The following is a 132,448-nucleotide window of genomic DNA, read 5'->3' on the forward strand; positions in this document are numbered from 1 at the left end:
GCTTAAAGCCAATTGAAGGGACAAAGAAACGGCCTAGTCAGGTCTGTACATATCAATACATGGAGTTAGGGCCACGTTTCTCCACCATGGAGATAACTGCTCTTCTTTCAAGGAGACTTCTCCAGGTGATTCCCCACACTTTTTCTTTCCCTTTTTAATCCATTCAAGTTGCAAATCTGTTGATTGTTGCCATCCACATCCAGGGTAGTTCTTTTCCCCGGTTTGCTGGCCTGCACATCCATCATCCAAAGACACACTCAGAACTTTACTAATCTTGCAGGCCATCCTTACTCAAGTCAAGTTGATATATCACAGTTAACAATCACATTAGGATGTGGGGGCGATCTGGCTGCAATATACGTCACCTCATTGATCACCACGGTTGATTTGGCAGATCTGGCTGGCTAGGTGGGTGTCCCTCTTCTCCCTCACCACTCCATGTTCCTCCTCTCCCATGGAGGAGGACTGTTTCCTTGGCCAAGGGTATATAAATCACTGTACTGCCGTGCTAGAACCTCCTAACAATCCCATCAATAAATATGACCACATTTCCATGAAGGAGTTGTTGGCATTTCTACTCATGTTCCTGAGTCCAAAAGTTTCTTGTTTACTGGTGTATGGCTACCTTGGGGCCTTTTTTCCCCCCTCAATCTAGTGAAGGGTAAAGTTGGAGACTTCCTGTAGGCGCTGAGACATGCAGAAGGATCTGAAGATAAAGACCAGAGTAGAAAAGCTGCCTGGGAGTGGAGCCAGGGCAGATAATGACTTTGACTATGGCAATGGGCCCTTATTGTGAAGTTAATCACAAGGAAAATGAGTTCAGGAAGACAGGAGCTTTGCAAATGGATGCATAAAATAGAACTGGAGATAATTGGGCAGTCCAAAATGGAAATGAAGATCAATATTTTGTTGCTTTGAATTATATAGACTAGGAGGCCCAGAAGATGAGATATAGAATAGAGAGCAAATATAAGTCATACGGAAAGTAAGGGGGAAAGAATATTTTATAGAGCAAGAAAAGATAAGGAACAGCTCAGTACGAGCAAGATTAATAATTGAGCTGTATTTAAAAGCATGCTAGCCCTGGAAGGAGTTGGAACAAAATCGAATGAAAGCTGAACAATAGATGGCTATGAGTTAGAGATCGTAAGTTAAGGAGGGGCAGGACTGCCAGGGCGAACTCCTTAGATTTGTGCTGCCAGGAGGCATCCCCAGAAGACAGTTGCTGTGAGCACCCTCGATGAATTGGTAGATTGAATGTGAGAGTGACACAGGCAGGGAAGGCCGTGATGACAAGTAACCGAGACACGTTTGAACCTCAGGTTCCTGCAGACAGGGTTCCTGCAGCCTGGAGAGCTCGCCGGAGGAAGTAGTAGATGTGATCATGGGAGAAGATGAATGAATTTCCGCAAAAATGCTGAAATGGTTGGAGGGAAGAACTTTTAAATCTTTCATGAAAGAACTCTGAGATTATGTTCTAAACAAATCATTCTGTGGCAAAGAGAGCCACGAAGGGGAGTACATCTCCCAGAGAATTATGCAAAAATTCTGCTGGATATGGAGATTTTCATAAGAGATGGTGAATTAAGTTCCAAGTGTGCAGTGGCTAATGTATCACTCATCGATCAGCTAACATTAACCAGATGTCCTTTGTGTGCCTGACACAACGGTCACCTTAATGGCCTAGCAACAACCAAGCTCTGATCTAAGCTCTGTGCACTTTCGAGTTTATTTTCTCTTTTCAACAACACTGTGAAGGAGTTAAATAGTTGCATATGAGCTACGTGAGGCACTCATCTCAGATGCTAAATTTAAATGGAGTGAGAAAAAGACCTCAGTAATCAAGAAAGATAATATGTTAATGCCATGTGCTTTAAAAATCAAAATTAATGTAAAAAACCTATGATGAGCAAGTTATCAACATTTTGAATAGAGGCAACAAGGTCACGGCTTGCAGTGGCAGAGCTAGGATCCATATCCAGGCAGCCTGGCTGCAGAAACGATGCTATTAATCACTAACTCCATACTGCATTCAAAACAGAGCATGGGCCAATTGCTTTTTCCTCCACTCTATGTGTAAGGTCCGGCTCAGGGTCCAGCACATAGGAGGTCTGCACTTAGTATTTGCTGAATGAGGACATGGGCCTTGCCTTCAACAGTGTTCATACTCACCCAGGAACCTACTTTAGGATTGGGCAAAGTGTTCGACATGGCTCGCAGGCATCATATGTCCTGTATTACTCTGTTACTTTGTGAATATATTAATGAACATATTAATATATGCCTATGATTTGAATATGGCTGGTCCTGCCGCAAACTCATGTTAAAATTTGTTTGCCGCTAGGGCTATATTAGAAGCTCGGGCCTCTAAGCCATGATTAAGAGCAATTAATGATTTTCTTAAGGGGGTTTGGGGGAGTGTGTGGGTTATTATGAGATTAGGTAGCTATCAAGCAAGCCCAGCCCCTTCCTTGTGCTTGTTTCTTCCACATGCATCTGTTCACCATTCAGCTTTTCTACCACGTTATGATGAAACACCAGATGAGCCCCTGACCAGATGTGACCACCTGGTCTTGGACTTCCCAGCCTTCCAAACTGTGAGCTCAATAAACCTCTTCCCTTCACAAATTATCCAGTATCAGGTATGATGTTATAGTAACAGAAAAAAAAAGTTCTGGGCATCAGAATCCCAGAGGTAGGAAATAAGACTTTAGTCTTGGAGCACTGTGACAAGCTTTAAGAGAGGGTGACATTTGACTGGAACATTAAAATATAAGAAGGTTTTCTACAAATAGGATGGGGGAAATGTTACCTGGCAACCTGGCCAGATCATCACACATCGTTGAGTAGAGAAAGCCTAACTGTAGACTGATATCGTGTGATACCACTAGTGAACCATACTCTAAATGTGCACAGAGGAACATGTGTGTGAAAAGGTCTGGAGCATAAACTTAGGCAGACTTTCATTACTGTAACAGTGATAAATAATTTAAAAATAGGAAAGATTTGTTCTGACTCATAATTTTGGAGGTTTTAGTCCACAGTCTGTTGACCCTGTTTCTTTGGGCCTGTGGCAAGGCAGCACATCACAGGGGGAGCATATGCTGGAGCAAAAGTGCTCACTTCATGGCTGGGAAGAGAAAGAGAGAGGAAAGAGCCAGGCCCCACAAGCTCCTCTGAGGGCACATCCTCCAGAGACCTAAGACCTCTCCCTACAACCCACCTCTTAAAGTTTCCACCACTTTTCAATAGCTTCAAGCTGAGGACCAAGTCTTTAACACCCAGGCCTTTAGAGAAGCTTTTAGATCCAAGCTTTAGCAAGAAGCAGTCTCTGGAAGGGCTGCAGGAACAAGTCGGAAGCTGGAGAGGCTTAGCAAAGGGCTTCATCTGTACTCACAATGTTCAGCTTTCAAAAATCAAAGAAGAGAATGGTGCTTACTTCTGCAATTAAATGTTACTTTTATGTAACAGATCAAGGAGGATTTCTATGAGCCAGTATAGATTAATTTTCAAAATATATTAAGTATAAGCACCTACCTTTTATGTTCTTTTTGCTAAAAATGGGACATGAAGAAGAACAAATGAAAAATAAAAAATATGCATATGGGAACAGTGGATGAGGAGAAAATATGGGGATGAAAAGCCATTTTAAAAATAGATTTGACTTTTAATCCATGTAAATGACTTATTGAGCTAGAACATTTTAAAAAAATTAGGACTGGGAGTATAGCTCAATGGTAGAACATTTTGTTACCATATACAGACTCTGAATTCAACCTCCAGCACCACCAAAAAATAATTAAAAATTTAAATAAATAAAAATGATGGGAAAAGCAATCTTAAATTTGAATAGAAATAGAAACAAAGGACAGTGGATCATACTCATCAATCTTTATCCTGGGGACACGCAGAATTCTTCTCTCCAGGTCATTTTCTCTCTCCCTTTTTCAACCCATTTCTAGCTCCTCTCCACGCTGAGAGATTATTATACAAATGGTCAATGGCCCGTTCGATTATGAGAACAGAACTCAGACACAGTCTGCAACAACCAGCCGAGCAGATCAGCCCCAGTAATCAATGCACAGGCCTGAGAGGGAGGTAGCAGAACACCAGCCCGCTCTCTCTGGTAACAACATGGGAAGCTAACTAATATCCCCTGGCATAATTAGCCCCAAACCGCCAGCACTTGGTTAACGACTGATATTACCCTCTTGTCGCTGTTTTCAACAAAGGACAACGGTAGAAATCCAAAGACCTCCCCTAACTACCTACACAGGATGCTTGCCTGTGATAGTGGCCCCCGGCTTCCCCTTGTGAACAGCCTCCAGCCAGGGCGGTCATCCCTCTTTCCACACTGGTTTTCCCTCTCCTCTGTCTGCCTCAGAGGCTCTGCCAAAGGCTGGCGGTACAGGCCGCCTCCCTCACCATGGGCAGCTCTGGTGGAGTCTCCGCTTCTGCCATTTGGTGGGTCCTGCTTTGTTCCCACAGCAGGAAACCGGTCTCCTGGGTGGGACCCAGCTACTTCTGCTTGGGAACCTCCCGTAAGACGTGCAGTGCTATTTTGCGTGGACACTGGGCTGTCCCCCTCGGCCTGTTCCTATGCTCTCACCCTGTGTTCTGCTTTTCAGATCCATCAAGGCTGCTTTGGGGACATCTCCATGGCACTCTGTACCCACCACTCCAGCTGAGACAGTCACGGGCAGGGAGCGGCCACGCTGCCCTCCGCCCTTAGGGTCCCCAGTCACTGTCTGGCTGGTGTTCTCAGGCCCACAGGAATGTCTGCAGGGTAAAAACTCACCGCAGTCCTAAAGTGTTGCTTAATACCTCCCCTCTCACATCACCAGCCAGAATCAACCACAAAGCCTCAGGTGTTTGCTAGAGGCTGAGCACTATCAGGGAACAAACGGAATATTTGATGAGCTGCATTATCTTTGCTATAGCAGTAATGGTGGATCAGTATTTAATGAAAAGTATTAACTGGCACCCATTAGCATTGTACTAAATGTTTAATATGTTCAGTGATCCAGGCATCATAAGCCAGGTATTATACTATATAAGCTAGGCACTACCCAAAATGCTTCACATTATTATCTTCACAGGTGCTCTTTTTATCCCTAATTTAGAGATGAGGGAGGGAGGGGACCCACAGAGTTTCATTGACTGGATTAATGTCGCACTATTGGTAAGTGACTCCCAGGTATTCTCAGAACCTGAACCCCCTACTGCACCCCACTGTACTGGAAATTGAACCCAGAATATTTGTACTATTACATCACCAAAATTTTAAAAATTTGAGGCAAGATCTCACTCAGTTGTCCAGGCTGGATTTAAATTTGTGATCATCCTGCTTCAACTTCCCAGAATGCAGGGATTACAGACATGTGTCATCACACCCACCTAGACCCTGAATGCTTTTTTCTTGTCTTTAATTATATGTTTGCAATGGATAATGAATGGCACATCACCTGCCTGGAAAGCTCAAGGTCCTGAGTTTGATTCCTCGTACAAACAACCCTCCAAAACTAACAACAACATAATGAATATCTGTATGGTGAGAGTTGGTGCATATGCATGTTGCATCTTAGTCTTTTTTACTTCCCTTCTCTTTCCCTCCATTACTTGATCCTCTCTCCATCTCCAAAAGGTCTACCTGCCTGTTTCCTCTCCTCTCTCTTTTAAAATCTGCATTCTTAACCACAGGGCACCCTGCTAGAATGACAGGCTGGTTACTAACCGTGGGCGACTGTTCAGTATGATTTTGAGAACCTGAGGCTCAGAGGCCGCAGAGCAACATTGTGCTAGGACCTGCAGGGTCCTGGGCCTCCGTCCTGAAGGCTGTAGGGTCCACCGAGGCTGTGTGCAGACAGCATCCTTCGGCAGAAGCTTCTCTGGTCGTCATTCGGAGAGTGGAGAGTATCTAGGTGGGGCCGGAAGGGCCAGGGCGATGGGCGAGGGAGGAGTGTGCAGTTATTCAAACCAAGGGCCACAGCTGGTTTAGCTGGATGGAGGAGAAGAGGAAAATGAAGCTGCAGAACTCGTCCCATGTCTTGTCTGCAGCCCCTGACATGTAGTGGTGAATGGGCTTCTAAAAACGTATTGAGCTCAAGGAGAGTTAGCAGGGCTGGCGAGTGCTTGGGCAGGAGGCTGTGAAAGCAGGAGTGATGGAGTTGGACCTGGAATGCGGAGAGCTGGGGGAGTGCTTGTCCAAGAGGCTGAGCAGGAGGGCTCCTGGAGGCCGCCTGCCTTCCCTGTGCCTTGCGTCTCAATTGAGAATACACATGGTACTTACTTCACGTGTTATTGAGGAGGTGAATGAAGAGAAATGGCTCAGCCAGCATCCGTAGGGCACTGCATGCAAGGCACGTGGTCGGCCTTGGGTAGAGGGTGGCTGCTCTCCTGGGGGGCTGTGATAGCTGCTGCGGCAGCCAGCCCTGTCAAAGCAGCATGCCACTGACTGGGTGTTTTAAACAGAGGTTTATTCCTCACGGTCTGGAGGTTTGAAGTTCAGGATCGAGGGGCTGGCTGATGCCATTGCCCTTTTCTTGGTTTGCAGACAGACAGCTCACATGGTGGTGCCTCTTCTTATAAGGGCACTCATTCTCTAAGAGAGGGCCCCACTCTTATGAACTTGTCCAACACTAGTTACACCAAAGGTCTCACCTGCATATGCCATCTCAGTGGGCATTAGGGCTTGTGCACTTTTTGAGTGACACTAGAGGTTGGACCAAGGGCCTTCACACTGAGCTACATCCCCAGTCCTTCATAGGATCTTGCTAAGTTGTCCAGGCTGGGCCCCAACTTGAGATCTACCTGCGTCAGCCTCCCAGAGTACTGGGATTACAGGTGTGTGCCACAGTATCTGTGTGGGGCTTCCCTGTTTTGAGGGACCACCATCTACCCCATAGGTGTGGGACAGAGACTATTTCACCCTTTTCCTTGCCTCCCATCTGGCATAAGGGTCTGGGTTTTAGGACTTTGGCACTGGCACTGAATAACTGAGTGACCTTGACCGGAGCTGCCAACTTCTTGGAGCTCAGTTTTCTCCTCTGTAGAATGGGACTTGCAGGGTGACTGTAAGGCTTCAGTGAGACGGCATAAGAGAGGAGTTTAGCATGTTATAGGTGCTCATCAAAACTGCAGTTGTGCTGGCTGCCACCTCATCTCAGGGCTCTTCAATCAGGAGTCTGCTGTTCCTGGTTTCCACCAGCTGGGGGCGGTCACTGCCTTCTCTTTCCTCCTGTGCTCAATGGTGAATTCCCTGAAAACCAGTCAGGCTTTACCGGCAGAGGGCTGGTCACCTCTCGTGAAGGCATCCTCAGGCTGACAGCCAGACAGAGGCCAAGCAGCCTGGGGGTGTGGCCAACCCAGCAGACTTTAATGCATTTTTCAGTCTGTTGCTGCCTTACTCAGAACAAAGGGTCAGACAGGTGACCTCTCTAAGGCCTCCTGCCAGGGACTGGGTCTTCCGGAAAGTGTGCCTGGGGACGCAGGTGAGTCCAGCTCTCCTCCGTGGGAAAGGGGAGCCGTCTGGTGGCAGTCTGCCCTTGAGACACAGGGGCTGCTACTGTGTGGACACGCACCCCACCAGTCACCCACTTCTCCTCTGTGGGCCCTGCGATGCGGTGGGTGTGGGGATGACTCAGCTCCAGCCTTAGTAAATCGAGTTCCACTCCCTCAGAGTCCAAGGCTTTTCAGGAGCTGGGCTGACACCCGAATATAGCTCTGTCCGTTACAGGCAGCGGGGGAAACACTTTCTCTCTCTGCAATGTTGGTGCCCACGGGGTGAGAGCAAAAGGGGATCTGCTCAAGGTTCACAGCTAGCAAGGAGCAGGCTGGGTTTGAACCAGAGGGAGGGCTCCAAGGAAGCCCACACTGCCTGCATGGAGTGCCCTGCAGGGCCCGGGCCTGGGCGGGGGCTCTGGAGGACAGGGGGAAATGCTGGCTTGGCTGGCAAGATGGGACAAACCTGCGCTGTGTGCTCATCGCAGGCCTCGGAAACCCTGTTCTCACGAGCATGAGCAGCAAGAGAGGGAAATTTGGAAAAATAACAAAGTTTCTCCTCACACTAAACTGATGATTTAAAGAAAATAAAAAATACATATATTTGTGTGTGTGTATTTCTTTTTTGGGAGCAGGGTCTTGCTTTGTAATTCAGGCTGGCCTTGAACTCACAGTGATCTTCCTGCCTCAGCCTCCTGAGTGCCAGGATTACAGGCCCATGCCACTATACTCAGCTAGTTTATATTTTTTTCTTTCTTTTTTTAATTTAGATTTTAAATTTTATTTAAAGAAAGACTAAACAAAACAGAAAACAGGTAGAAATAGTACATACTTTCAAAGAAAAAATAAACAGTAAGAAATCACTAGTTGATGATTACATATTGTCCTCTTACAAATAGTTGTTCAATATACAAAAGTGAAGCATACAAAGTGGGGATTCAAACAGTGAGATTGCAAATGGTTCTGTTCAACTATCAAACAAAAAACTTAATAATATGATTATCAACCCTATATACTTAAACATACATGCAGTTATCAATACCTTCATTTATGTTGAGATTAAACAAACCATAGCAGGCTAAAATCACTCTGAACAAAGAATAATAGTATTGCTGGATTTCACATCATGACACTACGGGATCAGCACTAGGTACTGAAGTGTCTCTTTTTCTTCAAAGTAGTTGTTTATTTCATCATGCGTTATAACATCAGTTCTCGTAAACCATTTATAGGTTCTACGCATGCATGAATCTTAACATATATTTCTATCCTTTCTATATTAGAGGGAGAAACAAAACAAAGCAAGACAAAACATATTCCTATAAACACATGAAATGAAAAACACATATAAAACCACTGTACAAAGAGTTCTACAATGGTTACTGTGTTGTCTCTTGTTATCTTAGAATTGTCTATATCATCAGACATAGTATAATTGAATATAGCAATACATAACAATATTAATAAAAACAAAACTTTGTAAATAGTGTGAAACTTCAAAAACAGGTAATAATCAAACCAGAATTGGTATCACAGTGAATCTTGTCATCTTCAGTGTAGTTGCCTATACTCTCAGACTTGATACTATCAATCATAATAGTTTTGAATAAAATCTGTCGATACCAAACAGCAATCAAACAAACCAGATTTAACTAAGATCAGTCATGATAAAGCAGTAAAAGTTATACAAGGCTTCAGATTAAGTTAATAGGAAATTTTAAAGATGATTACTGTGCTATATCCTGTTATTTTTGGGATAGCTGTCTGTGCCCTCAGATCTAGTGCAAGTAGACTAACTGGGATAGAATAAAATCTATCTAGGCAGAGTGGTGTGAGTAATGTGGGTTTTAAATCCTGATACACTATTAACAGTATCTTCTGCCATCTTTTTAAAGACTATTCCTCCCCTTTCACTCCCCTAGGGTGCACTGTACATTTTTGGGTCTCACCAAGACCCTCAGCTTTTACATTGGGGAGGGCAACCTGCTATTTACCTAAGTGGTTCCGAACCTTCTCCCTCCTGGATTTGATCTCTAGTTTTATTCCTTTACCTATTAAAGCCCGTCTTTCCAACCTATCTACAAAACTGGCTGAGTTGCCCCATTACTCTCTGGTTCCCTGTCACATAGAGCATTGTTTTCTCATATTTGATTTTTGGTCCATAAACCCTTTTTCAGGTTAATTATATTTCCTATAAAGAGCATCTCGGTGGACCCCACCTCCTGATCTACTCTGCCCATGATTTTCTTTTTTTTCTTTTTGTTTTTTAGTGTATCAAGGCCATCTGTATTAGAGAGTATAGCCAACCTTCTCTGCCTCATTTCTGTTGTGCTCTTTTTCTGCCATTAGTTGTATGCTTATCTTCTTCATTCTGTTTTCTGCTCCATTCGTTGAGGCCTCTCTGCTACTGTTCCTGGAATCCTAGTAGTTTTCTCTCTCTCTAGAATGCCCTGCAGTATTCTCTGTAGAGTTGGACTGGTGGTTGCGAATTTCCCAAGTTCCTCTTTGTCTTGGAAGCATCTTGTTTCTCCATTAATTTCTAGAGATAGTTTTGAGGGTACATCAATCTAGGTTGGAGGTTATTTTCTTTCAGGGCTTGGAATACTTTGCTCCAAGCTCTTCTTGATTTGATGGTCTGTGTTGAGAAGTCTGCCGTGATTTTGATGGGTTTTCCTTTTTAAATGATCTGTTTCTTTTCTCTGATGGCTTTTAATATTTTGTTCTTATATTGAATTTCTGGGATCTTGATTATTATATGCCTGGGTGTAGCTCTGTTTGGGTTGTAGGTGGCTGGAGTTCTATATGCCTCATACATCTGAATATGATTTCCTTTTTCTATGCTTGGGAAGTTTTCCTTAATTATTTCTGTAAATAGCCTTTGTAGTTCCTTTGTTTGTACCCCTGCTTCTTCATTCACATTCTTTATTCTCAAGTTATGGATCCTCTTGTCATCTTCTAGCTTTTTTATTGTTACTGCCTGTTTTCTTGTTATTTTTAAGAAATTTTTCCTTTCATGATCCCACATTGCAAACCTGTCTTCCAGTTTGGATAATCTATCTTTAGTTTCTTTCAAGCAGTTTTACCAGCTTTCAATGGAGTTTTTTATTTCCTGGTAATCCCTTTGAACCTGTTTCATGTATTCTATGTTTTCTTTATATTCTTCATCAAATGTTTCTCTCCCTTTTTTGTGCTCCTCCATTCTTCCATCTGTGTCTTCTTGAGAGGTGCTTAGCATTTCTTTTATTAATCTTCTTATATCTTGCTTTACTTGGTTAAATATTTCACTTTTGAACTCATCTATGAGATCCTGAAGATATCTCTTTATATCCACTGATGCCATGTCTGATATTACATGTTTGCTTTCCTCAACCTCTTTTGTATTTACCTCTTCTGGATCAATGTCTCAGGGTTGGGGGCTGGAGACTTTTTCTTGTTGCTTCCTCTTCTCACGTTTTTGGTTTCTTCCATACAGGGTATAGAGGAGGTCCCAGTCCCTTTCCTTGTTGGTTATGGTTCTTCTGAAGCATGCTGGCTAGGTGATCCTGCCCACTCTAGTGTGTTACTGAGGTGCAAACAGGGGCACATATGCTGGCTCCTCCCCTCAGGGTCAGTCACCCTGCTGCGGCCTTCACTGCAATAGTGTGTGCCATGTGTAGGGAATTGGTTTGGGGCAACTTACTGGGTCTCAGTCAGGGGCATGACCCAGGCCAAGCATTCCCACCAATCTCATCTGGGAAGGGAACAACTGACTGAAGTCACTGCTGTTCCTTGTTCTTGCCAGTCCTGCCCGATTTCAAAATGCTGTCCTGTTGGTACTCCTTTCCCGTGGAAGGGTTTTATTCTTGGCACTCACTTGCAGGTCAGTGCAGGTCCCTTACCGGCTCTGTTCTCTGTTGGGCTCGCCGACCTCTGATTTCAATGCGACTGTGGTTCAAGGGAGTCGAAGCCGCGGGAATTTGGGTGTGCAAGAGCACAGAATCTTAGCTGCCTCAATAGTAGCCCTGGGACTGCATGTTTGGCTGGTTCTTTTCACTTTAGTTTCTTCCTGGGTCGAGAGGATCCATCTCCTTCTGTCTGGGACTCCCCACGCTGTGTTATTGGCATCTGAGTTGTCTCTCAGGGAGCCCCTGTATTCTGCTCTTATCTATCTGCCATCTTTACTGGAACTCCTCACAGTTCTCCGGTGAAAGAAGATCATTGGGTGTGGCCCAGGTGGCCTGAAACCTGCAGAGCCCAGTCTAGTGTGGCTGGGAGCTGGACGCATTCTTGACTACTGGGAGTGATGGTCTTAAACTCTCCTGGGGCTCAGGATGGTGAGCGGGCTAGTTTAGATTTCTTAACATCGCTCTTGTTAGCTATTTAAATGTATCTTTCCATGGAGACATTCATAAATTTTTCTAATTGTGGTTTTATTTTTTTTCCTGCAATTTTTTTTATTTTTGGTGATTGGTGCTGGGTCTGAACTCTTGACTGCTGCCAAACAAGCTTTGTGAGCTGAGATTAGCAACCCGATCACTCTGTGCCTGCTTGGTCTTGTGTTCAGGACCAAGGATCTCTCTGAGTCTCATCTTCTTCATCTATGAAATTGGGAAGTTAGAGTATTTTTCTAAGGAGCTTTTTAAGAGAAATTTTAAAATATACTTTTCATTGTGAGAAGTCCCAAACATAAATGAAAACACAAAGATCCACAGGGTTTCGAATCACAGGTGCCGGCTGGACATCTGCCCCTTCCGGCCACACTTGTTGCATGGCCTTTCCATGCTGGGTGTTTTACAGAGAACCCTTGACACCGTTCCGCTTTACTTACACGTATTATATGTATAGCTCTGAAAGATGATGCTCTCTTTTGAAACGTAACTATGGAGACGTGGATAGGGCCTGTGCTTTTTAATAAAATTTGTGGTTGTGATGAGAGCTCCCACGCTTGCCAGGAGAGTGTTTGAGAATAGTGATGGGAATCACCACCATTATTGATCGCTGCTGGATGATTAGGCAGGACAGGCGGTCACCAGGGTACTGCACTGAGGGCCACTTACATGAGAACTCAGGGTGCTTGCTGTAGAGGACCCCAGCGCCCTGAGCTGCTCTTACCACCTCAGGAGGTGAGAATGACCACTGTCACCTGAACACAAGGACCAAGCGGGCACAGCAACCAGTGACAGAGCTGCAGTTTGGATTTGAACACGGCTGACTCGAGAGCCCTGCCCTTCCATCTGTCTGTCCTGGGTGTAACCTTCCGTTCTGCTTGGCTTCTCTGTTCTGAAGGCAAGTTCTTCAAGGTAAGGGTTTTGTCCTACAGACCTGCATTTCTGGGGCTCCCTGCTACCAGGTGACTGGCTGACTGGTGGGGACCCCAGGGTAATCGCTGGAATTTGTAATTGAACAAAGCTTATCAAGACCCCCACCATCTCCCTCCTTCTCTTCCTCCTCCTTGGTCTACACAACCAAGCTCTTATTAAATATCTATGCCTAGGTCAGGACTCAGAAACCCAGGAATGTAGAAGATACAGTCTCTGTCCTCACAGTTGCTGGTGCGGTGTGCCAGGGACCCGCTGAGGCACCTTAGCACCTGGATGGGACACAAGATGGGCACTTGACCTTTAAGGAGGGTGATTTCTTATCTACTGGGGTGGTCTCGTCTTCCACACAGAAATGAAGATGTGGGTATGAGCTGAATAAATATTTCTTTGTGTTTTCTACATTGTCAAGAACAGCACCAAACACTGGAGATTTAATAAGAAACATGACAGAGGGGGCAGATAGACAATATACAGCAAATGAAAATTATCTAAGATATATTTCCAGGAAGTGATATATACCAGGTGGAAGTACACAAGGGCACATAATAGAGTAGCAGGGAACACGGAGACTACTTTGGGTGGGGTGGTCAGAGGAGCCATCTCCAAGAAAAGGACACCTGCTCTATGATCTGAAGGCCTAGCAACAGGCAGCCCAGTAAAAAGCCACAGAAAGAGCCACAGGCAGAGGGAACTGCACATGCAAAAGCCCTGTGGTCAGTGCAAAGGAGAGGAAAGATCCTGTGTGGCTGCAGCATACTGGGCAAGAAGGGGCAGGGTCTGGATCACACGGAGGCTTATCAGCCAGGATAGGGTTTGGATTTCACTCCCAGTATGATGGGAAACTAGTGGTTAATTTTAAAGCATGATATGGTCCAACTTTAATACTTTTACAGCAAGTAAAATTCCCACTGCGAGACTCTGGGGCAGTGAGGGCTGGTGGCTCTAGCCGGGCCCCGATGCCACCCTGGCATTTCTTCATGATGACCCATACTTCTGATCTGGGATCGGCTCCCTGTCTTCCTGCCACCTCCCTGCCTCTGAGTCTGCCACGACACTCCCGAGGGTGCTTCCAAAGGCTCAGGGGTGGCCCTCCTGTGACACCCACTACTTCTGGCTGAAGTTCAGCCCCTGGAACCTGACCGACTGGCCTAGGACACTGCTTATTCTGCAGTGTGGCCTCTTCGCTCTGTCACTTCCTTGTAGATGTCTTGTGCTCCAGGCACCAAGGGACCATGTTCTCTCAGGGCTTGGATGCTTTGTCACACTCTTCCTGCGGTCTGGAATGCTTTCTCCTGCTGGCTGAGCTGAATTCCTAAACATTTATTAGGGCTCCACTTAAAGACAATTAATTTCTCTTGCAGTCTCCCCTGACTTACCAGCATTTGGCAAGGTGTCTACTTCTACTGGCGTGCTTTCTGTGGTATGGAACAGAACCGAAAGAATCTTAAGCAATAAGAAATTTATCATTTCATGTGATGAGCAGTCTGGAGGTTGGACAGCTCTGGGATTGATTGATTTTAGACACATCTAGGTCTTTGCTCTTTGCTCTCTCATTTGTTGGCAATGATTCCTTCTCATGGTTGAAAATCAGCTGCCATAGCTCCAGACAAATCTATGACATCCAGAGAGGAAATAGTAATTTCTTTCCTGTAGTAGGATGGAAAAGCTTTTCTCAGGTACACTCTGCAGACTTGTCCTCGGGCTGCAAGGCAGAATTGATCAGATTATCTCACCTTCTAAACTAATTCTAGACAATAAACATGGGATTATCTGATTAACATAAGACAATCATAGTCCCCAGATTTATCTCTTGGGTCGTCTCATTGATTTTTTTTTTTTTAAGTGCTGGAGACAGAGCCTTGAACCTGCTAGGGAAGTGTTCAACCACAGTGCTACGCCCTCAGCCCCAAAGTGGGGTTTTGCTAGCAAAGAGGAAGATCAACAGCTGATATAGTGCATAGCCTCTAATATGCAGCCAGTGACCCACAGAGATGCCTTTATCCCCTCACACTGTACCGGTTGTTCCCACAACAGGACAGAACCCCAGATTTAGCTCCTATCTCGGCTGATTTCTACCCACTCCTGATCTCCCTCTTGGGCTTGCATCACTCTCTCTGGGGGAAGCTGTGTCCTGAGCAGCCCTGTTGTGTGCACTGGTATCCAGGGACAGAAGCCTCCAGCCATTGGCCACGAGTGTTCCCTGGAAGCAGATTCCCCTGTCCCTTTGGTGACGATGGCCCTGCTGATGGCCTGACTGTGGCCATCAGAGACCGAGCCAGCACAGCTGCTCCTAGTTTCTGACCCCTGGAAACCATGTGAGACAATGGATGGCTGCTAAGTTGGGGGGTTATTTGTTATGTGGTAGACAACAACTGATCCAGACTGTGTGCCCCTTGTGTCTCCAAATTGCCATCAGGGAGCTGTTTCATAAGCTGTGCCTGTTCCCCCACAAGTCTGTGGGAGCCTTCATTTTCCACTTGCCTGTGGACTGTGCATGTGTGTGCATGACTGTGTGCCTGTGTGTGTGATCAAGTATGTACACAGCTCTTCTTCAAGAATCCTTCTTATGGGGTCTCCCTGGACTGAGGGTCTCCTTTCCTCTCTGTCTCAGGGGGCTTGGCACAGAGAGGCCTCAGACAATTCAGAGGGAGCCAATGGAAGGAGCAGGATGCTGGGGTGGGTGAGATCCCACTCGGCTGCCATGGCAACTGCAGCCTGGAGCATTCAGAGCAGCCTGGGCCTCGTAGGGGAGCTGAGAGGTTTCACGGTAATCTTGTGAAATGGCTTGGGGAGGTGGAAGGCAACTTCTGACCATCTTGGGAAGTCACACTGAGGAGCATGGTGCCCAGTAAGGGGTGCCAGATTGGAGCATCTTGCTGCGCAGAGCCCTCCAGTACAAAGGCCTCCACTTTCACATCCGTAATTCTTTCAATCTGTCTTTCATCTGCTGAAGACCCACTAAGGGGTAAGCTCTTGGCTGAGCACTGTCTGCTCAGCTCTGCTTCATAAGGCAGGTGCTGTGCTATCCTGTCAGTAACATGAATGCCTCATGTCACATGACAGGTGCATAAAACATGCATGAAGTGGGTTTTGGGAGACCTTTGCTGATTCATCACATATAAGACAAAAAGAAGCTGGGGTAGTGATGCAGGCCTGGAATCCCAGCTTGGCTCTGCCAGAAAACAACTGTGTTTATCTGGAGTGCTTTGGTTTCTGCTTCTGCAAGAGGGGATAATAGCAGAACATACCTCCAGGGATGCTAGGGGTCGAATGTGTCCCTCAAAAGTTCATGTTTTAGGAACTTAATCAAAATTCATATGCTGATAATATATGGAAGTCTATCGTGTTTGGGGGAGGGCTCTTGGGAAATAAGGTCATGAGGGTGGAGCCCCGTGATGGCCTCAGGGCTTTTATAAGAAACAGAGGAGTGACCTGAACTCGCACACTTGCTCTGTCTTGCCATGTGACGCCTTCTGGTCTATTTCGATGCAGCACGAAGGCCCTGTCAGACGCTGGTGTCATTCCATGAGACTGTCTGTCATCCAGAACTGTGACTCAAATAAACTTGTTTTTCCTTATCAGCTATCTGATTGCAAGTATTTCATTATAGCAACAAAAAGGTTTTGCATTTCTTGCATGTAAAGTGTTAGAAATTGTGTCCATCTCGTGGGGAGCAGAGCCGTACAGAGGTAAACTCCCTGGGGATTCCTTGGAGAGTCAGCCCCCACTAGGCTGAGAGAACAGGGCGGGGGGAAGAGGAGGGGAAAGGGCCATCCCCTGCTGGAGGTAGGAGCGTGTGGTTAGGTCCGTGGAGTCCTCTTCTTCCCAAGTCCCCACCCTGAAGCATTCATCTGAAGGGACACTTGGTACAAAGGCTTTGGCCTCTGTGCCAGGCCCTTGGGTTCTGAGAGTTGGCGAGGATGTGCTGGGCTCATTGTCTCCATTTCCTGACAGCTCCAGACAAAACCAAGCGTGGGTGCTTTAGCGGAGCGCAGCAGCGAGGCAGAACCATAGTCTGAAGGCAGCTGCGAGCTCCAAGGGTGCTGCATGTTCTTTTGTCAAAAGCCTCAGAGGCTGGGCATCCAGGGCCACACGAGTGTGTGTGTGCAGGGGGCTGGATGAGAGGAGGCAGGGTACTTGGCTGAGTCAGGTGAAGAAGACAGAGATGTCACAGGAAAGGCAGAGGTCTAAAGCTTCAGGCTCTAAACAGACACCACTTAGGTGAGTGCCACCCTGTTACCAGTGAGGAAACTGAGGCAGAGAGATGTCTGTGCACAGGGGTGCGAGTGGCAACAAAGGTTGCTTTCCTGTGTCAGATGACAGAAGTTTCCACTTTTCCTAAGCACCATGTTAAATAGTTAAGTAATGTCCAGTGCCTAGATATTATAGTCCTCTGTAATGTTTACAAGGAACAAAAAAGATTCACACCAATGGACTCAGATTTTTAAGATTTGTGAAGAGGAAAAAGTTGCAGAAGAATGCATGCAGCAGGTACTTATATAAGACAAAAGGCAAATCAAGCTTTCTTATTTCAGTAGTTCTGTGTGTGTCTATCACGGCCTTGAGAAAGTTCTGGAAGGATGTTCATCACATGCAGCAGGACGGCCATCTTTCAAAGAGAGATGGAGAGGGAGGTCCGGGCAGGGATCCTTCAACCTTATTGGGATTGTCTGAATTGTTCAGAGAAATTTTTTCTGTGTTACTTGTATCATTAAATGCAGGATACATATAAGTTAAAAAATTGTTACCAAAGGGTTTTTTTTTTTTTTTGTCCTTTAGGTTGGATTTATCCAGAAAACATTTTCTTCCTCAGTATGAGACCCTCTCCTTTTAGAAATCTCTCTCTCTTCCTGACATGTTAGATTCTGTAAAATATGGAACTATGATAAAAATGCTTGTCTTGGTTATTTTTCTCTCATTGCTAAGACAAAATACCTGATGCCCAACATGAAGGAAGGAAAGGTTTATTTAGCTCACTGTTGTGGAGCTTTCAGTCCATAATCGGCTGGCCCCAAGGCAGGGTGGCGTGGCACAGGGGCAACACTTCAAGGCAGCAGCCAGAGCAGAAGGAGAAAGCACCAGCCTCTTCTCCTCCCTTTACTGTGCCCAGGCCACCCCCACCCCTAAACTCAGGGCGGGTGTAGCACTCACAAACTCTTCTTGCCCTCCTTCGCACAGGATGAGGATGTTTACAAAGAAAGAATCCTGGCTCCCTGATGAGTCTCTGTTAAACTTCTAAACTTCTCAAGTGGCACAATGTATCCCATCCACACCTACCATGAGAAGATGCTTTCATTCTGGATGTGTCGGGTTTCCAGAACCTTCCCCAGTCCTAGCTGCCATGACAGTCCACACCTCTGGAGAGGTGAGTGGAGGTGGAAGCCCCTCTAATTCCCTGTACAGACTTAGGGTTTGGCCACCTCCTCCTTCCTCTTCTCTACTCTGCCATGAGACAAACGGTCAACACCTGGGGGATCTTCTTCCCACAACAGCATATCAGAATCGTTATTTAATTATGTTCACCTATCTGCTAGTTTTTAAAATTAATTTTTAGGTGTGAGGGTGGTGAAGAAAATGAAATGCTATAAATGACACTGATATCACTTTGAACATCTCACCCCTGGTCCTGGAGATAGACTGTTGGCAATTGGCTGTGCAACCTTACACAGTTTCCTGTGCATTTTCAGTGGGCCTTGGCCTCTTCAGCAGTGGGTTCCAGGACTGAACCCTTCCCAAATCCATGGTGCTCAAGTCTGCTATAAAATGGTGGAGTATTTGCATAGAACTTTGAATCATCTCTTATGACTTGTAACACCTAATACAGAATAAATGATATGTTTGTTAGTGAGCTTTATAATTGCTCTAGCAAGTTCCTGAGATAATCAGTTTACAAGGGGAGAAAGTTTATATTGGCTCATAGTTTTGGAGGTTTCAGTCAATGGTCTGTTGGCTTTGGGCCTGTGGTGAGCACATCATGGTAGGAACCTGTGGTGGGTGGAACAAAGCTGTTCATTTCATGGCTGTGATGCAAAAAGAAGAAGGAGGAGGAGAAGGAAGAGGAGGAGAAGGAAAAGGAAGAGAAGGAGGAGGAGGAGGAGGAAAAGGAGGAGGAAGAGGAGGAGGAGGAGGAGGAGGAGGAGGAAGAGTGGGCTCAGGTCCAAATATCACCTTTAAGAGCATGCCCTCAGTGACCTAAAAACCTCCAACCAGGTCCCTTCTCTTAAAGTTTCTACTACTTCCGAATTGCACCAGTCTGAGGATTGTGCCTCAAGAACATGGGCCTTTGGGGGACATTCCAGATCCAGCTATAGCACTATGTCAGAAGCTGTTACAGCACAGGGTTTAAGAAACAGTGACAAGAAAATAAAGTCTGTGCAGTGCAGATGTATTTTTTTTAATAGTTTTGATCCAAGGTTGGTTGAATTGGCAGTGTAACACCTGCGGGTGGTGGGACTAGGACTCCCACAGCTCTGTGTCATCCTGCTGTTGCTATGCGTGGAGGACTGTCACATATGATGGAGTAGCTGTACATGCTGGTAATTTTACTTTGGTGTTTCTCTTAGTTACTTTTCTTGTTGCAGAGACAAAATTCCCCACACCCATAAAAAAGGAAAGGTTTATTTTAGCTCACAGTTTGTAGAGGTTTCACAGCCATACCAGCTGGTTCCAAGGCAGGGCGGAATGGCAGAGGGGCACACAGAGGAGTGGCAGGCAGAAGACAAAGCATCGGCAACAGCCTGCCTTCTTCCTGTCCCTTGTATTACGTGCAGGCTATAAGCCTGCTGATTGGTGCCAACCACACCAGGATGGGCTGCCGTCATCTACAGCCTTAATCTCAGCATCACCCTCCTAATGCACATTCATGCCCGCTAGATCCAGCCACCTGCAACCCTGCCTCCATGAGTGCATGAGGCCTTGGGAGGACATGGAGATCCAAGCCATAAGCGGCAGGAGATGATGCTACCTCATGCTGCTCCTCCAGGCATCCCAGGAACCAGTACAGAGCAGGTGCTTCCTGGGCCCCTCTCTGATGCCTGGCTTCCATCTCCTGGGATCTTAGCACTTGGTTGCCACTTTGGATGTCCACATTCTGCCTCTGTTCCTACCAGGTATCTAGAGAAAGCAGTGGTCCATCAGAACCACCAGAGGGAGAGACAGCCCAGGAGACCCTTTTTGGAGGTCTCAGGAGACCGTAAGAGGGGAGAAGGAAGCCTGTGGAAGAGGAGAGCTGGGCTCCAGAGTGTGCGTCCCACAACCCAAAGAAGCGGGGAGTTTCAGTGCAGGGTGCCCATAATGAGGGAGGGTCCTGAGCCCTTAGTCAGGGAGCCTGGGTCAAAGTCACCAAGAGGCTGTCAGTGCCTCCCCACACAGGGGGCTGTGAGATGTCCCAGTTATGCCAAAAAACAAGATCTGGTGGGCAATCTGGGGGCAGCTTCTGGGAAGGAGAAGAGCCTGTCCTGAGCAGCGGGGTTGGGAAACCCACTCACCTTTCCTCCACATGTTAAGTACACATTATAGGAAGCTGTGCTTTTGTATTGATTTCCAAAGGGCCGGACTGAAAATCACAATGAAGTCACTTATGTCAAACATCCCCATCACCAAACCAAAACCAAATCACTCTCTGATTTTCCTAGAAATCAACACCCAAGTTTCCCAAACAGTTTCAGCTGTCGTGACAGTGAAGTTCCCTCTGCTTCGATCCTTCCTTACACAAAAACTGTCACCTGTAAGGACCAGCTGGCAACAAGTTATTTTTCTGTTCTTCTGTTTCCTTTTCCCAGCCTCTCTGGCAAGTAACTTTGAAGTGGCCAGTTTGTTTTTTGTGCTTTCTTTTTGCTCCCTTCAGCCCTCTACTCAGCTCACTGGCATTTACTCTACTTCATGGGGTTGAAGCGTTGCCCAATCCTAGAATAAAAATAAAGCCAATGAAGGTCTTCAGAGGAAACTATTGTCATTTTTGTCCTTTGACAAGTAGGATTAAATATCAGATCGACCCAGATCTGAGTCCTGGCTCCACCCCTTCTGGATTTCCGCCTTGCTGGGTTTGAACCTACTGGAGCTTCTGTTTTCTTCCCGTGTGCCAGGCTACACACTGGGCACATGGTGGGTTTAACCTGTCTCGGGTCATCTGCTCTGCTGCCAAGGGCCTGCAGAGTGAGCTGGGAGGGCCGGGCTCTGGGATGGAGCTTCAATCAGATCCATGGCTTATTGATCATACGTTGAGCAAAGAACCGCTTAGGATTCTCTGGTGACAGGTGACCGAAGAAAAAAGCTTATGTAACTGAGAAGCCCAGAGGTAGCTTCATGCAGGGTTCCTAGATTTCTCTCATCTATTTTGAGGGCTGGCTTCTGCCATGAGTCCCTGTTACGGGGCAGACTAAGGCTCTGTGGTCTCCAGGCAGCTTCAGTGCCCAGAGTGACATCTGTCTTCACTTCAGAGCTGTGCCAGCAGCTCTCGGCAGTGCCAGCATACTCTGAGTTTATCCTGACTGGGCATCACGGGCAGAGGACCTGCCCAGATGGGCCAGGCTAGGGCAGCTGGTCCACAGCATCTTCCAGTGACCAGGCTGTCACAGATCAATCTTGGAATGGGGTCAGTTGACTTCTCTGATTGCCACATGGCCTGAGGGCTGGAAAGGATGATGAACAGCTGAGCCCCAAATCCAGCACTGTCAGGGCCACAGGAATATGGAGCCTCCACCTGTGCCGCAAGGTCAGAAAAGTTTCCGTAGAATGTGGGTGAGGATGGAGGGCCCAGTGCACGCATCAGGCCAGGCAGCCTGTACTGGTGAGGGAAAGTGTACGGTGATGGTAGCACTTCAAAAACACCCAGATTTTCCAGCAGAGAACGTCATTTCAGAATGGAGGAAACAGGAAGCTGACGAGGGACCCAAGTTGCACAGCTGACAGCTGACTCCTGGGGAGGGTCAGCCTGGGGAGGGTCAGCCTGGGAGTTATGGTCGCATCACGGGGAATGGTGGTAAGCAGATGCTCCTCCGAGAAGGTGAGCAGTGTGTGTGGCAGGGCCACCCCGAGACGCCTCTGAGTGGATGAGGCTGGGCCTTTGTATTTGGATGTAGTTCCAGGCCTGGTCCCTTTTGGTGTTGTTTTCCTGGTGTCATCAGAAGAACGTCGACACAGAGCTGGACAGACCTGTCACCTTCAGGCCACTTCCTCCTCAGCTGCAGGACGAGGCTGACCAAGCTGCCTGCTCTAGGGACTGTGAGGAAGCGTGAGATGAGACCTTGTGAGGTGTCCTGTGGGTGTCTGTCCACAGTAAGTGGCGACAGTGTGTGTGGCTCCCTGTAGGAGGCAGATGGTCAACTGCTGGGCGCCTGTTTGTTTCCAAGTAGCCCCAGCTCCATCTCAGGGCTGCATGTGAGGATTCCGGGAGGAATGAGGGCTCGGTCTGGTGTCTGCAGGAGTGGTAGAATTGCTTCTAGAATGATCCAAGCCAGCCTGGGCCTGCTGTTTCTGGGGCCTGGTCTGCCCACTGAATGCCAACACCCATGGGAGGCTTGGACCCTAGCCAGGCCTCAAGGACTTTGAGGGGAGCCTCAGATCAGCTGCGGGATTAGGCCAGTGACTCATCTGCAGAGTGAGAGGCCAACTCAGGGGATCAAAACAGACAAAGGAAAGCTCCTTCCCCCCAGGGATTATGAGGCACCCTGAAAAGGACCCATGCACCATCAATTATTCATAGGCCTACAGGAGCCCTGGTCGCAGGTGGGTGATGGGTAACAGAGGGAGCTGGCTCGCCTCACAGCAACCCCTTGGCTGGCTTCCTCCCCGAGCCTCAGAGAAACTAAGCGAAAGCCCTCCGTGGTGGTGATAAGTATCTGATGTCCTAGGGGGTCTGCAAGTGGTGGCAGTTCTGCCTGGCACTAGGCCTTTCCACAGCTGTCATGTGGCAATGCTGGGACCGTGCTGCGTGTAAGAATGGTTAGCGCCACTGTACGAGGAGAGAACTGAGGCGGAGAAGAGAAGGGACTAGGTGCAGGTGACACAGTGGCCACAGTGGGACTGAATGAAGGGAGCCCACACACACGTGGAGGCAGACAGGTGCTCGCTGAGCATCCGCTATTTGCCAGTGCTGTGCTGGGTGCTGCAGGTACAGCAATGCACAAGCCAGGTCTCCGTCCCTTTGGGACCTGTATTTTATCTGTGAGGTGACAGTAAACAAACCCATAAATAGTGCCTTAAAGGATTTTGAGTAAGGGGAACTGCTATGAAAAAAACCCAAACAAATGGGGTGAGGGAACCCAGAGTGAGAGTTGGGGTGCCGTGCAGGGATAAGCTGCTGTTTTACATGGGGTGGCCCAGAAAGCCTCCCTGAGGAGGCAATGCTAGAGCTGAGACTGAGTGAAAGGAGGTACTGAATCCTGCAAAGCTCCAGGGAGAGCATTCTAGAGGAGCAGGGGGAGGGCAGCAGTAAGTGCAAAGGCCCTGAGGTTGGAGTGCTTGGTATTTTCAAAATGCTGCTAGGTTGGTGTGGTACAAGGGTGCAAGTGATAGGAGATGATGTTGGGGCTGGGTGATCTCGGAGGCCAAGTGATCTTTGGGAGGAACATCTTTGGGCCCTGGGCAGGTAGATCTGCGCTGTGCACACCATGGTCTCCTCCTCTGCTGGCCCAGGAAGTCCAGAATTCCTAGCCTCCTTCCTCCTGCAAAGCTACTGGAGGAACCTGGAGCTCCTGATCCATGGAAGAAAGAGTGAAGAGCTCATGCCCAGAGAACTGCCCTGGCCCTTACCTTTCCTGCAGCACGGATGTGCCCAGCCAGGCCTGCGGAGTGAACAAGGTCCCGCCCCTAAATACCCCCCTGGCATCCCTGCATCACACAAATCCCAGGCCCAGTGAGGGAGCACAGCTGGCAGCAGAGCCCATGGCAGCCCAGGTGCTGGGAACACACTCTTGCCCTGAGCTGGGCGGCTGGGACTTGTGGGAGTTGACAGGAAGTCTGCTGCGGGGTTCCCTCAGAGTACCCATGTCACAGCCCTGCCCACAGGTCAGAGGAGCTCTTCATGCCCAATGCTCACCCCGCCCCCTGCCCCATCTCCAGCTTAGGTTCCTTTGGGCGACCCCAGTCCTCCACGAACCATTAGCGTTATCAGTCTGGTGGGAAGCCCGAGCCCTACTGACCGGGGACTTTCTGGTGAGAAATTCCATTCCAGGCCTTCATGACCCGGACTAGAGCAGAGCTGTGAGAATGGAAGTGGGGATTCTTCCGAAGGAAGATGAGACCAGGCCAATCAGAAGTAGGGGTCCAAAGTCTTAAAATGTTTCCTTATCTTATCCTTTAGGCCACATAAACATTCTATATCTTGGGATTTATCCAGGGGAAGTCACAAGCTGTGCACAAAGATAAATGCAGGCAGTGGGAACCCACTCCAGCTACCCACTCATCTGTCCGCGATGATCTATCTACTTACCAATCTCTGAATCTAAATGCAGATATAGAATATGGATCAGTAAGAAAGTGTACTACTTTTGTACATTAAAAAAATATCTTTTTAAAACCCCAGGCTGCAAGTCAGCTTTCATTTCCAGGGGGTGTGCTATCTTGGGGTTGAGGAGAAAGGGGTATTCCTCTGGGCCTCTCAGCAGAGCCCTGAGACATGTTAGTGCTCTCTGGAGGGCGGGCAGTTAGTGACCCATCATGGGTGAACTTCCTGGAAAAACACACCCCTCCTAAAAGTGCCATTCTAAACAGAGGGTGTGGAGCTCGCTGTGGTGGTGCATGTTCTCTGGGATAGCACTCTGGGAAGCTGAGGCCGGAGGGCCACAGGTTTGATCTCAGCCTGGACAACTTAGCAGCTTAGTGAGACCCTGTCTCAAAATTACAACGTGAGTAGACTGGGGATGAGCTCAGCATGGAGGTCGTGGATTCCATCCTCAGTACTGAAAAAACAAAACAAAACAAGACAAAACACAACCAAACAACAACGGCAGCACTGACAATGACAGTTGTGTCTACAAACAAACAAATCCAGAGGGTTTGGAAATCAGTGGCCATTCATGATCCATTCTGAGAACTTTTTAGTTTATTTAGAAAAGAATCAGGCACTCCAATTATTGTTTAAAAAAACTAACAAAAATTGTAAAGTCATTTAGAACAGCTCCATCCAGAACCTCCCATGTAGCTCAGTCTCTAAATGTCCCAATGCCGTCCTCTGAGGAGAGTTTTAAAGGAGCGTGAAACAAAGTCTGAGTGTCTAAGACCTTGCCATCAGGGTGCAGGCAGTTAGTTCTGGTTACAAGCATCAGAGACAGACTTCTTACCCGCAGCATGAAGGAATGTTCTGGAAGGTTATGCCAGCTGCCCAGACTCCACGGAGCAGCTGAAGGCCTCCGAGGGGGTGGGTGCTCTGGAGATGCTCGTAGCAGGACTGGATGGCACTGGCCAATCCTGCACAGAGCTCACAGAGAAGATTAAGGAAGCACCCAAACCTGTGCTGAGTGCAGCTGGGACCGCAGGTCCTCGTGGCCCACCCACTCCTGGGCTTCCGGAGCTGGGGTAAGTTATGTTTCTTCTTTGAGCCTCAGATTCCGCATTGACTGGGTGAAGAAAAGGTGCCCTGCCTGTTCCCACGTGGCTGAGAGCACCCAGAGAGAACATGGGCAGGCATGTAGGGCCCTGGGTGGGTGGGGGTCGCTCCAGTGTCTCCCCCAGCTGGTGAACTCAGTGCTAGTGAGAGCATCCATCCCTGAGTGCCGAGCCCGTGTGGGCTCTGGAGGAGGTGCTGTGGCCACAGAAGCAGCAGAGGGACACAGGACCAGGCCACATGGAGCCTCAGGATGGGGACAAAGTGCTTTGAAGGGAAGGTGGAAACTGAGCCCTTCTGAAATGGGAAGGCTTCTGGAGGAGGGGGCTCCGAGCTTCGAGCTGAGCCAGAGGCAGGCACAGGCAGTGTGCAGTGGAAGAGCGCTCAGAGAAGCTGGACAGCGCTGCAGAAGCCCTGTGGCAGGAAAGAGAGGGGGGTGCTGGGGAGACTCAGACCACAGGGAAACGTGCACGCTGAGATCACAGAGAAAGCACGGAACTGAGGGGGCCACAGAAGCAGGTCAGGGCTGCAGGGTGAGACAAGGAAGTGGAGGTTCTTGCCCTCCTAGTTCTGGGACTCAGAGAGCTTGAGTACCTGGCCTATAGAATAGTCAAGGGAGAGCTACATTTAAGGCAAGGTAGCCTAGAATAAACTTGAAAACTGAGACTGAGGTTGGAGAGCTCCAGGCAACAGGGAGCCATAGAGGTCTTGGAGCACAGAAAGTGTCTGATACTCAGCATCAATGTAGCTCCAGTGTCAGAGGGCTCAGGACAGTTGCCAGGGACAACAAGCCTTGGCCCGCCATGCCACATGCCACATTTAGTTATGGTCAGCAGTAAACCTCAGGCCTCTTTCAAGGCAGCATTGATACGGAGCTGGCATCAGATTTAATTGGAAGTCACTGATGTGGCTGCATTGCCCTTCGCAGGAGGAAGGGCAGTGTCTTCCACAGGGAGCAGGGTGTGAGATGGGACTGACAGTTCGGTGTCCAGCACCAGCCAGGAGGTGGCAAGGGTGGCGGATGTACCTACAGAGGCAGAGCGGTGAACAAAGGCCTTCCTCACCTCCAGGGCACTCACGGGAGCTGCGGAGCCCTGCTGCTGGCCTCGAGGCATCTGTTTTCACATTTGCCTTCTGTTTATGATGAATGTGTCCAGTTCGCTTTTTGTGGTAGCCATGGGAAATGCACTGCAATCAACTTTCAATAAATGAAATTGAATAGTAAGTCACAGTCCATTTGAAAAAGAGAAATCACCAGTCAGCAGTGTAAGGGGGCGGTGTGGGTACTGAAAATGGTGGCTTGGTGCACAAGCCAGCATGAGTCCGGGGAGAGTTATCTTCCTTCAGGATGGCTCTCGGGCAAGGGTTCCCCGATTCTTCAGCTGGGAAAGCTCAGTCTTCAGTCAATTAACTTAGTCATGGCCTTCTAATGGCCCCCTGTCTCCCTAAAGGCCTCCTGTCCTCCCACCCCACATCTGGGTCAAGAGTGTCTGGGCTTCTAGATTGGCACTTAGTGCCCTCGGGCCCTGGTACCACCACTTGTAAGCTGTGGCCTTGGACAAACATCTAATGTTCTGGTTGCCTGGCCATTCATCTTCAGATGGGAACAATACTGGACCCTCGGAGGAGTGTTCAAAGGATTTAATGAGATGGTATCTGTTACTATTCTCGGTTTAAAAGTGAGATAATGGAATCTCAGAGCCACACAGCCACTTGCCCAAGGTTGCACAGAAGGAAAGAGGCAGAGCTAGACGGAAAAGGTAGGTAGGTGGCTCAGTGCTGTTTCTAGTGATCCCCCGGCTTCCTCGCTTCCAAAGAGCACAGCTTTGTGCCCGGGTGGGAAGGAACCGAGAGGGCCTGGAAAGCTACCCGAATGACTTGTTCGTGGGGAGGGAGCTCAGTTTTCTTTAGGCAGGAGCCTGGGGATTCTGCCAAGAGCCCCAGAAGCAGCAGGGTCGGACAGGCGGGAGGGCACTTTCCTGTGGGAAAATGTAGGGCGTTTCCACTTATAGCCTAGTAATTGGGCCCAGTGAGGTCCAGAGCTCAGATGATGTCATTTTGTCTCTGTGGCCTTGGAGTCTTCGGGAGCCTCTGGGGAAACAGGGGTGGAGGAGGAAGGTTAGGGGGCAGAATCTGGAAAGGATAACAGATAGCGTTGGGGTGGCTGTGGACTGTGGCCAAGGAGTGAGCTGCTGAGGCAGGACAGCCCACGGCAGGGAATGCACATCAGACTCCACACAGCGCAGCTGCAGGGAGGTAGCTGCTGGGTGGGGAAGGGGTGGGTGAACTAGAGATGTGAGAGCGGATGGGGTTTAGTGCCATACCAAGCCGTGGAGATGGATTCCTAGAAGGCAGCTGAGTCTGGGGGAGGGGTGTGAACTATGACATTGGCTGGAGCTCAGATCTCAGCTGTCACTTACCAGCTACCTCGCTCTGGGCTGCTATCTTGATTTCACCGAGCCACTATTCAGCAATGCCAATTTCCAACCCTATGTCCGTCTCCCAAGTCATCTTTGCCAGTGAAACCCACGTTCTTCTCAGAATGACAAAGCAGTCAGCTCGGTGCCTCATAATTCCCAGCCTCCTTCACAGTGAGGGGTGGCCTCACTGAAAGCCTCTGTCTTCTCATTTCCTTCAAATGAAAATGATCATAGCCTCTCTGTAGGGCTCGGGAAAGGTACAGCCTGGCGTAGGCTTGATAAGCGTTGTGAGGATTCGGCAGACTTCTGTCCTGGGGGAGCTGAACTTTCTGTCTTTAGCATTCCAGCTCCAGTCGCTCTGACCCTCACTTGGTTGTCCCCGTTGCCTCAAATCTCACAAGCTCTACCCACCCCCGGCCCCACATCCCAATGACTCTTCTCAGCCTCTCTGCGATTATTCATGGCTCCCTGCCACCCTCATGGCTCTGGAGCCAACTATTTGGATCCAAATCTCAGCCCATCACTTCCAGCTTCGTGTGACTTTGCAATTGCTGCGGTCTCTGTATCTGCAGGGGTCTGGTTGCAGAACTCCCTGTGAATATTAAAACCTATGCACGCTCAAGCCCCTTAATAAAATGCTGCACTATTTGCATATAGCCTAGCCACATCCTCCCGTACCCTTTAAATCATCTCTAGATGACTTCTATCACCTCATGCAATGGAAATGCTATGTAAATAGCTGCTAGACTGCATTGCTTAGGGAATAATGGCAGTTTTAAAATATCTGCACATGCTCAATATAGATCCAAGGTTTTGAAACATATTTTGACCTGTAATTAATTGAATCTGCAGATGTGAAGCTGGCGAACATGGAGGGCTGACTTACTTAAGCAGGATGGCGGCACTACCTAAATCCTACGCTGCAAGAGGAAAATCAGTAGCTCTCACAGCACCCTTGACACAGCGCCTGGCGCCTATCCAGGGCCCCAGGAGCTGTGCCTGGGGAGGGGAAGACCCTCCTTAGCCTGGGACCAGAGCCGCCTCCCTGTTTGGCCCCAGCCCTTGGTGGCCGTGGTTTTCTGTCTCCCTCACACCTTGGGACTTGCAGTCTGCTGGTGCCCTGCCTGAAGCGTTCCTCTGCTCTTGTACCCTTCTTTCTTCACCCAGCCAATTCCACTTTAACTACGGAAACAAATTATTTTGTCATCTTCTCCAAGAAACTGTCCCTCCTTCCTCCCTCAAACCCTGGGCTTCTACAGCTGCCAGCGCCCATCCCGTGGAAGGATTAACACGGTGTTGTTGGGTCTTCCTGTCTCTCACGGTCCCTGGGCTGACCCCTCCGGGGCCCGTACGGTGATCTCATCACCTCTCCTGCTAGAGCCCACTCAGGTGACCTGCAGTCACTGTCGTCACGCTCCTTTCAACACCAGGATGCCCAGGGCGTCCAGGTGGACACGGCCAGTGGCTGACACTGCTTGGCTCAGCACCCACTGCCCTGTGCCCATGAAGTGCCCAGTCTGCTCTCATAGCTGTCTCTCAAGTAGGCTGCTGGGACCAGGGCTTACCACCTCCTTCAGATATTTATGGGTGCTTGGAACCAGCTTCCTTAGCCAAGGGAACCCCTTCACAAAAAATCAGGACAACGTACCCTGCACTCTGTCTTTCAGAGACCCAGGGAAGGTTCTCTAGGCATAAGAAGGGAAGAGAAGGAGAGGACCTGGAAGCAAGCCCTTTCTCCTGTTGTGTGACCTTGAGTTAATACCTTCCCCTGTCTGGGCTTTGGATTCTGTAACCTTGTATCTCAACCACAGTAGACACTATTAGATACACTATGCTAACTCCAGACAGTGGGAGGGTCTCTGTGTACTGATACAGAAAAGCCTGCAAAATAATATGTAGGGTGAAAAGGGTAAAATGTAGGACAGTGTGACATATGTCACTTTTGTATAAGAAAAGAAAGATTTAAGAATATGTTCTGGTATTTACATAAACTCTGGAAGGAGAACAGACGCTAGTAAAAATGATTCCTTTAGGGAAGGCAACAGAAATTGGGATGGAATGAGATTTGCCACTCTGCATTGTTCATTTTCATTTTTATTTTATTTTTATGTCACTGAGAATGGAACCCAGGACCTTGTGCGTGCCAGGCAAGTGCTCTCCCACCGAGCCACATTCCCAGGGCCCAGATATTTTATTCTTGAAACATGTGAATACGTGGTTTAGTAAAGAATAAATACTAATAGTTTGGAAATGGGAAAATGAGAGTCTCTCCTTTGAAAAATGTATCAGGATTAAATTAGACGATGGATGGGAAATGCCAGGCACTCAGTGGGTATACAAGAATGGCACTGGTTGTTAACACTGTGAACCTCTAAGGTGCTGCCCAGCAGAGGCAGAGGCTGTCCTGGCACATCTTGTATCTGTAAACACCCAGTAGGAGCTTCCTGCTGCTCTGTATTCTGTGTGACAAAGTGACAAGGAAAGCTACTTTCCTAAGTTACTTTTCTAAGCTACTTTCCTTATCACTGGGACAAAATACCTGACACCTGCAGTTTAAAATAAGAGGTGCATATTTGGCTCATGCTTTAGAAGTTTTAGTCCTCGTGTGATCAGTGGCATGGTGGAAGGGCCTGGCGGGGAATGCTGCTTACCTCATGTGGTCAGGAAGCCAAGAGTCAGGAAGCACCCAGGGAGGGAGACATACACTTTCAAATTACACTTACAGTGACCCATCTCTTTTGACCAGATCTCATCTCTTCATAGTAACTCAGCTATAATTCCCAGGAATCCAATCACCTTCCAAATACATGAGGCTCCAGGGATCATTTTAGATCTAAACCATAACAACTCTCCATAGCTCCTTGCTTTCAAGGTCCTAATCATTCACAGAAAGAGCCTGGACTGGCAGCCACCAACAGCAGGGTCCCTATGGTGCATTCACAAAAGTTTCACAAGGGAAGAGTTGCTCCGACCCAGTGTCTCTCTCATTGCAAAGTTTTTTGCCTTCTCCCTTTACTAGGACACTTGTCTAGGATCTAGAATGATCTGTTGGGTTAAGTGAACTTGGTGGTTTGAAAGTGGGTCAGGCTATGGCATGAGAGTGACTCCTAACCACCTTTCAAAGACCATTTAAACTTGCCAATGACTCTGCTCAACATAGATGGCAATGTTGTTTCCCCATCCCCTTACTCTTTCATTCATTGATTTCTCCATCTAGCTTCTGACCATGAATCATGATATGTCACCATGAATGGATTCAGAAACTCCTAGTAGATTGGTAAAGCACAGTTCTGGATTGGCTGGGGATGAAGATCATGCGGCCCAGCAAACTGAAAGGGAAGAGCAGTCCCAAGTGTGGGTGGCACCAACCAATGGGCTTGAAGCTTGGACAGAATAAAGAAGGAGAAGAAGAACACGTTCCTGTTTTTGAAGAGCTCCATTTTTCTCCATCACCTTTGAACATGATTTTTAATTTCTTCCATTTCCAACACAGACTCTCACTGGTGACTCTTCAGTGAGCTTCTGGGCCTTTGACCTTGGCCTGGCAAAGCAACCTTGATCTCTCATGTGCTGGTCTTTCATCTGCTTGGGATGAGCAGCTGCTAGATCCTCTGCCTCTCCAATGTCCAGATGGCCATTGAGGACTCTCCCGCCTCTGATCCCATAAGCCTACATAGTAAATCCTCTTGCGTAATTATATATAATTCTCTATTGATTCTCTTCCTCTAGAGAACCCTAACTACTGCCTAGCCAATCATTAGCACTTTAGTGAGAATGAAGTCTTCCCAGGCCTTATGCTGGGAAGCAGAAACATAAAAATGAATGGGGCATAGTGTCTGCACCTAATGAGTTGGGCAAGAGAGAAAGACCCACAAGCTGAGGCAGACAACAAATACTGAGATGGCGTGAGGATAGAGCAGGAGGATCTCAGAACCAAGAGAAGGAAACATTGCGGGGAGGGGGTTCTCAAACACAGATAGGAATGTTCCTTGTGTGCTGCAGAGAAGACAGCACAGCGAAGGGCTCGGAGTGACTGAGGTACATGTGGGAGGCAGGCAGGGAGGGATGAGAGATTGTGTCCTACAATGATGCATTGCGATAGGGACTGGGCGCCATGTTGTAGACCACAGCTAAGTGGGGCAGCGAGTGCCAGGCTGATAGGGCTTTGGAACAACCTCGCCGGAGGGTGTGGGAAACAGAACAAGGTCTGGAACCACAGGCCTTGGGCTCCTCTGGGGGCATCTTTCATGTCCTTGGCTCTTTTCTTTACCACTTTCCCCCTTTTATTAAGACTTTTTGTTGGGCTAATTGTTTATTCATACGCAATGATAGGAAATAACTGAGAGAGATCCCTGTGCATTGTGTCCATTCTCCTCAATGGTGAGATTTTGCAAAGTGATTTCTTTCCTGTTTTTGGTGTGAAGGATAAATATTGTGATGGGACACCAGTGTGTTGAAAGCCAGATGCCGAGGGAGCTCTGGTGACTGTGTGTCTCCTCTCCAGCACCTTTCTTCTCTCTATGAGCCAAGACTGTTTCTTAGGTATCATGAAACAAATTTGGAAGCCTTGTAGCAACAACTCCCAAGTTCATCCTTATCAACTTTTTAAAAAAAAATTTTTATTTTGAAAGTAGTTAAAATGCAACAGCATAAGACAGAACAAAGCCAATCGAGACAATGCAGTGAAATTGGTACAGGATTTCACAGTAGAATACTGGGGTAGTTGTAATAGATAGTAGATATGGTACATCTCTTTACCTTCACAATAGTTGTCCAGTCAATTAGGTATAGCAAAATCAAACCAAAAATAAAACATTATAAAACCAATTGAGAATACTGAATAGAGCAAAAGAAACATAACAAAACAGTGAAAACAACCTATGCCTTCAAACAGAAGACAGAAGAAAATCCCCCATTATCTTCTATACTACATATAGTCATCCTCCCAAGAGATGCTGAGACATCTATCCCCACTAGCTATGGGGGTGGTGGGGAACAGTGCTTGATTTTCAGCCCGCGTGGCAGTAGGCTCACAAGTAATGGTTCTCCTCCAGGCGAATGCTGCAGGTGCTTACTAAGAAGGCGGGTGAATAAGCTGCCTGAGTCCCAGCATGGACTGATTTCGGGAGTTCTGGGTCTCCTGTAACTTTTTTCTTACCTTCTCATAGCAGACCAGGTTGCCCTTTGGGCATCCTGCTTGATATGGCCAACCCCAACACACACTGGGTATAGGCCAGATGATCAACTGACCAACAAAGCCTCAAATTTTCCTTATATGATATAGAGCTGGTGTTGGCAAGGAAATGTTCCTGGCAAGGAAATACATTTCCCAGCAACCCTTGCTAGTCATGTGACCAGTTCTCGCCAATGCAATGTGAACAGAAGGATGCCAGGCTCTGTCAGGATGGTTTGTTAGGTAGCAGACAAGATACCTTCTCTTTTTCTCCGTCTGTTCTTTGGATGACACCATGATGACCTCCAGGTTACAAGACGGTAGAGGAGCCCTAAGACAGAAGAGACTGGTGTCTCAGGACAATCACTGGAGGAAAGCTACCCAGGAGAGCCAGGGACCAGGAACATGTGCCTTAAACTGTGTGTGTGAGAGAAGTGCACATACATCAATGTTTCAAATGCACAAAAGAAGTAGAGAGTACAGTGTAATAACAGCTTAGCCAGCCATCACTCACCTTCAAAAATGCTTTTCCACCCCTGCCCCACTTTTTAAATTGTTTGCTGAAGATTTTAAAAGTAATTCCTAGACATCATGCAACAAAGACAGACAAGACAAGAACCTAAATAAGCTTTACTGTGTTAAGGCAACAAGATGAGGGCCTGTTAGTCACAGCAGTTAGCAGGCCACGGCCCTGGTACCTTGCTGCAGAGCAGAGCATAAGTAGCCTGTTCCTCTAGGCTGTACAGTGTGCATAGGAATGCGTTTGGGCTGGAAGCAGCCAGCATGCCAAGCTTTCCAGCCCTCTGAGAAGCCATTCTCTTTGCTCTGGCCCAGTTGCATGCAGTCACACCTACCCACCCACTCTCCTGGCCGCTACCTCCCATGTCCTCCTCTCAGCTCAAGGCTTCCCAGAGGAGAAGCAGACTGAAGGTGGGATGCAGAGCAGGACAGGTTGCATACTGTGCCTTTGGCCTGGGCTGGGCTGGGCTGGGCTGGGCTGGGTGTGGCAGGGCGAGGCTATGCTGGAGCATGAGTGGGTGCCAGGGGAGCCAAACCTACTGTGCCTTTCAGCTCTGCCGGTGCTCAGGACCCTGGGGCTCAGAGGCAGGATGAAGCTCTGTGGTTAGGCTCTCCAATGATTTTAGCTCAGTGATAGACTCTGTGTGTGTGTGTGTGTGTGTGTGTGTGTGTGTGTGTGTGTGTGTGTGTGTTTAGTGTGCATGAGGTGCTGGGCTCGATCCCTAGAACTAACAACAACAACAAAAATAAAATGTTTTGGTGCACCAATGTGTCAGCTCCATACCTGGTCCTGAGCTGAACCATGCTTAACCACTTCCCTTTCTCAGCCTCCAGATTGGTTCCCTTAGCCCTCTGCGTTCCAACTTCCTTAGACTGCAAACAAGCAGAGAATGTCAACTTTTTTGGGTTCAGTGGAAACCAAAATCAGCGTATGGAGAAAACCTGGTCCCCAGTGGGCTCCTGATGACGCAGAGCCATCGCTGTTTACCAATCCCTGCTGACAACAATGGCAAGTGGGGGCGGCTCAGCGTGGCCCATCCCAGGAGCAGATAAGGCCTCAGGATGCGGAGCCCCACCCTCCTGGAAGCTGTTTCAGGGACGGGGAAAGGAGAATGAAGGGAACCGCCAGGTCTGATTTTGCGTGTCAGAGGAGTAGGGGTGGGCGGAATCCTGTAATTCAGGGGCTCTTTCCTGGAAGGGGCTGAATTGGCAGCCCTTGGACTCCCTCCCTTGGAGCGTCACCTCACAGCTGTCAGGAAAAAACAGCTGCATGGTTTCCCTTCAACTTGAGGCCTCAGTCCTGTGGAAAGCAGGACAAAAAGCAGGCAGGTTCTCTAGCCAGGGACAGACCGGCCTCACAAGCTAGCATGAGACCTTGGGCAAGTCGCTTCACCTCTCCGAGCTTTAGTTTCAGCATGTTTTAACGGGGGATAATGCCGTGTGTCTCACAAGGCTTTTGTGAGAAGGAAAGATGGCTGTCTAAAGTGCCTTGCATAGTGCCTGGTACCCAGGGAGCGCTTGATGGAAGGTCCTTGTGAATCACTCACCCTTAGGGCTGCCAATGGAACTGCTTTCTCCTAGACTATGGAGGTTGAGGCTGGAGGATTGCAAGTTTGAACTCAGCCGGGGCAGTTAGCTGCTTAGTGAGACACTATCTCAAGAAAAGGGGAGTGGCTGGGGATGTGTGAGATCTTGAGTTAACAATCTCCATTACCATAAAAACATTTCTAATAAAGAAACTTCTGAATATTCTTTGTCGTCTCTTCCCCACATTAATCCTCCAAATGGGCATCCAGGTCCACAGCTTCAGATGCCATGTCCGTGTCACTGGCTCTTCCCTTTAAGCTACACTTTCCCTTCCTCCAGTCCCTCCCCTCTTGGGAAAGGGCATCTCTCCTCTAGCCCCGTGACCAGCCCTCAAAGAGGTCCTGATGGCTTGCCTTTCAGAACATATAGTCGTCCTTCAGTATCCCATGGGGATGGATCCAGGACTCCTGGCAGATCCCCAAACCCATGGATGCTCAAGTCTCTTTTGTAAACTAGTGCAGTACTTTCATATAACCAGCCCACATCCACCATGTGCTTTAATTGTCGGTGATTTAAAATACCTAATACAATTAATGCTAGATATAATTATGCCCCGTGCTACACTGTTTTTAAAAGATTTTTACTACTTTTTGTTTTTGTGGCTTTTTCATCTGCTGTTGGTTGAATTTGTGGACACAGAACCATTAGCTACAGAGGAAGACTCTGTCTGGACCGTGTCCCTATCATCCCCTCTCCCTCCTGCTTTGCTGATAGTCCCTGCCCATGCTCTCCACCACCCACCCTCTCCCTTTCTAAACCAGCTCTCCACACTCAGTCTCCCCTTTTTATTTTGACATAGGTTCCAGACCTACAGAAAAACTGTGAGAACAGCACCATAGGCCCTGCATGCAGCTCCTTATGTTACCTTGTTCTTCTTTGTCTCTGTGTACATACTCATCTCCCACGCTTGGAGGTTTCACATTCATGAATTTAACCAGCTGTAGACTGGAAATAGTTAAAAATTATCTCTGTATTGAATATGTACAAAATGTGTCTTATAATTATTCCCTGAACTGTACAGCACAGTCTAATGGCTATTTACATAGTGTTATATCATGCCAGGTACTTAAGTTATCAAGAGATGATTTAATGTATGTGGGAAAATGGATGTGTATTATATACACAGATACATTTTGCACAGGGGACAGAAGCATTGTCAGATCTTGGTATCCATGGGGATGTCTTCATGGAAATTGAGGGATAACTGTATACATATTTCCTCTAAAATATTGGAGTAATTGCAGCGTGATGCCTCTTTACTCCCAAATGCTCCAGTGAGACTTTGCTATAGACAAGGATGCTCTCGCAGGTATATGATGGCCCAAAACAGGATTGATGCAGAACTATCAGATAATCTATACCTCCTATTCATGTCTGTCTATTGTCCTCCCCAAAAGAGCCTGGGTCATGCACTGCATTTTGTGGTCACATCCTCTTAGTCCCCTTTGCCTAGGGATAATTCTGTGGTCTGCCTTCATTTGTCATGACCTTGGTATTTCTGAGACATACGGTCCCACTATTTTCTGCAGCATGTCCCTCAGTTTAGGCTTGTCTGAAAATGTCTCACACAGTGAGCTTGTGTTTAAATTTTATTTTAGATTGTTGTGCTGTGGATGGAACCCAGGGCATTGCACGTGCGGGGTAAATGCTCTACCGTGGAGCCACACATCAGCCTCACAGCAGCACACTTCTAAAGGGTGAAAGGGCTCTCACTCTCCAACTCCTAACCCAGCACTGGTCCTCATGACTCCCAGGGAAAATGCAGCTTCCCAGAAGGCCCTCTGCATGCAGTCTTGGCCTGATTCTCCCTCTGCTCTTTCTACTCCAGAACTCTGACCTGTCCCCAGTGCTTGGGCCCTGGCACTCCTCTCTAGGGGTCTTGGGAACTTTGCAGTCTCCCTGGCCTTGACACTGTAGGATAACCCTGGTGTATTCCAGCCCGGATAGGTCTTTCCATTCCCGGGTTCGCCCCTGTTCTGCCACAAGTAGAGAGTAAAGGGAAGTGCAGTTCTCTCCGTGGCACAGATGAGACCCTGGGGACCAAGAGTGGGAAGTGGCTCAAAGAGATGTCTCCCTATATCCCTTCCCTTAATAGAGTGGGAGGGACACCTCAGAAGGCAAACATGACAGAATGGCCCCACCAGTGGAGTCCCAGGTGGCTTAGATACAGGCAGAGTGGAGCTGAGGTTGTCTGTTGGGGACTGACCTTTGGGGCCAGTGGAACTATAGCCTCCTACCATGGCCATGGAGAGGGAGGGTCTCTGGCTGTGGGAGTGGGCTCCTTTACCCCATAGCTCATTGCTAGACAATACAGAATAAGATCCTGGGTCCCTTTTCAGATCATTCTTCCCCGTGTGCTTCCCCACAGGACTTGGCACACTTATCCTGGGTCCAGCTTTGGTGACACATCTTCTGTCTTGGCCCAGTGATTTCCTTGACAGCTCCAGGATGCAGGTGCACAGGGGAACAGTGCCCATGGCTACAGCTGCTCAGTGTGACCTGATGCCCTGGCATAGGTTTGCTCTTATCCAAAGACATCCTCAGAGTCTCTGCAGCACCCCAATGAGAGCCCCACAGCTCCTGTGAATAGATCAGAGCCAAGATGCAGCATGAGACACTTCCCGCCTGAGCATTCTTTCCCTGGAAGAGCCACAGCCTAGCTGGCATACATCAGCTTGGCTGCAGGGCAGGCGGGGCACATCAGCTTCAGACTCTTCTTATGGCATCCCTACTCCAGTCCTATCAGGGCTAATCAATTGTCCTACATGGCTTACCCAGGCATGGAAGAAGAAAGCTGCTCTGGGAATGACAGTCTCCAGGGATCCAGGACCCCGCAGGAGGCAGCAGAGGCAGTTCTTTCACACCCTGTCACAGTGGAGGCAGTGGTTTCCTTTGGGAACTGAGAATGTGACCTACTTCCTTATAACAAGGATGCTGCTTCAGCACTTGAATGGAAAAGGCAGGTGAAGAATGTGTTCCTTTCCATTTGAGCAAGAAACAGATCCGTGCCGTGCTTTGCTGCACATATTGTTCCCCTGCCTGAAACACTCCTGCTCAGCTTTTCCATCTGGAAAAATCCCCTTCGTGCTTGCAGACCAGCTGGAAGGACTCTCCCAAGCAGCCTTCTGTGACCTCTCCATGAAGAGCCGCTCACACAGGGATCAAAGTCAGAACCTTCTGAGCTGGAGCCTAGTTTATTAGACCGAGAAAGGATTAGTCTGCTCTGAACACGGCGCATCTTCAGCCCCTAACGCAGTGGGAGGCATGCACTGGGTGCAGCACTGTGCTCATTAGCTGTGTAAGGTGGGCAGCTGTGTAAGGTGGTTTCGACTTTCTGAGCCTCTGTGTCTTTATCTGGCAGCCAGGCTTCCTCATTATACAAAGATGTAAAATAATTTGCAGCTGGAAAATGACCAGTACATTTCCCTCTACTACTTTTCAGGATCAAATTTAAATGAGTGCATATGTGTGTGTATTTATCTCAGAGCAGTCAATGTCTAGCAATGGTAATTGCCCAATAAGTAGGAGCTATTTAATTTATTATCATTGCTATTCCAATATTTTTTCCACCACTTCCAGGCTGATCATACCACAGCATACAGTTCTTTTTTTTTTTTTTTTGTCTTTTTCCTTTTTATTGGTACCAGGGATCAAACTCACGACTGCCTGCTTTGCAAGGCAGGCGCTTATGCCGCTGAGCTAAACCTCCAGTCCCAGCATACAGTTCTTGTCCCAATCTCTGAGCACAGGCTTCCTAGAATAGGTACTAATTAAATGTTAACAGAAGGGGCACAAAAATGAATGAGGAGGTGATTTTATACCAAATTTTGGTGCCTAGAACCAAATCTTGAAGCCATGCCTACGAAAAACCATTGCTACTAGTGAGTAACATGTTATTGCAATCTTCTGTGTAGCGGGCCAAGAATGTTCCACAGTAATAATGCTTTCATAACCACAATCTCTGTTGTTTCACTGGGGGGATAATGCAGACGTGTACTGCATCAATTTTTTAGTTTTGAATTTATTTTTTAAGAGTAAGCGTACTGCTTGACAATCTAGAAGTAGTCCTTGCTCACTTCTTGAACTCACACACATAAGACGGTTAAAACTGATTCTTCAGTTTTCAGGGACAGAATAAAAAACAAACTAAAACAAAAACTCACAAGCTGCGGTTGAATTCTTCTGTTACTTTCTTCAAAAATATTCTTAATTTTCTATCAAGGCAATGAGCAAATTCTATAGAAAGACAATTTTCTGACAACCCAACAAAACCCAGAAATTAGAACCTAGGTATCAGAGCATAATTATTAATCAAAACACTGCTGTTGAAGAAAAAAGTAAGCCAAAATTCCCATAGCTCATTAGAGAAGATCTTTAAACAAAGTCAGAAATTTAGGATCAGAACTACAGTGCTGTGTATAGGTTAAAAGAAACAGATTAATTAAAAATATTCAACTTGTTCACCTTGGGAATATATTAGGTTTTCTCCTATTCCAGCCGAGGAAATAAACGCATTAAATTAAAAATTAAAAATTTCCTTATCAACAGAAGGCAGGGGAAGAGTAAAGCAAGAAAATTGGAGCAAAAGTTTTGAATCTAAGGTCTGCTACCCAGGAAAGTGGGATAGGGCTGAAATTCTTCTGAACTAGGGTCATTACTTTGTAGATTTGGATCAAAGCCAGGAAACTATATACACCACTCATAAACATCAAGTGACCTACAGTAGTCGTGGTATTAAAACTTTTCTTTAATGATTATAAATTCCTATTCTGAGAATTAGATCAAATGACACTAGGCAGTGTGGTTAGTTATGGATCAGAAGGCTTCTTCTGAAAAGAACTTAGCAGACATTTAGGTTGGGAGGAATGTAACTTGTAGTGAATGAGATAAAGTTCTTGGAACAGTTTTAATAAGGTTCCTTACACCCCAGTTGTAAGGAGGAATACTGAGGGGCTCCAACAGACTAGCTCAGGGGGGTTTTTCTTGGAGACAGGTCTGGGTGTTTAAGTTCACCTCTACCTCTTTTATAGATATTGTTAGAGCGTGTTACATGAAGGAGATTGCACAAAGGAGCTTTGGCCTCTTGATACCCAATCCATCCCTTGCCACATCCTTTATGTGATCTGGGACAAGTCACTTCTTCGTTTCGAGCCTCAAATTCTACATCAACGAAATGTAAACAATCCTATATCCTCAATTACTGAGACACTAAATAGATCCAAGACAGCTGACTTGGATCAAGTCATTCAACTCCAAGGACAATGGAAAAATCTATACAGGAAGATAAACATCTTAAGAGCCTCAAAGAGCTCATACAACAATAAATTAGCTGACTAAAGTCTAGTAAAAAATGAGAATCCAGAGAAGTAAGTCCGATACTCAAAGATTCATTTTATCCAAGGCATTTCATAATCCAGGAAAACACAACTATGGGTTTAGTGGTCTAGGGGGAAAATTTAAGGACCAGAGTCTAACAGAAGTAGGGATTGTGGTGAATACTCCCTTCTGTTCACTTTAACCTGGAATCCCAAAGGATGGGTGGTAAGGGAATATTCTGTATCATAGATTTTCAGATAAAGTAAAAGTCTTGAAAGAAGCCAGAGGGAAATAAAAGTTTTACCTGTAGGCATGAAGTTAAGAATTGTGTCTGACTTCTCAGAAACCCTGCAAGCAAGAAGAGAGTGGAGTGAAACACTGGAAATGTTAAAAGAAAAAAAATCCCCACTCACCTAGAATTCTGTAGCTGATGAAATTATTCTTCAAAAGTGAAGAAGAAAATAGTGACTTTCTTAGACAAACTGAAGATTGAGAGAATTTATTGCTATTAAGCTTGCATTGTGAGAAATGGTAAAAGTTCTTTAGAGAGAAAGAAAATGATATAGGTCAGGAACTCAGATCTACACAAAGAAAAGAACATTAGAGAATAAATGAGTGAAGGCAAAATATAAACTTTGATTTTTCCTATTCATAACTCATCTGATAGATAAAATTTTATTATCTAAAATAATAATAACATATATATGTATTTATATATGTATATGTATGTGGAAAAGAAAGGAAGGAGCATTTAGGAATATTTTGTTATATTATGATATGCCATTCTTGAAACAATATGTTGTTATTTGGAAATGGACTTGAACGAGGTATAAATGTATTTTGCAAACTCTAGGGAAATTGATCAAAGAAGTAAGCAAAAAAGTATAATTAATAAGTTAAAAAGGGCTGGGGATTTAGCTCAGTGGTGTAAGTGCTTGCCTGGCAAGCACAAGGTTGTGAGTTCAATCTCCGATACCAAAAAAAAAAAAAGTTAAAAAAGGAGAAAAGTACAATCATAAAATGCTCAGTTAAAAATCATAAAAGGTAAAAAAGAGTGGTAGATTAAATTAGGAACAAAGAACAAGGCTAATAAACAGAAAATAATAACAAACGTAAATATAATTCAGTTGTATCAGTAATCACTTTAAACACTAACAATTAAAACCCCAGTTGACGTGTTTGGTATTTTTTTATTTTTAATTTTTTAATTTTAAAGAGGGTAAAATTAAATAAAACAAAACAGAACAAAACAGATCATAAGGAAATAATTTTAAGAAACATGGATTTCAAAGCAAGACCACTGGAGATCTTCACTATCATATTGTCTCTTTATTTCTTCCAAATAGTTGTCCACATCTTCACACACAATGGATACATACTGAACATTATAGTACTAATCTAACCAGAACAGGATGATGAAGACTTTTTAGGTCTTCAAGACCTGACATTAGGGAATTCAATAATGGCTGCCATAATGTCTCTCATTCTCTTGGAAGTAGCTATCCATATCTTTACATGTGCTGAAATTAAGCATAAGAGATTAGACTAATATCACCTGAACAGTGAGTAATAGTATTGCTAGATTTTATGTCATAATGCTACAGAATTAGCACTGGGTATTTTAGTGTCTCTTCTTCTAAAGAGTATCTGTCTCATTACATTGTGCATTATATAATCTGTTCCTGTAAACTGTTTAGAAATTCTCCACATGTGTGAATCTCTACATGTATACCTATCCTTTCTGTATTATAGGGAAAAACAGATCAAAACAAGACAACAGAACAAATTCCTAGAAAAACATGAAATGAAAAAGACATATAAAACCACAATATTAGCTGATCTACAGTAGTTACTGTGCTATCTCTCGTTATTTTCAATAGACATCATCAGACATAATATAATTGAATGAAGCATTACATAGCAATTTTAATAAAAACACAACATTGGAGACATTGTAGGACTTCAAAAGCAGTTAATAATCAGACTGGAATGGGTATCTTATTATGTCTTGTCATCTTGAGAGTAGTTGCCTCTACTCTTAGACTTGATACTATCAAGCATACCAAATTCGAATAAAATCAGTCAAGACAAAACAGCAGTCTAATAAACCAGATAAGATCAGTCATAGTAAGACAATGTAAGTACTACAGGGCTTCAGTTTAAGTTAATAGGGAATTAAGGATATTTATCGTAGTATATCCTGCTATTTTTGGAATAACTGTCTGTACCCTCAAATCTAGTATGAGTAGACAGACTGGAACAAAATAAAATCAAACTAAACAGAGTGGTAAGACTAATGTGGCTTTTAAATCCTGATGCACTATTAACAATGTCCTCTGCCTTCCTTTTTTAGGCAATTTCTCCCCTTTCCCTTTTTCAGGGTACTTTGTACATTTTGAATCCCACTGATTCCTTCAGTTTTTAGATTAGGGGGGCAACCCATTATCTGTCTAAGTGGTGTTGAACCTTTTTACCCCTGATCTTGATCTTGAGCTGTATTCCTTTACTTACAAAAGCCTCAAGATTTTCCTTCCTTATAGCTGAGTAGTTCTCTACTGCACAAAAGTGTCATGACTTTCCAACCTATCTGCAGCTGCTGGATGAGCTGTCCCTATTTTCTCTGTGTTTCCCTATCTCATAGAGCATTGTTTTCTCATCTTTGACTTTCAGTTTATTAATTCTCTTTCAGGTTGAGTATATTTTCTACTCAGAGCATCTCGATGGATCCTATCTCCTGATCTATTCTGCCTGTGTTTCCTTTTGTTAGTGTATCAAGGTCATCTGTGTTAGAGATTATAGCCCACCTTCTCTTCCTTATCTTTGCTATTCTATTTTTCTGCTATTATTTGAGTTGACATGTTTTGAAATTGTGTTTTCTTTAGTTCTTTTTGAAATAAAATGATTTAAAAAATAAGTTTTATATAAAAAAATGTAAAACTAAGTAAAAGACAGAGATTGTCAGAGTGTATCAAAAATAAGACATAGGTCAGTCTTGTTTACCAGAAAACCATTTTAAATACAAAGATACATATAGATAAAAAAATAAAAGGATAGAGAACTCTACACCATATCAACTCCAAGAGAAGGAAAGTAAGAGTAGCTTTATTCATTCCAGGCAGAGTAGGCTTCACAGCAAGGAGGGACAAAGAGGTGGACTCCATAATGATTAAGGGGTCAGTACTCTAAGACATAAGAATCTTAAATATGTGTGCACCTAAAAATGCTAACATGTAAAATACAGGAGGAGAAAACAGATAGAACTATAAAGAGAAATAGATGAACTAGCATACTTTAACACTTTAACACTTCTGATTCATCAGGCATAAAATCAGTAAGGACATGCTTGAACCCAATAGTCCCATTAATCAACTGTGTATAATTTAACATCTATAGACTACTTAGTACAACACCAGCAGAATGCAGATTTTTCTTAAACTCACATGAAACATTCACCAAGATAGACAATAGACACATTCTGGGCCTTAAACTCACTTTAAAAAATTAAAAGAATGTAAATCATGCAATGTCTAGTCTCTGGCCAAAAATAGAATCAAATTATAAATCAATATGAAATATGACTAGAAAGTCCTACCAAATATGACTAGAAAGTCCTACCAAACTTGGAGATTAAACAACACACTTCTAAGTAACATATGGGTCAAAGAAGAAACCTCAGGAGAAATAAGCAAAACAGAAAAAAATGGGTAGAAATGATACAAAATTTTTAAAAAATAGTAGGAAATTGACATTAATTAGTATATTGCATATTGTTATCTTAGAAATAGTTGTTCAGGTTGTAAGATTTAGGCATGAGAAAAATCAAGCAATGAAGGCACATATTGTTGTATAACTTGTACCCTTTCTAGGTTTTTTTTTTCTTTTTCTCCTTAAATAAAATTTTAAAAAAATGAAAAAAAAAGAAAGCACATATTGTTGTTTTGGATTAACTAGTAGAGATCAGTAGTATAGCTATCTATCTTGTATATGTATAAACACGCATATATATATACCTATACACATATAGTCTTTTCCCTTCTTCCTTCTCTCCTTTCCCCATCCCAGTTTTTTGCCTTTTGAGCACTTTTTTTCCCTTTTATTACCACAATATCTATTGCATATTTTGGATCTTATTACTCTTTGAGTTTTTTTTACACCAGGAAGACAATACGATATTTGCATGGTCTCAAGTTGCCTCCATTTACCTATAAAAGATTATCTTTTATAGCTGAGTAATATTCCATTTCATAAAATACCACATCTTTTTCATCCATTCTATGATTGATGGGCATTTGGGCTGTTTCCAAGATTTAGCTATTACAAATTATGCTGCTATAGCATGGGTGCAGGGTGGGGTGGGGAGGTTGCTCTTCTGGTTTCCCAGGTCAGACACTTGCTGGTTCATGGAAGGGCATGCTTTGTCCTCTTGCTGAGCAGGCTCCTCCCAATCCATGGCAGCACTCAGTTCACAGGAGGCTCAAGAGAAAGTTTAAAAATATTTTAAACTAAAAGTAAATAAACAAACAACGAGAATATATAACTTATCAAAATTCATACGATGTAGTGAAGGCAGGGATGAGAGGACACTAAGTATATATGTTAGAAAAGAAAAAAGATCTGAAAATTGATAATCTAAGTTTCCATTTAGAAAACTTGAGCAATAAGAGCAAATGAAATCTAAAGTAAGATGATGTAATAAAAATTAGAGTATAAGTCAATGAAATTGTAAGTAGAAAGTCAATAGAGAAAATTAAACTCAAAAGTTAGTCCTTTGAAAGTTCAATAGGTTAATAGACCTCTATCTAAGCTAGAAATGAGGGAGGAAGAAGAAGAAAAGAGGATCAAGAGGGAGAGAAAGACAGAAGGGAGACAGATGCACACGGAGGAACAAACAAGTTACTAGCATCAGAAAGGAAAGAGGAGACATCTGTGAATTCTATCGACATTGAAAAGAACTAAAGAAATATTATAAAAATGATGCCAACTTGATAACATAGAGTAAATGGACTAATTCCTTGAAAGACACAATCCACCAAAACTCTGATCTAAATAGGTCTGTATCTATGAAAGAAATTGGATCACTAATTAATAAACTTGTGAAAACACAAAACCCCAGCTCCAGATGGGTCCACTGGTCAATTCCAACAAACATTTAAGGAAGAAATTATACTAATCATCTATACTCTCTGTTTGAAGAGAGAAGTAGAGGAAATATTTCCTAATTTCATTACTTCTTCTGAGGCCAGTATTATCTTAACATCAAAATTAGACAAAGACTTTGAAAAAAAAGAAAACCACACACAAATAAGTATTTTCCATGAACATAAATGCAAAAATTACTAACAAGATATTAGATTGAATCCAACAATGTATAAAAAGAACTCTAGGCCACAACCAAATGGAATTTATCCTAGACATGCGAGGCAGTTTCAACATTCACAAAGGAGTTCATGTAATTTATTATATCAACAGGCTAAAGGGGCAAAAATCCCACAAACATCTCAATAGATGCAAAAAATATGAAAAACACAAAAAACCCTATTGTCTTCGTTGCTTTCTTGTCATGGGAGCACAATACCTGACTCCCACAACTTCAGGGAGTAAAGATTTATTTTGGCTCAGGTTTCAAAAGTTCCACTCAGTGTCTGACAGGCTCAAACAAGGCACCCGGCATGGCGAAAGGGCCTGGGCAGAGAAAAGCCACTCCTGTCCTGGCATGCAGGAAGAAGAGAGAGAAGGGAGAACTGGGAAGGAAGATAGAACCTTCCATGTCACAGCCCCGCACCCCGCTTCTTCCAAACAGGAGCCACCTCCCAACAGCAAGAACTGAGGGTGCCTGTGGTTCAACCCTAAGAAAACGAGGCATTGGGGGGACATTTTTTTTTTTTCCTTTTTGAGACAAGGTCTCTCTGTGTAGTTCAGGTTGGCCTTGAACTTACTATGTAGTCCAGACTGGCCTCAAACTCATGGCAATTCAACTGCTTCAGCTTTCTAAGTACTGGGACTACAGGTATGAGCCAATATGCTTGGTCTTGGGGACATTCTTGTTATAAACCATAACACGAAATCTGAAAAGCAAACTACAAGACAGATATCTCACCAGAAAAGCTATAGTGGACCCTTGACTTACAAATATGATTCGTTCCCCAGGGCTGGTTGTAACTCAGGTCATCAACTGAAGGCTTAGACTCCTCCACACCCTTCCAAGTCTCTCTCTTGAGATCTCAGAGAGACACTGGCCCAGGATTCTCAATTAACCCCATATAGGAAAGGTTGTTACAATGTTCCTTCGAGAACTTTGAAAGGGTTAAATCTGCATCAGACCATCTGGAAGCACAAGTGGCCTGCAATTGGCTCATAACTCAAGACTTTGGTCATAAGTTAAAATTCTGGTCATGACCCATGCTGTTCGTATGACAGGCTGGCCATAACTTGAGGGTCTACTGAATCGTAAATAAGCATAGAGAAGTACAAGTGAAAAGAGCAATGAGATATGACTTGATGGCTATTAAAATGGCCAAAACTCAGAAACTGACAATACCAAATACCTGCAAACAGAAAGTCTTCTTCATTACTGGTGGGGATGCTAAATGGTACAGCCACATTTGGAAGACAGTTTGGCAGCTTCTTACGGGACTAAATACACTCTTACCATACAAGTCAGCAATCGTACTCCTTGGTATTTATCCAAATGAGTTGAAAACTTTAGCCTGCTCTCAGACCTGCACAAAAAAACTTATAGCAGCTTTATTTATAATTGCCCAGACTAAGAAGCAACCAAGATGCCCTTCCACAGGTGAAGGGATACATTGCTGTACATTAAGACAATAGAATTGAGCTATCAAGAGATGGGAATCCAAGGAGGACCCCTAAATGCATATCACTAAATGAAAAAGCTTATCTGAAAAAGCTACACGATACCTAGTCCCAACTATTAGAAATCATAAGGCAATGCTAGAGATTCAGTAAAAAAGATCAGTCATTGCTAGGGTGTAGTGGGGAAGGATGGGTAAATACTACACAGAGGATGCTTTAGGGCAGTTGAAACGTCTGTTTGATACTAAAATGGTAGATACATGTCACTACGAATTCATCAAGACTTACAGAGTATGTAACACTGAGAGAGACTCTTAGTAAGCTATGGGCTTTGGTAAATAATGCGGTATTAATGTAGTTCATCAGTTGTGACAAATTAAACAAGAAATGCAGGATGGCTGGGCTTTCCTGGGAAGAGGAATTATGAGGGAATCTATGTGTCTGCCGCTCTGCCTGGCTAGGAACCCCAAACTGCTCTAAAATAGAAAAACTATTATTGCTTTTATAAAGAAAAAAATGTTTGAATACATACTATAACATGGTTGTGTAAATTAAAGCTGAACTGAGTTTTTTTCTTAAATATAACCTTTGCATGAGAGAAATGACAGAGAAGTAAAACAAAGAATTAATAACAAAGAAAGTGGTAAACCTAAGTGAACAAACAGTTCAAAATGTTATTAATAATGCATTATGGAGCCTTAAACAGACTCCTAATATATGACATCTGTATCATAAACATCAAAAGAGGGACAAATGCTGTCAGAGTACTCTGCTAGCTGTGATGGTCAAAGCACCAATCAAGCAGACTTTGATAAGTCAGGACACACGGATACGCAAAAAATAATGGGCTAGTGCACACCTGTTGTCCCAGATGCTTTTGGAACTTTAGACAGAGGCTTGGTTAAGCCCAAGAGTTTGAGGCCAGCCTGAGTAACATGGTGACAGCCTGAGTAACACGGTGGCTTCTGATTTTCAGTTCTTGATATTTTAGTTGGACCATCAAAGTCTACTGGAAATATGGCCCATTGTTCCTCTTCTCCGTATGTATTCCATCCACTAGGTAAAACTTTCCTTAATAGTGAATTAGGATGCTCCCCAAATAAACTGATATTTGTCTATCCAGAAAACTATAATGGAGCCATATTTTGTGCTCTGAAGCATCTTCAAGATAAAATTTGATGCTTGGAACTTGAGAGGATTCAGGCAGAAGAAAATGTAAAAACTTTGTGTAGAGAAATAATTGAATGTAAAAAAGTACTAGATGAACTGATACGAGAAAGAGAATTCAAAGAATGAGGAATCCAAGTGCAACCAAGAACTGACATCTCAGTTGCTAGGTGCAGAAAATAAATGTAATCTTCTGGAAAAACAATTAGAATACATCCAGAATACGATAAAGCATGCAGAAATGGAGAGAACATCTGTCTTAGAAATATAGGGGACTCTAGAAAGAGAACCACAACGTGATCAGACACATGTTCAGAGCCAATATGTAAAACTGGATCTTCTTGAACAAGAATGTAACAAACTTACCATTGATGCAGGCTCTTGGAGGAAAAAAAAAAAGCAAACTCCATGAAGAAGGTTGGGGAAGAAAAATATGCAAACTAAGAAGCTGAGTTGCAAACTGATCTGAAAACAAAGAGACTTACCTCTGAAGATAAAACAACTTCATGTTCCCTTTGCAAGACAAATAAAAAAAAAAGTCAAAACCACCTGAAAAGAAAGGTACTATTTGGTGCACAATCTCAATATAGATTGTGCTTGTAAAGGTTTGTGCTAATATTGTTTGGACAATTAAATGCCCATATCTTGTACTCTGAGTAACTAATTTAAAGATAACAATATGCAGTGCATTAGCCATTGTTACTCTTTTATTTTGAAATTTTATCTTTTTTTCCTTTTTAGAATAAAATTAGATTATGCTTATTTGTGACAGGAAAATCCACTAGTCCTAGCCATTCTGTAGTAGCCAAATTTCAACATGTTTTGTACTTAATGAGACAACACAGTAAGGTTTTGTGCAGTGATCGACTGGTGAGCAACATTCCTTTGGCAAAAGAAGCTGTTCAGCACTCTGGTCAGGAACCCTGTTACCCCAGTCTTGGGATTCCATTTTCCCCTCCACACCTCTTCAGAGGCAGAACAGTGGGGTGGTTAAAGCCACAGGCTCTAGGGTAAGGTTGCCCAAGCCTGAACCCAGGGTCGATGTGCTAGTTAGGGGCACCTGGGCAATTGATTTTAAGTGCTCGGTGCCTCAGTTTTCCCATCTGTAGCATGGTGTGATCATGACTACTTCCAGGCTAGCTATGAGGTTTGAACAAGTAACACATGGAAAAGGTCTCTGACGGTTGCCTGGGGTGCAACTAGCATCTGAATACATATTAATTCTTATTTTTCAGAGGCCAATTGTGAGTGCAAAGCCTTGACAAACTCCAGACAACTCTGTTTTGTTTTGTTTTGTTTTTTTGGTCTTTTTCGTTTTTATTGGTACCAGGGATCGAACTCACGACTGCCTGCTTGCAAGGCAGGCGCTTATGCCGCTGAGCTAAATCCCCAGCCCGACAACTCTGTTTTGAATGGAGACACCAACTGACAGTCACGTACAGAGCAGCAGCTGGGGTATTAAAGGCCTCAGTGAGCTGGTAAGAATCTGTATCAGCAGCCCAAAACTTGCCTGGTTCATGACCCAAGTTCACCACATGTGTGAGTCTGGGGCCTCCCTGGATGTTGCCAGCTCCCTGCTGAGTTTCTACTGAGTCTTCCTGAGCCCACCATATTGGTTTGGCCTCTTTACAGTTCACCACAGTACATTCCAATCTTGCTTGGGATCCAGAAAAGACTGGATCTGGTTAATAGATTGCAATGTTACTTGGCCACTTGCCTTCTTGCCCTGTGTTATCTGCCTACTCACTGGAAATCCTTGGGCATTTCCCTCTGTTTTACTTTCTAAGGCTTTCAAGAAGCAGGTTTAGCATCTAGTTTTCTTTTCTCCCCCTCTAGATCGGAGGTTCTCAACTAGGACTCAGCTTGCTCCCGGGAATATTTGGCAGTGTCTGGAGACATTATCACAGTGGGGGTCGTGGAGGGACAGTTTTGGGTCAAAATCAGGGATGTTGCTAGACATCCTACCATGCACAAGACTGCCTCTCACAGCAAAGCATTTTCTAGCCCAACAAAGAATTTTTCCATGTCCGAAAAACCCTGCTCTAGGGATTCTGTTGAATAAAATACTCTATATCTTGCCACAGCATAAGAGTACAAAAAGGAAAACAAAAATTCCCCCAAATCTCATTACCTAGAGATAACAACAGTCCATACTTTGGTATCATTTCTCCAAACCTGTCTCTGCACATTTACACTTCGATTTGTAGATGTGTATAATCTGACAGACCTGCATTCCTACTCTATATACTGTTTTGTGACATTTTTTTTCCATTCCATAGTACATCATAGGCATCTTTCCACTGTCAACAAATGTAGATTTGCACTATCCTTTTGAGAAGTCTTTATGGCGTTCCATAGTAGGGATGTGACACTTTATTTAGATGATCCCTTATGATGAATATTTAGGTCATTTCCAGAATTTTGCTGCTATAAACAAAGCTATGATAAATACCCTTGTATATACATCTCAGTGCACTTTGCCGAGTTAATCTTTAAGATAAACTCTTTTAAGAGTGGAATTCTGGCCAAAGAACAGCATGCCCTTTTAGGACTTTTGCTATTCAATGCTGAGTTGCCACTTAAACAGGCTTATTAATTTATGCAGCCTCCACAGGCATGGGGGTGCCTGTCTGTTTTAATCTGCAAACGCAATTTTTTCAGCACTAGCAGAGAATAACCAGGAGTGCCCAAAGCTAAATGTTAAAGTTTCTCTTACGTAGTTGCCTCCCGGAGTTTGATGGAAACTTCTAGAGTTTGACTTTCTTGTCTTCTCTTCCTTACGCCTCCTCTTTCTTCTTGGCTAAGCCAGGGAAAAGCAGAAGAACTTGGTGGGCAGATGGGAGGTACCCAGTTTGGGGCTGCTGCCCATCCTAGGGTTTTCTCTGTTGGCTGGGAGCTTTTATTGATGTCTCTTTCTCTATGGCTGTTTCCCCTGTTTGAGTTTTTTGTTTTTTTCTGGCGTTTTGTTCCTTTGTTCGCTGTACTAGAGACTGAACTGAGGGGCACGCTACCTGAACTGAACTGCATCGGCGGCCCCTTTCCATTCTGAGGCAGCACCTAGCTAAGTTGCTCGGGCTGGCCTCAAACTTTTTATCTTCTTGCCTCAGCCTCCAGAGTAGCTGGAATTACAGGCACGTGCCATCACCTCAGGCCTGCTTTCTGGCTTTTATCGGCTCAGGAGTGAGTTCTCATCAGGACAATCTCTACCTATAACCTTAATATGAAGTTACCTGTTCTTTATGTTCTAGCTGGATCAGCTCTGGATTCCTAATGTAGACTCTCACAACAGCCCGCTACCTACGTGAGACTAGTCCCAGGACTCAGAGTGAATGTCTGAAAGCACAGATAGTATCAAGCTGTATATATCTAGGTATACAGACTATGCTTTTTTCTAAACATAACTATTTACAATATAGTTTAAGAAACAATGTAGGCATAATAAGAGAGTCATGATAATAGCTAATAACAAGATAGAACCATCATAATAATACACTGCAATAAAAGTTATGGAAAAAGCTCTCACTGTCTCTGTCTGTACATACACACAATCTTACCTTTCTGAACTCGCCTTTCTCGTGGTATTAATGTGGTGATACAATACCTGCATGATGAGAGGAAGTTAAGTGAATGATATGGCATTGTGACACAGTATTACACTACATAAGATTATTTGAAGCACAATACTATGATTCCATGTCAGTGGCTTGGACAGCTGAGTCTGTTCTACACCCAAACCCATCTGCTTGACGGGTCAGTTAAGTCATGAGACGAGAGAAATGGTTTTGTGTTAATAATTGGCTGATTGAGAAGACACAGAGCCATCATTCAGATTTGCTCCTTGGGGTCAGCAATGAATTATTAAAGTGAAGTTTTAAGGAAGTGGGGGAGGGGAATGCAAATGAGTTCAAGAATTTTGAATTACAGGTCATGAGCATCAAGAGGACTGGCTGTTTCTGACTGACATTATTCAGCCTTCCAAGATTTCTGTAACTCAGCGATTTCTTGTTCGGAGAGATGATCATTTTAAACCATACATTAACAGCCCATGTGCTCCCTGTCAGCTACTTGCAAGACTACAGTTTGCTTAAAGTTTACGTTTGTGTCCATCGGTGTTCTGTGTCATTACTGGTGAGTGTGGCAAGCCTCTGTCTTCCAGGGCTAACAAACCATTCTCAACATGGAGTTAATCCTCCTACAATATGACTCCTCCGTGACTAACAAGTGGTTGGCATACACAGTTTTGATACACAGGACAAAGGCATGATTCACGTCTCAGGTTGGACCAGTGCAAGATTTCATTTCATTACTCAACATAGCTTGTAATTTAAAACTCACAAAGTTTAAAAAAAAACAACTTGTGACATTTATATCTGTAATTTTCTGTTTAATATGTTTTGGACCACAATTGTTTTGGGTAACTATACAAGGGTGGGTAAGGGAGAAATACCGTAATAGCCCATATGAACAGAATTAAGTGTATGATACATACGTTTTCTTTCATTTGGGGTTTCCATGATTCTTCCCATACAAATTAGTTATTTGTCCTCACCTCCATTTTTTTTTTTTTTTTAGCAACTGAGACTCAGAGACAGGAAACAATGAGCCTGGGTCTTCCTGTAGCTGGGATTTATTCTAGGGTCTTCTGTCTTAAAATGCACCTAGGACTTATTTTAATTAGCTATGGTAAGGCATACAGACACAGAAATGATTATCACTAACACAGAAGGCCCAGTACTCAAGGATACCTAGGAGTAAGAGGCCAGCGTGTGACCAGGGACATACAGGGAAGCACTGGTCAGGCAGGAAGCAGGGAACCACCAGGAAGCTTGGGCAAAGCCTTCCCTGTGGTTTCCAAGGGAAGGAATGTGGGCAGGCTTAAGATTGGCTACTTTGAACAACTTCTATAAGTGCCAGGGTTTCTGGACTGCCTGCAGTAATCTGATGCCTGGGCATGGTCACTTGTTACGTGAGAGTTTAGGACAGGGAACTGGATAACGTGGTTTGCGCATAAAAGGCAAATTGAAGACAGTCATCTGCTATCTCTGCAAACTGGCCAATCCCAGGGGATACAATCTCTCCCTTCTCAGTGACACCTCAGAAGCCCGAGCATCAAGAGGGAATAAAATGATATAGTTAATACATTTTCTGACCGCATGATGTTGGGTTGTTGAAAGGTGTCTCTTCTGCCTTTCCTCCTAGTTTCGTGCATCTGGGACAGTTTTCCTGCAGAGCCCCTCTTCCCCAAAAATCTCTCACATTCTGGGAATCTGATGGGGTGTGCTGCTGTATTATTTTGCTTCAATTGAAGCAAATCCAAAGAAGAGAAACAGCTGGATCCAGGGCATGCAGCTGAGCCAGATGCAGGAGCCACATAGCTTGACTTTGGGTTTTGTGCTCAAAAATGAGAGGTTTGGAACTCACGCCTGCTGCCTGTGCTGCAGGAAACAGAAGAAGATATTTGGAAAAGTTATGCTGCCTGTGTCAAGCCTGCTGGTGCACGGCCACTCTGAGTGGAGGGAATCTCTTCCTGCTGTTTGGCTTTGCAGCTCTCATAAACTAAAGCGCATGGAGCAGCTTCTTGGTTTGTTTCTAGTTTACTTGCTCCTCTGTCTTGTGGGGCACTGTTGTGGTTTGAATGTGTTCCCCAAAAGATAAAGTGTGGGGGTTTTGAGGAGGTGGTTGGAGTTAGAGGAGGACATGAGGTGGGGCCCCGGTGATGGCACTGGTGGCTTCAAAGGAAAACAGAGCTGAGTTAACGCGTTCTTTTGTTCTTGTCATAGGACATTCTCTATCATGTTATGCAGCACAAAGGCCCTCACTAGGTGCCAGCACCGTTGTCTTGGCCCTCCTAGTCAGCAGAACTGTGGGAAATGTGTCTTTTTTTTTTTTTTTTTGTAAATTACACAGGCCGTAGTCTTCTGTTATAACATCAGAAAACAGAGTAAGTCAGACACCTCCAGCCTCGTATCTCTCAAGCCCACTTCTGAGATCTCCTCTCCTCGCTTCACGTCTAAACTTTTCTGTCCAGCGTTTGGTCATCTCAGGGGCTTTCTCTTTAGCCATTCGTGAATCTTTGTCAAGATACCAGTGGGGTTGCACTGATGGAAAGTAAGGCTTTTGGTGAGCAACAGAAACCAAGTTCAAATGGGAGCACGCTATAAAGAGCAGTATTATTTTCTCCTCAAGGCCATCTGAGGGGTGGAGTTGATATAAAACCTCATGTAACACTCCTGTCTCCTCTCTTTGTTCTTTTGGCCCTGGTTTGGGATGTCTAGGGTTATTTCTACCCAGCTTATTTGTCTAAGGGGCAAGATGAGTTTCTCTAGCAGTTTCGACCAGAAAATCCCAGAGAATGCTGAGTGGCCTGCTTTGGGTCACATATCTTTCTGTGGTCCCATCCTTGGGCAGGTAAATGGAACAAACACTATGTTTTCACCCTGTTCTCTCCAGGAGTCAGCACCTGGCTCAGTTGACAGAAGTTCTCTGTTACCAAGAGACTTTCCTAGGGGAAATGTCAAAGGCAAAGGCAGGGTCCTTGATACTCTCTTATCAAGTACATGCTCACCTTTTTACAGGGAATTTCTGAGGATAAAATACCCTAATCAAAGAAGACAATATGGCAGTCTAACTGGAATTTAACATTTTTGGCTTGGAAGAAACTTGGTTTCCAGGCTTAAAAATGACCCTCTCATTTCTGGCAGTGGTTCCTACCCAGCGAATTCCCAGAGTGAAAAGCTTTAGGATTTATATACATATTTTAGAACAGTGTAGGAGTTTACGTCTCTGAAATTAGAATGCATCTTATAATAGCAGTGTATATTTAATGTGTTACCAGGCAATAGTTTGTATTAGTTAAAAATCAGAGATCTTTCACTGGATGACTTCAGTTCAAACCTTGGGTGTGCTCCAATGACTCAATTCCTGTGTGCAAAATAAAGTGAGTAATAATATCTTTCACACTTACTTGTGAGGAATCAGCAAGTCTTGACACAGAAAAACCCCCAGTAAACCTTTGCCATTGTTTTTATTTGTAAATTCCCAAAACTGAAATCAATTAGTGGTTATAGACTCAAGATTTTTTTCTTTTAACGTCATGCACGCTAGATAAGTACTCTACCATGGAGCTACCATCTTCAGCTCAAATTAGGATTCTTGGTGGGAGCTACAGAGTTACCTTTTAAAGGGAAGGGGGACATTTGGGAGAAATATCACATTTCACAGAATTGACAGGCAACTGGAAAGTTAGGATTGCTAAAACAGCAGAATATAAAATAGACCTGGGAGAGCAAGAATCAGAAGCACAGTAAGTGTCAGAATCAGAAGCTAGTCTGATAATTTAAAACAGTAGCTACTTAATGCAGGGAACTGGTTACAAAGATGTTGAAAGAGCTGAAGAGCAAAAGAGACTAGGGTGGAATGGACAGGATGTAAAGTTGCTACCATGGCATGGACTGGAGCCCATGCGCATGGCTGAGCTGCTGCAAAGATCATCACTCCCACGTTAGAACCTCATTACTACAGCTGAGTAGAAATCTGAGCCATCTTCCTGCAGATGCTGCTGAGATACCCCAGATGCTGCTGGGGCCACCTGTAGTTATGTCCAGTTGCCGACTATGGTTGTGGCTACTAATGCTAAAAACCATCATCAGAAACCTAAAAGAAATGGCTTCTCCTTTCTTCCAACTTTTCCTGCAAGGGGCCCCACTGGCAGACCTTACCGGTAAAAGGAACTGAGAAATGTGATCTGCAGATTCCCAGCCTAGCTGGCACCATGGAAGTGACACGGATGAGTGTGGGAGTGAGAGGTAATGGACACACCCTGGCTCTTATCCTTATCAGGAAGAGTGCAGCCTGAACACTCTTGCCCTGATCATTAGTGTTCCTCTGACACTTGGTACTTTAAATGCCATCCTCTGTACAGGAGCATTTGGCATGTGGTGAGAAGGAGAAGAGATGCCTGGGTAGCTAGGGAGGGATGATGGTACCTGAATCTCGCAGGAGTACACAGTGGGAGGTTTCTCAGGCTGAGGTGCTAGAAGACTTAAAAACACATTAAGTTCAACATGATGAAGTAGTTTTCTATCAACACAAATGTGCTAGGGATGGTAGCTGTATTTTTACTAGAAGGACAAGGTAGAGACAAATTGTTGAATGAGTGTGAAGAGCCAGGAACTAGACAGTGACCTGCAGAGAGTAAAGAAGGATAGAAATCCAACTCCCAAGGCTTCACATTGACCCTCGGCATCCCTGCGTGTGCAGACTACTGAGGCACGGGCTAGCAGAGCTCGGGTTTGCTGCTGCCTGGTGGTGCAGACTGTCCAGGTCTATACTCTACATGTGTTCCTCAGTTAACCACGCTTCAAGCATACACTGTTGTCTTCACCCTTACTTTACAGATGAGGAAACTAGGGCAAAGAGTGATAAAATAAGCTACCAAAAATCTGATTGCTGATTAGTGGAGAAGCCAGAAACTAACAGCAGATCTGTTGAATTCCAGAGCCTGTTTATTCATTTTTAAGTTCAGGGAATCTAGCCCCTGGGAAGTTAGCTGACTGCTTTAGGTTCCATGAACCTCTGGGCAATAAAATCTTGAAGGGATAGTGATATTCAGTGTGTGAACCCCCAAAAGCAAATTTGACTCGCTTATTAAAATAATAAATAAAACTGACCAATTCAGAAGAAAGTCCTGACACAAATATCTGAACCCAAAGTGTGTGGTAAGAGGGATCACCATGGGCTTTTGTAAAATGATCGTCTCAACCTCTGATTAACAGACTCTTAGTTTTTCTCTCTCATTAAGAGCACAAAAGGGTAGGGAATGAAGACTGGGTGAGGTGGGCCTGCAAGCCTCGCCATTCCCCTAAGAACATTTTTTTCTTTTACTTCAAGTTGATAGAAAAATTTCAATAACTGTTTGGAGGGCTTGAGCGCTGTGCCTTGCAATCAAGGGATACTGTAGTGCATGGTGTCTGGCTCTTGTCTGAAAAGTCTACAAGATAACATCTTGTAGACTGCCCCAAATTGCTTGCTGATTGCCCCAAATTCAGACATTCAAGTGAGGCTGGTGCTGCAGTGGGGTTGATCAGACTTCTTGAGTTTGTGAGGAAGCTTTCTGTTACTCTGACACACACCCAAGAAAACCAACTTATAAAGAGAAAAAAATATATTTTGACTCACATATTTGGAGGTTCCAGCTCATGATCGGTTGACCCCATTGTGTTTGGGCCTGGGGTGAGGCAGCACATCATGGTGGGAGCAAATGAAAACAAAACACCTCATGGCTAAGGGATAAAGAATGAGGCAAAGATCCTCAAGGGGGCACCCCAAGTGATCTAGGCTTTACTGCTTATTTCTCCCACCTCCCTACAGTGCCACTTTGGGGACCAAGCCTTGACTATATGAGCTTTTGGGGACAATACTCAAGATCCAAACTATAGCAGAAGGCCTATATAAGCTTTCCCTACAGACTAATTATTTAAAATAGTAGCTACTTAATACAAGGAATTAGATGCAGGCCTTTGGGGCAAGAGTGCTGGAACAAGATGGTGCTGGGCTCTCAGCAAGCTGGAGGTGGTAGCTGATTCTGAAGAGTTACAGGTGGAGGAAGCAATGAGCCTCAAGAGGTGAGTGACATCTCCCACACTGAGGATTAGTTTTGGGAGGGGTCTCTGAAGAACTCACAAAAGACCACACAAGAGTCAGCCTCAGAAGAGTAAGTGGAGGAGCTTACGGCAGAACCCATCTGAGGAGGTCTGTTTGCTCCTTCTCTCCTCGCCTCTGTTCTCCCTGCCATGTGCATCTCACCACGGAGCAGTGAACAACTGCAGCCAACTGGTGAGGAAGCAGCTGTGAGAGAAAATACGCAGAAAGGCCCACCTTACCTCCTCGCTAAAGGCCGACAGCTTTCCATCGGCGAGCGCTGGCTTTCACTCCAGTATCCTATATAATCTTTTTCTGGGCATCTCTTTGAAACCAGACTCTGATGGGTGCTGGGGATGGGATGGGCAGAAATGAAATGAGGATGTATTAGTTAGCTTTCCCATTCATAGACTACAATACCTGACACACACAACTTAAAGGAGGAGAGGTTTAAATTAGCTCCTGGTTTCAGGAGATTCGGTCCACAGTTGACTGTATCCAAGGCACGGTGGAGCAAAACTGCTTAGCTCATGAGACTGGAAAGCAGAGCATGGGGATAGCAGGTGAGGGACCAAACATGGTACCCAGGCTTTGCCTCCATGATTCACCCAGACACACCCAGGAGGGTGTTTTATTAATCTCCTAGGTGTCTCTTCACGCAGTGAAATTGACATGTCAGGATTAAAGTCGCAGAAGGTGAGTCAGGCAGAGCCCCTGCCATCTAGAAGCCCACACAATAGTGTAAGAGGTATTCTGCTATCTAAGAGATAAGTATAAAATGATGGGATGCAGATGGTAACACACACTTATCTTCATTGAACACCGTGTGCTCAGCATGTTGCCTGAATGACCTCACTTCTAACAGTCTTCTAACAATCGCATGAGACGGTGACTGCCTTGGTTAGTTTATAAATGAAGAAACTTGAGCTCAAAAGGTGTTAAGTGAACTGCAGTTCAGTTCTTTCTGACTCCAAATGTGCATTCTTAACCTCTCTGCCATTTAATCATGCACAGGTGGTTGCCATGGTAGGTGAGTGTAGAAGAACAGGATTCTAAAGGAGAAGATGTACCCGAGAGAGAGAAAAATGTGTTTGGAAATCTGAGTCAGCATTTTCCAAGGCTGCATGTTTGTGGGTGTGCGAGACGTTGCTTGCATAGCTGCTAGTTAGCATTTATGGAGCTCTTACACCTTTCAGGCACCTGACATGTCACGGATCTTTGTAGCTTGCCAGGTGTTCTTACTTGCATTTCCTTATAGGAGGGGTGGGGGCTCAAGAAAGTGTAGCCAACTGACCCACAAACAGCACAGGAGAGAAGCCAGAAATGGAATTCAAGTTTGTCCCGATCCCAAAAGTTATTCTTTCCATGACATCACCCATGTGACTGGAAATGAACATCAGCAAGCAAGGGCTGGCAGAGCACAGGAGACTTTTGGGGGATGTTCTGGCTGCCTCGCCCTCTTTTGTGAAACTAATCAGCCCCCTTATTTCCTTTTAGGACTCAGAGATCACCAACATCCTACCCACTCACTTTGAAGGAGACCTGCTCTGAGTCCTAATCACCAGTCTACACCTGGACTCCCCTTGGTTGCAGTGATTGGCTAAGTGACTGACACGTGACCCAAGCCAGTCCAATCAGAGTGAGTTCTGGGACTAGAAAAGGAGTTTCTGGACAAAAGCTTGCTTTTTGCCTATGTGGAACTAGAGGGCTGAACCTGAAGTTATTTTTCTTTTTCATTTCTTTGTAATTTGTATGGACTTGTTTTATTCTGTTCACATTGTTCTACAGCCTACACAAAAAACAAAAACCTAATCTGTTTTCTAAGACTAGGTCAGGGGCAAGTGGCCAAAAAGGAAAACAGCACAATGAGCTATATAAGAAGGGCTCAGGCATCCTGGACAATCCAGCTTGCCTGTCACACGATGTTTTTAAAGCTGTAATTATGGCTACAGGAGACTTTCCTGTCTTCGCAGCAGCCACATGGCTGCTACCTGTGAGACTCCTAAGATGGGCTGAGGTGATGAGGGTGCCGCTGGCAGTGGGCCTTGGGCTGTGGGGTGAGGGCTTTGGGCAGGGTGGAAGGAGAAGGGGCAGGCTACTGCCCTGCTGATGTGAGCGATGAAGAGTAAGAAGCCAGGAAGGCGGGGCAGAATCGAGGGCCCTAACTCTGGCATCAGTCCAGCAAGGCTTTCGACCAAACCTGGCTGGCAAAGCCATGTATGGGGGAAACCAACTGTTGGGCCAACAATCCGTGTTATAAATGAACTTGGAGAGAATCAGAGACTACTTATATCTTCAAGAATAACTGCCCACCAGGCTTACAGACACAGTGTTCCCAGGGTGGGTCATCAGGCAACTGTGTTTCATAACACAGCAATAAATAGGAGATTGAGATTACAGTGAGAAACCAGTTTGGACTTCCCCGTGGGCTGGCACAGTGCCTATCACTCAGAGCAGGGATGTGATCATTCCGTGCCTACTGCTGTAGTATGCCAACTGATGCCAGCCTCAGGCTTTGGCACAACACATTCCTGCCTGATGTGCTCTTTTGCCCCCTATCACCTGGCTCATCATCTAGGTCTCAGCCTCAGGCCACTTTTCCCTGAAGCGCTCCTGACTCCTAAGGCTGGGTTGCAGCCCCTGACCTTGGGGCCCCTGCGGTTCTTGTAAGGACAGAGACATCTTCTCTAGTGGTCTCCTCTGTCCACAGAACCTAACCTAGCACCTAAAATATGCTTGCTGCCTGAATATGTAAATAAATAAACAAACAGACAGCATGAATCGTGTCTCTGATTCATCTCCAGGTGAGCTTCACCTCGGGTAATTTTGTGAGCATGTGACCAGCAGCATCCCACAGGCCCTGTGCTCAGAAGAAAGTGCCTTAGGCTTGGTCACGATAAACAAATATCACCATCATTGTCTTGAAATTCTTATCTCTGAATTTGCATTTTGTGAGTAAAGTCTGATGGAACCAGAGGACTTGGAGCCTCAGCTTACACAGAGTCCTGCTTTCCTATCCTGCCCGCCAACTCCCTGCCCCATGATGACCACTGCCCTCCACCCCAGCAGGCACACACACTCAGGGACACTCAGCAACATAGTCCCTGCCCAGGGCTAAGCACTGTAGGACGAGCCAGGGGTTGTGTCTCCACAAGGTGGAGACTTCCATACATCCCTGCTGTGGTTCCAGAGCGTGTTAGCTGGAGGCTTGGAAACACTCCTGGGCTGGGGCAGCAGGTTATGGGGGTTGGGGATTCTCAGCTTCTCTAGCCCTAGCCTGGCAGGGCAGGTTGTGTCAGCCCGGTTACTGGCAGGAAGAGGAACCCAGCACCCTGAAACCCAAATGAGTGTGAGTGTCCCATGTCTCAGGGCCCCCATACCTGGGAGCTTTTGTATTCTTCCCACTAGTGTCCCTGGGCCCGGAAATGTTTCAGCAGATGGATCTTTGCTTGGTATATATTGTATTTTTCTCTTCCTCTTCCCAGCCTGAGTGTGTTGTGGCCACTTGAGGCTCCCTCCTGGGATGACTCATTGAAAACAAATTGTGTAATTTTAGTGATTTTGCTTTTGTACTAAATGACCTGGAATCTGTATTTAAGACTAGAATGGCACAATATAAAGACAAGCAGTAAATTCATACTAGTAATGAAAAAAATCTATTATTTCTTTACTTAGAACAATATCAGATAGCAAATAAAAAGTGCCATAAGAAGTACAGAGTCACCATGGAAGAAAAAGAAATTTCCTATGGACTTTCATAGTCCTTTTATTTTTTCCTATTGTTTGAATAAAGAGTCCTGGATTTCAATTTTGCATTGACCGTGTTCCAGTTCATGTTTGTTGAATGAAAGAATAAGTACATAAATGTCTTTATTAAAAAGTGGGACACACTGATTATTTTCTACCTCCTGACAATACTGTGTATAATCAGGATTGCAGATAGGTTATAAGTATCTGAATAACAAAATTGCCCAGAAAATATATGACTACACTCTGTCACTCAATGATGGGTGGAGATCTGAGAAATTCATTGGAGACTTTATCATTGCAGGGGCATCACAGAGTATACTTGCATGAACCTAGACAGTCTAGGCCAAGTGCCTGATGCGGCCTCTTGATGCAATCAGGAAAAGCAGTAACCGTGAGATGTGCGAGGCTAATGTGTCCTTGTAAGTTGAAAGAGTACTTTTTAAAACAACCATAAGTATAGTACTGCAAGTGCATAAATGAGTACTGTGATTGTTTATTATCATTATCGTGTGCTACGTGTAATTATGAGTTTTACCTTCAAAAACTGGCAATAGAGTGATTTGTTCACATCAGTGTCACACAAATTCGGGAGGAATGCATTGTGTTATGATGGCTCGAAGTCACGAGGCGACAGGGGTGGTTCAGTTCCACTGGGACTACCGTGGCCTAGTGCCATCCGCAGCTGACGGGAAGGCGGTATTCGCACCCTGACTGTGTGCTTCTACTGGGGGATTCCCGCGGCTCCAAAGTCATCACTTTCTCAGCACCAGCTTTCATGTCTCACTCGATCCTGGCTCTGGCCTTGCTGGAGCAGCTTGTATTAAACTAATCCTCCAACAGACAGCAACTATAAACTCCAGACAAAATTTTAAAACAACTATTTATAGAAAGCAGACAAAGTAGAGGGTGTTCAACTCGTGAAAATGGTAAACGTACTGAGATACATGCACGCACACACACTCCTGCACACACACATTGTAGAGGGACGCAAGCCCTGCAGTGAAAGATCTGTGTGCATCTTGCTGATGGAACGTGTAATACGCACATACTGTGTTTTTGGTGTCACTTCTGTTTATCCAATCTTGTTTGCTCTTGTTGGTTTTTTTTTTTTTTTTTTTCCTTTAAGGTCAGGTCCATTGGATCACAATGTACCCAAAACAAAATGCACACTTTTTAATGGTGTCATTCCATGAGTTATAAAAAACATATAAAATTGTGTAACTGTCACTGCAATAGATACAGAGTAACTTCCATTAGAACCAACAGGTCCTTCACCCTTCCTTGGAAGTCCATGTGCCACCCCTGATCCTGGCCCCCGGCAAAGGCGGATCTGATTTCTATCACTATACCATGGGCTTGCAGGATGCCCTGTAAATGGAATCATACTGAATGTAATGTTTTATACCTGTTTTTTTTTTTTACTTACATAATGCTTCCAAGATTCATCTGCTTTGCTGTAATGTAATAAATTACTCCTATTATGGCTGAGTAGCATCCCATTGTGTGTCTATATCCTAAGTTATGGAGATTTGGGTTGCTTTCAGTTTTGGGTTATTCTTAATAAATCTGCTATAAGTATTTGCCTGTGGGTCTTTGTGTGGACATACAGTCATTTTTGCTGGATGACTACCTAAGAGTAAGATCATTGTGTCACATGGCAAGTGTATATTTCATTCTGTAAGATGCTATATTCTGAAGCAGCTGCACCAGCAATGTAATGAGGGTTCCAGGTGCTCAACACCTTCGCCAATACTTAGGATTGTCAGCATTTAAAGAAAACAACAACAAAAATTTTTTTTATATATGGCCTCACTATGTTGTCCAGACTGTATTTTTATTCTTTTATTAGTGAATTGTGAGAGTATTTTACATATTTGGGATACAAATCTTTCTATCAAATCTTTGTTTTGAAGAGATCTTCTCTAGTCTATGACTGGCTCTTTCTTTATCTTTTTTTTGTGACTGGTCTTTTCATTCTGTTAACTTTTTTTCAAAATAAAAAAGCTGAAATTCAATAAAGTCCAATTTATTGACTTTTTCCTTTTATACTTTGTTGTGTCCTAAGAAATGGTTACCTAAGTCACAAAGTCACAGAGATTGTTCTGAAATGTATTTTTCTGGTTTTATAGTTTCAAGTTTTATGCATATAGATCTACAATCACTTTCAAATACTGTTTTTATAAGAGTGTTTTTATATGACATGAGACAGAGATTGTGCTTCATTTTTATGCATTTGTATATCTAATTGTCCCAACATTATTTGTTGAAAATCCCATTCTTTCTCCATGGGATTACCTTTGTAACTTTGTCAAGAATCAAGTACCTATGAATCTACTTCTGAACTCTATTTTATTCCATTGATCTGTGAGTCTATGCTTTGGCCCGTGTTGCACTGTCTTGATTACAGTTATCTTTATAAGAAGTCTTGGAATCAATAGACATAAGTCCTCCAACTTTTTACTTCTTTTTCAAAATTGTCCTGACTCTTTTAGTCCCTTTGTCTCTTCTATAAAGGTTGACTTCTATTTTTAAAAGACTTTTTTGGGTTTTAGTTGGCTTAACTGACCTTATAGATGAACTGAAAGTGGACTGACAGCTAACCTGCACCTGCCTTTAAATCCATATCTCCCTTTACTGAAGTCTCTTTTGATGTCTTCCATGCTTTATAGTTTGGTAGTTTCCGGTATATAGTACATGTATACTGCACATGTTTTGTTAGATTTATCTATATTTTGTGTATTTTGATGTTACTATCAATTGTACTTTTTAACCATTTCAAATTCTAATAATTCGTTGACAGAGTATAGGAGTTAAACTGATTGCCATAAACTTGGTAAATCTATCTTCAGGGGCTGGTAAAAATAGGATAGGCAGTTATCAAAAATGTTATTATAGTAAAAGACATTGTCATTTATCCCCCTCAAGATGCTCTTTCTCGCTTCAAACACGCTTACCTTTCTGGTCTTGCTGCCTTCTAAAGCAGTCCTGGTGTCCTCTTACGTGAGTGTCTTCAGCTGTGCTGTTCTGGCTCCCTTGACTGACCTCTTGGAATTGAATTGATCGCTCATGGTCATTTTTACTTCAGCAGTAGAAGTTGCATGGTGGCAAGCATGCTGAATGGAGTGGATAAGAACACATCATAATTTTTTATTTGTCAGAAGTGTTTTGAATCAATGGAAAGGAAGAGGCACAAGAAAAGGAGGCCGGCACACTGAATCTGCCAGCACCTGGATTTTGGACCTCTAGAACCATGAGAAATCAATTTCTATTGTTCACAAGCCTCCCCATGTATGATATTTCAGTATAATAGCTTGAAGAGTCTAAGATGCCCATTTACAATGACCTGTGCTTTAACAGACTTGGAGAACAATGTATACATATATCAAAATATAATGTTAATCTGTCGATTAAAATTAATTAATTAATTAAGGAAAAAGAGGACAGAGGGACTTGAAAAGAGCCAACAGCAATTTGATCACTGTTATAATAGTTGTTTGTTCAAAATTTCTATCTAATTCAACTTTCCTTTGTCCTATCTGTTGTTTCTGGGCTGTGGATTGCCTTACTGTTAGTTTGGATATATTATTCTTTTGATTGTTTAATTATTTTTCTTCTCCAACTGTAAACTCAATCACCACAATAGCAATTGACCCTCACAGAGGATTTCCTATGTACGGACAACTGCGTCTCCACAGGTACTAACCATACTGTGATTGTCCTGTGAAATCTGTTTACTTTTATTTTGCAAGCAAAAAACTTAAACTGAGGGCAGAACTTGGGAGCACCAGAGCAAAGATTTTTTTCCCCCAGACCGAGTCAGTACTCTGTTATCCAGTGACCCTAAAATCTGAACAAAGTGAATAGGAGCTCAGATAAAGGCCTGTCTTTATGAGCTACGTACTGTTGGGCTAATCCCTCTGATTCCAATCCTATTTAGACAACACTTCTGTCTGGGCTCTTTTCTAGGTTCTCAGCCTCACTCTCCTCATCTATGGGTGTAATAAATTTCCTTCTGGAAGTGAGATAAGAAATAATGTGTCATTTCAAGAACCCCAGAGTCAGACTGCCTGGGTACAGCCTTGCTGATATCATTTATAGGCTGCTGTGTAATCTTGGGTGTGTCACTTAATCTCTGTACTGATTCCTCATCTATAAAATGTGCATAATGGAAACATCTACTTTAAAGAACTATTGGACAAATTAAATAGGTTAACAAATGCAAAGTATTTACAAGATTGCCTGCCTTTAGTGAGTGGTGCATGCACTTTAGCTGTTATCACTGTTGTCCGTTAGGCAATATGGAACTGTTTGGGAGACCAGGTGTGGACCCCAGCCTTGTGCTCACTAGCCGTGTGATCTTGGGCTGTCCTATCACTTGTCACCTATTAAACAAAGATAATAACACTGACCCACAGACATTTTGTGAGGGTGAAGTGGGACAAAGTAAAGCACTGGTAGAGTGTGCAGTGCCGGCCATGGAGCCGGCCTTCTGCAAGCACTAAACCAACGCCAGCAGCGATGACTAAAGTGTGGATCAACTCCCAACCCATGAGAGACGCTTGGTTCAGTCCATTCTCTGTTGTTACAACAAAACACCTTTATACGGAAAAATGTTGAGCTCACAGCTCTGGAGTTTCAGGGGTGTGCTGGCTTCTGCTTGGCTTTGGTGAGGACCTCAAGACAGATGATGTGATAGTTAACTGTTGTGTCAGCTTGAGTAAGAAACACCCAACGGATTGGCCTAGCACAGTTCTGGATGGATTTACTGAAGAGAGAAGACCCAGCCTGCGTGTGAGTGCACCAACCAATATCCCTGTAGCCTGCATAGAATTAAAAAAGAGGAGAGGAGAAGGAAGGCTCGCTTCTGTTTCTTTGGAGGAGGGAGTCCAGTCTTCACCTTTGTCTTGGGTGTCTGCTTCCTGGCTTCCAGTGCAGACCCTTTGACCTCCTGAACCTTGCTGCACAGGACTCTACGGTCAGCTCCAGGCCTTCAACTTTTGACTGGATCCTTCAGCTATCCAGAAGCCTTTTTGCAGTCTTCCACACCTCACTCTGCAGGAGGCCATCATAAGCCTACCTGGTACCATGAAGCTATACCAATGTATATATATTGCAAGACACTAGAAAAGGCCAGGCTCACACTTTATATAACAACTTGTTTTCTGGGGACCTGATTCTCTCGATCCCACTTACTTGTGAGACCAACATTCATCTGTTTGCAAGTGAAGAACCCCTAATGATCTAACCACCTTGCATGAGGCTCTGCTCCTTAAAGGTTCCTATACTTGACCTCCACGGTCCCAGGGACTGGCTTCCAGCATGCGCATCCTTGAAGGGCGCACCGTAGCAGTGCTCCCTAAATATTTGTCTTTTTACCATTCCTCATCTCGGACTGTCTCTCCCCTGCTGCCACAGTTGTATTACATCCAGATTTGGGGTGTTCTTTCCAAGGCGGGCCTGGGCTGAGGCAAGTGCTAAGGGCTTTCTCTGCCCAGTTTACAGAAGGAAATGTGTAGTGAAGCCTGGTGAATCACCCTCCCCTCAGCTATGCATGACTTTCCTGTACTGAGGCAGAGCTCTGTTCTCCACACCCAGGTGCCTACCTCCCTCCCTCACCGTTGGAGAGGCCACTGTCCTGCTGTCCCTTGACAGGCCCACGGCTGTCGCCCGCCTATGCTTTGTGGCTCAGTGCTGAGTGTAGCAGCTGGGTTCCGGGGCAGGCTGGCTGTGGGGTGGGTCTCTCCCTTGGGTCTTGCAGCCACTCTGGTTACCCTCTTGGATTTCCTCATTCACGGGCTGTGTGCCGGGTGGGCATGGGGGCTCTGTGATGTGCTCCAAACCTTCACAGCACCCTGCTGCTTCCAGGCCCAGGGCTGCTGCCTGAACTAGAGGGCACTGATCAGGGCCACCATGCAGAAAGCAGGGCCCCAGAGAACCTGTCCCCAGAGGCCACGTGGGAGCTGTGAGACCCTGTCCTTGAGGGGCGAGCTGCAATACAGGAGCTGCCAGCAGCTGCAAGGTAGGTAGAGTTCCCAGGCCCGGCAGGCAAAGAGGCTGCTTTGCCCATACCGGAGCTCCCTCGCAGAGACAGCGTGGGGTCTGGGAGCCGCAGAGGAGCCCTTTGTTTCTCTAGACCTACCCTGCATGTGGATTCAACCTGACTTGAGCCTGGCTCTGTGTTGCTTGAGCCCAGCTCAGTGTAGGACCCTAGGGCTAGGCAGAAATATGCAGGATACTGGAGTGGGGGGTGGTTGTGGACATTTGAAATCCTCTCTTTAAATAGGGTCACCAAACAGACTTGTACTCTACAGCAAAATGGTATTAAGTGCTGTATTAGTCAGCTCTGGTTGTCACAACAAATTATCATGAACTTAGTGGCTTAAATGACAGACATCTATTTTTTCCCAATTTAGGGGCTAGAAACCTCGGATCAATAGCCAGGCAGGGCTGGTTTCTGGCAATGCCTCTCTTGCTGGCTTGGAGACAGCCACCTCACTGAGCTAGAGCTCAGAGTCAGGTCTCTCTGATGTCTCTGGATCAGGACTCCATCCTTATGACCTCATTTAATTCTAATTGCTTCCACAAATGCCCCATCTCCAAAGACAGCCAGATTGAGAGTTGGGCTTCAACATCCGAAGGGTAAATACTGCGCTAATAATAAGCTTCTGCTTGTACCAACAACATAACCCACAAAGCTCCTATGATCACGGTGCTTCCATCCCTGGTGTCCTGGTGTGTGTGTGTGTGTGTGTGTGTGTGTGTGTGTGTGTGTAGACTCAGTCCCAAGTGAAGTGGTTACAATGTAAGATGTGGAACCAGAAGAATCCGTGCTTCTGTCCTCAGTTTGTTCCTTACAGTCTGTGTGTCCTCGGGCAAGTGAATTCACCTCTCCCGCCTTCACATCTTTGCCTATGGAATGGGAATAACAATACGTATACAGAAAATGGCTAACACGACAGAGAACATGTTAGTTAGGGCTTGGTCTGGGGTTTGGACGGCTGGGGTGTGAAAAGTAGGTGTTCTTATCTTTACTGCTTGTGAACAAGGAGATGTTTCTAATTGAGATGGAGTCTTTGAGTTGGAGAGAATCCTAACAATGAGGTCCAGTACTGGATGGTCTTAGCCACGGAGAGGAGTATTCCAGGGGAACATGCACTACTTGGGTGTGATACATGACGCTCTTCTTTGGTCCATATCATTCTTTCATTCTTTCACCCATCATACTTTTGTTGAATTTATTCACTGGCCTCCCAAATCTACCCAAAGCATTTGGGGCCTTGTTTACTTCATAGCTTCTATTTTGTACTTTTTCACACTGATCTGCTGATTTTCTGGGGCTGAGGCTGACACTAGGAAGTTGTATTAGGGTGGCAGGCTGTACACAGGTATGTTGGACGGTGCCCCCTGAGCCTGGATGTTCAGCAGAGGAACCAACTGCCAGAGGGGCCAACTCCATACACTCAGCCAGTGTCCTGAGCAGACGCCATGACCCATGCTGGGGAAGGCTGGCCCTGCCCATGGCTGCTACGGCTTCTCTTGTCCTGACCTGGATAGCTGGCCACAAAACAAAGCCCCCTTTCACCTGCTGTTGCCTCCCCCTCCAGAAGCCCTGCTGTGGTTATGGAGACTCTGGTTTTGGGGGTGGGCAGGATGGTATGGGACAACTTCCAGTCCACCCCAAGAGAAGGTCGTGGACTCCATGCATCCTTAGAGAACTCTGAACATTCACAGGGCAGTTCTGTGGGGCCTCAGTGTCTTTCTTCAGAGCTGCTTTGAAGCTCTAAATACCCACTTCCTGCCCATTCCTGCACCTCCTAGTGAAGATTCATGAATGAGCCAGGCTGGGCCCTGTTACTGGGAAAACATGGTGTCATGGATGGGCCACAAGCACCCTATGGGCCTCCACACTGTGTCTCAACTTCTTCATCCATGAAATGGGGGTGATCTTACTAGTACCTACCCCAGAGCTGTGCTAAGGGTTAAACATGCTGGTGTATGCACAGGGAGCATAGCAGTCCTGGTGTGGAGGATGCTCAGAAGCCAACAGCTGTGCACAGTCTAGTAGAGGGCTGGGAGGGAATGTCACCCACAGTGAGTGGAGGCCAAGTCCAGTCAGGAGCCCACAGTAGAAAAGCATGGATGGGTTATGTTTTAAATCCTTCTGTTGGTTGTATTTTTGTATAGGGAATGGGATGCCCTAGTGTTCTGGGGGAAGATTTTGGAATCAACACCGTGCATAATGATTGAGTTCAGTCATTTTAGAAAGTGCTCAAGGGAACGGAGGAAAATGTCTCCGTCTCCCAGGTACTTACTGACATGCCTACTATGTGTCAGGCACTGAGCTCAGCTCTTTGGACAGCAACAGGCCAAAAAAAAATTCCTGTTCTTGAAAAGAATTAAGATGTATTATGTACATGTACCAACTCTCTGTAAGGAATGTAATCATTATGTAATGCATACATATGCTAAGAAAAAAATAAAAACTGAAAAAAAATTCCTGCTCTTGGAAAATTGGCATCCTAGTAGAGAAGCAGATAGCAAAGCAATAAACCAACACATGAATCTCATCAGATGGTGATGAAGATTAAGAGTAAAAATAAAGCAGACAAGGGGACAGAAAGGGATGAGGGCGTGCGGTGCGGGTGCTTTGTTTGTTCTGCTTTGTTTCTAGTTCATGCCGGCAGATTCAGGAAGTGCTTTCAGATATCACTTGAATGTGGGCTGGGGTGATGCAAGGGGCTGAGAGGAGAGCACTGTGGGCAGGAGAGACAGTGCAAAGGCCCACAAGCAGGAGTGTGTGAGGCATGTCCGAGATACAGCTTGGCAGCTAGCAAAAGTTAGGATCTAACATTAGAGAGCTGTGGGATTTAGGTGGTGGAGAGCCTGGAAGTGGCTCTTACTGCGAGAGAGGGAGCTTCTAGGATTGGGTGTCAGTGACTACGAGAGAGACATGCTCTGACTTAACCTTTTAAAAGAATCCTGCACAAGGCTGAGACATGAGTCCCAAGAGGTCTACAGCCAGCAGATCCTCCAGACCCTGTGACCTTGTGGCCTTCCATGACTCAAAGAAGTTTGCAGCTGGGATTAAGATTAAAGTCCTTGAGGTGGAGCAAATGTCCTGGCTATCTAGGGACGCCACAGCTGTCGCTGCTGGTGTCTTCTGAAGATGCAAACAAAAACGAGGCACTGCCGTAGAAGATGAGACCTCAGAAGTCGGAGTGATGCGAGGCAGGTGGGGCAGGCAGCCTCAGGGAGCTTGAAAAGGCCTGGGCTGGCATCTCTGGAGAGAGGCTCTGTGAGGAACGAGCCCCAGGGTCACCTTGGCTTTCATTCAGCAAAGCTGATTTGGGACTTCTGATCTCCAGAACTGTTAACAGAATAAATTTGTATTGTTTTGAGCAACAAATTCATGGCATTTTATTTCATGGATTTTCACGGTGATCCCTCAGCTCCAGAAAGACCAATCAGAACACTTACTCAGTTCTTGGATTTCCCCCCAGAGAGCCAGGGGCTTCAACCACTGTGGGATGGGAAGAGGGGGTGAGACCTGGTTGGATTCTGGACACATTTTGAGGACAAGTGAGGTGAGTTAGAGATACCAGCCAGGTGGGGAAAGCCCAAAATGCCCCCAGGAGTTTAGATCAGTGTAACAACAGAGAGACAGAGATCAGCTGTGGGTTCCCGAGACAGAGAGGGTGCAAAGGAGCGAGATTGGAGCGAGAGAGGGCAAAACTCAGGTTGAGGAGGCAGAGATGGGTTTGATTCCAGGTCTAAAGGGGATGTCAAGGAACCTCTCAGGGCTAAGCTGGACCCTGACTTAGTTAAACTTTGCATTCTAGAAGAACTGGATGCAATTATTTCCTAACCATTCTGACATAGGATGGTCTTTCCAAAGGTGGCCAGGCTTGCAGCGTTTGCCAGGAGCTGCCGGGTAAAAGACAGAAATCATGTGGCCAGGAAACCAGGAACTCACTCAAGGTCTGATATTTCTGAGGCTGTTGCCTTAGTCATCTGCAAAGAGTGATCATTCTGGGGAAACTGAGGCAGCACACCTCTCTATGTCCCTTACAGTGTGGGGCTAGGCCAGCTCCATCTCTGCTTCCCTCCTAGGACTTAATGCCCATTAGTTCCTTAGTCACAGGAGGCGAGGGCTCTGTTCTGGGACGCTGATGGCTCTGTATCTGGGAAGGGCAGCAGGTGCCTCAGCCTCGCTCTCCTTTGTCCCCTGGTACCTTCCTCTCCAGGCCTTGCCAGCTGCTCCTCTGAAGCCCACACACCCGAGCAAGGTAAGCCAAGGCAGTGTGCACGTGGCTGAGGGAGAGCCTGGGAGCCGGGGGTGCAGTGAGCACTGTATCTGATCCCCCGTCTGAACAGATGTAGAAGCTGTGACCACGCACCAAGAACCCTCGTCTTCTCCGGGGAGCGGAGTAGCCGCCCAGCTTCTGGCAGTGAGAAAGAGCCTTTTGTTTCCTCTGTGCTCAGATAAAGGTCTGGTATTGTGTTTGTTTGGCTTATGGTCTCTGCCTAATTGTAGGCCATTAATAAATGCATATGTTTGGATTTCACAAGTGTATTTGAATTCCTGAGTCTTGCATGACACACCAGGAAGCAAACACAGCCAAAATGTGCAGAACTCATTCTCCAGCAGGGTGCATGGGGATTCAACTGGAAGCTTTCAGAGCAGAAGGGAACAAGGAAAGTGTCTGGTGCACAGTGAGTACCTACTGTGTGCTGGGTGAGCTGGAGAGAACCCTGCTGTGCACTCAGACTGGGGTTCCAAATCGATGGGGACTGAGTGACTCTGGGTAACACTGTTGCCTCTCTGAGCTTCTTTAGGTTCAGCTGAGATTATTGCCTCATTTAGTACTCTATAAGGCAGACACGAGTACCCTACTTTGTAGATGAGAACACTGGGGCTTAGAGAAGAAAGCTACCCAAAGCCTCTTAGCCATGGATACTCTAAAGTCATTGCCAACTGCTGGTCTCTACCTTGGACCTCAGCAGAATAGCTCATTATAAACCTCAGGGAGTGGAGCTGGAGGAGTGGGTGAACTCACCCAGGCCTTCCTGATGGCCAGGCCGGCCAGTGCTGCCAGGAGCTGGATGAGCGGGGGTGAGTCTTCTTGGGGGCTTAGGTGTCTCCCATAGGCAGGCGTGGGCCTGGTTGTCCACACTGCCAGGCGGCCCTCACCTTGCCCACTAGTCTGAATGGCTGTTTTCTCCTGATGTTCAGGGCCCTGCTGGGGGCTCCTTGGGGCCTGCCCGGCCGCTGGGCCTGGTGGATATGAATTGCCATGTATGGGCTCAACACGCTCTTCCCAGACCCTGGGCTCACTTCGCATACAGATGTCTTTTTTCACCCTCTCCTCTAGCGTCCTGGAAGATGGCCCATTTGATTTTTATAGAGGCTGTCATTGTAATTAACCTCCCTGCAGTGCCGTGCAGGGCCTGACTCAGGCCTCATGTCAGGGAAGGAATGAGGGAGAAGCAAAATCTCTTCTCTGCCTCTGGCTTGCTGAGCGGTCCACAGCCCAGAGAGGATTTGGATCTCCTGAGCCTCAGTTTCCTCACCCTTCTAAGGCTGGAAAGAGCCAAGGAGGTGACATTAACTCCTTGCCGGGAGCACAGAGGAGTCACCATCAACACAGGCCACCAGGGGAAAGGGGCACGGCTGTGAGTGTGCAGGACCCCGGGTGGGCAGGGCCGGTGACCTTGTTCTCACCATCGCCCAGGACACTTCAGGCTCCGGAAGGCCTTTGCAGGCGCTAGTGGAGTGAGTTCTTACTGCTGTCACCTGTCTCTAGGGCTTTCCATGTAGAGCCTCATGGCCTGAGGAGAGAGTCCTAGGAGACAAAGCAGAGGAAAAGAGAGATGCCTGCCCGGAGGGAAGCGTTTAATTAAATCTGTCACCAAGCATTTAAGGAGTATGTCATTCTGAACCAGGGCACCATCCCTACTGAGCTCCGGGGTGCACAGATGCAGGAGGGTAGTAGAGGCTTGGTTCTTCCTCAAGCAGGCACTGTGCCAGGCATCCATGCACCTTAATTTAATGACTCCTCTCAAATACAACTCAGCATTGCTGTGTCCTCTCCACTTTGTGGGGGGAATGGAGATTTAGGGAGGGAAGTGACCTGGCCAAGGTCACACAGTGGCGATAAGGGGGGCTGAGAAGCCCAAGGGCCTGAAGAATGCATCCTTTGGATTCTTCTGTGCTCATCTATGACAACACGCTTCCACTGCCCCTCGGGAATACCCTTCCTCTGCTCATGTGGCCCAAGCTTGGCCTCACAGGGTGTCACCTGGGTGGCTGGTTCAGGGCATCCTACTGGCCACTGAGCTGCTGTCGAGGTATTGCTGGCCATGTTGTCCCTGTGAAGAAAACCTCAGACACCAGGGCCAGCACACATGACAGGGTGAATCCTGAGGCCAGTTCTCCCCTTGAGCTTTTGAGCTTTTAGCTTCATAGGGGCTCACGCTACCTTGAGTTGGACTTTTGCCACGCTAAATCAGAACAGTCCTGGCTCATGTAATCTAGTGTGAAAGAGGGACAGGCCCTGTGAAGTGACAAACCAGGAGGAAGGTGAGATTGGTGCAGGCTTCAGTGGAGAAAGGCTTTCCTAGATGATTGTAGGAGGATCGACCTGCACCTCAAAGGCCAAGGAAGTTCACCCAACGAAAATGGTGTTGACTTTGGTTCTATCCATTTGACTGGGTCTCTCTCTGTGGCAGAACCTGGTTGTCATGGAGAGCTGGGCAAGGGTCTTTTCCTTGACCAGCCACTTAGCCCACTAACAAAGCCCCCTGTGTGTTGACTGCAAGTGTCAGGGGAAGTAGCATGTTCCAGCACCATCGTTTCTTGTAGCTGGGAGAACTTGGGCGACCTCTCAGCCCCTCAACTTGACTTGCCTGGGCTTCCATTTCTATGACTGTGAAATGGGTGTCAGCCAGTACTGTGGGAGCTGGGTGACCCTTTGGCTTTTCAGGCTTAGGAGTCAATAAATGCCCATTTGGGGTGAAGCTGGTCTCTGGCCTGGAAGCCTCCTACCTGGGAAGGGGAGGAAAGAGCCCGGCTACAGGCAGGGGCTGACACGTAATCTCCTTCTTTAACCTTCTTCCAGAATGGCAGAGGGGTTAACAGGCTGCAGGAACTTGAGCTAAGCCAAACAGATACACACCTCATAAATGCTTCCTGAGATGGCTCGTCCTAAACCGTCCCTTGGGTGAGGAGTAGCAGTGGTCGGTGCACGCTCTACAGTCTAAGTCTGAGCTGTCTGCTCTCTGGTTCTGAAACCTTGGGTACTTTAATTAAGCTCACTGAGCCTCAGTTTCCACATCCATTAAAGAGGCTTATAATTATCTCATAGTTGTAAGACAGAAACCACATTGAGCCTCACTTGATAAACAACAAAAGCCAATTGCTCAGTATTTTCACTTAATCTTGAACACCATTCTTTGAGGTAGACATTATCCTACCCATTGACTGGATGAGGAAATTGAGGCTCAGAAAAGGTTCATGGCCCAAGGAATGATTTTACTCTGAATTCTCCCTCAAAAGAATGTGTGGAGCCCAGGTCCCTTCCCAGGAGCTGCTGGGACAGGGGTGTGCAGGCTGCAGCCCAAGGCACCCACAAGCAGCTGGGATTCACCAGCCTGCTGGCCTCCTCTGACTGCCACCTGCCCTGCACAACTCACTCGGCTGGAAAGAGCTGGCCTGAGCCTGCCAACTTGTAACAGCCCAAGAGTTTCCAGCTTGAAGATTTGAAGTGACTGAGGAGAGTCCCCGGCTTGGCCATCACTACCTAATGTCTCCAGCGAAGGGGAGGAGGAGGGGCACAGAAAATGCCAACCTGTTCTGGGCTTTCACCCTTGAAAAGAGCTGGAAAGCCCTGGGCAGGGACCCTGGCCAGCCGTTTCCTCTGCCTTCCAATTCTCGCTCACAACCCATCCACAGCTTTGTCACCATCCAGATGCCAAGGCAGTGGTTCTGATGGTGCCATTGTGTGGAGGTGTCAGCTCCTTATGCTTGTCAAAAAAGTGACCTTCAAGCCCCTCTGCCAGACCTACTGTGTGAATCTGCAGGGCTGCCATAATCAAGGGCCACAGGATGGCTGGCTTGGGCAGAGGACATTTATTTCCTCTGAGTTCTGGAGGCCAGACATCTGAGATCCAGGTGTGGACAGGGCTGGTTTCCACCTGGATTGAAGGTGACCACCTCCCCACTCTGTCCTCACACTGTTGGCCCTGTGAGGGCATCTGTCTGCCTGTGTCCTAATCTCTTCTTCTTATAAGGACATCAGTCATATTGGATTAGGGCCACCTCGGTGACTTCATTTTGTCAGATTGACCTCTTCGAAGACTCTGTCTCCCAAGCATAGTCCCGGTTTGAGGTCAGGAGGTCCCTACTTAATGATTATTCAGTTTAAATGTTTGGACTTTGTGATGGTGTGAAAACAACAGACATTCAGCAGAAATCCATCTTTGAGTTTCGATCTCCCACTGAGCTAGTGAGATGGGACAAAATACTCTTACCCTGCCAGCAGCAGCAGCAGCCCCTGGATCTCAAGAGAAACTTCGACTCTCAGTGCGCTGTTACTGAGCAGAGGATCGGCTGGAGTCAGGCAGACTCAATCATCTTCCACTTGGGATATTCTCACCTTCTGATGGGCGCGCTGGACACAACCCTGTTGTAAGTGGAGGCTCATCTACTCTAGGGTGAAGATTTGAACACGTGGATTTGGGAGGATGCACAATTCAGCCCATAATACCTACCAAATCGGAGACTCTGGGGTAGGACCAGCAGCTTATGTTGAAGGGAACCTTGGGGTGATTCGCTCGCACGCATGCTCAAAGAGTGAAAACCATTTGCAGGAGCTTTTACTGCTCTCAGGTGCCAAGCTCTGTGTTGTCATTCAGCCAGTCAATCAGTGGCTTTGCTCCTGGGTGATAGACATGGGAGTTATATATGGCACGGACCCAGCCTTGTCCTCATGGAGGGCACACAGCCTGGACAGGGTGACAGATATGGCAACTGATTTAAAATATTCCATTAAATAATGATAAGGGAGGCCGGTGTGGCTTGAGGGGCTCTGGGCAGCGAAGACTCCTTGGAGGTAGTAAGACTGTAGCCTGGATCTAAAGGAAGAATGAAAGTCACCAGCCGTGAAAGCAAGAGCCACCCAGGGCCACAGCCTAGAAGATGACTGAGCACCCCGAGAATGTGTGGGGTCGTGCCTTGGGTGTGGGGAAGCATCACAGCAGTTCCTCCTTGTTTCTTTACCTTGCCTTTTATTCATTTCAATGATTTGAGTGAAATGTACATGTACTCAATCTATTAACATAAAAGTACAGGTAAGTGTTTTTAAATAGTGTGCTAATACTAAGAGGATGCCGAAAAGTACATTATGGATAGGGTGCATGCCGACACGGATTGGGGAGCCTGGTGAATATACACAAAGGCAAGGAGGCTGGATAGAATGGGAGGCTGGGGTGAGCAGAGTCCACAAAAGAGTGGGCAGTGCGTTGCCGTGAGCCTGGGGGTATCTGGAGAGGTAATGGGGAACCACCGAAGGTGTCTGAGCAGGAGACGGGCGCAGTCAAATTTGTGTTTCTAAGTGACAGTCTGACTTCTCTGGGGAGAGGCTATGAAGGAGGCCAGGAGGGCTCCGGTTTAGTTGACACCGGATTCCTGGGGATGGTAGGCTGGAGGGGTAGCTATGGGACATAATCTGGAGTCCCACAGCTATTTTTCAAGTCCTGTCCCCATTTCTCATAGCCACGTGACCTTGGTTACAGTATTCATCTCTCTGTGCCTTGTCTCACCTGAAGAACTTGAGCCACAGTAGCGTCTGCAGGGCTATAGTGCGGATGCAACTAGATCATACAAATCAAGGACTCAGTATCAGACCCTGAATTTTTGTGGCTGTTTTGTTGTTGCTTCCACCATTTGCCTGAGTCCTTATCCAGGCTGAGAGACAAGTCTGCCCTGCCCGGTGTCTCTAGAAGGCCAGGCAGCACCAACTTGCTGTGTGCACTGAGGCAGAGCCTCAGTTTCTCCTGATGCACAATTTAGATCCATGGTTTACCCTGGGCTCCTCAGAGCCCTAGGGTTCCATGGCAATGTCCCAGCAGAGAGGTGGCTCCAGTGTGTATATCTGCACTTGTTGTACATTTGAACAAAGGTTTCATTTGAACAAAGAAATCCATTGCTTAAAAAAAAAAAAAAACTTCTAAAAAGCCTAAATACAAATGGATCAGATGTCATCTAAGGCCTTTCAGGCCCAGAGCTGATGAATCTTGTTGCAAAATCATAATGGACTAGCAGCTTAATTCATTCATTATAAATATCTCCCTGGCACAGAGTTCAAGTTTCTCACTGCCCCGAAAGGCCTGGTAATGTCTGTGCACAGGATGTATAATGTCTCTCCTCCCGGGCTGCCAGTTGTACTTAGGATTTATGAGTGGCTCCTGCTTTCCCTCACACAAGTGTGGCCCCCTCGGTTCCTTCCATCTTTCCTAATAAGTCATCGTCTCTGCCTAGGTGATCACTCTCTCTGTGCCTGGATGGCCTCCAGCTGGAGTCCGTTGGTGCAGCGGGCAGATGGCTGTGGGGAGGACCCAGGGGCTGCTGTGAAAGAGGCCTCTATTCCATTGGGATATCTGAGCTGAGCTTAGAGCTGTGGCCTCATACTCTGGTGAACACTAGAATTGCCTGGAAAATAGATTCGATGTGCAAGTTTACAGCTCACAGGTCTTTTAATTCAGGACCTGCCAATAGGTCCAGATATCTGAACGTGTACAGAAGCTCACATAGGCTTTTAAAGTAGAGGGTCTGTGGCCTTGACAGTCTATAGATTATGGCCTGGACTTAGGCAAGGTGTCTGACTGGAGACCACTCCCCCTTTCATTCAGATCATTCACTCCTCCATTCATTCCTTCTTTCATTCATTCACCCGGTCAGCAGACCCTTACTGAGCACCCACCTGTATCAGGCACTGTGCTCTCAGCCAGACTCCGACCCTCCACTTGCCAACTGCATGGTGAATTGGGGAGTTTATGTTCAACGCAGTCAGGTACAGTCATCTCCAGCACTTCTCCTTGGATGCCAAAATCCAGGAAGGCTCAATCCCTCTTTAAAATGGCGTGGTATTTACATATAATCTACTCAACAGCCCCCTATATACTTTAATCATCTCTGGATTCCTTATACTATCTAATACAAGGTAAATGCTACATGAGTAGTTGTCGTACTGCATTTTAAGACAAGACATGTATTCTTGACATAATGACAAGAAAAATTTTGCACATGTTCAGTACAGATGCAGTCCCTCCACCAAATATTTTTAATCCATAATCAGTTGAATTCATGAACATGGAGCCCACAGATACAGAGGATTGAGTATGTATTCAAGAGGAGATGACAGGCTTTGGCATGAGACAGGATGCTGTGATCTTAGGTAAACTATTTAACCTCTCCGAGCTGTGCTTTTTTTGACTTTTCAACCACCCGTAAACCCACACCCAACCAAGATACAGAACATTTCCAGTAAAACTCTCTCCTGGCCCTATAATGGGAGAATGTGGTGCTTCTGGCTATTGGAAAGATTAAATAAGGCCATGTATGCAAAGCTCTTAGTATGTGCCTGGCACGTGGAGAATCCCAATAAATGACAGTGATGTCACTTCAGATGGAATTTGCAGCTGCTACTTAGTTTCCACTTTAATCATCCAAGTGATCTCACTGCAGGAAAAGGAACTTTCTACACTTTTCCTTTTGTGTGTTTCTTTTCAGATCAAGGGTTCCTTTCTGTCAGGACATCCTGGGCTGGGCATGGTTAGCTCCTCTGTAAACAAGTCCATAGCCAGATCCTGTCCCAGGAGAGTGGTTGAACTCAGGCCCTGATGCCAGGTGGGTTTGAATCCCGGCTCCAGCTATGTGCTCGTGGGCAAACCAGTTTACCTCTCTGAGCCTAAAGATAACATTGATATCATAATATTAATAGATATGAACTAAAAATAGTTAATAGAGGTATTAAGTAAAATTTAATATACATACCCATAGTGGCACATACATGTAATCCCAGCACTCAGTAGGCTGATGCAGGAGGATCATGCAAAGTTCAAGAGCAGCCTGGGCTACACAGTGAATTCAAGGCCAGCCTGAACTGCATAGCAAGACCCTGTCTCAAAAAAAAATTGATATATAATCTTATCTAGATACCTATTAAACTGCCATAAAATATTAGCTATCATTAGCCACTCACTGAATGCATAGATATTTAATGAGTGCCAACAGTGTACCACTATGGATATTACAGCTCACTCAAAACCCACTCAGTACTGAGTAAATAGATATAGATATTTCAGGTGCTGTTAAATACTCTGGAGAAAGACAAAGCAGGGGAAGGGGGAGAGTGTGAAGGAGGCCTTGGGAAAGTCTAATTGAGGTGCTCTGGGAAAGCTTAGTTGGAAAGATGGTATTCAGGCAGAAACGTGAAGGACAGAGAGAGCAAGTCCATCAGGATAGTCCCTTGTACAAAGTGAAGGGGCCGAGGAGGTGGACTGGGGGTCCTCTAGGCATCAGCTCTTCTTCTACTGGCAGTTCTCAGTTTTGCAGCCTCCCCCAAAGGCTGTGTTTCCCCTCCACACTCAGGAGGCAGTGGACACCCTCGGCTACCACTGCTGCCCAGGGCCGGGGCCGTCTCTCTGAGGAGAAGTCCAGACCTCCCCATGGCACACAAGTCCTATCCACTAGAGTATTTGTGTCTGTATTCCCAAGGACTCACAGAGCAGAGTCATCCTGGAAGTTGACAAAGGCAGGAGCTCCTGTCTCCACTCGACTTGCATATTTAGTTTAATCTCTGACTTCTCTCTCTCTTGACCTCTCCTCCAGCTGAGTAGATAAATGGACTCGTTCTGCCCAGTGCTTGGCTCAGATCATAGTAAATCACCTGGCTGCCTACGCGTGCACACTGGCTCCCTGCAAGCTGAGATGCACCTTCCTGTGATAAACCAGCAGTATTTATCTCAGCCTGTCCCCATGTGTCCTGGAAATAGGAATGATTTGGGGTTGGGGTGTTTTCAGAACCACACTCCGCTCTTCTCCATCCTAAGAATTTGACAGCCTAAGCCAAGCCAGGGCAAGTAGACATGCAAAAATAACACGCTCAGACACAAAGCCTCCAAGGCAAGCCCCTGTTCCTCTGAGTAAGAGCTCCCACTGCGCATCAGAGGACACATGGGATACGGAGGGAATAAAGCTCTGTCCTACTCTGGAAGAGGTAAGAGGCCAGAGAAAGGTTTGACTTTAACCCCGGACAATAGTCACTACAGAGATGTCACCTGTCCCTGCTCTCTGGGAACCCAGTGATTATGACAGATTGCTATCTTGGGCAGTCTGACCCGAAGATCGTTTCTGTGTTTCTGTCCATACACACCTGATTCCAGGCAGCCCAGGAGGGTCAGAGGCCAAAGCACAGCACGGTATGATCCTGCTGCTTGCAGCTGATGTCAGTGGCTTTCTGAAGAAGAAAATACTGGGCTGAGCCTTGTCGTAGCAGAGGCACTTGACAGGTGGGAAGTAATTCCAGGCAGAAAGACCTGTGTGGACCAAGAAAGACACAGGTGACCCTGTTGATCACCATCACCCCAGGTCCTTTTATTGTGACCATTTTCAGAGCTGAGAGAGTTGAATGGGGGACTGTTATGGATTTCCATATCAGGTCACTAACCATGAGGTCTATTGCCTTCAGGTAAAGCCAGTTACAGCTACCCTTTACACAGGGCCTCCCAAGGGCTAGCTTGAGTCTGCTGTTAGAAAGTGTGGCTCAGGACAGGCAAAGCCTTGAAGTTTGGACTGGAGATTGAAGAGACCAGGTATAAGCAAACTCTGGGCTATGGCCTTCCAGGGCCTCTCAGTCCTTAACAGAAAGCCCAGCTCCTCAGATCTCAGCCCCATATCCTGCCATGCTCACTTCCCGACCCCGCCTCCAAGAGCTCTGATGGGATGGGCATGGGCAGTAGGCCCAGAGACACCTTCTTCTCAACACAGTATCCTGTGACCAGGACCATCCCCAACATTTCCCTCTTCCTCAGAGCCTAGCTCAGGGGCATGAGACAGGAACGACAGCACTTCAGAAGGACGTGCTCCCACCCTGTGTATACTTCCACAAGGGAAAGTGGGACCCCAGTTGGGGATCAGGAAGACTGAGAAGAGGGACTTGGGACGCTGTTGGAGCACGCTGGGAGGGGTGACAACTTTGATAGGTGAAGGAGAGCTGAGTTACTCAAGATTCCTGCCTCTGTGTCTAGCCGTGTGTTGGAGCATCAGTTTCCTCACCTGTAACTGGGGGTCAATCAATGGTTATCCCTCAAGGCTGAATAGGACAGGAGGACGAGAAGTGGAATAAAAGAAAAGGCCCAGCACTGTGTCTGGTACAGGGGCGGACTGGGGAGCTCTTACTGGGAAAATCTACTCTCTGCATGAGCCACTTTGATTCTAGCCCACCCTCCCCATCCCATGATTTCCTCCCAGCATGAGACCAGAGTGGTCAGCACAGAGTGAGAACATCCCAGGGTGAGGACGGCAGCCGGGACAGTGTGGGGGCTGCTATTTTCCTTCTGCAGGCTGCCGGGGCTGGGACATAGGGCCGCTGAGCTCAGCTCTTAGCTGGAGATGTCTTGGCATCTGATGTGACACTGCTGTTGTTTTTGGCTCCACATGCAAGACTCTTGCATGGCCAATTACTCACTGTCCCAGGAGCCTGGCCCGGGAGCCTGAGAAAGGAGAGAGGAGACGCTGTTTTGCATCCTGCTTAGGAGGTGGCAGAGCTGGGACCCTGGGTCCTGCCTGCAGGCATCTAAGTCTTCTGCAGTCTCTGGGCTTGACTGAGATATAATCTACATACAGGAAAATTCACGGTTTGCATAAAACCACCCACAAACTCATAAAACCACCACTCCAGTCAAGACCAGAACTTTTCCAGTAAGGTTTCCTCTGCTCCAAACAGTACCAGCCCCCAACTCACCACAAATCCACTCTGTGCTGTGTTGCTTTCACCTTTCCTGAAATTTCATGTGAATGAAATTCTACAGGGCGGACTCTAGCATCATCACACTCTCCGCCCTGAGATTCACCTGGGTTTGGAGTCTGTCAGTGGCCCATACCTTTTACTGCCAAGTTGTGCTCCATTTGTGTGGGTGTGATACAATGGATTCACCCCCATTTGTTTATTCATAAACATCTTCATTTGTCTTTAGGCATTTCCCCCCATTTCTTTCAGGGAAATGCTAGGGGGTGGACTTGTTGGAACATACGCTAAGTGCATGTTTAGTTTATGAGAAACTTCTAGAACTTTTTCCCAAAAGTGGCTATGCCATCTTACCTTTCTGTCCTATCTAAATCTAAAAGTTTTAGTTTCTCCCTATCCTTGCCATCACCTGGCACTAGCATCCTTTTTAACTCTAGCTCTCTGGGTAGTACAAAGTAGTATCTTGTGGTTTCAATTTGCTTTTCCCTGGTGATTAATAATGTTGAGCATCTTTTCATAAATTTGCATCTTTTATGCAAATGTATGTGAATGAAAAAGGAAAGAAACTTTCAAAATTTCATTTTGAACATGAAATGAGAGGGGTTCTGAACCAGGTCTTTGTTCTTCCCATGAAGAAATATAGGATTAGAGGACCATGTGCCAAAATCCCTACTTCTGTTAACCTAATTTTTGAAACTTAATTGTGCATTATGCGAGCAGTATAGTAAATATATTCACTTTATAAGGCCACAGAAACATTTTGTGGAAGATTCAAGACCCCCTTGACCGCACTGAGGGCTCCTTTCCTTCTCCTCTTCCTTCTGCTCACGTGTTTCTTTATAAAACTGTAGATGAGTCCCGATAGAAAATGTCCACTATTTATTTTTATGTGTGTTTTTACACACGTGACATGATACTGTCCAAATCATCCTTCAGCCTGCCTTTTCCAACCATCAGCTCTCCTGGAGACATTACCGGGCTGCTACAAATAGATCTGCCTTGTTCTTTTCGTGGCTTAGAATTCCATTGTAAGGATGAGTCATAGTCTGTGACTTATTTTCTCTACTACTGGATGTGAAGGTTTGCTTGTGGCATTTTGTTGGTGCAGTGGTACAGCGAACACCATTATTCTGGCTTCCTTGACAGATGTGTGTTTCTCGAGGCAGATTCCAAGGAGTGGCACCATCAGGTTTTGGTATCAGTTATCTATTGCCACAACAATCCTGTCTAGCAAACAACTCAAGACTAAAGGATTAGAACAACAATCACATACTCTTTCTCACCAGTCATCCAGTTGGTTGAACATTTCTGCTGATCTGGTTCTAGTGCAACTGATTGCAACTGATTGCTGTGGATGTGTTAAAGGTGGGGCCTGGCTGGTCTTGATTTGACAGAGAGAGAGAGAGAGAGAGAGAGAGAGAGAGAGAGAGAGACAGAGACAGAGACAGAGACAAACAGAGACAGAGAATCTTGAAATTTGTTCCTATAAAGAGGTACATTATCATTTCTGCTTCATTCTTTTGGCCAAACAGATCAAAAGGCAGCTCAGATTCAACAGACAGAAAAGTAGTTAATCCATCTCTTGTTAGGAAGTGTGGTAAATCACATTGCAAAAGCTATGGGTACAGGGTGGGGGCGGGATGTGGGGCCTTTAAAAATTTTATTTTTTTAACCTACCACATTTTTGAGTGTACACACTTTTTCATTTTGTTGGATGTTGACAATTGTCCTCTTGAATGACTGGTCCACTCTATCTCCTATGGGCCATGGGCAGGAAGGACCAGGTGTTTCAGCTCTTCCTGCACAGCTAGGTACCTGACCAGAACTTGGGCTACATCTTTGATTTTCCAACATGGTAGGAAGACTCACAGGATATAAGAGAAATGAAGTTCTGCTTCCCAGAGCATAAATTTTATTTGTCTTTCTCATGTGCAAAGATCCATTTTCAAAAATTAAAACAAATGTCGATATGATGCATGACAACACCAAATTTACGTGAAGTTTTAAGAAACCATGAGATTTCAAAAAGATGTTTTCAAATAGCTACTTCAGATTTGATTTTGTATGCTCAGAACTTTTGCATTTGTTCATCTGTGTGCTCCGCTGATACTCAGAGATCACCTCCTATGTACCAGGTACAGCTACTGCATGGGGATATCTCAGTAGGTATGAGAGTCAAGGCCTTTGCCCTATTGGAACTAAATCTTTAGAAGGCAGAAGAAGCTGTAAACATTAACACTGTGGTTTCAGAAAATGATAAAAGTGAAGAAGAAAACAAAATATGGTGATGCAACAGAGACCCACCAGGGCTGGGTACTCTGGCCTCGGACTCGAAGGGTAGGAAAGGCGTCTCTGAGTAGGTGGCATTTGAACTGAGTCCTACAGGACATGAAGAAGACAATGATGCTGAAGATCTGAAGAGAGACACTGAACTGAGGAATACCAGTGCAAAGGTCCCGGGTAGGGAGGAGGCCTGTGAGCATGAACCCCAGGGACCCCAGGAGAGGAAGAAAGGAGCAGGAAGGTATGGAGCTCACTGGGGTCACACATCTATTGAGTGCTGACTGTGCGCCAAGCACTGTGTTTACCACCTCCTGTCTTTTGTGCCACTGAGACAGGGAAGTTGGTGTCCCTTCCACTGGTGGAGCGGCTTGGAATGGACTTATGTCACAGGAAAGCTGGGCAGTCCTCACTCCGGAAGATGGCAGAGCATCCATGGGCATTGGCAGAGGAGGGGCAGCCCTCAGGTCATGGGTTCATCTAAGGAATGGAAAGGAGAGGAATGGGTTCAGGAACACTGCTCCCGAGGAGTATCGGGGTAGCTGGAAACCTAATTGCATCGACCTGATACCAACCAGACTACACTGTGAGCTCTACCCAGCAAGCCAGCCCCCTGTGCCCATGTACAACCTCTCAGGGAACAGAAAGGCAAGCTGCCTACAGCACAGAAGGGGCCCCCTCACTCCAATCAGCTCCTCCCAGGGAAGTGGTATCATGGAGCTGCTGCTCAAGAGAAAGACCCCTCTTCAAGGACTCTGGGGCCCTGAGCAAGCTGCCGTAGCGGTTGGCCTTTGTTTCTTTGGTGTTCTCAGCCTCAGTGAGAAAACGAAGTCCCCAGCCTCAATGCAATACTACTGTGACCCTCCTGGATGTGTCTGCTTGAACCTTAGGTTGAGTTAGCCAGTAAGTCCTGTTTTCTGTCCAGCCACATTCTGTCTTGTGCGATTCATTAGTAAACGCAGCAAATGCTTATTGAGTACCTTCCTAGGACCTAGGCATCCACTCTGGATACCGGGGATACATCAGAGGACAGGACATAGACTCCTGGCCCACTGGGGCGGCATCCCATCAGAAGGCAGATCAGCAGATAGACAGTACTATGGAGGGAAAACAAGGTAGGGTGTTAGGTGGTAACAGCCATGGTGAAAAGACAAGGAGGGCAGGGAAGGGGAAGAGGCCTGCGAGGCATGAGAAGGCAGAGCCTGGATTCCCAGGGAGGTCGGGGAGGCCTGCTGGTAGACTTGAAGAGAGGAGGAAAGGGACCATTTCCGCATGTGGGGGGAGAGAGGTCCACGCCTGGAGCAAGTGCGGCAAAGGCTCCAAGGCAGGAGCATGCTTGGCAGCAAAGGGGGCTTAAAAAGAAAGAGGATAGGAAACAGACAGACAGACAGATAGACAGACTGTGGCGATGGGAAGGGATTTGGAGATGGAGGTGGGGGAGTGGGCAGGAGGGAGAGGAAGGGGAAATAAAAGGGATCAAGACACAATATGTATATGTACCCCAAGATGAATATCTTTATTATGTATTTTGAACATATACTAATAAAATTTTTTAAAGAAGCAGATAATACACACCTGTAATCCCTGCACTACTTGGGAGGATGAGACAGGAGGATCATTGCAAGTTTGAGACCAGCCTGAGCTATAAAGTGAGCTCAAGGACAGCCTGAACTGCATAGGAGACTCTGTTTAAAAAAAAAAATAAAGGGAGCAGAAAATAAAATTCACAATCTAATTTTTTTTTCAAAGCATGCATAGATAGGGGATGGTGGAAGGGCCCACACAGTGGAAGCAGAGTCAGGGCAGGAGGTGGGCATGATGTCAGGAAGGCCCTGGCAGGCTATTGCAGGCCCTCGGGCCTTTACACTGAGTCCTCTGGGCTCACTTCAGGCTTGAAGCGAAGAAGGAACAGCGCTGGTTTATGTTTGCAAAGTGTCCCCTTGGCTGCTGGGTGGAGAATGGACCATAGGGACCGGGTAGCAGCAGAGAAACCAGTGAGGGTGCTTCTGCAGTGTCCAGACAAGCGGCGATGGTGGCCCAGAACAGGCTTCTGGGAGCGGAGTGGGGAGAAGGGCACGGACCTGGATCCCTTCTGTGTTAATCTGTTCACTATTGCTACAAAAACTACCTGGGCAAGAATGTAGCTCAGTGGGAGAGCATTTGCTTAGCATCCACAAGGCCCTGGGCCTGAGCCCCAGCAAGAAACAGCAATGACAAAAACAAATACCTGAGGCTGAGTAACAGAAATTCTGGCTTTTGGTGAAAGCCTGACAGCAGACAGCATCATGGTTAGAGTGTGTAGGGGAAGGAAAGTTCTCATGGTGAGATGGGAAGCCAGAGCGATTCTACGGTCAGACTGGCTGTTGTTTGAGAATCCATTATCACAGGAACTGACTTCCTTAAATGTCATTTCCTTAAGGTCATTGGAAGGGATGCCTGTGGGTCTCACATTATCTCACAAAGTCTTACCAGACAGCGGTCCCACCACCGCCTCTTAGTAGCACCACGCTGAGGACCAAGCTTCCAACACATCCAAACTGTAGCACCTGGTAATTTAAACCCATTTCCTCCCATTTGATTTCCCCGTGGAGACGGACCCCACAGCGATTTCCTGCCCTTCAAGACCCCAAGGCTGGTGTTCTGTGAAAGGGTTTAGGCTGCTCCATCCTGAGACAGCACAGAGTTCTTGGACTCGGGCTACAAAGATGCTAATGCTGAGGCTCCATTAAAACAGTGAGCAAAGGAAAATGGGGGCCTAGCCTCGCTCTGATCTTCAGCTTGTCCCCTCCTTGCAGAGGCAGGGTGTGCAGCGGCCTGGGCCTAGGCTTGCATGCAACTTTGGCTTCGTACTTGTGGTGACAGCTTTTTATGGGTCTTTGTGTCCTCATCTATCAAACTAAGGAAACCTTTCATTCCCAGCTCCAGTCAGACGGGACAGCTACCTTTCCAGGGAGATTCCAGGGGAGCAAGATGAGCTGATGACAAACCTCCTCCATGGCCGCTCCCAACATATCCCAGGAGAAGAGAAACCAAACAAGCAAAGCAAACACCTGCTGCTTTGTATACACAGCCCAGGGCACCTTTGAGGTTTGTTTTGGGACCATCATCAGCAGGAGGCCCTGCTCCTGCAAGACAAGGCTGGGAAGTTTCACAACCCTGAGAGATAAGCTAGATCCCTTTCCTCACTGCACCTGAGCAAAGTGCACTGAGCAGGTGAATGACAGTAACTGGGCCTGTGGATGGCATCACACAGGGACCTATGCACATGTGCAAAGCCAACATGCCATCTTAGATAAGCACACAGCCTGTTTGTTGATGTTCCAGCAATGACGGAACACCTGCTGGGTGCCAGGGGCTTTCAGGTGCCTTATTTCATTTATGCTCTATGAAAGGTGGGCAGCAGTTTGGCAGGGAGACTCTCTAGGTTTATTTTAAAATTCCAACCCACAACCAGGCAGCAACATATGCACTTTCTTCTTCAAATCTTGTGCCAATTTTCTGAGGTGAGGACATCTACGCCCATGGTTTAGATGAGAACACAGATTCATAGAGGTGAGGCGCCTTGTCCAAAGTCACACAGCTAACAAGAGGCAGAGCTGGGATTCATACCCAAGTTAAAGATCTTGCCCTTCTCTATCTCTCTTAGACACCGTACGGTTAATAAACATAAGCAATAATAGTAATAATAATGATGGTAGTAGCCTGGCATGGTGATTCACCCACCATGTAATTCCAGAACTTAGGAAGGTGAAGCAGGAGGATTGTTGCAAGTTCAAGACCAGCTTAGGCTACAAAGTGAGCTCAAGGCCAGCCTGAACTGCATAGAGAGACCGTGTATCAAAAAGACAAAACAAAACAAAAAAATGATGATAGTAACAATAGCCCCTACTTCCTAGGCACCAGCTGTGCTAGGCATTATGCCAAGTGCACCACATTCACTTTGGTTTTTTATTTATTTATTTTTATTTTAAAGAGATTAAGACAAAAGAGGACATAACAAAGCAGATCAGATCAGAACAATGCAAGTAACACAGCATTTTACCACACGACAATCCGTAATTAACAGTAACTACCAAAATGTGTCTTTCTTTGAAATAGTTGAGCATAGCGTCATATATGATAGTATCAAACATAACAAAACAGTATAAAACCATTCAAGAGAATGAAAGCTTTGGGCTTTCAGAACCAAATAGCAGAGAACAAACAATGGCTACTATATTATCTCATTTTCCATAGAAAATTTGTTTATACTATCACATATAATAATATGCAATAAGATATAACAGGTTAAAACCAAAGGTCACATTCACTTTGCATTTGCTTCCTTTAACAGCTCTCTATAGTGGGACCATTGTGACCTTTCTTGTACAATTGAGGTAGAAAGGATTCAGAGTGGTCAATGACTTAGCCAGGATCACTCAGTTAGCAGAGGCAAAAACAGGACTTGAACTAGACTTCATGACTGGCTGCCCCACTGGGCCTGGTCGGCCAGCAGGAGCTGGAAGGGATCAGTCAAGGAGGCAGAGCCATGTAGAGGAGAGGACCAAAAAGGAGCTGAGCAGGGCGCAGACCCAGTACTGCTCTGGGATCCTGCTTTGCAGAAGGGCGGGGTGCCCCTGCTTCATGGACCAGGTGTTTTCCAGGGAATGGAAATCCAGGGATGAGAAAGGTGGCCTGCCTGAGCCCAGCAGGGCCTGTGACATGCATGGCAACTGGTGGCTTTCCCCAGGCAGCACTTGGCTGTAGGAGGCTTCCATGCACCAGCTGTGAGTGACTGCCAGGCAGCAAGGACAGCTCTGCCTTCACTGCCACTTCTGTTTCTCCAGGAAGCAGAGAGCACTGCAGTCCCACCTTGGAAACTGGAGGAGGAGGGAGCTGGGTCTGAATCCCAGGCTGCCACACCAGATCTCTTGGGAAATGGGAGTGCTCACCAAGGCGGCCCTCAGAGGCTGTGGGAGGAGTGAATGTGTGCCTGGTACCAGGCGCCACTGCGAGGTCAGTCTGGCCCCAAAGTTGTGCTCCCTCTGGGACCTGCCTGTCTTGTGTAATCTTCAGGGAATGTTCAAGAGTATGGTGGGAAAAGCCAGTTTACTGGCTAGGAGGGCTTCTTCCACAAAGATGGTAGATGGATCATTCTGAAAACTTTTGGGGCAGTTTGAGTTTGCTTGGGCTGCTGTAACCCAGTGTGTCATCCCTCAGAGTCCTTGGGGGATGGGCTGCAGATGCGGCTGGGATACCTAAATCCATGGACACTCACGTCCTTTATATAAAGCAGTGCGGTATTTACACAGAACCCACACAATCCTCCCCTTCACTACATCTCTATACGGCTTATAATACTTCAATGTGCATGCACGCAAAATAGTTGTTACAATGCACAGTTTAGGGAATAATGATAAGAGTGTGTTCACCTTTCATCCTGGGGCATTTTTAAAAAAATTGTTTTCAGCCTGTTGGTTGAATTTATGTGTGTGGAATCCAAGGGTGTGAGAGCCATTGTATGCTCTACAAATGGAAAGACTGAAACAACAGAAATCTATTGTCTCACTGTTCTGGAGGCCAGGACCTGAGGTGAAGGTGCTGGCTGGGCTGGTTTCCCCTGAGGGATGTGAAGGAGACCCCATTTCACGCCTGTCCAACGCTTCTGGAGGCTTGTTGGTCACCCTTAGTGTTCAATAACTTATAGCCACGGCACGCTGATCTCTGCCTTTGTCTCCACATGGCCTCCTCCCTGGGTATCTGTGCCCCGACCTTCCCTTTTCAAGAAGACAGCATCATGTCAGTTTTTACCCCACTCCGATGCCTCATCTGAACTTGATGGTCTCTGTGGGATTGGTGTCAGACCCAACCCCAGCCGCCTCACTTTGTGAGCTGTGGTATTGAGGACGTTACTACTGCCCTGGCCTCTGTCTCCAAATCAGGCTACACACAGAGGCACTGAACTGGGGGACACAGTTCAGCTTGTAATAGGCAGGGGGAAGAACTCCTGCCGGCCTCTTTCACTTTCCCCTTCAGAAAGCACCTGCAGGCCTCTGTGCTTCTTTGCTGGGAAGGAAGCTTCTGCTGAGTGGCAGGTGCACCCAGAGACGCCCCACCAGCTGCTCCCAGTGCAGTGGGATGAGCCCCACAGAGCCAGGCAGGGACGCTCCACCTGCCTGCAAACGTTGCCACCTGGATTTGCATCTTTGGAAATTTATAGAAAGGTGTGACTGGGCCTGGGTTTTCTGAAGTAGCTTTCCAAGAAAAAGGTTACCAAATTCTCCTCAAGTTTCTCTCCCTCCACTAGGAATACCTCAAGGCATTAATAAAGTTCCTGACGCAGCCTGGCACAGTACCTAGCTGGCGACTGTGAAGAGCTTGGTTGTCTAGTCTGGGTCCCACTTCTTTATCACTCTGTGGCCTTGGGCAAGTTGCCTAACCTCTCTTAACCTCAGTTTTATTACTGATGAGATGAAGGGAGAATCATATCTAATTCTGAGCTATTTTAAAGATTGCTGAAATGACATGTAAGGACAGCTCAGCACAGGGCTGGGCAGGTACATGGTAGTTATGGTTTGTGTCTTGATGTCCCCCCAAAGCCTCATGCAGTCATACTGGTGGGCTTCTAGAATTTGTGATTGATTCACAGACCAATTCTGGAATTATGAATGTGAGCGCTACACCCACCTAGTGTGGCCAACCTGCAATACAAGGAACAAAAAGAGTCTTCTCAACATGTGCCTTCCTTTTGCTCTTGTTGCTTTTGCTGTCTTCCACCGCCATGAATGGTCCCCCTGCCATGCTACCCTTCCTTACAGTCAGCTGGTTATGGACTGAAACCTCCACAAACTGTGAGCAAATAAACCTTTCCTTCCTTCATTATGGGCATCAGGTATTTTGTCTCAACAATGAGAGAAAAATGACTAAGACAGTAACCAACCCCCAAACATTGGCTCTCTTGATAGTACTTGATAATTTATATGGATGTTTAGATAAAAAGAATGGTTCTCAGGTTGGCTGGTTTCCCAGACCTGGCTTCATAGCATCATTTGGGTGTTGCTGGCGTCATATCCAATCCTGGCCCCCTTGTTTTATGAGGTGTGGGATCCAGGAGGTTACTACTGCCCTGACCTTCAGCATCCCATCTGTCAAATGGAGAGAAGAGGAAAAAGTTCCAAAAAGCTGGTGCTGGGACAAAATAATGTTATCATATCTGCAACAAACATTGCCAGGTTCCCCTCAGAAGCCACCAGGTGTCTTTCAGTAGCCAAACAAGCACTGGTTGAAAGCAGCTTCCACTGCTTCCTCCCACAGTCCTGTTTCCATGACAAGCCCAGGCGCAGTTCTATTTTCAGATGACACTTAGTGACATCCCCACAATGTTGTACAAGACAGGACCCACTAAAAACAACTCTCTCCTACCACAGGACCCACTGAAAACAATTCTCTCCTACCAAAGATCAGAGCCCTAATGGCTGGCAGCAGGAGGAGGGGATATCGTTAGAGTCCTGGCTGAACCACGGGTAAAGGGGTCCCCTGAAGGGTCCCTGGGGCTCTGCCAAGGGCCTCCTTGGCCACTACTCTGGATTCACCTCCCACCCTAGAGTCCCATGGCCTCTGTTCACACCTCTCCCACTCCCTATCTGAGACCAGACAACAGGAGCTCAGCAGGGTCAGGGCTCTGCTGCTTCCTGCAAGGCCACCACAAGTGGCTTCCATCCTGGCCACCCTGTCTCTTTATACCTTCAGCCCAGGGCTGTGGCTGGCTTCCCCAGGGGTCATGGAGGTGGGGCATTCTGACAGGCTGATTTCCCTACATTCTGCCCACCCCTTTGCAAAGACCCCTCCCACTCCTCAGCTCCAGTGTGCCTGAGGTTCCCCCAGATTCCAACCCACACACTGCCTCAGTCAACATTTCCTCACCCCCTTTTTCTCCCCCACCCCAGCCCTTTCTCCACACTTTCCTTTTTTAACTGATATAGTCATTTCTTGGTGTTTGTGGGGACCTGGTTTCAGGAATCAGAGTGGGTTCCAAAATCAGCAGACACTCAGATCTCTTCTATAGAATGGTGTATCTGCATAGAACCTGCATGCATCCTTCTTTATTGTAAATTGTTGCTGGATGATCTGTAATACCTAATACAATGTAAATGCTATGTAAATAATTTTTATACTGCATCATCTAGGGGATACTGACAAGAAAATAAAAGTTAAAAATATTTTCCACCTGCAGTAGGTTGAATCTGCAGATATGGGATCCATGGAGATGAAGGGCCAGTGTACCAGTGTCTAAAATCTGCTATATGCCAATGTTTGTTCTTGACACAGAAGCAAGCATACAAATCCCTGCTCTCCTAGAGTTTGCACTCTGATGGAGAAAGAAACATAAAACCTACAGATAAATAGACATTATTTCAGAGGGTGATGTTTGCTAAGAAATTAAGCCCAGAGGAGTCCCAAGGTAGGGCAGGAGAGAAGCTGTACTGGTGGTCAGAGAAGGCCCCTCTGAGGGCAAAGATGTGAGCTGGATGATAAGAAGCTTCCAGCCATGGCAAGCACTAAGGAAGGGCATCCTAGATGGAGGAACAGCAAGTATAAAGTAGCAGGCTGGAGCTCAGAGAACCTGGGCTCAATTTGGTTTCACAGTGGGCCATGCCATCATCTCCCTGAGCACTGGGATGAAGTCCTATTTGTCTTAGCCATTCCTAAGTTTTTCTTTTTCCGGGACTCCAGTGAATCCTTCCATACCCAGCTCAAATGTCTGCCCTTGGGAGGTGGAACACTCTCTCCTTACATCCTCTGCAACATCAGGGTCCCTACACCTGGATGCCTCTGCACTGTCACAGTCTGGGGATATCTGTCTCCTTCAGTGGGATAGGACTGAGCTCCTTCCAGCCCATCCTATAACTGTCATCTTTGCATGGCCTGAGTCTAACACAGAGCCTTGCCAGAGCTCCTGGTAAACATTTATTGGGCTAAATAAACGTACAGTTGGCAAAGGAGTGAATGGACCCAGGACCAGAGCAGTCAGGAAGATTTCCCAGAGGAGGTGGGGCATGACCTGAGAGACGGAAGGAAAGAAGTGGGGAGTTCCCAGCAGGAGAAGGGGCATGAACAAAGGCGGAGGGCAGACTGACAAGACAGATCAAGGCCTTGGAAGTGGCTTTGTCAGATCCCAGGAGGAGTCAGGGAGATAAAAACAAAAGTGAATTCTTTCTGAATCTCAGTTTCCTCATCTGGAAATCAGGACATGATTTTGGTGAACATTAAATGAGCTTGTGTGCAGGAGGTACTTGGTGTGGTATAGACCTGGTTCACAGGAGGTTATCAACAAATGTGAGTTGGTATTGCGTACCGCCTGGACTCAGCCCCACATGTACCCACTGCAGATGCCTGGTTCTTAGGGGCTCAAATCCCAGCCTCCCATACCCCACCGACCTGACAGCCAGCAGGCTCCAGGTGCTCCTGACTTTGCAACAGCACTTTCTCTGCTCCCAGAACACCCAACCCCTGAGATTCATCCTGCTGTAAGAAATGCTGACCCAAAAACCTCCCCAAAGTACTCAAAGAAGTGGGTTCTACTGGCTCTGGTAGCAATTTTTTTCTTTTTTCTTTTTTTCTGGTACTGGGGATTGAACTCACAACCTGGCACTTGCCAGGCAGGTGCTTCTGCCGCTGAGCTAAATTCCCAACCCTCTGGTGGCAATTTGATAGTTGAGTGTTAGAAGTGTCCCAGGTTCTGGGACCACCATACTACTTGGTACAACAAGTACAGTGCCAAGGGCCCACTAGACTTTTAGGGATCTATGAAAATGTTCTTATTTCTTATAAAATCATAAGAAAAACTTAATATCTATTCTGGATAGATTCATATTTTGGGGCATGCATTCATCGAACATAAAGCCATATGCATATGTATTATAGTTTGTGTCTGGATGTCCCCCCAAAGCTTCATGCAGTCATGGGGGCAGGCTAGAGTTTGTGATTGATTCATGCGCCAATGCTGGGATTATGGGTGTGAGTGCTATGCCTACCCTAGGGAGGATAGCCTGCATACAATATAAGGGAGGGAAAGGTCAGGTGACCTGGAAAAACTCTGTTTTCTTCTTTGAAGCTTTTTAGTTTCCATGATCAGGAATGAGAAAAGCATCCCCTGTCCAATGGTAACAGCAGAGAGAACCTTCCAGGGCAACTGGTCTACCTGATTTGTTTGGACTCTGAGGATTGCATAGGGAGGTGCTGAGCATGGGCCCAGGATGGGGGTGGGGCTGGGACTGGTCCTCATCCAGCACTCCCCCACCCCCTGCCTCACCCCCTTGTTTACGTTGAGCCCGACAAGAATCTGATGTTGTCCAGATGGAAAAGTCACCCAGTTTTTGGCTGAAGAGCTCCTTTCTTGAGGAGCTATTCAAGGCAGGTGTATCATAGCCCAAGCCCTGCTGGAAAGGCTCAGCCAAGTTCAGAGATCTGCTTTCTTTCCCCTAGCCCCATCCCACCTGCCACAGTCAAAACAACCCAGCCAGCCAGACAAGCCCCGCCCCTCTTTGCGGGGAGGGCCCAGGCTGCTCAGACTGGGTGGGCTGTCAACTCTGCACTGACTAGGGAGACATCTCAGAGGCACCCTGGCCTGAAGATATCCCCCTCTTGAGTGTCCAAAATCCACTGGTCCAGACTGAAAGGCTGTTACATTTCCTTTAAAGGCAAAGAAGTGAATGAGTGTGTCAGATCATCTTTCACAGAGGCCGAGAGCCTGGGCGCCAGGCACTCAGGTTCCACAAAAGAGTTTGGACAAGGGGCGACAAAGGAGCACAGTCACCACCTCAGCCCTGTATGGCCCTTTGCAGTCAACACCTGGACCTGTCAGGTGTGGGAAGCAGCAGAGCACAGCAGTTAAGGGTAGGGGTTGGCACAGGCTGTGGTCCTAGCCACCTGACCTTGAGTCCCCTGGAGGAGCTAACTATAAGAGGCACACAAAATTTTCCAAGAGGATGTTCTGAAAATATTAAACCAATAATATTGGTTCCAATAATATTCCTTGGAGGGAAGGGAAGGGGAAGGAAGGGAAGGGAAGGGGGACAAGGCCCCCAGTCAGGGAGTCCATGCTTTGTCCCTAAGTGGGCACAGTGAGTATATACTAGGGAAGAAGGACAAGTTGTAAGAAAGTGAGCCATTTTAACAAAGAGCAGAAGGAAGAAGCCCCCAGAGCAGTCATGGGGTTTCCCTAAGAGGGCCGGTCGGAAGCCTGAGTCTCCCCTTTAGCTTCTCTCCCCTCCTTTTCTGTTCCTCCCCATCATCTTTCCTCTCCTTTTCCAGAGGGAAGCACATCCTGGACTGTGTCTCCAGGAACAGTTTGTGCTCCTTTGCAGTAGCCTAGCTTCTGGACACTGTGTCCCTGGATGTTTCACCAAGTGCCACAGTGCTAAGTTGCCTCACAGAGCCATGCCACAACCTTCCAAGAGGACACTGTCACTGCCCACATTCTATAGATGAGGACATGGAGGCTCAGAAGAGGAAGAGCCCATCTCTTCTGGGCCCACCTTCTTCTTTCACAGGGTGCTAGGATCCTAGAAAGGAAGCTTGGGAATCCTAGGACACGTGTGGTTTCTGGAAGGACGATAATCCGTTCTCACACACCTGGCCTCTGAGGAGCAGCCTGTGGTGGTGGGAAACAACTATCAGCGAGCCAGAATTTGCAGGTGTCAGTCAATCTCATGTAAGTAAGATAAGTTACCTACAAACACAAAGCTAGCGAGGGGCAGAACCAGGATCTGAAGTCACATGTGTGCAGTGTCAAAGTGGCTCCTACCGTGAACCTGTGTTCAAGCCACAGCTCTTATTCTTATATCCTGTGTGGAACTGCACAAGTCACTTGACCTCTCTGTGCCTTTGTTTCTTCTCTTACATGATGATAGCAATACTTCTGCCTTTTATGCTATCAAGAGGATTAAATAAAATAGGATCGGAAGAGATCCCAGTGGAAATTCTAGGGGTGACTATCCCTGACTCACCCCCCAAGAAGCAATGGTAATAAAAGCTGCTGGCCCTAAGTACCTGGTGGTTCTACATCCACAGACTCAGCCAACTTCAAGAAAATACTTGGAAAAATAATTAAAATAAAGTAGAAAAAATAATACATATAAAAAGAGTATTACGACTCCACAGGATGTACAGTATATTAGGTATAAGCCATCTATAAATGATTTGAGGCATTCAGGGCAGTGTGTGTAGATTATATGCAAACACTATGCTATTTTAGGAGACTTGAAGCATCTTGGATTATAGTACCCACTGGGGTCCTGCAACCATGCCCTGTGGGTACTGAGCAATGAGTGTATTTGACAGGCAGCACCACCCAGTAACATGCCGTTCTTTCTCCATTTTCCCAGTGAGGGAACTGAGGCACAGTCATGTGCCAAGAGTCCTTTACAGGGAGACTTGGTTTCCCATGGTTTTCTCCAGGCAGAGCTGCCTTCCTGCCTTAGAAGAGAGTGTGAGACAGCTTTCAGAGCAGAGGGTGCCAGCCCTCTTGGAGGAACACAGTCATAGGCAGCACTGCTGTGCCTGGATGCTTGGTCACCAGTTCTGTGCTGGGATTTGCCCTCTTCCAGCTTCTGGAGGTGAGGACAGACAATGACAGCCCCAGTGGGAGAAATGCTGGAGCTGAGATGTATGGGGAACAGGGAGGAGGGAACTGCACAAGGGCAGTGCAGGCAGGCCTGGCACATCTGTGCTGTGGGAGGAGGATGTGGTCACAAAAACAAAGGCAAGGAGGCTGTGGTGGCTGGGCTGGGGGACAGAGGGACAGGCTGGCAGGGGAAGGAACAGGGCAGCAATGGCATAGCAGCCAGGGGGTTTAAGTCGTGAGTAGGGAGCTGTGGTGACTATGGGGGGTGGGGGTGGAGGAGGTGGGGTCAGAAAGAGGATGGAGGGGCTGGCTAGGAACCCGGGAAGCCTGGGTCTCCAACACGTGAGGTCTGTTTTTAATCAGCATCAGGTGCTTCTTAGCAGGTTGTCCAAGGTTTCTGCTTTGGGCATCACAGGCTAGCCCCAGGCAAACTGCCTCAGGTCACTGCTCAAAGGCCACTGCTCCTTTGAGAAGGGTTGGGAAGGAAAATCCATGTTAGTCCATTAAGGACCCAACAAGACGTAGCAGCCAGTACAGCTCTGGTATCTGCTAACCGTATGCCTGCCTTTAAGCAAGTCACTGGGCCTCTCTGTGCCCCAAACACTTTATTTCCCAATTGATTGTGAAAATTAGCTCTGAAAAAGATGCACACATGTGGCATGGTGGCAGTAACCACCCATGGCAGGTGCAAGAAGTATCTTTCCTTCTCCCTTTGGAAGATACATTTATCTCCTTACTTTAGTAAAATCCCGGCAACCAGCTGAATTAGGTTGGTCCAGTTATCAGGGACAGAAGCCAAGTCCAGCTGGTTTATGGGAAAATAGTAGAGTCTATGTTATAGAGCCTCGCACTGAAGGAAGCAACATGGGTACCAGGAGGCAAGTATTCTGTCTGTTTCTCTTTGTCTGTTGGCCTTGTTTCCTCCTCCTGCTGCTGTCTCATCACCAGGAAGCTAAAAGTAAGGCTATCCTGGTACTTGTAGCTCGGTCTCAGGGAAGAGCTCTGACTGGCCATTCTTGGACCATGTGCCCATTCCTTGGACCAATCATGCTAGAGAGAGAGTATTTAAGCAGCTAGGCTTCTGGCCAGAGAAATGAGGTCCCCTAACTGGGCAGAAATAAACCCAAGCTATCCCATTAGCAACCCAGATGGCCCGTCCACCCTCAGACCCAGCTCAAGCATCACTTCTGCCAGGTGCTTCCTTTGCCCAAACAATATCATGCCCACACTATGTCATGATTATTTGTTTCCATAGCATCTGCCCATAGCTGTGAGATCTCCGAGGGGGAATTAAACTGCTGCGCCATGGTCCTGCTGTGTGGCCCAGGCCTGGGAACAGAGCAGGGGCTGAACTCATACCCTCCCAGCCTGCATTGAGAAAATGCTTTACTTATGTATCTGAACTGCCCAGCTCTGCCTCTGTGCTGTTTTGAAGGACTGGACACAACATCCCATTCTAACTTCTGGGTGTAGGTAGATGCCAAGCTTGCCCGGAGTTCCCATGGGCCTGGCCACAACCTCAGAGGCATGCCAGAGGGTGCAGTTATTTAGTCTCTCTGTCTCTGTCTCTATTATTACTGCTCCAAGATGGAGGCACAAAGTGGTGGGGTTGTTTTGTGTTCCTCTCCCCACTCTGGCCCTACAGCTGAGGAGCCACAGCTAAACCCTGCCCCCAGCCTTTCTTCCCAGAGGAACACACAGCCTGGAGACCCTGGCTGGAGTAGCCTCCCTGCACTGTAGCAAAGCAGATGCTGTTTTTCCAGAAAGTTCCCTGCATACACCTCAGTATTTGTTGTCACCTCTCCCTACCCCCAAGGTTGACACCTCCTTACAAAGAGCAAAGAGACATTCTCTCTTTTCTACCCTTTTTTTTTCTTGGTACTGTTAAAAGAGTAATATAACTCTCAGATCCCCTCACATCATGTTAATGTTAAAGTACAACTAAAAATAAATCACAGGTTGCCATAGGAACCCTGGCTGTTGCTAGGTTTGGTCTGTGGGGGATTGGGAGCCCTGCTTTTTCTGGCCCCGCTGGAAGGTGGCCTCTGTGGCTGCGCTTTGCACCTGGGAGGAGCCCCAGGCACCACTCAGCCCCAGACTCTGGAGCCATGGCCCAGGGGTCACCTCACCTGGGGGAGTGAAGGGGGACTAGGCTCTCCAGAGCCCCTGAAGTACGTTCCAAGAAGGGATGTGTTACAGGGAAAATAAAGCAAGGGAGAGAGGTGAGGGGAGAGAAGGGGGTGGGGAGGAAGGCAGAAAGAAGGGAATGGAAGGGAGGGAGGGAAGGAAAGGATGGAGGAGAATAAGAGAGGAGAGGAAGTCAGAGGGACACAGGGTTTGCTGGGCTTAGGGTCCCACAGGCACATTTGGGCACAGACCCTGGTCCTTCCCATGGCCTCCCTGCTATGCAGACACTGGGGCAGAGGCTCAGAGAAGGGAGGTGACGCCATCAGAGCCTCACGCCAGAAAGAGGTTGAGCCCAGCTCACAGGTTTTCTGACCTGTTCTCAGTCTGACCTGTGGGAAATTTTCTCCCCTACTTCTTCCCCTCAGCCTTCTCTGCAGTGGGGCCCCCAAGTATCCCTGGGGCTGTGGACACTCCTGGCCCTCTCAACACCCCCCCAAGCAGATTTCCTGCCCTCACTCTTTTGACTCAGACACGGAGGATGGTGCGCACCGGCCCAGCTGTCTCCCGTACACCGTGGGAGGCACCTCTGTGTCATCTCACTGAGCTCTGACTGCTGCCCAGCACACTCAGGAGGGCACACCAGAGTTCCAATCCTGCTGCAGCTGAGAGGGTGAGGTGGAGAGGGACCAGAGGTGCTGGGACTCAGGAGGCTGAGGCTGGCACGGGCAGAAAAGATCTAGAGAAAAAGAACACAGAAGGAGAGCAGATCCCAGAGGGTCAGACTCCCTCCGCGGGGGCTGGTCTGTCCTTGGCCACAGCTCTGCCCCGAGAGGTACAGAGAGGTGGGTGTGGTTCAGAGGACAGCAAGAGTTGTTTTTGTTATTTTTTTATATGGTAGTGGGGATTAAACCTAGAGCCTTTACACTGAGTTACATGCCCAGCCCCTTTTGCATTTACATAAATATAGGGTCTCAATAAATTATTAAGTTGCACAGGCTGGGCTCATGTTTAGGATCCTCCTGCCTACAGTTGGGGCAAAAGTGTTTGGGCAAAGAAACAGAGCTGTCTCCGGCAACCTCGTCTCTCCAAAGGCTAGTTCAGTATGAGGTGGACCCTAGGTGACTGACACATACTTACTGTTTTAGTTATTTTCTCTGTTATTTTAGTTATTTTAGTTATTTTCTCTGAAACAAAACAGCCAACACCTGCAACTTAAAGCAGGAGAGGTTTATTCTAACTCGCAGTTTTTAGAGGGTTTAGCCCCTAGTTAGCTTGTCCCGAGACAGGATGGCATGGCTCATGGGCATAGCCGAGGACAGTGCTTGTGGCTTAGCATCCAGAAAGGAGAAACAATCAAAAGAGGAGCTGGGGAGAGAGATAACCAGTGACCCACCCGCCTCTTCTGACCAGGTGCCCTCTCCTAACAGCAAGTCAGCCGTAAACCCCCACAATTCAATTACCTTCCAACAACTACACTTCCGAGTGCCTGAGGCTCTTGGAGACATCAAGAAGGGAGCCATAACACTTGCTGAACTAATTGCAGAACTGAGTTGAGTCAGGTGCCCACATCCAGAGCAGACCACGGTCGCCTCGTTAGGGAGTGAGCTGGCCATTCTGAAAATAGTTCCGGTGGATGGAAGGGAACCACACAGGTTGTATTTCTTCTGGGAGGCTGGCCAGGCCCTCTGTCGGCTTCCCTTCCAGACTCTGCTATCAGTCTAGGGCTGCCCTACTGCTGCTGGGGAGCAGAACTGTGTGGGCACCATCTGATTCTCTGACTCCCACTGTAGGGAGAAAGGAGTTGTTAGGTCCCGGGATATTTTAATACTGGCTCTCTGCAAAAGGACAGCAAAACACATCGTCCTGGATGCAGGCTTGGAAGGATTCTCCTTTTGCTGTGGAAGTGCTGGGGAATTTCCTGGGCCAAGCTCTCCCTGGGCTTCCTTGGCACCTGGAGGTTCGTCACAGTCCACTTAGGAGGGTTGTGTGGTTTGGGGAATTCTCATTTTGGTAGTGATAGGCCAAATAGGTGCCAGGTTATAGAATACCCTCCTACACCTTGTCACAGTTCAGGAAAATCCACATTTGCAATGCTAAAAGAAAGTTACTCGAATTGTAGCGAATTAATTCCAATCTACCATTTCCAGTGCAATCCAAGGCCCAAAGAAAGGCATATATATATATATATATATATATATATATATATATGATGTTTTCTATATATGTTTATCATATATGTATGGCTACTAGAACAAAGGCCTCCACCCAGGGCTGAACCCATGTTTTATTAATTTGTGAAGAGGCAAGTGGTTTGGGGGTAAATGAGTATAGTTCTGAGTGCTGTAAGCTTGGCTACATAAGAGGTCTGAAATCACCTCTGCAACATATGGTGAGTGATATACCGAAAGAGTAATCTTCATAACATGATTCGAGGCAGTGTCTAATGTTTGGGGTCAGAGCTTCAGCTTCGATGTGAAATGTTTTATGCCCTGAGATGTCATGGCCTCTTTCTCGGGGCTCAATCCCAGCCAGCAGTGTGACCTCACTCAGCCTAGCTCACACACATTACTTGGGAGCTGTAGGCAGGGGTGTTGACTACCTACTCATCAGCATGGGACTAGACCCATTTACACTGCCTAAAGCCAACTGAGGGGACAAGAAAGCGTCTTAGAAGCTCTGTACAAATCAGTACATGGAAATAGGTCCAGATTTAGCCAAAATGGAGACGGTTGCTCTTCTTTCAAGGGGAGTCTTCTGGGTGCTTCTGAGTGGTCCTTCCCACCAGGTTAGAGAGTTAGGGAGATCAGAGGCTCAGCCTAGACAGTGACATGTGGAGACCACGCCCACATGCTTCAGGTGACTGGTGGGGCCAGGGGAGAGCCCAGAAAAGGGCTCAGAGGAGTGGACTTCACAGCTCCCACCCAAGAAGGGATGCTTTTCCCCACAGTGCCCTTCTTCTCTCCTGTCTGTTCACCCATGCCCTGAAGATCCTCCAGTGTCCTCTCCGCTCCTCCCAAATCACAAACACCCACAAAGAACTGGCTACTCTAGAGCCCTCCTGGGGTGCGGTGGGGAAGGTGGAGTGGCCCTGTCAGTGCAGCCCCCAGAAAGAGCACGTACAATGACCCTGAGTCTCCCAAGTGCAGCTTCATAGACCTATCTGCAAAGGTGCTAGGAAGGATAGAGAGGAGCCATCCTCGGCCGGCAGAGTTAGAGGCAGGAGCCACTGCCTGAAACCTAGAAGTTTCTGGGAGCCAAGGCTCCCTGGCTTGGATATCTGGCCCTCCCCTCCGCCTGCCTGCTGGGCCCCCCAGTGGGAAGCTAAAGGACATGTACATCGAGGCCTTGAGCAGGGTGGGGAGGGGCGAGACACCCAAGCCAGGGAGTCATTAGTGGCCAAGGAAAAGAGAAAGGGCGGGACACTGAGATCCTTATGGCTTTTGCTTGACACAGATGGTTAAGAACAAACCCACACGGAGAAACTGTTTTTGACAATAATAAAGTTAATCCCATTTAGTAATTAAAGAAAAATAAGAAAGACTATCCAAGTTCAAGAAGATATCCCAGGAAGTTTTGGAAGGTTGTACCATATGTCAGACAGCTGAGAAGAACCTAGAAGGCCTTCGAGAATGTAAATGTAACTCTCTAGAGCAAACACAAGCCACCTACCTGTCACTAGAGAAACCCGTTCACTGACAAGACGTTGTCAAATTTTCATTCATTTACATATCTTAATCTAGGGTCTGGACCTCTAGATTCATGAAACAAGGTGCAGATAATTAATGCAATCCATTGCCATTGTTCTAAAGCTTAATATTCTGCCTAGAACCTCTGCAAAGAAATGTAGTTGCATTTCAGCCGCAATGTGGAAGAAAGAGATTAGGCAAGTAAAGACAGAGGCTTCACCCCAGAGACTCACCAGAGGCTGGGAAAGAGACTTGGGGTGCAAGGGCTTCTAAGGCCAGCAGAATGAGTCTTATTTTTAAGGGATGAGGTAGATGATCATATGGGGCCCAACTCAGGCCTCAGGGACCTCTCCTTCATGTGGCAGGGCCAAGACTCACATGCTTGGAGTTCATTCACTCAACAAATGCTTGCTGAGCACCTATTGTGCACTAGGTAGGCCCTGGATACATCAGGGCACAAAACAGGCAGAACTCCTTGCCCAAGAGGAGCTTCTGCTCTTGGGGACAATCCTGTCCCCTGCCCCTGCACAGCACTGAAGTCTTGTGGGAGCCCCTCCATCCTTGCTGCTGTTGCTGCTTGGGCCAGGAAGGGGCACAGGATCTAGAGAAAACCAGTTCACAAGCTGAGGCCAGATGTTCCATTTGAGAGCTTAGGTACTGAGTTAAAATCTCAACTTTCCTGCCTATGAGCTGGGTGATGCTAGTCAAGTTATCTACTCACTCTAAGCTTCAATTTTCTCATCAATTTTCCCCATAAATGAGAAGATCAAAGCTTGCCTCATTGGATAACTTAGAGAATGAAATGAGAACACCCCTATAATAAAGACCTTAGGTGAGTAGCTGACACAATCTGTCTGTGAGTCTGCCTATGAGCAGAGACAGGAAACTGCCCCTGGACAGGCAGAGGCTGGAGGAGTTGGCAGGGCCTGCAGAGCCTCTTAAGTTGGGAACAAGCCTGCCCTTTTAGGGCACCGAACTGGAGACCCTGATGAGCAAACACAGCTAATCAGAGAAATGGCGCAGAAGGGCCAGGAGAGGCAGGCGGGATGGAGAGACACCAGGAGCAGCCATCACTGTGTCTAGTTTCCTGTTGGAGTCTTGGTGGCCCTTAGTCTCCACGGTGTCTCCCAGCTCCCCACTAATCTCAGTTATTTTGACTGTTTTCTGCACCTTAGAAGCGAGTTAGCTCAGACCAAGTGATGGTATTCCGAGAACCTTACTCAAGACCGTGATCTAATGTGGCAAAAGAAAAGCTGTTTACAAAGAACCCAGCCAGAAGAGAACACACGTGCTTCCTCTGCCCGGCTTCCCCTCATGAACTGGGCCTGTCCGCAACCTCCTAGGCCTTGGAGGAGGAAGAGGAAGGAGGTGTTTGGGAAGGAGGAGAAAGGCCAAAGTAGCTCAGGAAGGAGGACTCATGGCTCTCCCTGCGGCTCCTCTGCCAGGCCGGAGGGAAGGTGTCCAGAACTCGTTAGCAGGTCCCCAGGGCTGCTTCCTGCAATTCTTCAAGGCAGACAGGTCACTCAGAGGGGCAGAAGACATCTGCTGTTTCTTCCCCTGATGGAGATACAGGCCTCATCCAGCGAAGGGGGAGCAGGCTGGAGAGAGTCCAGATGAGCCCTGCTGGTGCCCTGCCCTGGAAGGAGGGCTGAGCACACTTGGGCTCTGCGTGGCCCCTTGAGGTGGCCTTTGCACAGCCTGACAGCCTGATTGGTGTCCAGGCTTAGAGAATGTGGGTGACATAGGGCCCAGAGCAAAGGCCCACAGATGCCAGTGTTAGATGAGTGGCAGCAAGAGTCTGCTGGGTGCTGAACAGGGGCGAGGGGACATCAAACATGGCACAGAACAGACAGCCATCTTCGATTGTTATGTCTTAATCCCTTTTCCATCACTGAGACTAAATTCCCAACACCCACAGCTTAAAGGAGGGGAAGTTTATTTGGCTCACAATTTCCTGTGGGTTCTGTCCAAAGTCAGCTCGCTCCACAGCAGAAATGGCACGTTGGAAGGGCCTGGTGGCAGACAGCTGCTCAACCATGCCAGCCAAGAAGAGCAGGCAGAAGGGAGGAGCCAGGGACAAGAAGACACCCTTCCAGGTCACAGGTGCAGGGACCCCCCCAACAGCACGCTCAGCTGCTGAACTCATCCAGGGGTGAATGCACCCAGAGAGCACAGCACCCCCATGACCCAGTCACCTTCCACATGCTTGAGGCTCTAGGACACCATGTTAAGGGGCTGAGAGCAGCTGCAGGTCACTGGCAGGGGTGGGGATGGGGACAGTGAGGTCTGGCCTGTGTTTTGGGGTGACTGTCCTGAAAGCAGTGTAATGCTCTGAGCAGTGATAAAGTATGGTTGTCATGAGCTGAGGACATGGGTCCTGTGGGGTACCCAGGCAGGCTGCTGGTGATAGAGCTGTTGGCTTAAAACTCGGCTGGGTCCCTGGCTACCCGTGTACCTAATGCCAGCACAGAATTGAGAGCTGGTCCTGCAGGTGGGGCAGTGCTAAACAGTGAGGAAAACAGGACAAAGATAAGGATGGATTCACACGCAGGACAAGGTATTTATTCATTCAACAAACACTCCACTCCCTGCATTTTTAGGCTGAGCCCTGAGTAGATGCATCAAGCTCTCCAAAGGGTAGGACCTGGCTGCTGCTCCTAACCAGGCTCCTAACTCTCATCTTCTTTTTCCTTCTCTTGTTTACAAACTTTGGGCTCTTTCCAATACACAAGTACTTATCACATGAGTTTCCTGTGGGTTCCATGACAAATTACAAGAAGTCGGAGTCTTAAGGAGGTGAGAACTGATCCTCTTGCTGTCCTCGGAGCATGGATTCGGGTGACCGATGGGCCATACTTTCTCTGCAAATTCCAAGAGACCCTCCCATCTGTCTCTCCTAGCTTCTTAGTTGTGGGAAAGCCTTGGCCTGACTCAGCTTGCCCACACACCGCTCTGCCTCAGCCCCCGCTGTCACACTGCTTCCTCCCCGAGGGTCTCCCTGGGTATAAGGACACCAGTCATATTGGATAGGGCCCACAGTAATCCAGTGACTTCATCTTAACTTGATTATATCTGAAAGGATAACAATTTCCAAATAGGATCACATTCACAGGTAGCAGGAGTTATGATTTCAGAGTATCTTTCTGGGTACACAACTCGACCTGGAAGGCTCACTATAGAGAAAAAAGATAGAAAACACAAGTAAGCAAAAGTTTATAATTAAATAATTAAAAACTTGCCTCACCCAGAGACAGCTCCTTTAATGTTTTGGGATGGCCCTTTTTAGATGTTCTTCTATTTTTACAAAAATACGTGGTTTTTGTAAAAATCCAGTTACCACCGTGTGCTTTCCCATGGGAACCTACTTATTTCACTGATGACAGATGGCTCCAGTTCTGTTTGCCTCACCCTGACTTAGAACCTTCTTTTATACCTGGGACTCGCTACCTGTGTGCCCTTCTGGGTGCATAGTGATACAGTAACGCACAGCTCTGGTTGGTTGGGTTATTACTGAAAGGGTAGGTCCTTGCATATATCATGTTAATGGAAATTTCATCTCCATTCTGTGAGGTCAATATTATTGGCCCATTTACAGATGGAGAAATAGGTTCAGAGGTGTTAGGTCCCTGCCGCAGGTCACATACGCTGTCATCAGCACACACAGGATCTGTACCTATAACTGTCCGCGGCCAAAATTGCTTCTTTTTTAATACTCAAAGCTGCCTGCTCCAGTGAGTGTTTCTCAGTAAGATCACCTTGGCAGGTCTTGATGGGTGTGCATGAGGGACAACATGCCAGGTGAGAGGGCAGGCGAAGGGCTTCTGGGGAGAGGATATGCTGGCGTGAGCTTGCCAAACGGGGAGCAGCTTGCCCTAAAAGGGAGAACCTCTCTGCTGGAGTGCAGCATAGAGCCTGCGACAGGGAGTGGTCAAGGAGAGGGAGAGGTCCGTTGGGTCCAGCAGGAGGAGTTGAACATTTTCCGGAGAGCAATAGGGGGCCCTGGAAGTGTCAGCAGGGAGTGTGTTCTGGAGGATTCCTTCAGGCTGCAGGGTGGAGAGTGGGCGGGAGACACTGGAGAGAGATCAGGGAGAAAGGGAGGCAAGCTGGCCGGTTGTTTGAGGAGAACTGGGGGTGAGGGAAGCTGAACAAGGCTTGGAAGACCTACAGCTGTTCCCTTCATCTTTGGAGGAACCCAGGGTAGGAGCTCTGGGTGAGTCCACATCAGTCTGAGCCCGCAGCTGCCTGGGGAGCATCCACCGCTATCCATCCTGTTTCTTGGCAGGAGACCTCCCAGGTGGCATCCGGCTGGGTCTCAGACTGGGCTGGCTGGAAGCCTGGCCCTGCACCACAGGAAGGCACAGAGGGAAGCCGAGCCATCTATGCACCGTAAACACTGGAGGGAACGCTTAGGGATTGGCAGAGAGATGTCCTCCAGGGGTAGGAGTGAGGCACCTGGCCCTGACTCCTGCTCAAAAAGGCCTGGCAGCCAAGGATGGAGAAAACATCCTCTGAGTGGGAAGCAGAGGTTGCTCCTTGTAGTCTCCCACACTGTTCTCTGCACCCCCAGACCTGCCTCCTCCCACCCAGTGGCTCTACCCTAAACTTCTAAGTCCTAAGCAATGTCCCATCTAGAACAAAGAGTTGCCCTCATCCACCTTTAGGACATAGGATCATGCACACACTTGTGATATGATTCGCCCTGAGGAGGAGACTTGGGTCCCCTGGAAGACCCTGCAGGTGGAGGGAGAGAATTCTGGGGTCCTAGCTACCTGGAGAGAAGGAGGCGGTAGCTTTAAGTTTTTGGCTTGGGCTGAGGGAGGACAGGTGCTGCTCCTGGGCTGGGAAATGAGAGAAAAGTGAGGGATTTGAGGTGGGGAGATGGATTAGAAGCCAGTCTGAGCAGGTGGCCTTGAGGAGCTTATGGGCAGAAGAGCTCCCCAGCCCAAGCTTAGCTATAGCCCCGAAAGGATCCCAGCTGCTGACACCCACCACCCCCAGAGAAACAAGGGCTGCCTTCCAAACTCCTAGGCTGGGTGGGGCTTCTCTTTTCATGCTGCCAAGGTCATTAGCACTTGAAGTATCAGGGGATGGTCGGCTCTGTCTCCTCTGGTCCCTCCCATGACCTGCTCTGCCCTCTGAATGGTCTCTGTGGGACTGGGCCTTCCAAGAAGAGAAGAAAACAAGATGTTAGCTTCAAGTCAGAGCAGATTTCTAAGGAGTGTCTGGAGGTGGAAGAAGAGGCAAAGGAATCCAAAACCTGGATAGGCCAGAGCATAAAAACCTCTAGAATAGGAACAGGGAGGGAGCTACACTGACTGGCTGACAGACTGACTGATTGTGATAAAATACATATATCATAAAAGTGCTCTTTTAATCAGGTTAAAGTATTAGGGGCATTAAGTACACACGCAAGCCCCACTATTTAGTGCCAGAGCTTTTAAATCACCCCATAAACCTACTATGTGGCAGCCACTGTGCTAAGGCTTTACCTTCCTTAGGTCAATTAATACTTTTTGAGAGAGGAGTCCATTGTACAGAGGAGGAGAATGAGGCTCAGGAAAAAAACGTCAAAGTGCCCACAACCATGCAGACCCAAAGAGGCCAAACTAGGATTTGCCTTAAGGTATGTGTAACACCAGAGCCTGAGAGGAGCACTTGGAGGACGCTAAGAATGGAGTGAGTTAGTCATCTGTCACTGTGACAAAACACCAGAGATAATCACCTTATGAGGTAAAAACTGATTCATGGTTTTGGAGGTTTCAGTCCATGGTTCACTGGCCCATTTGCTTGGAACTGTGGTGACTCAGTACAACATGGTAGGAGCTTGTTCTGGAGGCAGACATTTTCCCCAAGGCAGCCCAGAAGCAAAGAGCAGGAGGAGAGGAGCCAGGTACTCAATATCCCCTTCTAGGACACACCCCCAGTGACCTACCTTTCTCCTACCAGGCCCACCTCTTAAAGGACCCATCATTCCTAACAGCACCACAGGCCAGCGCTTTGGGGGGCACACATGCAAATCATAGCACGGAAGACATTTTGAAGGCAGAGTAATGGACCCTGCTGTTCAATGGGGGTAAATCTGAATCGATTCATACACAAGCCACAGATGGGAAGAGTGGACTTGGTAAGGAGCCCTAACAAGCTGGATGACTGTTCAGATGCCCAAGGGGACCCATGCTGGGGACAGGGCTCAGCTAGGGGAGTCAAGGAAACACGGCACAATGTTCTTAGACTATTCAGTATAAGCCCAACAAAACCCTGAAGATGGGGATCAGAGTCTTGTCCCTGGGTTATAGTACTGGCCCTACCTAACGAGAAGACACACTGGCCCAGGGAGTGCAGTGAGGATTCCGTGTCTTAGAGATTCTTTATGACAGGCTAAGAGAGCTACTTGATGGCTGATAGGAGCACCACGGGGAGGCAGGGCCTGACTCTGGATCCCAAACTGTTCCTCTCTGGACTGAGTCCAGGCTGAAAGGGCTCGTGGCCTCCAAACCTGCACCTCCAGTAGACTCTGAAAAACTCTACCACTTTGTGGACGTGAGTCCTCAGGCGATGCCTGACCAGCAGGAAGGCAGAAAGGTTCTCACCTTCTGGTTTCTTCCCCTGTATGCTTGCAAGATATAAAAGTGGCCTGTTCAGGCCGGAGTTTAGCTCAGCAGCACAAGCGCCTGCCTCGCAAGTGCGAGGTTGTGAGTTTGATCTCCGATACAAAAAAAAAGCGGTGGGCTCTTCTTAGACACCCAGTTTTGCCATCAGCTATTTTTTACCCTACTCAAATATGTCGTGGAAATCATCCCAAGTAATTTTATGTGTCATCTTTTGGACACACAAGACACAACATCCAATTGTGTGGCTGCTTCTTAGCCTGTGTGACCCAGTGGTTCTCAGTGGGCAAGACCTAGAGTCACTTTGATTGCCACAACTTGAGGGACGGGGTGCTAGTGACATCCAGTACATAGAGGTTAGGGTGCTGTGAAACACCCCCCAATTCCAGACAGCCCTCCATGACAAAGATCAAAAGTGTTTGACTGAAAAACTGCAGTCCCCTGCTGATTAGCATGTAGCCAACCTCTGTGGCTTCCTGTGGCCGTCACGGTGCTGCTAGCAACATCTTTCCGACATAGAGTCAACTCTCTTTCTTCACAGATTCCTCACCGGCAAATTTCCCTACCTACTGGTGCCCCCAAGTATGGCTTTGGTCATTCCCTAGGATGTGCACAGACCTGTACAGCTTTCAGTGACTGCCGGCCACCTTCCCAGTGGCCGTCAAGGCCTTGCCCTGCACTGTAAACAAGTGACAGCAATTTGTTTCATACTATTCTACATGTTGGTGCCTTTGTTGGTGACGTTGCTGTTTAGCTGAAGTCCTGTCTATTGTTCTTCATCAAAAGAAGGCTGCAATGTGCCTTCCCAAGAAATTAAGAGTTTGGTGTTAATGATTCAACACAGTCTACCAAGTAAATTATTTTTAAGCACAAACGTACTTACAAGTTTGTGGATCCATCAGTTGGTGAACATGTGACCAGAGGCTCACGATACCCCAACCAGGTATTTCCCTCAGGAGCCAGGCTTAGGATGTGCTAATTCAGTGTTTACAGTGACTTTATCACACATAACTACTGCACATTATGAGACCCGCTGCACAACCTGCTTCTTCCATGTGAGCCTGGAAGTGGGGTGGTCTTTGAGTTTGGGTATTCTTAATCTAACATCCAGCAACAACACCCTGGATCCAATACACCCTTACCCTGCCACCATGAAGTGTGCCTCATTTTTTGCATCTTTTCTAGCTACTGAGATTTATAAGAAAATCTTTCTATTGATAATTTCTTCAGTTCCAAAAGAATGCACATGGAAAGGAAAAGTCATTGCAAGTTGTATATTGTCTATCCAACATCTAATTTCTTATTTCAAATATTCCTCAAAACATTTAGCATGATAATTATTAAGCTGCTAAGTTTTTAAAATGTGTGCATTTAGGGTTTGGGGTGTGGCTCAGGGTAAAACACTTATTTAGCATGCAGGGAGGCCTGGGTTCCATACCATCTCCAGCACTGTGCGTGCACATACACACACACACACACACACACACACACACACACACAGAGGGAGAGAGGGAGAGGGAGAGGGAAGGGGGAGAGAGAGAGAGAGAGAGAGAGAGAGAGAGAGAGAGAGAGAGAGAGGTAATAGTTAACTTATTGAATTTATACTTTTTTGCACTGCTGGGGACAGAACCCAGATCATGCTAGGTAAGTACTCTACACTGAGCTATCCCCCAGTTCAATATACCCTCAAGTAGATCACAAACAACCAAATATATCCTTCAAACTGGTATTATATCAAATTCTCACAGGTACTTTACTCTTTAATAAGAAGACAATTATGTAATACTAGAGCTTATAAGCACATTCACAACAAACAAAATGAACCAGCGATAGAAGTGCTTCTCTGAGGATTTGTCTCTTTATTACCTCTATTCTAATTTTTTATCTTACCCATATCCCATTCATTTACTGTCTCGTGTCATTTCTCGTTTCTTCCTGGCGCTACAGTTTTACTTGTTACACCAAAGAAGTGGAGTTTTTTCTCAGGTTGGCCAAGGGAAGGTGACTTGAGACCTCGATTTGTGAGTCCTGAGTGCAGACCTAACATTACAGGGACATTCTGTCCATTGCATGAGGAAGTTGTTTAATACCATGTGCCCTGGGTAGATTCTAAGTCGTAAATCCTGGTTGTGCTATTACTGACTCAGGCAAAAGTGGCTCACCACCACCCCCCATGACCACAAGAGCTCTGGTGGACATTACCTTATCTCTGTGGAACAGCCTGGCGCACCTTCTTGGCCACATTTGTTCTGCATGCTTCATCTGCACAGCACACTTGGTCATCTCGTCACTGAGTGACAGTCACAGTCTCCTCTAGAGGTTCTTTATGTTATACAACCTGAGTGGTTTTCTCTTACAATGGCTTGTTTTGTGAATGGGTCTGACCTGGTTTGGATAAATTTCAGGCACCTGGCTATCAAAATTACAGTTTCTTCCTTATCTACCAGGAAGTCTTAGGGTCTTAACACTAATGCAAATTGTCATGCTTCAAGGAGTTTCTTGGTGTTCCATCACAGGGACAAGTCATATTTTATTGAGCCAGCGCTTTATTGCTTGAAATCTAGTTCCTTAAAGTCTTTCACTACTAATGCTGTGCTTCTGTGGCTAGTCTTCTGCATGATATCCAGTTGTTTCTAGAGCGGAACTTTCTGAGTCTAATCTTGAAGCCATTGTCAACAATAAAAAAAGATCATACTCTCACAAAAATTTGATTTCTGACTGTGATTGGCAGGTGGCGCAATCTGGCAGCCCCTGCCCACTCCTGCAAGATCATGAGCTGCCTGGGGTCCCCTCCCTCTAGAAGGTGTTTCTTGGAGAGCCCCACTTGGCTCTTTCTCACTTTTTTAAGGCCTACGTGGCTTTTGAAGACTCTAAATTGTAACGCGGGTTGTGCAAACCCTGAAGACCATTGATCTGGGCAGTATAAAATGACAGACTGAAGTTTTCATCTACATTTACTAAGTGATGAGGGCAGCTGAGCTAGCTCACCCTCGTGCATTCATTAGCCGTCGGCACATCTTACTTTGTGACTCGCCTGCTCATGCACTTTGCTCTGATTTTTCTACTGGGCTGTCCATAAAAGCTTTTATTTTTTTAAAGTTAAAATGGGAAGAGGAAGAAAAGCTTCCCTGCCTTAAATTAGCCTGGCTGAAACGGCAGAAAAATAGCAGCTGCCTTTTGCACACCCAGGAGGTTTCTGAAGTTGCATGAGCCGAATTGAGGGGCAGGAGCTGACAGGTGGGCAGCTGACGCTTCATAGGCCGTACCTGGGGAAGGCATGGGCCAGGAAAGGAATGGGGACTGAGGTGCAATCTTGTGAAAATGCCGTTCTAGGTCAACCTCCTATCCTTTGATTTGAGCACTATTTTACAGCCTATGGAGGCTTCTGCAGGCATAGAACACTGGAGCGGGAATCAAACAGATTTAGGTTCCCTGCCCACCCTGCTATCCTTAGCTATGTGCTGGTGGGTAAATTATTTCCTCTCTCTGAGCATTTTTCCCTTTTTGCATGCTGCCTAAAGGTTTTCCCAAAGCCTGAAAGTATTTGCAACCATGGCCTCCCAAAAGAAGTGGGGGTGCAGCTCAGTGGCGGCACTTTCCTAGCATCCCCAGCAGAGAAAGAGGGAGAGAGAGAGACAGACAGACAGACAGACAGAGACAGAGACACAGAGACAGAGAGACAGAGACAGAGAGGGAGGAGAGACTGAGACTGAGGCAGACACAGAGAGACAGAGACACAGAGAGAAACAGAGACAGAGAGGTAGAGACAAAGAGACACCGAGAAAAACAGAGAGACGGAGGTAGAGTCAGAGTGAGATGGACATAGAGAGGGAGAAGGAGAGACCAAGATAGGGAGGGAGGGAGAGAGAGAGAGAGAGAGAGAGAGAAGAAAGAATACATGAATCTGGGCCTGGAAGAACTTGATTCAACAATCTAACTCTGACTTCATGATCTCTGGTCCCCAGTTTCTCCATCTGTAAATGAAGGGCTTAGATGCTGTGGATGCTGAGGATGGCATCTCTAGCGCTGTGGGATAGGATTCATACTGCCTTCTACTGCTTTATCTCGACTCCCCAGCTCAGACAATCATTTAGATTTGTTTCATGTAGCTCAGTTCAATACACCAAAGTTTAATTAATTCAGATCAGTACCCATGCTCTGAGCTCCTTCAGTGTGCTAGGCACAAGCTGGGTCAGTGACATCGCAAAGGACCAGAATAAGTATGGCCCCTACCAGCATCCACTGGTAGACCAAGGAAAATTAATAACCTGTAAATTTCTGGGCACCCAGAAGTCATTTGATTGAGTCTAAAACAGGCTTCCCAGAAGAGGAGGAGATTCAGACCCAAGCATCAGTGAGGATCAGGTGACCCAGGAGAGGGGAACAGGATGGGCAGAGGCTCCAAAGTGAAATGGGGCGTGACAGAACAATGGGAGCGGGCTAGCCGTGGAGGTGACGGGCCTGGGGTATGGGACGGCTATGTCTGTGGAGCCAGACAAGGTAGGGCTTTGCAGAAATACTAAGGAGGCCGGGGGTGATGGTGCGTGGCTGTATTCCCAACACTCTGGAGGCTGAAGAAGGAGGATTACTATGAGTTCGAGGCCAGCCTGGGCTATATAGTGAATTCCAGGCCAGCCTCAACTCCATAGCAAGACCCTGCCTCAAAAAAAGTGCTAAGGAATCTGGGCTCCTTCCAGGCAGGGAGAAGGGTTTGGATTATGAGACTAACAAAACCAGCTCTATATCTTGGCAAGAGCCCTTCAGGCTCCTGAGAGGATGCTTGAGAGCAGACTGGAGCACAGAATACCAGCGAGGAGGCAAGGAGCAGGCAGAGAAGGTGGGTGAGAGTTTCTGGTGCCAACTGCTCGCATGGGGTGAGGGCGAGGAAGGCCGGGATAGGAAACCAGCTCTGGAGGAGGCAGCCTAGTGAGCGCGGTGGCTTTGTACATTTGGCGGGGGTGACCTCAGAAGCCTGGGACCAGGGACTTCACGGCTGACAGATTAATCCACATACACATTCATCCACTGGGGTCCCCTTGGGCCAGGCACTGTGCTGGTCCAGCTGGTGAATGAAGTGGACCAAGAGCGCAGCCCTCGGGGGGCCTCTGAACTTTTACAGTGGGGGAGGCAGTAACATGCATCCTGCATTCTGGCTGCAGAACACTGTGAAGCAAAGCTAGCAGACATGGGGGTGGACCATGCTAGGACCCGGGGGAGGCCAGTCCCACAGAGGTAACTGGGGAAGATTTCACAGACAAGGAGCCTCTGGGACATAACTTGTCCACTAGTCTCTTTCCATTCATCAGTGCATCCAGATATCTGAGGGGGCCCACCCAGGAGGAAGCTCGTGGGGCCATCCCATTCTGAATGCCATCTACTGAGGCCATCTGTCCTCTGGAGATGAATCTGAAGAAGCAGCAGGGGACCAGATGTGCAACACAGGGAACCTGAATCCAGTAGCTTGCTTTGGGGAATCATTAGCAATGAAAAGAAAGGGAAAAAACAAAACAAGACAGGACGGCTGTTATCTGATTTGGGCTTTTTTTCTTCTTTTTATCTCAAAGGCGTGTGATGTATCATGACCCAGTGCCCCCAGCCCCTGTCTGCTGTCCTGTCCCCTCCCTGTGGCCTGGCTGGCCTCTCACTTTTACCACTTTTAATATGATCTAGAGCAAACCTTTCCAAGGGGACAGCAGGCTGGAGCCCAGAACCATGCAACACAGCCGTTGGGAGGTCCCGGTCTCGGTCAAACCCCTGAGCCACCTCTTACACAGCCAGCAGCGAGGGTACAGTCACCTCACTAGGCTGAGCCTCTTTTTCCCTCTGTGTAGCAGGGTTACAAGAATCCATTCCCATCTACTTCAAGAGTGGCTGGAGATGGCCCAGAGGCCTACTGAGCATCCACCACGTTGAGCAGAAGCAGCGCAGGCCCAGCCTCTGGAGGGCAGGCTGCAGAAGAGAGGGATGTCAGAGATAGTTCCAGAGGAGCTGCTGCAGCGGGTTGGGGGCAATTGGGCATCCCAGCCACAGTGAACCTGAAGAGGAGACAGGGAAGCAGGGAGCCAGCTTGCCTGAGATAGGCTAAGCCCAGGAACACTGCCTTGGGACAGGAATCAAGTGTGGTGGGTGATGATGCAAAAATTCGGGGATCAGCTAGTACTTGTGCCCTTAAAGTATAGGTTTTATGGTTGTTCAGGTCTGGCGAGGTCAGCAGCCCAGAGGAGACCTGCCACTGAAAGGCAGGTATCTCCCACATTCCCAGGGAGAGGAGCTCAGTGGGCCACACAGGGCCACCCAGCTGCAGCAGGGCTGGTGAGCAGGTAGATGAGTGGAGGTAGGGAGTGGGCCAGAACCTTTGCTGAGGTCTTTCAGGAAGGAACAGGCAAGCCCAGCAGGTTTAGGATTGGCTAAGTTGGGTGAGTTCAGTGATTCCAAGATAGAGCAAGGTTGTCCCTCTTTGCTTGGTGCCTGGTCCTAATGTGTTGGACTGGGGGATGGTGGCTCTGAGTCTGTGGGCACACACATGCCTTAGAGGTGCACACTTGACTCAGGTACACATACACCAGATCTGCACACGCATACCGTAGACACATATACACATACCTCAGACTCTCACAGACACACACACCACCTAGTTATTTTCTCTTCACTGAGACGCAATACCCCAAACCTATGACTCAGGGAGGAAAGGTTTATTTTTGCTCCCAGTTTGTAGAGGTTTCACTCCATAGTCACTGGGGTCTAGTGCAGGGCAGCATGGCAGAGACTTGCTGATGGAATGGCTCATGGATTGGCAGACAGGAAGGAGGGAGGCACATAGACTCTTCCAAGTCACACCACAGTGACCACCTCCTCTGCCCAGGCTTCACATCCCAGCATCACATTTAGCTATAAACTCGTCAGCAGACTAATCTGTTAATGGGTATCATGCTCTAAGGATCCAGTTACCTCTCAAAGCATCACCTATGAGTGCATGACATTTCAGGGAAACCTCCAGATGTAAACCATAACAAACACACACACACACACACACACACACACACACACACACACACACACCCCTAACATTTTGGCCTGGGTTCGTCCCCCAGCTTGGTTTTCCAGACATCTAGGGCCAGACCATCCCCAACCTGCCCATGCTGAGTCCTTGGCAGGATCCACAGGGGCTGTGTCACATGTTGGGTAAGAGACAGGGGCTGGCCCAGGTGTGTGTGACGCCCTAGGGGTGGCATCTGTAAAATACAGTGGGTGTGTGGGATTTGCTTGTACGTGTGGACATGTTGCATGCACTACTTGTGTCACTTGTGAGTAGCCAAGTGTGCATCTGGCAAGTGCCAGGAACATGTGATGTGAGGAAGCCACAGTTTGGGCTGCCTACCACGCCTTGGGAGCAGCTTCCTGTCCTGAAATCAAGTCCTCGTTCCTCAGTCCTATTTATTCACAGTTGCTAGGATGGATCTGGTGGCAAGATTCCAGGCTGGTGTGAGCCTCCAGTTCTGGAGTTTCCTGAAGCCAGGTTCTTGATGCGCAAAGAAAGAGGCAGACGACAGAAGAAGTTCCTTCCAGACTCCATCAAGGATGGGCGCTGTGAATGTGTCCCCCAGAGCCCATGGGTGGGAAGCGTAACCCACAGATCAACTGTGCTGGGAGATGGGCCTGAGGGAGAGTACTCAGTGAGTGGGTTAATGTCATTATCACAGTGGGTGGTGCGTTCCTGAAGAAAGAATGAGTTCTGGGTTTCTCCTCCTTTTTCTTCCTTTCTTTTTCCTTTTTCTTCTTTCATATTCCTCCTCTGTCTGTCTGTCTCTCTCTGTCTCTCTCTCTCTCTCTGTCTCTTTCGCCCACTGTGTGCTATCCTCTGCCATATTATAATACAGCTCTCACCAGATACATCCCCTGGATCTTAGACTTCCCAGTCTACAGAACTATGAAAAAGAAACTTCTTTTCTTTATACTTTACCCAGTTCCAAGAATTCTGTTATAGCAGCAGAACATGGACTAAGACAATCCTCCTAGCCCCAGGAGGAAAGACTACCAAATCACTTAGGACCCAATAGGAAACAAGGGAGGATCCAAGAGGGGCCTAGGACCTGCCAGTCGTGGGGTGTACTGCTTCCTGGGCCTGACCAGGCAAGATCGGGAGATGGTGACATATTTGGCAGGAGTTGGCCAGAAGCTGTGGCCTTCTCCAAAGAAGTAACCAATGCCAAGAGGGAAACCAGGGGGATAAGTGCCCCAGCCCTTCCCCCAGCTCTTCCACCTCCTAGATCAGCACTGGCACTGCTCATCAGCCAACCTAGCCACACAAATCAGTGAGCACATGTTCCAAGCAATAGCCTCATGGAGGCCCGACTTGTGGAGCTCAAAGGAGTGGGAAGGATGGAGAAAGGGTCCTGGGGACAAGCTGATTTCCCAGCATGCTTCCTAGCTTGTCATACTAGAGGGGGACTCTGTGATTAAGTGTAGCAATGTCCACTGCCCAAGGTCAGTTATGAAAAGGATGCAGAACCAGGCCCGATGCCTGGCCAGGGTTAATGGTGTGGGTTTACTTGCTGGGAGGCTGTGGGCTGCTTGCTTGACCTCTCTGCACTGCAGCTGCTCCTGTGTCCCAAGACTTCTGGGAGAAGCAGATGAGGTTCTGAGACTGTAACCAAGGAACTGTGATAAGCATGGCAAGGAAAGTGCAGTCAGTGAGCTGTAAGGAGGGATGTGGAGCCGGAAAGATGAGGACGGGGACAGGGAGGTGGATGCTGGGGATCTTAGCGTGAGCACTGGGTTTCACAGAAGGCCCAGAGAAGTTCTGTGACTTTCCCAAGGTTAATAGCACAGGGGCAGAACCTGGGCAGGGAGCCCTGTCTATGCTGCTGAGGAAATCTAGACACCGGCCAGCAGGGCTCTTCCTGGAATCATGGGCAAAACCTGTCCCTACACTGGAGCTGTTCGCTGCAACCCAATACAGGAAATAATACGTGTGCCCATCAACAGGGGAGGCAGGGAGTGAGAAAGAAAGCTGCCGATGGCACAGAGAAAGCCCTGAGTGGAAAGAGTCAGGGTGCTAATCAAGGCCACCACAATGTCCCACCTCCTAGGGTGACTATCCCGGAAGGATGGAGAACAGCAACAGTAAGGAAGAGACAGAGAAACTGGAACCTTGTTCCTTGCTGGGAGGTGTGTAAAATGGTGTGGCAACTCCTGAGTTGTTCCTCAAGCGGTTAGACTAAAACATTCCGTATGGCCCAGCAAGTCCACTCCTGGGTATGGAGCGAAGAGAAGTAAAAACATTGCCCACAAAAAACCTGGCACATGAATGTGCATAATGGCATTATTCATAATGACCACAGAGTGAAAGCAACCTGTATGTCTGTCCGTCCACTGAAAAATGACAGAGAATTCTGCCCATGCTGTAGAATATTATTCAGTCAGAAAGTGGAATAAAGTATTGAGGGCCGCTATAGCATGGGCTAGAAAACACTATGCAGAGCAGTCATGAGGGTGGTGAGTGCTGTGATTTCACTTACATAAAATGCATAGGACAGGAAAACATGCAAAGAGCAGGCAGCGGCTGTGTAGGGATGGGGAGTGTGCAGATCCAGGGGCTGATGGCTGGGAAGCACAGCTTTCTGTCTGAGCCAGTAAAAGAGCTCAGACTGATCCTGGCGAGGCTTACACAATCTGAGTACACTAAAAACCAGAGAATTGCACACTTTTTCTTTTGTTTGTTTTTGCAGATTTGGGGATAGAATCCAGGGCTTTGTGCATGCTTGGGAAGCGAGAACTAACAGTACACTTTACATGGGTGAATTTCATGACATGTAAATATTTTCACAAAGCTCTTTCAAGAATCAGGCTATAGAAAGGTGAGTATAGCATGGTTCCATGCAGTAAGGAAAAGACAGGCATGCATATGTGTGGAGAGCCATTAAAGGTCCTGGAAAGGTAGCAGCACAGGCTGTCTGCTGTGGCTACTCTGTAGAGCAGCCCTGGGAGACGGGCTGCAGGGAGAGCCCTGCTTCATCCGGTTTATATTGTGTGTGTTGCTTGTTTGATGGAAGTAGAAGTTGTTCCCCACCCTCGTCTAGCTGGGCCCCCTTAGCAAGTCTCAGTGCCATGGGCCTATGTGCCTGCGAGAGCTCATAGTAGTGGCTCTGTCCAAACAGCAGGTCAAGAATTCCTCCTCTCTGGGCCCAAAATAGATTTCCTGTCCAAAACCCAGCAAAGCCACTAGCTTTGGTCATCTGGCCTACCAAATGCAGGTGTGAGAGTTGGTTGGGGTGCCATGCCCAGGATCCCAGGACAGTGGCCCCAAGAAATATGATCAGAGAATCCTCCTGCCCAGGTTCCCAACAGCCATGACACCCTGGCCTGCAGAATGAGTTCAGGGGTCTCCTCTTATAAGCACAGGAACAGCACCATCTGGACCCAAGGACAAGATTAAGGAACATGTAGTTCTGGAGTCGGTCCTAAATACTAGGCACTGTGTCAGACCTGACACTCATACTGCATTGTCTCCCAGCAGCCTGGGACTCAGCCGCTGTCATCACTTTATGGTGCAGAAACTGAGGCTCAGGGAGGGGAAGTGATCTACCATCTGATAAATTCTCTACCTAGGATCTGACTCAGGTCTGCTCTGTCGCCCTACTATGCTACTTATGTAACTCAAGAACTAAGTGACAAACACCCAAAACAAGTTGACACAGACCACAGAGGAGCTTTATTGATTTGTATAACTGAGCAGTCAAGAGTGTATGGGCGTCACTTCTTATACCGATTTCTCTCATGGTAGCCAGATGGTTTCCAACATCTGTCAGGGAGATCCTTGTGAATCTTAAACACAGCCGGAGACAGCAAGTATGTATGTCAGTCCTAGTGTTCTAGACGAGACTCCCGAGAGGTGCTGTGGTCGGCTGGGTGTAGGACACTCTTCCCTTCACAAAACTGCTGTAGCCAGGCACAGGCCTTAAGGAAATAGGGCCCCACCCAGAACTGGGGTGAGCTTGGGCCTTTGGGGGACCTTGAGTGATGTGGAACACCAAAAGATTGGTTGGGCAAAAGCTAGGAAATGGGGAGGGAGGGGAAAGAGGTTATGCAGGTATTCATCAAGAGTCTGCCTCAGGGCAGGAGCAGTCAGTGGTAGAGTGCCTGCCTGGCAGTGCCCTACCCTGGGTTTCATGCCCAGCACCGAGAGAGAAATAGAGAGAGAGAGAAAGAGAGAGAGAGAGAGAAATTTAAAGATTCCTACCCCCCTACCCTTACTCTTCTTAGTAAACTGTTTAAGGCACAATTCTGAGCCCATGGCACTGAGTAAAATTATTCCTCAGTTTCCCCCTCTATACAATGAGTAAGCAGGTAGACCAGGCCTCCTGCAAGCACCTCAACCTCCAGTCCCTGCTCAAGATCCTCCTTTGACACCTTTGCCCCTGCAGGATCCAGTCTGAGCCCTTTGGCCAAACTGCTGGCGCCCTGCCTCCTGCCCACCACAACCCTCACTGTCCTAGAAGGGAGAACAGGCGCCTTTGCCCCGGCCCCATGTGCTACTCAGCCCAGAGGGAACCAGCCCAGAGGGAACTCAGAGGGGAAGCTGCAGAGTAGTCATGGGGTCCTCCTAGGGCACCCAGCTGTGAGCCTGGGGCCACGCCCTACCTGGCTGAGCCTCTACTTCTCCATCTGTGCAGTGGGAGGACTGGCCATACACCTTGTGAAGCGGGGTACAGTCTGCACTTGCTCGCTGCTCCACCCCACCCCGTCCCACTCTCTGTAGGCTGCTGCATTGATGTAGCCATGGCTGCCTAAAGGAAACCAGCCCTCCTCAACTGTCCTCCTCTCCTCCTTTGTCCCTCTAGGCTTCCCCAGATGCCCCCCATCTGGCCACCTGTGCCCCTGTCCAGCTGTCCCCTCGGCAGGCCAGTCCTCCCTGCCATCCGGCCTGGCAGGCAAAGCAGCCTGGGTGACTTGCAGGTGGGTGGATTTTGGAAGAAGCCCACCCAGCCTACCTCCTGCCAGCTCCTTCGAGGAGACGGATGGGTTCAGGAAGGGGACAGGGAAGGGGCAGGCAAACCCAGGGCCACAGTTTCAGGCTGGGCTGGGCCGTTCCCACGAGCAGTTCACCACTGCTTCCGAAAATAACCACAGTGTCTGGGTCAGCCTCGCACTGCTGATGTGCAGGGTAAACGCTCGTAAATCTCTGTCTGGGGCCCCGAGGAAAAGGCCGAGCATCAGAGGAACGTGGCAGGGCTGCAGATCCACAGCCCGTCCCTCTCCCATTTCTCGGTCCATCTCTCCTTCGCCCTTCCCAGAGGGCCTCCTTCTCCTCCCTCCATCCGCCTCTCTGGCTCCATCTTTCCTTTCTTCTGCACCCTCCCCCATTATTAAGCTTCCCGGCCTACCAAACACCCACAGAGCACATATTTAATGCGCCTCCGTAGACTTCCAGAACAACAGATGCGCTATCTACGACATTCTTCCTGCTCCTCGCTCCAACAGCAATCAAAGAGCAGACGGGGGAGGCGAGGACATTGGGAGAGGATGATGGGAGAGAGCAAAAGCATCCACCTTCTGGGCTGCTCTTCTCCAAAAAGGGAACCGGATGTGACTGGGCAGCTCATGTGACCGTCTAGGGCTGTGAAGTCAGCTTGGGGAGTGGGCCAGGCTGGTGCTGACTCGATTGGCAGAGCCTGGCATTGCAGAGGCAGGCTTGGGACAGAGGTTGTCCAGGAACCCAGGTTGGGACTTTCTTTACCAAAGTGGGGGAGCATGAAATTCAAGTCCTGCACTCAAAGCCGCTCACTTCTGCTCTTTGGGGTCCTGTGAGCCTGGGCAACTTTAACCTAGCTCTTCACCTGCTGGCTCCTTCCCTAACTCATTTGTTCTTTCGGCCAGCATGGTGAGCACTGGTGTGCACAGGACTGTGGAGAAATAATCACAGAACAGCATGGACGAGGAGCCCCGGTGACCCTCCCAAGGGATGAGATGGCTCAAGTCTGAAGGGTGGGAAGGGCTGGGATGAAGCAAATGGGGCCTGGGAGGGGTGTCCAGGGGAGCTGAGGGTGTCCAGGGGATCTGAGGGTGTCCAGGAGAGCTGAGGGTGTCCAGGGGAGCTGAGGGTATCCAGGGGAGCTGAGGGTGCCCAAGAAAACAAGGACCCACTGAGGCTATACAGGGTGGTGGGGGACCCAAGGAGGCAAGAAAGTCTACCCATCATTAACACCAGGACCAAGCTTCATGCTGACAGAGATGGACAGAGGCCAGGGGCAAATCAGCACTGGCCCACAGTTCAGGATTGGTGCTCCATCCAAACAGGGCAGCCCTGGTTTCCACGGGGAACTGAAGGCCCAGAGCTGGTTGACTGTCCAATTTTTCACGAGAAAATATGAAACATAGGCTATTTAAAGCATGAAATCTTATTGTTAAATGATGTCGACTTTTCATTTTTGAAAAAATGTGATGAGCCACCTCATCTGTCAGGTTACGGGAGCCTATGGCTACTGCTTGTTAATCTCTGGTTTATCCCCAAAACCAGGTCACAGCAGGATCCTCCTAAGTCCTACAGCTGGAAGAAGGCAAGCCTGATCCTGCTGGAGTCTCTCCTGGTCCCAACTGGAGCATAACTCAGGCTCCAGCCCCGGGAAGTTAGATGGGCCTGACCTTCTGCTCCTCTCCTTGGGCCTGAACCTTAACACTGTTTAAGCTGTGGAACCTGCTCTAGTCATGTATTTCTTTGCCCATTGCTTGAATACAAAGGGTTTCCTCCACAAATGCATTCAGAAATGCAAAGTACTATATGAGTAAACCCAAACAAGCAGAAATTCAGGCCCAATGGAAAAGAAGACAGACATAAAGTTTGTCCCCAAAATAGAGGTTTCAGTGACCTTTTACCACCCCTAGAGTCGTACCTAAAATGTTGCCTCAAGCTTCCTATCATCCAGAACAAAAAAGGAAACATGCTTGTCTCATTGCTTAGAAAATAAAAATAAACATACCAGTTGATCAAATAAGCAGTTTTCCTAAGACTAGGCCTAAGATAAAATTATTTCATGCTTCTTCTATAAAGGCTTTTTTATTATGTAGCAAATGATAACTCTATGTACTAGTAAAAAAATTTCAATTTTCTTCAGCAGTTGCTTTAGTGTCTTTCTAGCTAGGCTGGTGTAGTGATGTAAACCAGAAATAGATGTGTCATAGCTAGCAGTGATGGAGATGAGATTCAAATGCACAGCTCTCTGTTGATCTGGGTGCAAGTTATCCTGGGCCTCTGAAACATGGGGAAGACCCCATTGTGACGCCCAATATCATGCCTGTGTCTTAGACATGTTGATAAGTGCGAGTGGAATCCTGTGTGTCCATTGCTTGCGTTGGCTTCTGGCACGTAACAGGTCTCACCGTGTCACCAGTAAGGTTGCTGTAATGAACAACTCCTCTGACCTCAAGGCATTTGATTTCTTTGTTCACACTCTCCCAGGAAGACCAGCGGGGGCTGAGGGCAGGCAGTGTAAAGACGCAGGCTCTGCCCACGCAGTCATTTGGGGATCGAGGCTCCTGTTACACGTGGCTCTGCCTGAGGCCAGATCAAGTTCTCTCTGCTCAGCTGAGAGACAGAGTGTGAGAAGTCGCAGTGGCCTGGGTCGGAAGTGACTTCCGTCCATAAACCGTGGCTCAGGCACTAGTCTCCTGCTCCAACCACTTGAAGGATCAGAGCCCTCCCAGACCGCCGTCTCCTCTTCTCAGGTCAAGGCAGGGAGCTTCCTTGTCTAACCCTCTGGCCATTCTAGTAGCTCATGTACTCAGCTTAGAAGGTCTTGCTCAACTGCAGAGCTCTGGACAGGGAATCTGAAGTGTCTCAGAGATGGCCTATATTCTCCAGGGGCTTGTAGTCTTGACAAGGGGACAAAATTAGCCTTGTGCAAGCAGAAAATTCTCCCATAAGATAACTTAATCACTTTCAAAACGATTAAAGGCAGTTTCCAAGAGCACATCAGGCAGAGCCAGCTACCTACATAAACAGCAGAATGAAGAAAAATAAAATAACAAAGTTGGGGCCTATATGTAGCCATGAATAAAGCCCATTCACAAAACATAGCCTGATATTCTGTGGCTGAGCCATAGAATTTATGTTTAGCTTCCTAGCAGCCAAGATGAAAAGGGAAATTTGGTCAGTTATACAAATCCCAGTAACCACACCATTGGAACTAATCTGCTACTTAAAAGAATTCTAATAGTAGCTAGCATCTGTTAGGTGTTACCATCCCATCTGCACCTTACAAGGTAAGCACTATTTCTATATCCTCTTCATGGGGAAAGACAAGTTAACAACTTGCCCATAGTCACACAATTCATGGGAGATGAACCAGTATACAAATGTCTAAATTCAGAGCCTCTAGCTCCCATGTAGGACTCTCCCAGAGGGTCTCACTAGTGTGGCCATTATGTAATCACCAACATTCTTCCCACAGTCACAGGAGGGGCTTCACGTTCTGATCTTGCCCCTCTGTGCATCCGTGTTTTCTGCCATCTCTTCAGGTCTCCAGCCCCATGTAAGGCCCTCCCTGGTTCTCATCTGGCTTCCCCAGCCTGGGGAATGGGTATAGAGGGGAATATCTGGGAAGGAGGATGGTCAGCCTGTCTTTGAAGTAATCTACGCTTATGACTATTTCTTTTAGCTGAATTTGGCTAAATATTTCCTCAATCACTCAACAAATTCTTGAGGATAGATATAGTTAGGCACCCCATGAATGCAGCATATAAGATCCCATTATTATGAAGGTAGCAATCTTACAGTGGAGACAAATACTGAACAAACAAAGTAAAAGAAAATTCATCTCTATGCATTACGCTAAGTTCAGGAAGGAAGTAAATTTTGGTTGGGGCGGAGCCATCCAATTCTCTTTGAAGGAAATACTATTTAATCTGGAAGTGAGGGAAAGGAACCAGTCTGGCAAAAATGTGAGGCAAAAAGCTCTTTGGGTAGAGTGAATGAATGATCTAGGGGAATTCCTCAGGAAGGAAATAGCTTAGAGGGTGAAAACCCTGTTAAAAAAAATCAGTCAAGTTGTTGGAACAGGATAGATAAGTGGAAGAGAAATGGTGAAGATCAAGGATATGGAAGATTGCTGTTTGTTTGTTTGAATTTTCTTGAAATTAGATTCCTCGGCAAGTGCATGTATTTTGGTGATTCTGGTTAGTAAAGCTGAGAACAGACCTAAGTAATCAATTCATTAAAAGGATGGATGGCTAGGTGGATGAGTGGATGGATGGATGGATGGATGGATGGATGGATGGATGGATGGATGGAGGTGGCAGACTATATACCAACAAACTCATAAAGCCATCTCAACCAGGAAAAACTGACAGAGGAGCCTGGGAGCCAGCATCCAGTTAGAGCACAGTCCCTACCCACACAGATAAGAAAAGACTTATTAGAGGATGCTCCTTGAAGAAGCCATTAGCTCTGCCTTAAGGAAAGTCATTGTGGTAGGTCAAATGAAAGCAATGAAGTCAAAGAACCCCGTGGGGGCCCATTCCATCCCAGAGAGGACTGAACTGGAGCTGGGTGTGTGAGGTCTATGGTGGTCACCCCGATCCATTCAAAGGGCTAGAGGGAACCTGCAAGACCACGTGTAACCTCATGGCTACCATATACTCTGATAGGATAGTGACAATCAGGAGGAGGAGGAGAATGATCTTACTGCACACCTGCTTGTGCTAGCCCCTTGCTAAGACTTAAGATACGTTTGCTCATTGCTCCTCATCACAATCCTGCACGGACTATACTATCAGGACTCCTGCTCCATTGCCATTTTCCAAATGAGAGCCCTGAGCCTCAGACAGGTGAAATAACTTGCCCACAGCCACATCAGCTACTAAGGATAGACTTCCTACCGCTTTTGAATTAAATGTATTTCTTGTATGCAGCATATTGTTGGATCTTGCTTCTTGACATATTCTCTCAGTCTTTTGACTGGTGAACTGATGGTTCACTAACACTGATGGAGCACTAACACTGATGGTTTAAACTGCTGTGTATTGACCTACCCTTGTCATGTTATTTTCCTGTTGTTAGCTCCCCCTTTTTTCCTTCCCTCTAAGGTTTGCCTTCGCTATTGGATTGCTTCTGTTGGGGTTCATGGAGCTGTAATCCTTATCATCTCTTTCTACAATGTCCTTCCAAACATTTTGGAGTGCTGGTTTGGTGGTCATAAATTTCCTCAGATGTTTTTGTCATGGAAGTAACTTATTTCTCATCAATTTTGAAAGGTAGTTTTCCATCAGTCTGGGTTGAAAGTTGTTTTTCTCTGGAACTTGGAGTACTTCACTCCAGGCTCTCCCTAACTTGAGAGTTTATGCTAAGTCAGCTGTGATTCTGATGGGTTTTATTTTATAGGTGGTTTGTTTCTTTTTCCCTAACACCTTTAAAATTCTGTTCTTCTGTTGAATTTCTGAAATCTTGACTGGATATATGCCTGGATATAGGTATTTTTTGATTATTGCTAATTGGATTCTATATGCCTTACTTATTTGTATGTCAAATTCTTTTTCTCTACGAGGAAAGTTTTCTGTCACGATGTTTGTGAACATGTTTTTAATGTCACTTGTGGTATCTCCTGCTTGTTTATTGACTCCAATTAATCTTTGTCTCATCTATCAGCTGCTGGATTGATTTCTCATGGTCCCTTGCTAGTTTTTAGAAATCTTTCTTTTCCTGGTCACTAACTGCAAGCCTATATTCAATACCAGAGATCCTGTCCTCATACTGGCCTAATCTGCTTTGAATATTTTCAGTGGAGTTTTTATTCTCCTGGATATCTTCTTGCATCTGCTTTATGGATTCTATTTCCTTCCTATGCTGTACTTCCATAATTTGCTTAAGCTTGTCTATATTTTTGTCTGTGTCTGCTCTATCATCCCTGAGCATGGTGTGCATTTTGGTAATCTCTATAGTTATTTGGCAGGTCATTTCTGATTTCATTTTTCCCAGAGCCTCATTTAATTGTTTTGTTGTTACCACTTCAGAGAGACCTGGTGGGAGGCTTTCAGATTGTGCCACCTCACCGCTCCCTGGGTTTGCCTTTGGTGAACTGGATGTCTGGGGTTGCATCTTGTTTAAGTGTCTTCTCATTTCTTTTATTTTTTTTTTAGTTTAATACCTGGAGTGATGTCTCTGGTGGGTTGCCTTATTGGTGGTATTTAGAACACTTAGGTAATGGTTACTTCTCTGAGGCATCTTCCAAATGTAGCTGGTTTTTGGGTTTGAGTCTGTTGGAAGATCTCACCTCTTCAGTTTGTTGGAGATGAGAAGCTGTTGCTCATTTGGCCTAATCTCTGGTTCTTTGGCACTGTGTCACAGTATTTTCTGTGATCCTTATTTAATCTCATTCATGGTTTATCAGGGCCAATGGCTGTTTAGAAAAACTATGTCTATTTTGGCTGTAGTGGAACCATTAGCATCAAACACAATTTAGAAAACAACAAACTGAGCTAACACTCAATTTGTAACTTCTAACCATATGAACTAGATTTGTGATTATTTAGCAAAATGTGAAACCAACCAGATAATTATATGTACTATGCATGTAAGTCCATAATGTGTCGATTTTAACCTTGAGGTTAAAATTTAAAATGGAGTAAGGAGGAAATAGAGAAATGGAAAAAGAGAAAGAGATTATAAGTAAGGTTGGAGGACAAAGATGGATCCCGCCAACTTGGGGAAACTGGTGCAGAAGACTGAAGAAAGAGAAAAGTAGAAGAGATAAAAGAACAGAACCACACCCACAAGATGTTAGGAACCACTGTCACACTCATTAAAAGAAAAAAGAAAACAGAAAGTGAAGGCCTGGGATTTAGCTCAGCAGCATAAGTGCCTACGTGGCAAGCACGATGAGGTCATGTGTTCGATCCCCAGTACCAAAATAAATAAATAAATACCAAACTGAATAAAACAAAACAAAGCAAAAAAAAAAAAAAAAAAAAAAAGAAAAGAAAAGAAACAAACAGTCCACTTCCAGGATTCTCTGAGTTCACTGGTAGACAGCCTGTGGATTCAGAGTCCTGAATCATGCTATTCTATCCCTGCAAGCCAGCTGTTGCTTTATAACAGAATACCAGATAACCTTAGCAGGCCTGCCCTGAGACCAGACTCATTCACCTTGCCACAGTCCAGGCGGTTTCCACGGGTCTGCACCCAGCTAGGAGCTGCTGGCGGAAGCTGCAGCAGTTCTGGTCTGGGCTTATCCGGCCCAGCTCCCGCACGGCTCCCAGCCAATTGCTCTCTCCTGTGGGAGGACTGAGTCCTCTGCACTCACCGCCAGCCAGTGCAGTCCTCCACGTCCACTGTTCCCCTCCACTGCTGTGTCTCTCTGCAGAGGCTTCTGGGGTCGCCAGCTGCCACCATCCCCATGACCGTGCACCCCCAGTTTCCAATAGCTCCTCGTGCAGTGAGTCTGGCTCCAGGTGAAGGTGCCACCAGTTACTACCTTCTTCATTGAAGTTTTTCTTTGTTCTCTCCCTGTGGGCTTCAATTCACACGTCAGATTCTTCTTGGGTGCAGGGGACCCACTTCCTTCCTTCTTGTCTTCCTCACGATGCTATATTCCAGCGTCTGGACGGTGACTCTCAGGGAGGCTGTTTTCTCCGCTGCTTACTGCTCTGCATCTTCCCAGAAGTCTCCAGGCTTTCACCTCTCCAGGGTCCTTCCTTTATTTATAAAGCACCTAGGTCACTCTGCGCTGCCCAGCTCTGCCTCTCCTGCGCACAGTTCTGGGACAGTATCATTTCCCACAATATGCCGAGTGAAGGCTGTGGGATTCCAGGTGTCCAGCCTGAAGTAAAAGTCAGAAGGTGGTGGCAGCACAGAGTTCGGGGTGAACTTCCAATGTGGGTTTGAATGACACAATGAGAGACCCTCCAAGGCATGCACTGGTGCTGTTTGGTGGGTGAATGGATCTCCAGTTGGATCTCATCAGTGATAAAGGCAATGCACCAACGCCAAGATTCCCAAAGTGCTTCCTGGACACATTTAATCTCCAACTGCTCCAAGAAATATCCTTAAAGTTGACCAAATAACTTGTCACTTGACCATAAATTTTATTTAAAGTTATACATCCAAAGCAATGCAAATGAGATGTGAAGTGACCTACTCTCATTCATCTATCCAACAGGCACAATTCAAACCTGTGCTGATGGCCATTGTCAGAGGGCTGGGGTGAGACAGGCAGGCTTCTCTTGTGCTAGCCTGATGGAGCGTAAAACCACAACGCCTTTCTGGAGAGCAACTCGGTATTGCTCATCAAATGCCATGGGGCTGAGTATATGTGTGACACAGCCAATACATTTTGGGGAATTTATTCTAAGGAAAGAATTGGGGATACAGTCCCAGAAAGTAACCTGTAGGGTTCGGTGTGCTGGGGCAGCTCATGCGGGCTGGAGAGCACTGTGTTCCTTGCACGATGTACTGGTGGTCTTAGTCATGTCAGGAGCACGAAATAGGCCCCAGTGGGAATATTTACACAGGTAAAATTCACACTGGGAAATTGACAAATGCTGCAAGTCAGGGCTTGTTTTCCCCAGGAGCCTCTAACATTTACCAATTTAACCACACGGGATGGTCACAATAATGTAAAATCGTTAACCATGGAAACTCCCAGCAGATCAGAAATCCGTTCACCACCTGAAGGTGCATCCTTCCGTCATGTGGTAATGAAAATATCAGCCAGGAGCAGCTTGCAGGTCGACACAGAGGAACATTCCAGAGGGCGGTTACAAGAAGAGGCCATTTACAGATTGGCAGGCACATTTTGATACCAGACACACACCCCTGCCCTCCCGTGCAAGTGCAAACACACTCGGATAAGCACCGACTCTTTAGCCTCTCTTCTGAGACACAGCAGCATCGGGTCCTCTCGGAAGAGCAAGGGGCAGAGTGGAGGCCTGGACACAGATGAAATGTCTACTTGTTTTCCACTATAAATTCTTTTTTTACTTTGAATATTTTCTTTCTCATTTTTTATGGTGTCAGGGATCACATCCAGGGACTTGCACATGTTTGGTGAGCTCTCTACCACAGAGCTAAACCTCCACTCCTTTCATTTTAATTTGAGACAAAGTATCATTAAATTCCTAGGCTGGCCTCTGATAGTGATCCTCTTGCCACAGTCTTCTGAGTGGCTGAGATTATAGACCAGCCTGCTCCACCATGCCTGGCTACTCTGGAAAATTTCTTGCCAGCGTGCTTTCCATAAATGCTTTAAAATTTACCTTTATTAAAATATGCCACTCCCCTTACTGGCTCCAGCACACAAAAGAAGACTGGAAGTTTAGACTCAAATCATAGCAGGGCCTACTTCTGAAAATACAGATGAGTTTACAAAGCTGTCGGTTTGTTTGTCTTTAGGTTTCCTTCTCTTCATGCTTTTCTGGATTTTCTGCATATAAGTGACACATATTTAGGAAGAACTACCACCTAATTAACATGCCACATCATTGCTTCTCTGAGAGGGAGGGGGGGTATTACCAAGGGGCAGTAGGTACATAAAAACCTCCCTAACCATCAGGGAACTCCCTGATGAATGAAAACCCACAAGGAGACACCACCTTACTGCTGTTAAGTGACTCCTTGAAAATAAAAGAAATAGAAGCATTGCTGAGGATGTGAAGAAAAGTGAACCCTTGCATATTCCTGGCGGGAGCATAAATCAGTGCAGCAATGGGCAACAGTACGGAGACTCCTAAAAAGCTTAAAACCAGAGCTACCTTATGATCCAGCCATCCCACTTTTGAGTATTGATCCAAAGGCTACGAGGTTAATTCACTGTGAAGACAGCTGCCTCTCACGCTTACTGTGGTTCTAGCCATGACAACCAAGACACAGAATCAACCCAAGTGTCCAGGCACCAATGGATGAACAGAGGCAATGTGGTACACGCACATAAACGAACATTATCCTGTGTTTCAAAAGAAGGAGGACCTGCCTTTTGTGACAACGTGGAGGACCTGGAGGATATGATGTCAGACCAGCAAGATGAATACCACATGGTCTCACCAATGCTCATATACAGATTGCCAAAGCCTGACTCACAGAAGCGCAGTGCAGAAGGAAGGTTGCCAGAGGTGGAGGGGTGAGGAGAATATGGAAATTTTGGTCAAAGGGCACAAAATTTTGGAGGAAAACTTTAACATATAATGATATATCATGGGCTTGAAAAAAGCTGAATAGATTTTAAGGATTCACCACTAAAAAAAAAAAAGAACAAATATATGAGCTGATATGTGCTGATTAGTTTAATTTGGCTATTCTATAATTATGTATGTATATGCCAAAACATCAAATATCCTGTTATGCACTGTGTACTTTTTATTGTCAATTAATTAAAATGAATTTCAAAAACAATTAGAAAAAGCCAA

At 46.8% G+C, this 132,448-nt stretch overlaps 1 long non-coding RNA gene and 1 pseudogene across 1 annotated transcript; both read left to right on the plus strand.

Annotated features, from left to right (window-relative positions):
* Positions 1–15,509: 15,509 nt before the first annotated feature.
* LOC134470338 (uncharacterized) lies at positions 15,510–63,306 on the plus strand. The gene is made up of 2 exons (XR_010041298.1): positions 15,510–15,765; positions 59,476–63,306. It is a non-coding gene; the product is annotated as an uncharacterized LOC134470338 (long non-coding RNA).
* LOC111757801 (centrosomal protein of 57 kDa-like) lies at positions 21,775–51,388 on the plus strand (annotated as a pseudogene).
* Positions 63,307–132,448: the final 69,142 nt, after the last annotated feature.

Source organism: Cavia porcellus, unplaced genomic scaffold, assembly GCF_034190915.1.
Source record: "Cavia porcellus strain 051 isolate PalLab524CR breed Dunkin Hartley unplaced genomic scaffold, mCavPor4.1 scaffold_19, whole genome shotgun sequence".
NCBI classification, from domain to species: Eukaryota; Metazoa; Chordata; class Mammalia; order Rodentia; family Caviidae; genus Cavia; species Cavia porcellus.